The sequence below is a fragment of the Aotus nancymaae genome, unplaced genomic scaffold, assembly GCF_030222135.1.
Source record: "Aotus nancymaae isolate 86718 unplaced genomic scaffold, 86718_ANA_hifiasm-v0.15.2.pri h1tg000059l, whole genome shotgun sequence".
Lineage (NCBI taxonomy): Eukaryota > Metazoa > Chordata > Mammalia > Primates > Aotidae > Aotus > Aotus nancymaae.
Genome location: NW_026988473.1, coordinates 9,502,606 through 9,608,159, shown reverse-complemented (window position 1 = coordinate 9,608,159; position 105,554 = coordinate 9,502,606). Strand labels below are relative to the sequence as shown.

The following is a 105,554-nucleotide window of genomic DNA, read 5'->3' as shown; positions in this document are numbered from 1 at the left end:
GTACAAACACGGCAGAGTGGTCTTCATACAGAATCAAAATAAGTACTATTTTGCAAAATTATACTTATTTTGATTACTCCAAGGTTACAGATAACTGGCTGGTGCCAGCGACTTCTGACAGCTGGATTGCGTTTTTCACAGTTACAAATCACATCCCTTCAGGAATATCGGGAGGGGACCCGTGTTCGTAGGCACATGCCTTTCCCAAGCTGCCCTCCTCGGCAAAGCATGTGGGGAAGCGGGTGAGTAGTGAATGCTCCTGCCAGACGCTGGCCTCTGCTCTAACTGCCTCACGCAATGTAATCCTCATGACAATCCCATGAGGCAGGAACTCATGTTATTCCCACTTTTCAGAGGAGCTTGCACAGCTGGTGATTGACAGAGAGGAAAGGGCGGCTCTAGAAACCCATTGTAACCTGCTGTCCCTGCCAGGGAGGCTGCCCTGGGAACCAGTCTGTCCCGGGCCCCGCTGCTGACCCTCATCACCCTGCCTCCCTGCCATCCCACCCTGTCCTGCAGAGAGGTTAGGACGCAGGAGCTTCGGGCTCCCTCCAGCCCAACCCTTCCTGCTGTGTGTCCTGGGGAAGCCCCCTAACGTTGCTGGACCATCACGACCCTGTGTGTTGCGCCCCACGGCCTCAGAGTGGGGTATGTCCTAACAGAAGGCCTCCCGCAGAGGACAACGCCTGATAGAGCGGAGGGTATCCTCTCGGCGGGAGAATCAGGAGCCCTGGATCCCTGTAGGTTCCTTAACTTGCTGTGTGATTATAGGCAGAGCACTTCACCTCTGAAAGATGGGGCAAATGTCATCCTCGCTGTCTTCCTCCCCGGCTTGCTATGAAGATCAGGTCGGTCTCAGTGATGAATGTGAAAGTGCGGCTAGGTGAGGATGACTGGAGGCAGACACAGCCAGGGGTTGTTATTGACAATGGTGATCACAACCCTTGCCCTGCAGGGGAGCAGGAACCCTCCCTGTTTTGCAGCTGAAGTAAAGTGAGGCTCTAGGGAAGGTAGGTTTCCACTCCAAAAAAATCAGAGACTTGTTTTGCCTTTAAACCAGACTACAAGTCCCCTGCAAGGGGACGGAAAGGGTCTCAGGTCCTCAGATCTCCCCTGGATTCACCAGGCAACTGGAACGAGGTATAAACAGCCAGGGGCTTGATATCCGGAGATGCGAGTGCAGACTCTGCCTCTGTTTCTGTTTCACTGGGGGTGTTGCAGTCAGTTTCCTCGTTGATAGCGAGGGGACAGGGCACCTCCCCGCTTGACAGGGCTGTCAGGGACATGAAGTATGGTGCTTTTGGGCTTTGTAAAGTGTAATGCTGCAAGAGAGGCATTAAGAGGGCCCAAACCATGCACCACCCAGGCCACCTCGAGGCCACTCTGCAACTGGGAAAGCACCTGCCTCTGTAATTGTGGCTTTGTGTGTTTCACACGCTCCTTGGTCTCCAGCTCTTTGAGAGAAAGTCCTGTTTACTCTGTGATATGCAAGTATCTACGGGTGGCAGCAGAGCTTCAAGGTTAAAAGATGTCGACTCTGTATGACCAAATGCCTGTCATGGCTGAATGTGCAAATAAATGGTGGCATAGTCACACAACAGAATACTATACAGCAATGAAAAAGAACACGCTCCTATACACAGCAACATGGATGAACTGTCCAAGCATGATGAGTGAAAAAACTCAACACACAAAAAGTATAAACTTTGTGATATATTTAAAGTTCAAAGAAAAAGACCAGGCATGGTGGCTCACACCTATCATCCCAGCACTTTGGGAGGCTGAGGAAGATGGATCACTTGAGGCCAGGAGTTCAAGACCAGCCTAGCCAACAAGACGAAACTCCGTCTACACTTAAAATACAAAAATCAGCCAGGAGTGGTGGCCTACGCCTGTAATCCCAGCTGCTCGGGAGGCTGAGGCAGAAGAGTCGTTTGAACCCGGGAGGTGGAGGTTGCAGTGAGCCAAGATGGCCCCACTGCACTCCGGCCTGGACAACAGACCCTTTCTCAAAAAAATAAATACATAAAATAAAGCTAAAGAAAAGACAAAAACAATCCATGATGACAGAAGTCAGGACAGTGGATACCTGAGTAGGGAGCAGTGGGGGCCTGGCAGGACTCTAGTGGGGAGCGTCCCAGGTGCTGGTTATACAAGCACGTACAGTGTGTGAAGTCACATTTATAATATTATACTGCATGCACTTTGCCGTGTGTATGCTCTATTTAAGTAAAAAGTTGTTGTTATTGTTGTTGTTGTTTTAAATTAAGCATCTGGGTTCCAGTCCAGCTCTACCACCTAGATATTGTATGATCTCAGGCTCATTAAACTCTCTGAGCATGTACTCACTCCTCTGCAAAATAGGGAGAAAAATGATATCTGCCTCAACTCTTTCCAAATGTCAGTGATTGAAATTTCCATCCACATTTACCTTATCCAAGTACCAAGTATTATTCTTCACTTAATATTTTTCCTTTCAATCAACTCACTGGTTAATCTAAAAATGAAATGTATAAACCATGAATCTGGTGAGCTAGTTATCTATTTTCTAGTATATAAATTAATATAAAGTAAAACAAACAAATAACGATGAAGATAAAAATGCTCATCTGTGAGCCATCTCAAGTCATCCTCCATATTAGTGAAGGTGGCATGTAATATATTCACTCTGTCACCCAGGCTGGAGTGCAGTGGCGTGATCACAGCTCACCACAGCCTCAACCTCCTGGGCTCAAGCAGTCCTCCCACCTCAGCCTCCCAGAAGCTGGGACTACACGCACACACCACCATGCCTGGCTAATTTTTAAAAAACTTTTTTATAGAGACAGGGTTTCACCATGTTGCCCAGGCAGGTCTTTAACTCCTGGGCTCAAGTGATCCTCCTGCCTCAGCCTCCAAAAGTGCTGGGATTACAGACATGAGCCACTACGCCTGGCCAAGGTGACATACTCACTCTGGGGGAAAAAAAACCAAGATAATATAATTACATAGAGTCCCTAGCACTGTGTAAGTCCTTAGTAAATGGTAGCTATTATCACCATCATCATCATCATTGCATCATCAACATTACTGACATCATCATCTTCATCATTTCATCACCATCATCATCATCATCACATCATCTCTTCATCTCATCACTTCATCACCATCATCATCATTTCTGCCATCATTGCCATTCTTGTCACTGACCCACCATCACTATCATCATTATCACCCATATAACAGCAATAAGTACTTGCATCCAGACCATCCCACAGGGTCAACCCAACATAGCCCTGCCTCAGAAGAGCTTGCAGAATTAGGAACATGTAACCCATGCTGGAGTGTCAGGGCTTGCTGGGACGTACATTGAGGTGAACGCTCCACGTGGGGATGGATGGGGTGGAAGTTGCTGGGCTATGCCCTCCCACCCTCCACACCAGACCAGAGCTGACTCTCCCCGGATCGCCTTGTGGACCTGCCTCTTGCCCCAGGCCAAGGCTGGCTGCACCTGGACCCGTCCCCTCATCTCTCAGACCTTCAGTCTCCTCATCTTTGAAACAGAGATGGTGACCTTGGCTCCTCCAAACCTCCCAGCAGTGGGCCAAGAGGAGGACACATCATCAAAGACGAACAGAAGTCACTCAAGCAGAGTCCTGGACACTCAGTAAATGATCAAAAACGTGTCTTTCTCTTACATCAAATTTGTCTCTGGAGGTGGTCCTGGACCTCTTCCACACTGACTGTCACGGAGTACCTGGAGTGATCACCACGGAACGGAAAAATCCTGATTCCTAAAGTAGTTATAAACCTACTCAAGTGTGTCCCTCTTGCAGTAAACTCAGCCAATCAGTACTCTCACAGACTAGAACTAAGCTGGGATGGGGGTTACTAATTCAACTTTTATAGTGTGCTTTCGAATTTAAAATGGTCATAATCTTTGATTCAAATAATTCTAATTAAAGGAAATAAGGATATGATTGTGCAAAAATAGTTATCACAGTTATTTTTAATAGCAAAAAAAATAAAATAAAATAAAGTGAGGAGCTGGGCAAAGTGGCTCGTGCCTGTAATCCCAGCATTTGCAGGGCCGAGGCAGGAGGATTGCTAGAGCCTAGGAGTTTCAGACCAGCCTGGGCAACATAGTGAGACCCCATCTCTACAAAAAGAATTGTTTTTAAAAATTAACCAAGCATGGTAGCTCATGCCTGTAGTCCCAGCTAAGGCTGAGGGAGGATCGCTTGAGCCCAGGAAGTTGAAGTAGCAGTGAACTGTGATCGCGACACTGCACTCCAGCCCAGGAAACAGACTGAGATACTGTCCCAAAAAATAAATAAATAAATAAATAAGAGTAAACAACACAAATGTCCAATAATAGGGATTGGTTAAGCAAACATCAGAACTTTTATTAGCTATTGTAGAGCCATTTTTTAAAACCATGTTGTATGAGTCTATGACATGGTACAACACTTAAGATCTACTTTAAAAAAAAGCAGGATACAAAGATCTCTCTATATATACATTTACATATAGATATCTTTGTGTATGTATCTTTTAAGTATATTTACAAAAGATACATAATTTATCTAAAATATATATACCTTATACATATGAACATGCATATCACAAATACATGATACTAATTTTGAAATATTAAATTACTGTAATTATAAATTGAAAAGAATAAAATATATGACATATTAACAGTGGTCATAAGGAATGGTAGGATTGTGAGTGGTTTTATTATTTTCTTTATATTCTACAGTTTTGCTAATTTTTAACAAAAACACACATTACTTTTGTTAAAAAATCATGTTATAAAAATGTTGTATGTTATATATAATTATACAAACAAATATGCAAAACTTTTTTCTTTAAAAGACTTTCTGCAGACCCTTTTTTAGTGCATAAAATTAAAACCCTACCCAACCTCACTCTACCATCTCGATCAAATCTCACCCCCACGATTAATTTCTATTATCATTATTTTGATGAATAGTCTGCAAAACCTTCTTCTGTAAATGTAGAAGCTATTCGATTCATTCACATTTTCACTTGATGAAAATAAGATTGCAATATATAAATTGTTCTGAAATGTAATGTTTTAATGCCATGGCTATTTCTCTGTGTCAGGACATGGGGATCTACAAGCTGGTTCTCGGCGGCTGTACTGCCGGCTCTTCCAGAGTGTAGTGGTCTGGAACTGACCCGCCCTTTGCCCTGTCTTTCCATGGTTTTATCATCCTTCGGTAGCTTCAATACCGCTCGTACTGCTTTGCACCCTGGTGAGAGCATAGGCGGCCTCTCTAAAGTTAATAGTGCATATGAGATTTTTTCAAATCAAAATGTGGCTTTTGCTGTTTTGTCCTTTGAAAAGGGTTGTATCAATTTTTCAGCTTCTGGTAACTGATACTCTTTAAATGAGATTCCAAGCTTCAACTCACAGATTGAGGAATCTGGCGGACCATCTGCTGCATCTTATTTCATAGATAAACTGAGACACGGAGGAGAGACTCCACCCTAGGCACGGAGCCAGTGAGGGGCTGAGCCAGGATGCTGCCCACAGCGCCCACTTCTAGAACCATCTAGAAGCCACCAGCTGGCAGGACTCAGAAGCCATTGTGTTTATGCTTCCCTCAGCCTGGAAAGTTGATCCCACCACCAAGCTGGAAAATTACTCATCCTTTGGGATTTCATCTAGGTGTCACCCCCTCCAGGAAGCCTTTCCTGACTTTCCCAGATGCTGGTTGGACACATGTTCCACTCTGTGCTCCCTTGGGCCTGGCCTTTCCATGCTGTGTCCCAGCTGCCTGTCAGTAGCCTCCCCACGGGGCCGAAAGCTCAAGGCTGGGGACAGGGTGTGCTTGTCAGTCTGTTTCCTATGTCCCAGTTGAAAACTTCCCTGTCAGTTATTCATTTGTCCAAGAAATAGCTGGGTGCCAGGGAAAGAAGGCAGGGGAGCTTCTGACAAGTGCCAGGCCTTCAGGAACGCTGTGCTGAAGCTCTGCAGGCTGACCGCCACCCTGAGCCTTCTCCAGCCTCGCAACGTTCCTTCAAGGCAGGCCGTGTTCCACCCATTTTACAGGTAGGATCTGAGGCTCCAAGAGCCAAGTGAAACCCCACCAGCCTGAGATGAGAGAGAGGCTGTGCCAGGGAAAGGGGTGCCGTGGAAGAGGAGGCCTGGCGGTCCAGTCCAAAGCTCACTGTTGGTTATCTGTGCACCTCGGGGAATTCACATAACCTCTCTGATCCTCAGATATTTCACGTGAACAATGGCCTTGGTTCACACCTGTCATATACTACTGGGAGGCCTTCTTTTCTCAACCAAAGCCTATGCCTTTTGGTTGAAGGAGTCTAATCTTAGTAAACACGAATGCTGAGTTCTCAGGGCCTCAGACTGTGGGATGTGTGGCTCGCACAGGCCCGGGTAAGGCCAGCCCTCCCCCTCCAGGGTACCACCAGGGCTTAGGACCCCATCTTGTCATGATCACGAACCTTCCAGAAGCCCCAGGAGGCCATCTAGTGTTGTCCGGGAGGGGCTAGGAAAGTGGGGGGTCAGTGGGGAGACCTTATCTGTCCCTCCAGGCAAGACAGCCCCCACCCCAGCTGCTGGACTCGCACCTGGACTTGGAGAAAGTACACACTCTGAGACACCTTCTCAAGCCAGCTGGGCCCTGTTCAAGCCACGTGGAATCCTCTGCCTTCTCCCCTTCCCCAAAGCTCCGACACTCACTCAACACTCAGCCCCATCTACACTAGCGGAAGAGGCAAACCTCCAGGCCCCACAACACAGAAATCCCCCGCCTCCAACTGGACTGGGCATGCCAGCCCAACACTTTCCTGTGGGGTTCCCAGGACAAGAGAGAGCTGGGCCATCCTATATCCACATTGTACAGATGAGCCGACCTTGGCCCACAGCAGGACAGGGACTTCCCCAGGACCGCACGGCAAAGGTGGGACTCGAATGCAGGTGCCACCAGGCCCGCGCATCCCCACCACACTGCACACCACCTGCACGTCCAGACCTAGATCCCAGATCCCTCCTTCTCCCCCTCCTACCCGCCTCCAACAGCCAAACTGGGTTGGAACAAAGCTAGGGGGAGGGAGGCACTTCCTGAGCTGGGGGGAGTGGAGTGTTGCAAAGTCAGCTCCCTGGGTGCCTCCACCCCCATAGCCAAACAAAGGTTTCCAAGGATCCGGTCACTGAGTCATCCACACACACTTGCAGGCCTGTGCCGCCCTTCTCAGCTGGCCACCAGGCCATCCATCATCTTTGGGAATTATTCCATAGATTTCTTCCTTCATTTATTCAACAAACCCTGAAGTCCTACTATGCACCAGTCACATTTCTCAGCCTCCTTCCCCTCCTCCCTCCCACCCTCAGCTCCTCCCCCTTCCCCACATCCCTGGTGCCCCTTTGCCCCAGTAAACAGGGCACACCTGGGGGCACTGGGGAGTCACCCAATCCAGAGGGGCTGACAGACACAGGCACACCCCACCCCAGGTTACCTGGTGTGGCCCAGGGCTGCACCGGTAGGCACCTCTCCGGTGGAGGCTGAGGAGCTTCTGACAGCCGGCCCTGGGGGCTCGGCAACCCCTCCCCCACCTTCAGCCTCTACTGGGCCGGGCTGCCTGGAAAACCCAGCCTGGGCTCAGCTGACTTCCTCTTGTGTCATGGAAAGTGCAGTGATGGGGACAGGAAACTCCCGCCAGGGATCTGGGGTCTGAACGGGGACAGGGGCCCAGGGGTCTCAGCACCTAAGGGCCTGGAGGGGTGAAAAGGGCAGGGGTAACTTATGGGGGTGGGCGGCAGGGAGGGAGCCGAGACAGCCTACAGGGCAGTGTTCTGGGAGGGCAGCGACCCCCTACACTAGGGTCGGGGCAGTGCCAGCCCTGGGGGCCGGGAAGACGGCAGCCCGAGACCCTGAACTATTTTCAGTTTCCCAAAACTGAACTGACAAATAAAAGGAGTAGAAATCATTCTGTGATGAAGACTCGAGATCAAAGCAAAGGCCCAGTGTTCGGTTTCTTTTCTTTTCTTTGGGTGAAGAGGTGGGGACTGGTGGCAAGGGTGGCGGAGTGAGGAGAATGTGGAATCATATTTCAGCGTTGACCTCCCGGGGCTGCATACTTTACCTTCTGACCTCAGTTTCCTCATCTGTGAAATGGAACGCTATGCCCACTCCCATGCTCGTTCGGAAGACTGAAGAAGCTGACACCCTTGGCTAGAGGAAGGTGCTTAATAAAATTTCTCTCTTGGGCTGCAATTATGTAAACTGAGTGTCGGGGGAACAGGGGCTGTGAAGGCCGCTTACTGCACACAGCTGTGTGATCCATGAACAGCACTCATCAAGAAAAAACACCCCAGAGGAGTCTTTGGTGCTAAGAAGGGTGGAGCAGTGTCTTTCTCTTTCATCTTCCTGTGCTTAGCATGGAGCAAATACTTGATGAGGGGAGGGGAGGGGAGGGGAGGGGAAAGATGAATGAAAGAGGCTGGGATTTCCAGAGTCAAGGGACTAGGAAGGATGGATGTGAGGGCAGGGGGCAGGGAACTGGGCCAGGCCTGGCTGGGAGGGGCCGGGCGGGCGAGGTCTCCCCATCCCAGGCTGAGGCCACCTCTGGTGGGAGGAAGAGTCACCTCTGAAGGCTGAATGAGGGGTGGGTGTAGCCCCAATCACAGCTTCCTTGATCCTGGGGTCAGGGTCAATGTTTCCCTCTGCTAAAGAGGCTCCAGCACGCAGCACCCTCCAGCCCTGAGGCAGCAGAAACCGGGGAGTGTCTAAATGGATCTAAGTGAATCTAAGTGGATGCAGTCACAGAGCTAGCCTCTCCAGCACAGGGAAGGGGAGGCCCCGGGCCCCTGTGGACCTGGACTAGTGATCACGTCGTTGAACCTGCCTGGGTGGTCCAGAGTACAGGAAGCCCCAGGAGCCAGGAGCTTTCCCATCCAGGAGCACAAAGGATGTGAGGAAAAGACGGAACCCAGCCTAGCCCAGCCCAGGGAAACACGGAGACTTTCCCCTGCCTCTTCTTTGCAGAGACCCTGCCGCTTCTTCAAGGGGGTTGATTCCAGACCCTCCAAGAGCAACAGGGACATGGAGCTCACATACATATCCACACACCAACACAGAGACCACACACCTCAACATGGAGATCACACACCTGAACACGGAGGTCACACACACATATCGACATGGGATTACACACACACACGACATGGAGATCACACACCTCAACACGGAGGTCACACACATATCGACATGGGATTACACACATGCAACATGGAGATCACACACCTCAACACAGAGGTCACACACACATATCGACATGGGATTACACACACACAACATGGAGATCACACACCTCAACACGGAGGTCACACACATCAACACAGAAATCACACACACATATCGACATGGGATTACACACACACAACATGGAGACCACACACCTCAACATGGAGATCACACACTTCAACACGGAGGTCACACATATTGACATGGGATTACACACATACAACATGGAGATCACACACACAACTTAGAGATCACACATCAACATGGAGATCACACACACACATCAACATGGAAATCACACACACATATCAACATGGAGATTACGCACACATTAACATGGAGACCACATACACAACACAGAGATCACACAAGTCAACATGGAGATCACACAAGTCAACATGGAGCTCACACACGTCAACACGGAAATCACACACACACACACATATCAACGTGGGGATTACACACACATCAAAATAGAGCTCACACATATACCCCAACATGGAGATCACCCACACAACACAAATCACACAAGTCAACATGGCGCTCTCTCTCCATACACACACACACACACACACACACACACACACACACAGACAGGCCAAGCCCAGCATTCATGGTGGAGCCATCTCTTGTACTTGCTAGCAAAACAATACCTGTGGAGATTCACCTCCAACTTCCAGCCTCATCCCTCATAAAGGGGAAATGGAGGGTTCGGTTTTGGCTTTCATCGGAGCCTGCAATGAGAACCGACAACACGCCGCCCACTTCCTGCCTCTCCCCGCCCAGACCCCTGCCTCAGGGACACCTGTCCTCAGCCCGGCCCTCAGCTGCAGCCAGGCCTTCGCACTCCATAACCCCCAGCTAAGGGTCCCCCTCTCCTACAGCCCTGTCTTGTATAGGGGTGGCCAAGAGCACTGCCCCAGTCCTGAGCACCTTGGGCAGGAAGCTGGCAGAGGCCAGGGCTGCCATTCAAACAGGGGCAGGTGGTTTTGCCAGGAGGAAGTTGACACTTCAAACACGGGTGACGCAGGCCCCACACTGCCTGCTCCCTGTCCCACCCCTCCCTGAGCAGCCACCCCGCCCTCTCCCTCCCTGAGAGCAAGATACCGGGCCAGACACCCTCACCCGCAGTGCTGAGCTGCCCAGGCTGAGGCAGGAGGAGGCCGGAGGCCATGCCCATGGGGTCTCTGCCACCACTGGCCGCCTTGTACCTGCTGGGGATGCTGGGTGAGTACCCCTTCCCGGTGTCCGCAGGATACCGGGGCTCGCTCTGGTGCAAGGAAGGAGATCCCAGTTCTATCCAAGGCTGGCTCTGGGGCCCACATGTCACCTGGAGAGTTGTGGGGACGTGGGGCCACTGGGATCCCTGCCTGCCCCCACCACCCAGCCTCAGCTTGGCCCTCTGCCCTGCATGTCCCACCCCCCAGGAGCATGACCCTGCCTCCCTCATGCGCTGTTGAGAGCCCTGCTTTACCCTTCCAGTGCAAGAGAGACTGCAGCGGGGAGCCGCATCCGATGGGGCCCAGCCAACATGATTCCTAGCCAGAGTGGGATTTTAGCAGAGCATACAGGCTTCCCTCTGCAGGGTCCCCCACCGACAGCCCAGCCCTCACTTGGTCGCCTCCAGAGACATGGAAGCTCGCCGTCTCCGAGGCAGCTCTGATGATACTCTAGACAGAGTGGGCCGAGGCAGGGTGGGGCCACCTCTGAGGACGCCACTGACCAAATGTCAAGGACTCACAGTGGAAGTCCTAGTCCGTCTCACACCCAATCCTGGGTCAGTCCCGGAGGGGCCCAGCCAGGCCAGCTGGGATGAGTACATGCTTGGCCGGCTCTCACTCCAGGCCTGGGTTGTAAGCCTGACCCTGTGTGACCTCAGATAGGTCCCCAGGCTACTCCAGGCCTCGATCTCCCCATTTATGCAATGTGGAAGTTGGGGGTGTGAACTGGATGAGATCTGACCACTTCCTGAGGATCTGGAAGGTCTGGCAGGGCGACAGAGGTGCATAACTCTAGGCTGGGAACAGGAGGATGCGAGCAGCTTCCAGGCTTGCAGGGAAAGGGTCGGGAGGCCTTGCCTGCCTGAGCAGGGAGCCTCGCAGCCTCCTAGGGAAGCTGGGTGTGCAGATGTGAGTGTGGGGGAATGTGTGAGTCTTTGTGTGTCTGTGTGCATGTGTGTGAGAACTGTGTGTGTGCGTTCTCATGAGCATGACACGGCCTCCAAATGCAGGATTATCTCCCCAGCATGTGACAAAGCCGCCTGTGCACACAGGTTCACATGGCTCTTCTCATATCTAACAACAGGTACAAAATGCCTTTGTCCCAAAGTACGAGGCCTAGAGACAGTCCCTTGGCAGGCTTCGGGGGCCCAGCTGAGGAGGGACCAGGCCCTTAAACCCCCCCATCCGCTCCTCACCTCTGGCCTCAGACTTTATTGAGACAGGGAGGCTCCCAGCTGAGTATGGAGAGCCCGTGTCCTGCTCTAGGGCCCTCCCACCTGAATCCCATCATGGGGAAGCCTCCTGATGGGACCAGGAGAGTTCCCTGGCCCAACGCAGGCCAGAATCAGGAAGACTTGGAGGTAAACCCTTCACCCCCAGTATGGGGACCACCTGGAACCCCAGGAACGTGCAGTTCCCAGTGTCTGTGTGAGCCGGTGGGTACCAAGCATTCCCTTCGATCGGTGGGTCACTGCTTACAAAGCACTTTTGAAGCCATTTTCTGCTGCAAGCTTCGCAACAGCCAATGAAGTAGATGGGCCCTTTGGTCCCATTTTTCAGTGGGGAAAATCGAGGCCCAGGAAGGCCGAGTGCAAACCCAGAGTGCAGCAGCTGGTGCACAGCTGAGCCAACCACAGTCCAGCATTTCTGCCCTCACAGAGGGCCCTCTCTGTACCCTTAGCTAAAAGGGAAGGCCCCCAAAGCCACTCCTGTGCAGGAAAATGGCCCCCGGACACAACCTCCACCGGCAGAGATACAGCCACCAGAGCTGGGGACACCAAGGGCCAGGGCTGAGGCTGGAGTCAAAGAGCGCAGGCACCCTTTGGGCCATTCCAAGGAGATATGCGGCAATGCCAGAGCCCTGGGGACACCGCAGTCTCCTGACTGGGATTGGGACTTGGCAACCTTTGGACCCTGGAGCATGAAGATGCCCCCAGCATGTCTGGGTACTAGTGACAGGCCAGGGCTTCCCACAGCTGCCCCCTCTCAGCCCCAGCCTTCCTGGGCAGATGCAGAGAGGTGGGAAGGCAGCTCTGGCAACTGCACGTCCCTGACTGGCCCAGCCGATGCCACCCTAAAGGCCAGTGCTGGGGCCGGTGTGGTTGCTCGCGCCTGTAATCCCAATGCTTTCAGAGGCCAAGACAGGCAGATCACCAGAGGTCAGGAGTTTGAGACCAGCCTGGCCAACATGGCAGAACCCCATCTCTACTAAACATACAAAAAATTTGCCAGGCGTGGTGACATGAGCATGTAATCCCAGCTACTGGGAGGGCTGAGGCAGGAGAATCACTTGAACCCAGGAGGTGGAGGTTGCTGTGAGCTGAAATGGTGCCACTGCACTCCAGCCTGGGTGACAGAGCGAGACTCCGTCTCAAAAAAGGAAGAAAAAAAAAAAAAACCCACACTGGGGCATGGGAAAGTCACAGACTCTGCAGTTTGAATTCTAGTCATCCACTTACCAACTGAGCAACCTTGGACTAGTTCTGTAAGCCTCAGTTTCCTCATCCGTAAACTGGGAATAATCATAGTATGTCATAGAGGCTTATAAGGATTCAATGAATCAATGTACATAGAGCTTAAGTACAATCCTGGCATATAGTATAACAAGTGCCCAATAAACAATAATAACAGCAGCAACTATTATTATTACTACCAAGGTCAGCCAGAGACAGTGCGAGGTAGGAACCAACGGGGCGGAGGGTCTTGCCAGAGGCCTGCACGGCCATCAATCTCTCTATCCCTCAGTCCTCTTGCACAGGCTATTTATTCACTCATCTGTTCATTTATTCATCTACAAATATGACTGAGCATCTCCTGTGCGTCCAGCTCTGTAAAACACTGGGAATACAGAGACCCAGGCAGGAGTCTCTGCCCTCAAGAATCTGACCAGCTAACAGGAGGCCTGTTGGAGAACACAAGTAAACAAGCACCCGAAGACCGGGTCCCCTCAGCCCTGCAGGCTGTGCTCAGGGTCTCCCTGACTACAGGTGCCTAACACGCCCAGCCAATTTTCACATTTTTAGTAGAGACAGGGTTTCACCAGGCTGGCCAGAATGGTCTCAATCTCTTTACCTCGTGATCCACCTTCCTCAGCCTCCTAAAGTGTGGGGATTACGGGCATGAGCCACCTCGCCTGGCCCTGGTGTCTGCTTTTTAAAAGACCTTTCAAAATTAATTTTAGGCTGAGTGTGGTGGCTCATGCCTGCAATCCCAGCACTTTGGGAGGCCGAGGTGGGCAGATCACCTGAGGTCAGGAGTTCAAGACCAGCCTGGCCAATGTGGTGAAACCCTGTCTCTACTAAAAATACAAAAATTAGCCAGGCATGGTGGCGGGCGCCTGTAATCTCAATTACTTAGGAGGCTGAGGCAGGAGAATTGCTTGAACCTAGGAGGAGTAGGTTGCAGTGAGTTGAGATCGCACCACTACACCACTCCAGCCTGGGCAACAGAGCAAGACTTCATCTCAAAAAAATTAAAAAAAAAACCGAGCACCCAAAATATTTACACCTTTTGAAATACTGAGTGCAATGGTGGGAACAGCAGGTGCCTCGGCCACAATACCATCTGCACTAGGACATGCCTTTGGCTGGGCAGGCAGGGAGGGTCTCTCTAAGGTGGTGAGGTCTCATCTGAGAATCTAAAACCTAAATGAAGAACAGAGCCAGCCAGGTAGAGAAAAAAGGGAAGAGGGTCCCAGGCAGAGGGGATGGCAGGGCAAAGGCAAGGGCGAAGGACAGGCCTGAGAGGGCGGGGCTCCTACTGGGAGCAGGGCAGCAGGCCCACTGTCCCAGGCTGGGTGAGGCCCTGGCTGGATCACACTCCTCGAAGACCCAGAGCTCCCCACCTCCAGCAGGGAATAAAGGGACCTGGGGACCCAGGGGCTGGCAGTGGCCTTCCTGGTCACTCTGTCTCTACTAGTTCAGAGGGGTTTTCCCTGCAGTGACCAGGCAGCAAATTCAGCTCAACCTGACACAACTGATGAACTGTGTGTGTGTGTCTGTGTGCACATGTGCTGTGTGTGCATATGAACACATAGGTGCACAGCCCTGTGAAGGGGTGCTTTTGAGCAATACAGACCTAGTTTGATTTCTGCTCGGGTCTCTCAGGGTCTCATCTATAAAAATAGGGGTTTATTGCTGTACCCACCTCAAAAGACCATTGCAATTATTACATCGGGTTTGTTCAGAGACTAGGTACAGATTAAACACCTACTACGTCCCAGACGCTGTTCTAAGTGCCGAGGACACAGCAGTGAACAAAACGGTCAAAACTCCCTGCCCTGGTGGATCCAGCATAATAGTCAGGGCGTGATGGAGAATCAGACAAGAACCAAACTGAGCCAGTGATTGTGCGAGTATTGGCGGTCATGAGCGGGGTGGAGACGGACAGAGAGAGGCGGCTGGGACTGGAAGCGTTGGTGGGATGTGCGGTACCCAGGGAGGATTCGGCGGGTCTCATGAGATGCTATTTGAGTCAATACTTGAAAGGAGGGAGTGAGCCCACCGTGTGGGACCTGAGGAGGAGCCTCTCAGGCAGAGGGGCCTCCAGTCGCAGGTCAGTGGGGGAGTCTATGGGGCAGCCCCAAGGCCCACGGAGGCCTCCATCAGGACCTGGGCTCTTTTTCCCATGCACTAGAGAGCCTCACAGGAGCAGAGAGGTGAGCATAACTCACCTCTCCGGGTCCTCGAGTGCATCTTGAACCCCAGGCCAGATGCATTTGGAAATTCAGAAGGTTTCAGATTGCAGAAGGAAATATTGTATACATAGTACATGCTCATGACACAGGCAGTGAGGTCTGAGGCAAGCACGTGCCTTGAACACATTCCTATGTCTGCAGTGAAACATGAATTTGCACAGTAAAGACAGTGGACATCCTCCCACCAAATGCATTAGAAAAAGGCTTCTAGATTTTGGATTTTGAATTGCAGATAAGAGATTGTGGGCCTGGATCGCTTCCTCTAGAACTACCAGTGTTACCATGACCATCATCGTCATCATGCGCCTTTCAAGGCCTCTCATTGTCCCCAGAGGGACCCTAATACTCCTTCTCTCTGGAGGACAGATACGGTAGGAATAGGATAGGAAATGGGTGGTGGCCGTCAGCAGAGAGGATAGGGGTCCCATGCACTGCCACGGACTCCCACGGAGGTATCCGGAGTGAACCCCTCCCTCCTTCTGGCCCCAGTTTTCCCCATCTGCACTATAGAGCAAGCAGGATCTGGGACCTCCCTGGGATAGACTCCTACAGGCCGTGTCAGGTGATGGAGGCAGGGTTTCCGTCCTGGCTCTCCCACCAGCCAGCTGTGTGACCTTGGGCAAGTCACTCCGCCTCTCTGGACCTCGGTTTCCTGATCTGAAAATGGAGGTGAGCATGGTCCCTTCTTCACAGGGCTGCAGGTAGAAAGAACAAGCCTAGTGCATGAGAGAGCTTTGGGGCAGGTAAAGCTCCAAACAAAATCAAAGGCTTGTCACTGACAGAAGAGACACCTTACAGACTCATACTGGGTGTGAAACTCAGGCAACAGCAGACCCAGAGCAAGAGAGAGAAATAACAATTTAAATAGCAAAGGTCATTCTGCCCACGACCCACTGTCCGCTTACCGGTACAGGCCCTGGTGGAGCCCGATTAGAGACCTGACTCTGCTGTTCCTTCCTGCAGGCTTCATTGCCAGCCCTCTCCTGGTTTAAGCCCAGTGGGATTCTACGCATGCTTTGCACAGAAAAGCCTCCTCAGCATAAACCAATCACTTCATCTGTGCTCAACCCAAGAAAGGGAATTTTGGTCCTTTATGATCTTCGTTTCCCTAAAGCCCTGATTCCGCTCCAAGTGAGACTTAGCTCCACAGATTACTTCATTTCAGAAAAGAGGGGTTTCTGACCTTTCAAGTCACCAACATAGAGGATTCGAGGAAGAAAATCCAGAATCCTCCCCAAAACGCAGGCAGGGCTATTGTGTTTGATGTACATCGATGGCTGTGGCTATGGAGAGGTCTGTGACTGTGAGAAGGAATCGTTGTCTACGGGGAAAAGGCCAACACTTGACTTGCAAACTACACTAAGTCAGTCGTAGGTTTTTTATCTGTGGAACAAAGTGGTGATAGCCTCCCGTCCTCTGAGACTCTGGGGAAGATATGGGGTCTTCTGTGAAAACTCCCCGCCCTGGGGTCTGCACAGGGTAGGGGTGCTGTCATATTATTATCATCAGTCATTATCACAGGCTGATAAATCAGTTAGATCTAACTAACATGTGTGAATCCGGGTGGCTGCCGAATCCTAAGCAGGCCACACTCTTGCCTCCATTTCCCAGGGTGCAGGGGCGTCAGAGGCAAATCCCGAGGTACCCAGGCAGGACCTAGGAGTGAGCCAGAGGCAGAGATGGAGAGTGCAGGATACAAAGCCAGCCGCCTTGAGCTGAATTCTGGCTCTGCCCTCATGCCCATGCACCACGACAGTCCCCTCTTATGTAAACTGGGACCCATCATGCAAGTCAACAAACGTTCATCTCTAATTCCAAAGCCCAAAAAACATTTGTAAGTTTCTGGCAAAGGCACTTGGTGTAAATCCTGACCTGAACGAATGGGAGGCTATTTATAATCTTGACGCATCCCACTTAGTGTGAAACTGCATATGTTTCGCTGCAGTCTTGCCATGTGTTTGAAGCCAGGGCTCTCTAGACACATGGTGACGGTAGGGTGCCAGCGAGGCATGGACAAAACAGAAGGCGAGGGCCACAGCCACTGCCTGGGGCCGCCAGAGGCGCAGCTACTGGAGCCAGGATATCCTATTTTGCAAAAACCCATGGATCTTGAAATTGGTTTAAAAATCCAAACAAAATTAAAAGAAACCTTTTTAAAAAAAAAAAAAATGGGCTCAAAAAAATTTAAACACTGTGCAGACCAAATAAAAACTCCTGGGATGCTGTAATGACAGCCAAAGGAGAATTATCCTGAACACTGTGGGGGAAAGAGGAGCGAGAGGGATGGAAGGAGGATATAAATGTCTCGGAGCTGCTTTTGGGAACACATCGAATTCTCACCAAGACCTCAGGGCAGGCAGGGCCAAAAATATTATCTCTGCCAATGCAAAGACAAGGGGCGGGGGCTCTGGGGGTGTGATAAGTCTTTTCTAACTTCTTTGGCCCTGAGTTTTGCCTGGGTTTGCCCAGTCCAGGCCCTAAACTGTGGGAGCTCCAAGGAGAGGGGAGCAGGGGAAGGAAGGGGTCTTCAGCGAATTCTCATCCGTAGCCCCAGCTGCTCGGGGTTAGGTGTGGCCACGGATAAGGAAATGGCACCGTGCTTCCAGGCCTCGGGGTCCTCCTGGTCTCCAGTCACAAGGATTCTGTCCACAGCTTTAGCAATAGCAGGAGCCTCAGGCTTCGTGAGGCTAGGAAGGACGGAGCAGGAGTAAGCGGTAGACCCCCAGAGGGAGTCAGGGAGACCCTGAGCACAGACTGCAGGGCTCAGGGAACGGAGGGTTCTGCTCTGACCCCTGTGAGAAGCGGCTGAGCACAGACTGCAGGGCTCAGGGAACGGAGGATGCTGCTCCGACTCCTGTGAGAAGAGGCTGAAAAATGAAAATAGGTGGTGGACCCTCAAAACCTCAATATTCATTCCGTCCCCTAGATTATAAGTAAAAAACAAACAAGCAAACAAACGAAACCCGAGCGTATTCGTGGACAGGCAGAAAGAATATACACTAGACACCCAGGAAGGTTCCAAGTCAGCCAGGCCTCTCATTGCCCATCTCTGCCCTCCCTCCACCAGCAGCTGAACTCCATCAGGAGCTAAAGATTACAGATCACAGGTGTTTGAACCAAGGGGACGGTGAGGCATTGTGGAATTTAACTTCCTTACTTTACAGATGAAGAAACTGAGCCCAGAGAGGTTGAGTGGCTTGCCAAGGTCACACAACACGTTCATAGCTAAGTCTTCCCACTGAAGGTTTTACTGACTGAACAGAATCACAAGTTCATTCCCTTTGATCAGGATTGCACACCAGGGCCATGCAGGAATCAATGAAACCCGGGGCAGGCCATCATGGGCTTCCCGCTGGAGGGAAGGGAGGCAGTTGGGGCCTTGCTGGGAAAAGCTCAGACTTGGTGCCAGACGGCTAGGGTGGAGTTCAGGCACCAGCACTCATTAGCTGCTTGGATGAGTTATTTAACCCCTCTCAGTTTCCTTGTCTGTAAAATTGGGACCAAAATAATAGTACCTACTTCACAGCATTGTGGTGAGAACTGGGAGAGTTAATGTGTAAAAGGCCTGGAAGAGTGAAAACATTTAAAGTGTTGGTGATGGTGATAGTGATGGTGATGATGATGGCGACGGTGACAGTGATGAAGGGAGAAGAGAGGAAGTGCTGTTGATCTGGGGACCAGACAGGCACCTGGAGGAAGGTTCCAGGACAACACCCTAGAACGCATACATATCTTTTTTTTTTTTTGAGACAGAGTCTTGCTCTGTCACCCAGGCTGGAGTGCAGTCGTGTGATCTCAGCTCACTGCAACCTCTGCGTCCCGGGTTCAAATGATTCTCCTGCCTCAGCCTCCCGAGTAGGTGGGACTACAAGCACCCGCCATCACGCCCGGCTAATTTTTTTATATTTTTAGCAGAGACAGGGTTTCACCACCTTGGTCAGGCTGGTCTCGAACTCCTGACCTTGTGATCCGCCCGCCTCAGCCTCCCAAAGTGCTAGGATTACAGGCGTGAGCCGCTGCACCCAGCCTTAAATATCTTTTTTATTAAAGCACTTGTTAGAATGTTTTTTAAAGAATTTCCCTTGGTTCTCCAGCTTGTTCAGTCTTTCCCGAGAATGCTCTCTGAGCGCGGCCTGGGCTGTTCTCTGTGGAATCTGCCAAGACTGTCAGGCCCAGTACCTGCCCCCAGGGCTTCAGGGTCTGGCTGCACGAGCGCTTCCAGTCAGATCCAGGTGGTGGTCATCTCTGCATCTCCAAACCTGGAGGAGCAGCGATGGGGTGGCTGGGAGTAGAGAGCATGGGTTTTGGAGTCAGACACGTGGTTTGACACCACCTGCCAGCCATATCACCCAGGACAGGGCATTTGCCCTCTCCTGACACTGATACCAGGAACGTACTCAACTCTCGTGATGGGGCTGTGCGGAAGATTAACAGCAATATCTTGATGAACCATCCCGAGAGCTAAGTATGCAGCAGGTGCTCAGTAGTTGGCAGCTGCTGTTAATAATGAATGTTGAGTGTGATGAGTGGGGAAATCGAGATGCTGCTTGACCGGGGTTACCTCTCAATAAACCCATTGTAAGCTGAAAACATCCTAAGTCAAAAATTCATTTAATACCCCAATCAACCCACTGCAAACTTGAAACATCATAAGTTGAACCATCCTAAGTCTCGACCATGTGCGTGAAGTTTCCAAGTTAGGAGAAGGAAGTGGTGAGCCCCATGGTCTGGCTCTCTGTGCTCCTGGACGAGGAACCCTCCCACTGGAAGAGCTCCCCAAGGGTCTGCCGCCCTGGGCACACCTTCACCAGGCCCAGCCTCCTCCACAGATCAGTAACACCCGCTCTGAGCACTGAACACAGGCCAGGAAGGCACTGGGCTAAGCCCTTTACATAGATCAGCTCATCTCAGCTTCACAACAGCTCTAGAAAGCTAGTCCCATTCTCATCCTCATGCTATGAATGAGGAAATTGAGGCTCAGAGGCACAGAGAGAGGAGAGACTTGTTCCCCAGACTCTACAGGCAGGAAGTGGCAGAGCCGATACTCAGAACCAGAGCAGTAGAAAGTTACCAGTGACTGAAAACCCATCCTGAGTTGTATAGCACTGAAGGGGAGATCTTCGGAGCCCCACTCACCATAGGTGCCATGTCAAGCTGCCTTAGCCCTCGAGACATAGCCGGAGGATGACTCCTTCGCGGCAGACTACCCTGCTGATGGGCAGCTGGGATGAGAAGGAAATGGGAATGAGAGGTCAGGAGTAAGAGGTGAGGGCAGGGCAAAAGGGCTTCCTTCCTGATCTCTCACGCTGGCTGGACATCTCCCCTACAGCCTCCTGAGGCTGCCCTGCCTGCAATAGATTAAATAATTGGCTGGGCACGGTGGCTTATGCCTGTAATCCCAGCACTTTGGGATGCTGAGCCGGTTGGATCACTTGAGGTCAGGAGTTCAAGACCATCCTGGCCAACATGGTGAAACCTCGTCTCTACTAAAAGTACAAAAGTTAGCTGGGGGTGGTGCTGCCTGTCTGTAGTCTCAGCTATTCAGGAGGTTGAGGCAGGAGAACTGCTTGAACCCGGGAGGTGGAGGTTGCAGTGAGCCAAGATCATGCCACTGCATTCCAGTCTGGGCAACAGAGCGAGACTCTGTCTCAAAAAAAAAAAAAATTGATCAGATGATTGACAAGCGGACCATCCCTTTTCACCTGGGCCAGAGTTCTGCACACTTCCTTGTTGATGAGAATAACCTTCCCCTTCCAAGGCCCATGACTCCTAGAGCAACAACAGCGATAGGATCTTGCAGATTCAGGGGATACTTATCACAGGCCATGATGACTTCTTTACAAGGAGTCTTGAATCGGGGGCAAGGACAGCTTTTTCGAAACATACATTTCTTAAGAGATGGGATCTTGCTATGTTGTCCAGGCTGGACTCGAACTCCTAGGCTCAAGTGATCCTCTTGCCTCAGCCTGCTGAGTAGCTGGGACTATAGCCTTGAGCGACTAGCCCAGCTAAACACACCTATTTTTTAACACCCAGCAACAATTTCTCACAAGCAATTTGAACACAGCCTTTCAGTATTAATATATAAAGCAGTCTCCTTGACCCAGTGCCGTAAACCCAAGAGTAAACCCAAGTCAGACAGATGGAAATGAAAATATTGTACCTGCTTCCTAACTGATAATGCTGGGTGGTGAACACAGAGGTTAAGCTTTGAAGCCACATGAACTTGCTACTCCATCTCGTCCCCACCCAGATTAAACCCCAGCCACAGATAAGCTGGCCGGTTGCCGCTCTGCTGAGAGCCCAGCAATGGGCCACCTTGCCCCCGCTCCACAGTGAGACAGGGCTACAAGGAGGCGGAGCTTCCCCGTGGCCCACATGGCGGGAAGGCTGATTCCCTGCAGACCCATGTTCCCTGGGCCTGTTACCTTGCCTCCCTGGCCAGCTAGCTGGCTACACTACCGTGGCCAGGTCCCGCCATCTCTTTAAGCTTGGTCTTCTCCAGAAATGGGCAACTATTAACGACAAGGGGCTGTCATTCTTACCCTGTCTTGGAAATGCTAGAAAGTAGCAAATGTTGTCTTGGGTTCCCTTTCTGGCTCGTTTCTTTTCTTTTCTTTTTTTTTTTTTTAAAGATAGAGTCTCACCCTCTCACCCAGGCTGGAGTACAGTGGTGCAATCTCAGCTCACTGCAGCCTCCGCCTCCCAAGTTCGAGCAATTCTCCTGCCTCAGCCTCCTGAGTAGCTGGGATTACAAACATGCACCACCACCCCGAGCTAAATTTTGTATTTTTAGTAGAGACACGGTTTCGCCATATTGGCCAGGATGGTCTCAAATGCCTGACCTCAAGTGATCTGCCCACTTCAGCCTCCCAAGGTGCTGGGATTACAGGCGTTAGCCACCACGCTTGGCCCCCTCTCTGGCTCATTTCTCCATTCTCTAGAACTAAGGAGCTCAAACTTTTTTTAGTGGAAGGAACGCGCAGGACATTTTTACATTACAACCCCCAACACGCAAAAAGTGATCCTTACCCTCACAATGCACAGTGCATTCTGACATTCTCTCTTTTATTTATTTTATTTTTTATTTTATTTTATTGAGACAGGGTCTTACTCTGTCACCCAAGCTAGAGTGCTGTGGCACGATCGTAGCTCACTGCAGGGTCCAACTCCTGGGCTCAAGCGATCCTCCCACCCTGGCCCCCCTAAGTGCTGGGATTACAGTCATATGCCACTGTGCACGGCCTCTCTATTCTATTCCATTTCAATTTTTAAAAAATGGATGGACCACGTGGCATGGCTCACACCTGTAATCCCAGCGCTTCAGGAAGCTGAGGCACGAGGATCACTTGACCCCAGGAGTTCAAAACCAGCCTGGACAACATAGTGAGATCCCCGTCTCTATTAAAAAAAAATTGTAAAAAAAATTAGCTGGGCCTGGTAGCCTGTGATCCTAGCTACTCAAGAGGCTGAGGTGGGAGGATCCTCTAAGCCAGGGATGTTGGGGCTGCAGTGAGCCATGATCACACCATGCACTCCAACCTGGGTGAGGAGAGTGAGATCCTGTCTCAAAAAATCATAATAATTGATGGTTACATGATTATATTGGTTAGAATGAGAGAATTTGAGGTAAGCAGCGATGGAACTGACGTATGCCTTGATTGTGCTGGTGGTCACACATGTATATGTGTGATATTCATGGACTCATGCAGTTAAAAAAAGATTTCATGTATGTTCAGTTTATAAGTAAAGTTTTTTAAGGAAAAAAAATTGATGGCTGCAACCCACTAAATAGAATTCCTATCACTCAGGGGTTCCAACCTGGAGTATGAAAATTCCTGTCTTTAAAACCCATGATACTGGGTAGCCAGAGGAAGAAAGGTCCATTGCTCAGGCTGTGGGTGGGTGAGCTGGGAGAAGGGAGAGGGTGGGAGGCTTCACTTCCTGACCCTCCTCTCTCCTCTCTGCAGTCACTTCCTGCCTCGGACAGCTCAGCCGGGAGGACCCAGGTAAGGAAGAGGCGCATGGAGAAAGGCCCTGGGGCAGGGGGAGAGTGGGGCCACGGTTTCATCACTTCCACCAGAGTAAACCCCACTCTACACAGAGAGTGACCCCCAGCATACACAAAGACACATAGATGCAGACACACACACATGTAAGATGCTCACGTCCACGTGGGTCCCCTCAACAGCCATGAATCACCCACAAATGCCAGATCTCAGGATAATTATTATTATGACCTGCTCACCAAGCACAGAAAACATCCCAGCTCATAAATGTTCCTTGCAAAGTCCTGTTTCCTACCCAGTCCTGCCAGACACCCCATGGTCAAAGATGAAGAGAGGCTGCAGACTGATTGTCAAGTGTGTGGAATGCCCAGCCTGAGAGGTTGGACTTTAGTCATAGAGGCTATTTCCCAAATAGGGTTCCATGGCACATGTTGAACAAAGGGCAGGCAACGCCATCTCCCGTTGGAGACTGACAGTGTACACCAGCCCAGTAAAGGCTCTGAGAAATCCTGCAGTGAAGAAATATATCACATTTTTTAACCCAGAAGTTTCCACCTTCATTTCACCACAGACCTCTCCTTCACATTGACCGGGCTAACATCGTGCTGAATGTATCTGGGGAGAATTGTGGCTGAAGGGTCTTGAGAAGCCACTGTGCAGCCAGAGGGGGTGACAGGGGCCTTAGCAGGCCCTGAGCCCGACCTGGACCCTGCACTGACATCCTGGCTCCAAGCTGTGGCACACAGCTTGACCTCCTTGAGCCCTAGTTTCCCCAGCTGTGAAATGGGAGGAAAATCTCTCACCTGGTGAAGCTGCAACGAGTCAGCTCGCTGGGCAGACAGCCTGCAAAGCGCCCCACCAATGCTAGGTGTTGGCATGTGCTTGCTCTGCCTCTAACTAGCCAAGTGTCCTTGGCAAGCCCCGGTCCTGAGCTGTGGCCCCAGAGTGTCCTCGTCAGAAGAAAAGGGCAGCCTGACCAGTAGTTCCCGACCAGGGAAAACCTCCCCTCAGTCACCTGGGAGAGCCTTTCACATTTCCAAAAGTTTCTTGAATCAGTGACACATTCATCTAGCTCCAAAATTTTAAAAAAATAAAGATCTGTAGTGAAGAGCCTCACTTCCATCTCTATTCCCGTCTGTCCCAGTCACCCCAACGATGACCCCAGCACCCCAGGTAATGACCACATTTGTTTTTTCATATTCTTCAAGAAGCTCTTTATGCAAATACACACACCACACACACACATACACACACACACCTCACACCATACACACACCACACACATGCACACACACCCTGCCACACCACACACACACCCCACACACACACTCCACAACCACACCATATACACATAACACACCCACCACACACACACACCACACACACACACCACACACACATACACACACACCCCACACCATACACACACCACACACACGCGCACACACCCCGCCACACCACACACACACACCCCCACACACCCCACAACCACACCATATACACATAACACACCCACCACACTCCCACACCCCCCCCACACATACCACACACACACACACACCACACACACACACCACACACACACACACACAGCACACACACATGCATATTTTTCCCCTCATGGAGTTTGATAAAATCGCACAAGCCACATGTCTACCCATGACCCAGCAATTCCACTCCTAGGTGTTTACCCAAGAGAAATGGAAACATCCCCACACAAAGACCTGTATGCGAATGTCACAGCAGCTTTATTCACAGTAGGCAAAACCCAAAAACCAACCAAATAGTGAATGGAAAACAAATGTAGCATGTTCATATAGTGAACTATCACTCAGCAATGAAAAGAGATGAACTGCTTATGCGTGCAGCGACGTAGCTAAATGCACGCTAAGTGAAGAAAGCCCAAACAAAATAAAATACGTGCTGCATGATTCCATGTCTATGACGTTACAGCTCAGGCAGAACTCATCTCTCGGGACAGAAAGCAGATCAGTGTTTGCCTGAGGCTGGATTCAGGGAAATTAACTATAAAGGAGCATTAGGGAACTTTCTAGATGATGGAAATGTTCCATATCTAGATTATGGTGGTGGTTACATGCAGGTATACGTTTGTATATGAAATTCCATCGAACAGTACCCTTAAAATCAATGCATTTCACTGTATGTAAATTGTACCTCAATAAAATTAATTTTTTTTTGAGACGGAATCTCCCTCTGTCACCCAGGCTGGAGTGCAGTGGCGTGATCTTGGCTCACTGCAATCTCTGCCTCCAAGGTTCAAGCAATTCTCCTGTTTTAGCCTCCAAAGTAGCTGGGATTACAGGCACGCACCACCACACCCAGCTAATTTTTTTTTTTTTTTTTTTTTTTTTTTGGTAGAGATGGGGTTTCACCATGTTGGCCAGGCTGGTCTCAAACTCCTGACCTCAAGTGATCCACCCACCTCAGTCTCCCAAAGTGCTGGGATTATAGGCATGAGCCACCACGCCCAACCTAAAATTAATTTTTAAAGATCTTTTAAGAAGCAGACACCAGGCCCAATCTCAGACCCATTGAGACAGAATTTCCAGGACAGGGGCCATCCAGCTGGACGGTGGGTGGTGCGAATACCTTGCCCATTTCTCTGAGCTCCCGTCTGGCTCTGAAATCTGGAGCCCCACCCTCCTGGGTCCAGCTTCAGGGCGCCTGGGTCAGGGCCGCCCTAGCCTGAGGTTCTGGGAAGCCCCTGCATTGCCCCAGAAGGGACAAAGCTCACAAGGGGTGAGGCAGGCAGCCCACAGGGCAGGACGGAGCTTGGGTGGGCATGGGGCCTGGTAGGAAGAGGGCAGTGAGGGGTCCCATTGGGGAGCTCCTCCCAGCCTGACCCCCACCATACCTCTCTGACCCCCAGATTTCCAGGTGAGGCTCACCAGCTCCAACTCAAGGTGCCAGGGCCAGCTGGAGGTCTACATCAAGGACGAGTGGCACATGGTTTGCAGCCAGAGCTGGGGCAGGAGCCCCAACCACTGGGAGAAGCCCAGACAAGTGTCAAAAGTCTGCCATCAGCTGCACTGTGGGGTGGCCTTAAGCCTGGGCCCCTATCCTATCACCTCCACACATCAGAGTCCGGTCATCTGCCATGGATACCTGGGCTCCTTCTCCAACTGCAGCTACAGAAGAACAGACCCGTGTCAACCTCTGGGCCTGATCTGCTTAGGTGGGTAACTAGTCAGCCACACGGGCACCCTGGGCCTGGATGCCAGCCCCGAGGAGACTGCCTAAGGCCTGTGATGGAAGGGCTGAGCAGGTGGGTGGAAGGGGTAGGGGGACCCCAGTTTATAACCACTCCCCAAGACATATACACAGAAGGGGGACTGGAAGGGGCCAGCACCCGTCCGTAGGATGACAATAGGGGACTTAGTTCTGCCAGTCGCTGACTTCATCGGCGCCTCTGAGCCTGGATTCTCCCATCTGTGAAGTGGGGTGGTGCTTCCTGCCTCAAAGAAGGAGGGTTAGAGGCAATGTGTGGATCAAGCGGGCCTAGCATGGCAAGTGGTACTCACGGCAGAGCTCCTGGTCTTCTCAAGACTGCGGCTGCCCCCGGCCCCGCCCACACCACATTCCTCCCTCACCAGAGTGTCTCATTGCAGAGCCCCAGATGACGACACCTCCACCCACAAGGCCCCCGCCCACCACAACTCCGGAGCCCACAGGTAAGAGGATTCTAAACCCGCCGTGGGGAGTCAGAGCTTAGTGAATAAAAACCCCGGATGCCCAGATGCATCTGAGTTTCCGATAAAGGTGGAAATGTTTAGTATTGGTATGTGCTACACAATATTCGGGACCCACTACCTCCCAAGGTCAGCAGTTGTCCACACGCTGGGGCCAAGCAGCAAGGAGTGCCACGTGCTTGCCCAGGAAGCCCTGGGCGCTCAGGCCGGCTCCCCCTCCCGCTCTCTCCTCTCGCAGCTCCTCCCAGGCTGCAGCTGGTGGCACGGCCTGGGGTCTGGCACTGTGCCGGCGTGGTGGAGTTCTACAGCGGCAGCCTGGGGGGCACCGTCATCTATGAGGCCCAGGACAAGACCCAGGACCTGCCCCAGGACCTGGAGAACTTCCTCTGCAACAACCTCCAGTGTGGCTCCTTCTTGAAGCATCTGCCAGAGCCCGAGGTAGCCAGAACCCAAGACGCAGGGGAGCCATGGAAACGCAGGCCCTTGCCTATCCAATGGGAGATCCAGAACTCCAGCTGTACCTCTCTGGAGCAGTGCTTCAGCAAAATCAAGCCCCAGAGAAGTGGCCGAGCGCTGGCCCTCCTCTGCTCAGGTACGTGAGAACCCGGCCAAGCCCCATGACGCCTTCTGCTGCCCGAGGTGGGGTCACGAGCATCCCAGAAGGTCAGGGAACATCGGGTGTGGCCTGGAAACCCCTGTGTGCAGCACAGGGTCTAAGGCACTGTGGAGAAGACAAGGGAAGTGGAGGCCTGGTCTTGGCCTCTCAGAGGTAGGAAGAGGTGGGGTGCGGAGGATGCCTCCACACTCAATGCCTTGGGAGTCTCTGCAAAGCTACGCAGGCCAAGCCCCAAGATACCGCTGGCTCAGCTGCCACCTGGAGAGGGGAGTCAGCGGGACTTCCAGGAGGAGGCAAGTTCTCTTCATGGGTTTTGGGGAGAAAAAAAATGTCTGGGTAGGAACTGTGGCTTGTGCCAAAGATGGGGCACTTGGAGGGGTGGGCCTTGCAGGAGGGGCGTTTGTAAATCCCAAGAGTTGACATTGGAGCAATGGTGAGAGGTGGGAGGTCCCTGAGGCCTGGGGGTCAGAGCACAGCAGGCAAAGAGAGACAACACCACCCAGGAGGGCTCTCTGCAGAGGATAAGGTAAAGAGAATGACCGCCTGTAATCCCAACACTTTGGGAAGCCGAGGCGGGTGGCTCACAAGGTCAGGAGATTGAGACCAGCCTGGCTAACATGGTGAAACCCTGTCTCTACCAAAAATACAAAAATTAGCCGGACGTGGTGGCACATGCCTGTAGTCCTAGCTACTTGGGAGGCTGAGGCAGGAGAATCGCTTGAACCCCGGAGATGGAGGTTGCAGTGAGCCAAGATCGCACCACTGCATTCCAGCCTGGGCAACAGAGAGACTCCGTCTCAGAAAAAAAAAAAAAAAAAAACGCCAAGCACAGTGGCTCAAGCCTGTAATCTCAGCACTTTGGGAGGCTGAGGCAGGCGGATCACCTGAGGTCGGGAGTTCAAAACCAGCCTAACATGGAGAAACCCTGTCTCTACTAAAAATACAAAAAATTAGCCGGGCATGGTGGCACATGCCTGTAGTCTCAGCTACTCAGGAGGCTGAGGCAGGAGAATCGCTTGAATGCAGGAGGCGGAGGTTGCAGTGAGCCAAGATCACGCCATTGTACTCCAGCCTGGGCAACAGAGCAAGACTCCATCTCAAAAAAAAAAAAAAAAAGGATGATCCTGCTGTGTGGTTGAGGGGAAGAGGCAGGTGAGACTGAGTCTGTGAGACCCCAGTGGGCCAAACCAGGATCAATGAAGAAAACTAAAGGGAAGAAACCACAGCTGAAATGAAGGAAGAATCCAAGCAGCACGCCTCCCTCCGGAGGCAGAGGCTTCCTATCGCCGGAGGTGTTCCTAATCAAGTCCAGACCGTACTTACCGAGTGCTTACTTCGTGCAGGGACCATTCCTGGGCGTTCTAAATTCTTCACATGACCTTAGGAAGTGGGCGTTATTATTACCATCCCTTTCACAGTGAGGAGGCTGAGGTTCAGAGAGGTTAAGCTTCTTGCCCAGTATTATAGAGTGCTTGCTGGGATTTCTGAACAAGCAGGGTCACTCTAGAGCCTGTTGTCTGAGCCTCAGGGACTCAGTGTGGTCCTGGACCCGCGGCAGCTGGTTAGAAATGCAGGTGCTCAGGCCCCCGCCCGGACCTTCTGAATCAGAATCCACTTTGCAGCAAGGTCCTTGGTGATTTATGTGCACAAATCTAGGAAGCACTGCTTGCGGCCACCTGGCTGTTCTGCAGGCACAGCCGCCCCACATCGCTGGGTACCTGGTGTGAACTAGTAAAACGCTGCCCCCTCCCAGCAGAAGCAGCCCCCAGGGGTTTCTTGGCCTGATGAGAGAAGCAGGGGCTGGCTCACAGTCCCACCCCCGCTCAGCTACGATCCTTCCTGCAGGCTACAACCCGCCAAACCATACCCAGGGTTCTTGCCTTTGAAACTTCTTCTGAATAGATTTACTAGGGCTTTGAAGGTGGATGTTGCTATGGAAACTGGCCAAAGCTGGTGAGATCATAACTCACTGTGAACTGAGCATGCGTGGGCCTCAGCCATGGACTCCCAGGCCCCACCTTGGCAGGCAGAAATGAATGCGAGCCTCTGTTGAGCCAGGCCCCGTTTGCTGAAAGCCTGGCCCTCGGCGTGCGGTGCCTGGGCAGCAGGATCTGTCCTCACTGTGAACTGCCAGGACTCAGGGCAAGAGGTCTTTCCAATTCCTGGGCCTCAGTTTCCCTCTTCTGAAAAGCCCCCCGTCTTCCCAAAGTGCAGCGGGAGAATGAGAGGATGTTTCCAAGTGGGAAGTGGACCTAGGCGGAACCTATTTCCCATGCTCGTCTCTTACCTCCACCTGGCATGGGGCCAACTCCCTGATGGTGGCTGAAACAGCCTCCCTGCAGAGAGTGCCTACGCTGCTGTGTCTCAGGATGGTGCTGGCAGCTGACCAGAGGCACCAGAGACCGTGCTGGGTCAGGGGAAGAGCCACGGAGGGTGCCAGAGGAGGGAAGGGCAGAAAGGAAGGCTGCCTCTCCTGGTGGTCCCACACAGTGCCTTCCCCTAGCCAGGGCCCGGCTTTGCCAGTGGCATGGGGCCCCGGGAAGCAGCACACAGGCTCAGGGTCACACCTGCCCCTCCTCTCCCATTGCTTCCCCTCTCAGGTTTCCAGCCCAAGGTGCAGAGCCGCCTGGTGGGGGGCAGCAGCATGTGTGAAGGCACCGTGGAGGTGCGCCAGGGGGCACAGTGGGCAGCCCTGTGTGACAGCTCTTCAGCCAGGAGCCCGCTGCGGTGGGAGGAGGTGTGCCGGGAGCAGCGGTGTGGCGGTGTCAACTCCTATCGTGTGCTGGACGCTGGTGAGCCAACATCCCAGGGGCTCTCCTGTCTCCAGCAGAAGCTGTCCCAGTGCCACGAGCTTCAGGAGAAAAATTCCCGCTGCAAGAAGGTGTTCATCGCGTGTGAGTTAGCCACAGCCCACAGTGGGTGGAAGCAGTTAAACTCTGCCAGTGGCATGGGGTCCCAGGAAGCAGCACACAGTTAAACTTTACCTCTAGGACCCGGTCAGGGTGCATGTCTCTAAAGGGCAGCCCTGGGGAGCTAGACAGAGAGTCCCAGAGACCCAGAAAAGGATGGAGAGAGGGAAATTGGAAGGCCAGGGAGCAAGAGCACTCAGACAGCAGTTTCTTGAGCAAGAACAATAATAGGAGACAGGGCAAGCAACAGGCAGATCACTGTCAGGCAGCTGATGAGTCGTAGAATTTTTCCTTCTACTTTCTACTTTTGCAAGGTGGAAGCCAGGAAATCAAATGGATAGCACATATTTGTTACATGAATGGTAACTAAATGGCAAGTAAAAGAGAGAAATGGATGGATGGATGGATGGATGGATGGATGGATGGGTAAGTGGATGGATGGATGGATGGATGGATGGGTAAGTGGATGGATGGATGGATGGATGGGTAAGTGGATGGATGGATGGATGGATGGATGGATGGATGGGTAGATGGGTGAGTAGATGGATGATGGATGGATGGATGGATGGATGGATTAGATTGGATGAATGGGTAGGTGGGTGAGTGGGTGGATGGATGGACGGATGGATGGATGGATAGAAGGGTAGATGGATGGATGAATGGATGAATGGAAGGTGGATGGACGGATGGATGAAGAATAGAGGCCTGGCTGGCTGTTGGTATAGATATATTGGTTTATGATGGTGTATAATGACAAGGTGATCACTAATCACTGGCAAATGGTAGAAAATTAAATAGCTTATAACCAGTGTGGCAAATGATAGCTAGATGATCGATTGTTAGATGATAAATGGTGGGTGTGTGAGTGGGAAGCAGGGAATTCTAGACATGGCTGGAGGAACAGCTAAATAGATCACTGCCTTCTGTGCATGCTGGTGAATTTCTGGGATGAGCAAGGGTGACTGGCAGAAGCCAGGCAGCCAGCAGCTTCCCACAGTTTTTCTTCCCCCAGGGCTGACAATGGCCTAACTTCCTCCTTCTCCAGGCCAGGATCCAAACCCCGCAGGCCTGGCCGCGGGCACCGTGACAAGCATCATCCTGGCCCTGGTGCTCCTGGCGGTGCTGCTGGTCATGTGTGGCCCTCTTGCCTACAAGAAGCTGGTGAAGAAATGTAGGTGTGGCGGCCCTGAGTGGCTCTGTCCCTGCATGCAGAGACTGGAGGGGCTGTACTAGAGTCCCTGGGAGGAGGGGTCCTGCCTGCAGAGAGTTGGGCACAGGGCACCTCTGCTTCACCACCCAACCTTCCCCTCTCCTGCCCATTAGCCTTCTTCTGCCCCAAGTAACAGAAACAGAAAGTAAACAAAATTGCAATTGCTGATTTGTCTATCTCTGGAGACCAGCTGAGACCCATTCCAGGTCAGAGAGAGGGTGTGGCTGTTCCCGAGGCTGTGGCAGGCCCAGAGGGTGTTCCGCACGGCCTCTGGTGGCAGGAGACACACGTCCCAGGCCCAGCTCCTCTACTTACCACCGCCCGGGATGCTGATTGGGACACTTCCTCTCTCTGAGCCTCAGTTTCCTCATCTATCAAATGAGCGATCACACACCTCGTGAATGCGGGGGGAGTTGTTCTCTTTGCCTTGCAAAACTCAAGAGGAAATTACTCAGACAAGAAAGTGTGAGGGGAGAGACTGTGAACAGAGGGCCCAGCAGGGCAGTGTTGGGTCCTAGTGCCTGCCCAGGTCTGGTTCTAAACACCTGTGGTCTTTTCTCCTGGGGAGCCAGGCACCTCTACCCCATCCTAAGCCTGCTCCTTTGGCACAGGATGGCTCCAGAGCAAGTTAGGAAACCGAGGCCCCCAAGAGACTCCAGGAGGCAGAGCCCAGCAGCCCTGCCCTCAGCTGCACCTGCTGCCACCACCTCCCTCCCAGGCCCTGCCCCACCCCCACTCCTACCTGCCCCCACCCCACCTGCCCCCACCACCCTGATGTGCCTTTCCTTTCTCTTGCCCAGTCCGCCAGAAGAAGCAACGCCAGTGGATTGGCCCAACAGCAATGAACCAGAACAGTAAGTGTCCCGGAGGCAGGGCCCCCCTCGGCCCCTGGACAGAGGCCATGCAGGCAGAGTTGAGGCTCTCGCTGCTGAACACAGACAGAGCCTGTGGCTGCTTGAGGCCTCTGATCTCCACGATGCTCGTCTGAGGTGTGACTGTGGCCAACAGACATCCCCACACCAGGGAGAGCGGAGGCTTCTTGATGGGCAGATGGCTGAGCGGTTTCTACCGCTGAAGCCTCAGAGTGTAGAAGCATCTCATGGTATCCTTTCTGTCCCTCGTCTCACGTCTGGGTCCCCAGCAGCCTTTGCCTCCTCCAGCAGCATTACCAACACAGTGGCCAATGGATGCTAACAGGCAGCACTCACAAAAGGGGCCTCCCTGAGCAACAGATCTGGGAACCTATGAGTTAGGCACAGCTAAGCACGGCTCTTTATTCTAGGACTTATCAGAACCTTAATGGTATTTTTGTATTGCCTATCTCCAAAGCCAGGATACATTAAGAAGGGCTGTCCAAGCTACTTTTAGCATGAATAACTCACAGGGCCAGTATCAGGATATTTGGGTGCAGCCAGCCCAGCCCCCTCCCTGGTCTTCTTGCTCTGTCCTTCCAGCCACAGCCAGAGACACCCTAATGGACGGAGACATGGCGCTCCTCCCGCTTCCCATTCCACCTTCTTCCCCCTCCCCAAGTCCAGGGCCAAATCCTTCAAGAAGGCACTGTGTTGCCCAGTCTTTTTTTTTTTTTTTTTCTTTCTCCTGAGACAGTTTTGCTCTATTGCCCAGGCTGGAGTGCAATGGTTCAATCTTGGCTCACTGTGACCTCTGCCTCCTGGGTTCAAGCAATTCTCCTGCCTCAGCTTCCCAAGTAGCTGGGATTACAGCCACCTGCCACCACGCCAGGCTAATTTTTGTATTTTTAGTAGGGTTGGGGCTTCACCATGTTGCCAGGCTGGTCTTGAACTCCTGACCTTGTGATCGGCCCGCCTTGGCCTCCCAAAGTAGTGGGATTACAGGACTGTCCAGCCTTTCTTAATAACATACAGGCCCTCAGCTCCTGGAGGGCAGGAGCATAGCTGTCCTGTCACCTGTGCTCCCATCTCCTGCTTGGTAAACGCTTGATGACCGACTGACCGACTCATGGAAGGCCCCATCCTGCCAGTCAGATTGCTGGGTTACCCAAATCTGCTCTAAAATCTGCTGCTGATCCTGCTAGCATGAACCTCCCAGGAAGAGAGGCAAGGGGGATGCATTGGAGGGGCTGTGGGTGCCTTTGCCCTCTCTCTGCTAACATCAAGGGAATAGGAGATTAAAGTTCTGGGCACCTCCTGGGGAAGGAGGCGGAGGACACAGCCACAAGTCTAACGACACTGTCTCTGACTCTGCCCAGTGTCTTTCCATCGCAACCACACGGCAACCGTCCGGTCTCATGCTGAGAACCGAACAGCCTCCCACGTGGATAACGAATACAGTCAACCTCCCAGGAACTCCTGCGTGTCAGCTTATCCAGGTAAGCACCAGCGGGGCTCCCAGGCATGCAGGCTGCCAAGGCAGGTCACGTGATGCCCTTGAAGGTCAGGTGATGGCCCAAAGAGAGAAGGGAGACCCCATGATGCAAGGGATCAAACAAGGCAGGATGCAGCAGGGGTGCGGAAGGGATGCAGCCTTTACAGGCGCCAGCTGTCCCATTTGAGACCACGAACTTCTCATCTGGAGAGAAGAATGCACTCAGAAAGCCATTAACCCCAGCCTTGCTGTGACCTAATGGGCCTATTTCGCTGCAGAGCCTTGAGGGGCCTGGATGGTAGATAAGGCCCCTTGGATTCCTTCTGGCCAGAAAGGAGCCATTAAGTGGGCTGCAGGAGTGCGGGTACTGAAGGCTCCCTTACTGGAGCTATCAATTAAGCCCCAGGGAGCCTGGAGTTCAGCATCATTAGTGAACGTTTGGCTGATTTGATCAAAACAGATACGAGGCTGTTGCCGGCTCCTAAAGCCCCTGTGATCTTCCCGCCCACCGTGGGCAGTGGCTCTAGGATGCAAGGGGCTCTGTGGAGTCTCAAACCGTCTGCAAACAGCGTCCTTTCTTCCCCCAGCTCTGGAAGGGGCCCTGCAGCGCTCCTCCACGCAACCCGACAATTCCTCTGACAGCGACTACGATCTGCACGGGGCCCAGAGGCTGTAAAGGTGAGCCGGTCCCCCGCCTGACCCCGCACCCCGGGGCCCCCCACAGCCCTGGGGTGAGCAGCAGCCGCTCCGCGCCTCCCCCCAGCCCCACCCTGCCCTACATGAACAGGGGACCCCCAGCATCTTGATCCTTGTAAAGGGAAAGACAAACGCCAGCTGTTTAGGTTAGAGGAGCTGGTTTGGCAGTTAGAGCTTAACAATTGACCCTTAAACTCCATTCGGAAGGCCGCACAGGCAGCGTCCCTAAGAGCTCCATGATGGAGCCACACTCCTCTAGAGCTGCCAACCTGCCATCGGGGAGAAGGAGCCCCTGGTGCGGGACGGCGGCCGTCCCCTTGATGGAACCCGAAGCATGGGGCCTGCCCACCACCTCCCCGCATCGCCTTGCGGTGTCTTCCTCTAACACGTTTCCTTCTCACCCCACAGAACTGGGATCCAGGTGCAAAAAACCAAGAGCCAGCCCTATTTGTCCTGAGAAAACTGTGCATTCTTCAGTTGAAATGATGTCCCTATTTCTACCCCGGCCAGAACGTGGACAGAGGCCAGGAGCCTCCCGGCCAGGCGCTGCTACCCCAAGTGGCAGGCCAGCTCACACTCCGCTGCACCGCAGCTCACCGCCCCTCCGCGCTTGGAGGCTGTGGTGGGCAGAGCCCTCAAACAAGCAGCCGTCCAGCTAGAGACTCGGGGGTGTCTGAAGGGCCTTTCCCTGCCCGCTGGGGAGCGGCACCTGAGTGGAATCGGCTTTGTCCTCAGACTCTGTCCCTGCTAAGGAGTGACAGGGAGCTCGCGGGGGCGGGGGGGGGGAGTGCCTTTTGAGCATGTTCTTTGTAAATAGCGCTTTTCCTCCTTCCTGACCACCTGAGCGTTCCTGCCTCTTCTCTGCAGCATCCACCGCTGTGCATCCCTCTGCAGCCATGGTGGTCAAAGGCTGCGCACCTGGGTACAAAGACAGCTCAGCGCGTTCACAGCAGCTGCCAGCCAGGGGGCTGGGTGGGCACCAGGCTCCGAGTTTGTGAGGCCTGACCCACAGCCTCACCCCATTCCTTCCATCTTGTGACTCCCCTCCCCAACCCCCTCATCTAAAGACACCTTCCTCTCCAGAGAGCAGGGACCACTGGCTGTCAAGCCCACCGGGCACCAGTGCCACCCAGGGCCCTGCACAAAGGGGTGCCTGATAAACCCTAACCAACTTGCTCTTTGGCTTCACACGGCAGCGAAAAGTCCCAAGCTGATGTGGTTTCAGCACATCACAGTTCATCTAACCCAAGAGTCAGAGCTGAGGCTGGTCACGTTCCTTTGGTTTAAATAACTCCCTTGACTAAAATAGACTCCTCTAGCACTCAGAGATCTTGGCCGTACACCTAATCCTGTGGGGCCTCGGCTTCCTTAACTACAAGTGAGAGGAGGAGGTCTACCCAGTCCTTAACTACAAGTGAGAGGAGGAGGTCTACCCAGGGACCTCAGGTCTGATAAAGGGGGAGGCCAGGCGGAGCTCCCTGTGGCAGCTCCCTAAGGTGGTGAAGCAATGTGGAAACACATCTTGGGGCCAGGGCCTTTCTCCACGCCATTTGATGCTGTATCTCCTGGGAGCACAGGCATCAATGGTCCAAGCCACAGAAGCTAAATCTGGAAGAGCAAAAGGGAGTTACTTGGATGTGGGGTGGGATGTTCCCATAATCTGCTCATCCCTCTGCCCCCACCAACACCCTCCAATCAGGCCTTGCCTTCTGAGAGCCCCCGTGGCCAAGCCCAGGTCACAGATCTTCCCTTGACTGTGCTGGGAATCCAGAAATGGACCCCATTTATCTGCCCGTATCTGGTGGAGGTGAGGGGACTCCTCACAAGGGAACTGAGAGGCTGCTCTTAGGGAGGGGCAAAAGGATCCGGGCAGCCAATGTCTCCCATCAGTTCTTTTTTTTATAAAAGCTCTTTAATCTAGGCCAGGCGCAGTGGCTCACACCTGTAATCCCAGCACTTTGGGAGGCTGAGGCAGGTAGATCACAAGGTCAGGAGTTCAAGACCAACCTGACCAAGATGGTGAAACCCCATCTCTACTAAAAATACAAAAATTAGCCAGATGCAGTGCCAGGCGCCTGTAATCCCAGCTACTCGGGAGGCTGAGGCAGGAGAATCGCTTGAACCCAGGCAGCAGAGGTTGCAGTGAGCCGAGATTGTGCCACTGCACTCCAGCCTCGGCAGCAGACTAAGACTCCGTCTCAAAAAAAAAACCTCTTTAATCTGCAGTTTGGCCACCAGACAGTGGCCTCAAAGCAACCATGGCCTACTTAAAACCCAAACCAAAAATAGAGTGTTTCGTTGAGGAGAAATGAGTCTTTAGAAAACTGTTTTTCAAGGGGTGGCAGGCTTGGGTGATGCATTTCAAAAAGCTGTCTGGTGATGCAATGGAATAGAACCATTTTAATCTTCAAGGTGCTGCTGAAAAGTTGCTGCCTTGGCTGGTGAAGAACCCGCTGCTCCCACCGCCGGTGCTCAGGGGGCTGGCGTCCGTCTCCCTTGGCTGTAGAGGACACGCTGCCGTGACCTCGACAACCTCCCCATTTCTGCAGCCCAACAACCTGCTAGAGCTGGGCCACCGCTTCCACTCACCTGTGTGTCCCTCCAACCCTGCCCATTCCCTAAATTACAGTCCCAGGTAAATCATGTGACATGGCTGATGAGTGTTTGAGTGTGCAACCCCCGATTCTAGCACATTAGGTCAAGGAAACGAGAACCAAGCAACAAGTCTGGCTTTCAAGTTGTCATATAGCTGAGCATGGTGGCTTACACCTATAATCCCAGCACTCTGGGAGGCCAAGGTGGAAGGATTGCTTGAAGCCAGGAGTTCAAGACCAGCCTGGGCAACAAAGTGAGACCCCATCACTACCATAAAAAAAGGTTTTAATTAGCTGAGCATGGGGCCACATGCCTGTAATCCGTTATTCAGGAGGCTGCTGCAGGAGGATCACTTGAGGCCAGGAGTCTGAGGCTGCAGTGAGCCCTGATCTCACCATTGCACTCCAGCCTGGGCAACAGCAAGAGCTCCTCTCTAAAAAAAAAAAAAAAAAAAAAAAAAGGCTGGGCACAGTGGCTCATACCTGTAATCCCAGTACTTTGGGAGGCTGAGTGGGCAGATCGTTTGAGGTCAGGAGTTCAACACTAGCCTGGCCAACATGGCAAAACCCATCTCTACTAAGTATACAAGAAATTAGCCAGGCATGGTGGCACGCACCTATAATCCCAGCTACTCAAGAGGCTGAGGCAGGAGAAACGCTTGAACCTGGGAGGCCGAGGTTGCAGTGGGCTGAGATGGCGTCACTGCACTCCAGCCTGGGCGACAGATGAGTAAGACTCTGTTTCCAAAAAAAAAAGCTGTCATGCATGCAGAGATGTGGGAGTACAGCGTGGAATGGAGCTGTAGGGACATGGCATTCACACAGCCTCACCATAGCCAGCACCGAAGTGTCCTAAGTTAGGACTCTTGGAGACTCTAAGCTTGTTGCCTAGGGTCTGCCCCCTGCAGAAGGTCCACTGTGGTCTGCTGAAAGGCAGCCAGTGAGCTCCCGGGGATGCAGGGAGGGAGGCGTGAGGAGTGCCTGTGTGTGCTGCCCTCTGAGGTCAGGTGGCCAGGGAGAGGGGGAGCAAAGAGCGCAGGGCAGACACGCGGGTGACCAGCTGAGGCAGCTCGACGGTCCTTTCTTAGAAAGTCAGCCCCTCTGTGCCCCCTGCCGCCATTCTGGCACCAACCCAAGGCAAGTGACTTGACTATGTGCCTAGAGGGAGATTTGCAGCTTCTTCCTACAAAGCCAAGTTGCTTCCAGCTGTCCCTGATGTCCTGTGTCCTCAGCCTTGGACTCTTGCAAGGCAAGGCCAGAGTTCAGCTGGAGGTAAAGGGCAGTAAACACCTGACGGGAACCCAGCGACTCTCAGCTGTGTCCTCGGGAGGGACTTCTGGCACCACAAAGGCAGGGAGGAGGAGCCCCTGAGGCCTCTGAAATCCAACGGCCTGGTCCAAGTCCCACTTCCTCCAAGGCTGTGCAGCCTGGTCACTGAACCACTGCCCTGTGGTTTCCTCCCATAGAAACCGGGGATGAAAGGGCTGTTGCGAGGACTCCAGAAGATATAGTAACTGAAAGCACAGCACGGCCCACGGCCCTGCTGAATATTTAACGCTAATGATTCTTGGCATCTCTAGGCATCCTCCTGTCACCTTGCAGGGAAGGCAAAGCAGAGGGCTGACTCAAGGGACTGTTAGAAGCAAGGTCTCCGGACTCCCTCAAAGCTGCCCTTCCTGCTGAGCTGAAGATGCCCTCTCCAGCCTCGGGATAGGCAGCTCAGCAGCAGTGCCGCTAGGGAGGGAGGCAGGCTGGGCCACAGCATAGAAGACCGTTGGTGCCGCAGCCACTTTAGCGACCCGCTGCCTCTGAGCACATCCTGCAAGGCCAAGTGAGAATTAGATGGGTCACAGACAGGCCGACAGGTGGACGTCCCGCCAGCCCAGCAGGTGGCAGGAACACGGCGCCTCCCAAGTGCGCTGATGACCAGACGCCCCCTGGTGGCATCCTGTGGCCTCGCATGCCACCGTTCTCAGCCCAGGACAAGGCAAACACAGGCTCCAAGAGGAAAACAGCTAAGAAGGAAGGCGGAAGAGCGGGAGAGGGAAGGTAAACGCTGTAAGGGCCAGCCCTGGGGCGAGGGGGCAGGGAAGGGCTGACATCCAGATGCACGGGGCTTTAGGACCTGAATCACAGAGGCCCCTCCACCACCAAGAGAGCATGATCTGAAGGCTGCAAAGAAATCAAGGCTCCCACATGCAGCCACATCTTCACTCTCAAACCCACCAGCACCACACCACATGTGACTCATCGAAATTTATTATGGCAATTAATTACACAAACATACAGGCGATCCGTCGTCCAGCTCAGAAGCACTCAAACCAGTAGAGTCCATTAGTGATTTCTCTTATAAATAACTTAGGAGAAGCAAGCACATTTGGTAAGGAACCCGCAGCACTGACATTGCGTCACGCAGATGGCACGAGGCAGGCCGGGGAGGGGCAGGCACCAGAAGGTCAAGAGCCCTCCTTGGCCCCAGCAGCCCCAGGCCCACCAGATGCTGGGTTCTCAGGTAGTGGACATTTCAAGGCACGTACAACTTCCTAAGCAATAGCAGCTCCAGGCTCTTCGCTGAGACCTGGTTTACCTCTGGAACAACCAAGTTAACACTCAGCACACCCCCTTTGTCTATTGTCTTCATTCTTATTACTGAACCTGCCCAAAACCCCACAGGGCAGGGGGCTGTGTATTAAAGAGTCATAATCCCCATGCTTTACATTCTGAAGACGAGGGAGGTGCAAAGCAACTGCCCCTAATGTAGTGATGGTGTTTTTTAAAAGCACCATTTGGGAAGTTAGGTTAGGGCCTCTTTTGATGTCTGTCTGAGGATGAACACTGGGGGCGGGAAGATTCCATCAAAGGAGCGAGGGGTGGGGAGGTGAAGGGAAGGGCTGCTTGTGAATGAGAATCAAGGCACTAAAGGAGTGGATGGATGTGTGGGCCTCGGGCAAAGTCACCCTGAAGTGAAGGGCCCCAGAGGAGAGAAGGGTGGCTGGGGAGGTGACCGGCCTTCCACTCCTAAACAAGCCCCAGTGTGACCACAATCTCCAGGCCTAGAGCTTCCCTCCAGCCAGAGGGCCCAAGGCGACGCCCTGGCTTCTCCAACCAGGGCAAGCCAGGTCCGGGGTCAACCTTCACAACCCCCAGCCCTCATGCTGCGCTGGCGCTGCCCCCACTCAAACAGGACACAGGACAAGCTTGTCTGACATCAGGTACTAGAGTTAAATTATGGCTTTATAGGACTCAAACCTGTTTTTCCCAGCTCTGTTCTCTCCGTCCAATCCAACCCCTGCCGCAGTGTGTGGGAAGGCCAGCCTTCAATGGACTGGACAGACGCCAACAGCTGCACCCCTCGGCATAAGGCTCCACGTCCAATACGCCAAACCCCAGGGGAGACGGAGGGGACTGGAGACCCAGGGCCTCCTCCTTGAGATACCTCTGCACTGGGTTCAGATGGCCCTGAGTGCAGCCACAAGCAGATGCTCATAATTGCGTGCACGCACTCACTCACACAGACACCTCGAGAGGTGCTGGACTCCTGCCTGGCTAGCACCCGCAGCCAGGCACTACGAGGAGGGTCTTCCAGGAGGACCTCCAGCCAAAAAGCCAGCAAGTGCTGTGACCAGTCACACAGCCCAGGGCCTGGTCCCTCCAAGGCCTCTGTGTACCGACACAAGTCCACAGGGAGCACCAACGCCATGTCCAGTGGACCCTCGAATCTCGGCGATGGCTGGGCCAAAGGTTGAGCGTGGGTGGGACTAGGGAGGGGCCGAGGGCCAGGAGTGTGTCTAATACCCAGGCCAGGCAGGCCCCTGGGGCTGTGGAAACCCATAAGGAGGGGCATGCCCGGGGGGATAAGGGGGCTGCGGGGGCATGGAAGGCTGGGGCTGGCCTGGGAAGCCAGGGAGCTGGGGCTGTATTGGGTAGGGAGGTTTTCCTCCTGCTTCGGGGTATGGGGACTGTTGAGGATAACCAGGACTGGGGACCCTGCCTCCCGCCACAGGGTACCCTGGCCCAGAGGCACCAGTCGGGGTCCCGGGATAGCCCGGCCGGGGGGGCGTGCTCCTCTGTGGGGACCAGGAGTAACCCACAGCAGCCCTGGGTCCAGGCTGGGCTGCCGGGTAAGTGGGGCCCAGAGGCCCGCTGTAGAAGGAGGGCTGGGACACCACCGGGAAAGGGGCGGGTGGCAGGGCTCCATGGGCAGTGGGGCCCACAGGCAGGCTAGGGGACGGGCTGTAGGGCAGAGGGTAGGGAGGCATGGCCGATGGCAGCGGCTGCAGTTGCTCTTCAACCACAGGGGGTGTTGCCTGGGGTACTGGGCGCGGCGGTGGTGGCGGCGGGCGGGGTGGAGGGGCATCGCCGGCCAGCTCCTGGGAAGCCCTGGGCTTCCTCACCACTTCCTGGAGCTTTTCCACGCGAACCCGGCGCAGGTGGGACAGCATCCTCATGGAGGAAAAATTCTCCAGGAACGTTTCCAGGGGCACCTCACCCTCCAGGAACTTCTCAGCCATGGCCTGGAAGACATAAAGTCCAGTGACAACAGGAGCCAGCTGGGATCAAGGCCTCTTGCTTTTTCCTGGGGTCCAAGTTCGGCTGCAGCCCTTCTACCTTGTACCTCCTCAGGTACCCACTACCCTTCACTGGCCATGTGCCCCTTCTCACAGCTGGCATATGAGCACTGTCTCCCTCACTAGAATGTCACTCCCTTGAGGGCGAGAACTGTCTCTGTCATGGGCACATCTGCCCTGGCACCCTGGCATCATGCCAGGCCCACAGTGGCCACTGCACGTATGTGCTGAACACCTGGATGAGCACTAGCCCAGGGGCTAGGAGGGCCTGGAAGCTTCTTCCTCCCAGACATGGTGTCGCTGCCCGCAGAGGCTGAAGAGGTGCCTGGAGGGGGCAGGAAGCAGGAGAATGGGGTGGGGGATGCCTGCTGTGCCGCCCTCCCATCCAGGGCCGCCAGCCGCCCTTGTCCACTGTCACCCAGTTTCTGCTTCAGCTGGTGGGACTGGGTTCCTGTTATTTGTATCCCAAAAGGCCTCCCGGGGACTAAAGATGTCCTTCCCCTCTGCCATCTATGAAAGCTCCCTTGTCCCATGCTTTGCAGACAGACATCTGCTCCTCTTCCAAGGGCCCCTGCTGCAGGGACCAACGCCCTGTCCAGGGAAGAGGGGTGTCGCCTCGCCTCTCACCTCGGACTCTTCTTCAATCTTCATGCCTTCCACCTGCAGAAGGTCTAACAAGGTCCCTGGCTGCAGTGCTGAAGAAAATTTCTCTGGAAGGGAGAGCAGAATGGCTTACATTTGAAAAGTGCTTCCTGATTCAGTGTCAAAGGCATTCTGTGTCCGTCTGGGCCCAGCCACCACCCCGGGGTCCACCAAAGGGTCCTTTCGAGGGGACCTGATGGGTGCTTTTGGTCCAGTTCCTTAGACCACCTTCCTGAGCAGAGAAGGGCCCAACCGGACCCAGTCTAGACCTTGGCCAAGCAGCCTCCCCTACACCGTCCTGGGAAAAGAAAGGACTCGGGCTTCAGAGCCCAACTGACCCAGCTCTGCCTGCCAGCCAGCGGAGTTACCTAACCTGAGTGTCCAGCACTCTCACCATCAAGACAAGGACCACCCTCCCACCTTCACACTGGGACACAGACACAGGTTCTGGGACACAGAGAGCCCAGAGCAGCTCAGCAAAGCGCAGAGGCTAAGCTGCCAGGGTATCAGCAGTGGTAAAGGAGGCAGGCTGTCTGGATTCAAATCCCAACTCCACCTATTTCTAAGCTGACTGACCTCAGCCAAGTTCTTCAGTCTCTGAGCCTCATTTTCCTTATCTATAAAATGGAGTAACAGTACCCACCCTTCTAAGGCTGTTGTGAAAAAATGTACATAAAGCGCTTAGCACAGGGCTGGGAACACGGTGGGCCTCAGTAGCTATGGGCCTTGCCCATCCCTGGGACGGGACAGACAATCTATCCTTCATGCTGTTTCAGCGGCTCGGCCCCATCCAGTCCTGAATGGGGACCCTGAGTTCACAGAGGGGCCACCCTACCCAACTTTGCCTTCTGCTCCTGGCACCGTTCCACGAGCTTCCGGAGCTCCTGGTATTTATCCGAGAGGTTTGAACGGCTGATCTCCAGGGGACCCTGGAACTCCAAGTTCCGCTCGGCCAGGCTCCGGTTGGTGGCCAGTGCCATCTCCCGTTCCAGCTGCAGGTCCTGGACCTAAAAGGGCAGGACAGCAGACCGTAAGGAAAACGTCCATCACCATCAACCTTCCGGCAGCCCAGGTCAGGGGCTGCAGGGGCACATGGCTAGCTCACCTTGGGGCGGAGAGGCTCATCTTGGGGCAATACTCAACTCAAATAGTCAGATAAAGCCGAGTTCAAATCCTGAGCAAAGTGCTCTGAGCCTCGCTTAATCCTTAACCCACCGCCCACGAGGTGGAGACGCATGGGAACCTGGTGCTGAGGGTGAAAAGGCGACATAACTGACACCCAAGATGGAGTGTGCAGAGCCCCAAGGAGGCGGGGACCAATTTACATGAGAACGTCAGAGGCTTTCTAGGAGGAAAGGAACAAAAAGTTCCAACTTCTTATCCCCAAGCTTCAGAGTCCAGAGACCTACCATGGCGGACTCTGGTGGCCCTGGCCAGATGCACAGGCAAGACATGCAATGAGGCCCAAAATAAAGTTACTCTGAGGGGTGAGAGCCCGGGCCCCAGACCAGACCACGCTGCTGACTCAGGAGGGACCTGGACCTGCCTCCTATGCGGCACATGTGTCCTGCAGAGAAGCTGCACAGATGAGCAGAGGGGCCACACTGGACATTCCCTGCTGAAGACACTTCCCCAGGCCAAGCGGCACTTTTCCCCTCTGCCAGGCTCTTCGTCGCTGCCAGCCAGTGAGGCAGAAGCCAAGGCACCCTTCCCAGCTGTCCGTGACCTGATGCCCCACGCACCTGCCAAGGGGGAGGGCCGAGGAGTCAGACCCACACGCTGAGACAGCGGTGACAGTACACTGACAGCACCACGGGGCACCAGAAGAGAGGCCTCAGCAGCCACCACAGGGTGCAGGGAACAGCTCGGCAAGACTGACTGAGTCAGGCCCTGCACGGTACAGCTTCTCCGCCATGGTCGCAAGTGACGGACCAAGCCAGACTGGCTCATGCCCCACCAGACACAGGAAGCCCATGGGTATTCTGGAAGAGGAGGCTTCAGGGAAAGCCTGCCCCTCCTGCTGTCCCAGCTACAGGGGCCCGGGCCCTGCACTCTGGGGCAGGCCCATAGCCTCTTCTTTGTGCTCCAGATTGGAAAGAGGGCCGCCACAGCTCCCTGCCCTCCCTGAGCCCTCCAGACGAGGCTGCCAGGGTTCAGGGATTGTAGGGCTCAGGGGTCTATCCAGTCTACAGCCCATGCAGCTGCCTTCTAGAGACATGGTCTCAACTCTGTTGTCCAGTCTGGAGTGCAGTGGCATGATCATAGGTCACTGCAGCCTCGAACTCCTGAGCTCAAGCAATCCTCCTGCCTCAGCCTTTCCAGTAGCTGGGACTACAGGTATGCACCTCCATGCCTGGCTAAGTTCTTGTATTTTCTGTAGAGATGGGGTTTCCCTATGTCGCCTAGGCTGGCCTCAAGCAGTCCTCCCATCTCATCCTCCCAATAGCTGGGATTACAGGCACAAACCACCATACGTGACTCTCAATCTAACTTTTATTAGCCATGGAGACTTTACTTACATGGCTGACCCAGAGTGAAAAGCCTACGGCCCTCCTGCTCAGCCATCCCCTGCAGGGCCTTCCTATACATCCACTGCCTTTCCCTGTGTCTAAACCAACACATCTATGCTGCATCATTTTCCCTAAATCTTGCCCTACTCATTTCTGCTCCCTGTTCCCACAGCCTTCCAAATCTTTCTCCGTGAAGTGGGTCAATGGGTAGAAACATACAGTTAGACAGAAGAAATAAGTTCTAATGTTCAACAGCAGAGTGGCGTAACTATGGCTGGCAATGATGTATTGAGTATTTCAAAGTAGCAAGAAGCGTGAAATGTTCCCAACACACAGAAATTATAAATACTCAAGGTGATGGAGACCCCAAATGCCCCGACCTTATAATTACATATTCTTTTTTTTTTTTTGAGATGGAGTTTTGCTCTGTCGTGCAGGCTGGAGTGCAATGGCATGATCTTGGCTCACTGCAACCACCACCTCCTGGATTTAAGCGATTCTCCTGCCTCAGACTCCCTTGTAGCTGGGACTACAGGCACATGCCACTACGCCCAGCTAATCTGTATGTTTTTAGTAGAGACGGGGTTTCACCATGTTGGCCAGGCTGCTCTCAAACTCCTGATCACAGGTGATCCTCCCACCTTGGCCTCTCAAAGTGCTGGGATTACAGGCGTGAGCCACCACACCCAGCCTGATCATTACACATTCTATGCATTGCAACAAAAACTCACATCTACCTCATAAATATGCAAAATATGCATCAATTTTAAAAATTGCATATTGATGCATATTAGGGGTTCAGTGTGAAGTCCTCCCAGTCACTGAAAAGAGGTAAGACTAAAAATAGGTAAATAAAAGCTGTTTCCACATGTTTTGCTTTGGTATACTACTTTGGTGGAAATAAGCAGAGAGAATCTATACTCATACAGATATTTATGGGGTAGATGTGAGTCTTTGTTGCATGCACAGAATGTGTAATGATCAGGCCGGGTGAGGTGGCTCATGCCTGTAATCCTAGCACTTTGGGAGGCTGAGGTGGGTGGATCACCCTCGGTCAGGAGTTTGATACCTAGAAAAGGAAGGAGTTGCTACTAACCTTTACAGACAATTATCAATTTTCTTTGAATCTACAGTAAAACTCAGCAAGAAGTATCTAATAGTTCTTAAAAGTTACAATGTGAAATTTAAAAATTAGCCAGGTGTGGTGGTGTGCACCTGTAGTCCCAGCTACTCGGGAGGTTGAAACAGGAGGACTGTCTGAGGTCAGGCGGTTGAGGCTGCAGTGGGCCATGATGGCACCACTGCACTCCAGCCTGGCAACAAAGTAAGACCCGCCTAAAAAAATAAAAATTTAAAAAGTTGCAATGTGGGAGATAAAACCATTCTGACTAACTTTCCTTACTAAGTTGCAATGTTGTTTTTCTCTGTCTGGCCCCCAACCCAGAGCAGCTCCCCGCTCACCCCACTCCATGCACAGCCTTCTACATGGAGACAGCCTCTGCCAACTCTCTTCTCTCTGAGCCGTGTCCATGTCCCAGACTCAGAGAGAGCGCCTGTCTCCTCACAATCCCACGGTGACTCAGTTACCATCTTAGAACCCACAACAGAAAAGCCCCAAGTGGCTTGTCCTGCTTCATTTCCACCCGATCCACCGGTGTTTTGTCCGTCAGAGTTCAGATGAATGGGACAGCTGTGACTGCACACCACAAAATTCAAGTGCCTTCTGCCCAAGAGGTCGCCACTGCTCACATTCTCCGTGATTCTCTGCTTTGCCACGATTCTGTCAGCCTGCTCAGCCCTGCACACTCTAGCAGCAGGCCTTGGACTTCCCATGGCTTCCCATGGCACCATGCTCTCGGTGCTTAATATGTGACAGAGGACGGCAGGCAGAGCCGCACTGTGCCCAGCACCAGGCCAGCCAGGAGCCACACCCTGCCAGAGCTCACAGCCTCACTGACCATGTGAGTCGGCCCCAGGGCTTAGACAAGCAGGCTCTGCTCCATGTCCTTGCTGAGGGCTGAAAAGCCTTAGGGTGGGAGGATGTGCCCACGGTGTCCACCTCTCCTCATGCTCTGCCCACCAGGAGGTCTTTTCAACCCCATGTTCAGTCACCAACAACCCCAGTGAGATTCCTCACTGGGCAGTAGGGCAGGCTGTGGGCAGCAAGAGCGCAAGCCAGAACAGGAGCAGGGGACTCACGCCTGGCACCCCTACGGCATGGAAGCACGGAGACACTGGATGGGGGAGCGTCACTGTTTTTTTCAAAATACTGCAAGTTCACAGAAGAGACGCAGCATACCTGCTCGTCCAAGCAAGTAAAAGTATACTCCAAACGCAAATCAAAGGAGCTGGCATTACTTGCGTGTGTGTCTCTCCCTCACATGAGGGACAGGAAGCGGGAACTTCCAGAACGGCAGATGAGCCGCAGCCACTCAAGGGGTGACCGTGGGTATTTCTGGCTGAGTGGCCTGACCTCTCCCATCTCACAGGGGACATCCCAGGGTCACAGGAGATGCTAGGGACAGGGAACGTCCTTTAGTCAATGTAAATCTCTGCACAGGCAGAAGGGTTCGGTTTGCTTCCACAAGGACTCTGTGATGAAGAGCGAGAGGAGGAGGGGCCTGTCATGAGGAGAAACAGGATCAAATGGGAGACGAGCTACATCTCAGCCCAAGCGTGGCTCCCAGAAGTCTTAAGCGTCACCTGGAGAGACGGCATCACACAGGGCTCTCAGGGAAAAGTGGGTACAAAACCATACCAGTGCTTTGAGGAGCTGCCTCCAGATCTGGGCTGGAACGACAGTGTGGGGACTCCTGGGGTATCTGGGTCCCTGGAAGGCACCAGGAGGCCCTGCCCTCCCCAGCACTGCCAAGAACTCCCAGGAACTGGTCTGAAGCCTTAGGGATTCCTCTGAGTCCAAAGCAGGATGAAGTTCACAGAAAAGGGAGATGAATTTGGCTAAAACTCCCAAGAAGTCAGAACCCTTAAAAAGCGCCTCTTAACAAGCCTCATCTGCTGGCCTTGTTGGGCCCCATCCCGGCCTCCCTGTACCTCAGGGGACTCCAGGGCCAGCCGGTCAATCGCCTCCGAGTCATTCTGCAACTCCTCCAGCTCCTGCAGAGTCTTATCCTTCAGCGTCTCCATCCTCGCCTGCAAACAGAGCGACACTAAAGTGAGGAACGGGCAGGCCAAGAGGAAGGGACCCCTGAGCCTGCACGTTATTTGTCAAAAACAAACTGGAGTTTTCCTGCGGTAACACCACTCCCCGGGGAGGCTCGAGGAGGGACAGAGATCTCTGAGAGCACATTCCTGCAGCTCACTGCCCCAACTTCCCTCAGGTGCTAGATGGAGCTCCCCATGGAGCAGAGAGGAAAAAGCAGGAGAGGGCCAGGCAGCAGGGACGGAGACTAAGTTTGGCCCAAGGCTGCCCGCAAGCACTGATGCCATCGTGACCTCTAGTAGGTGTCTATTTCTGTCTGAACCAGGAATACACCAAGCTCCACATGGGGGCTTTGCTGGCTTCGACATCACCGGTTCAACTATGTCACTGCTTGTTATATTTAGTGCTCCAGAAACCTCAGGTTTCCCTCAAGAATTCCCCACAACTGCAGCCCTCTCCATGTGTCACCAAAATGAATTGTCACATGCGTATCCTCGTATGAGCAGGGAAAAAAAAATCACCCAGTGGGCCTCGCAGGCAATCAGGAGGAAAAGAAACTGACCGACCCAAAGAGGACATCGGCTTTGATGGAGAGCTGGTGTCAGCGGCCCTCCTCCCTGTCACTCTGCTCAGAGGGCCATCGATTGTCTGTGTGGTGGATGGGTCACAGCCAGGCCCGGGGGGAGCCCCAGGGACTGAAGGGAGGACAAACACACCCGACACCTGCTTCCCTTCTGCTGACAGGGTCCTGCATTTTCATCTGGCTTGTATCTTTTCCAGAGGTGAATTCCCATAGCTGTTCGGTTCGATTCGATTCAATTCGATTCGATTCAATAATTCAATTCAATTCAATTCAATTCAATTCAATTCAATTCTAATTTAATTTAATCCATTCCATTCCATTCCATTTCATTTCATTTCATTTCATTTTTCATTTCATTTCATTCATTTATTTCATTTCATTTCATTTCATTTCATTTATTTCATTTCATTTCATTTCATTTCTCATTTCATTTCATTTCATTTCATTCATTTCATTTCATTTCATCATTTCATTTCATTTCATCATTTCATTTCATTTCATTTCATTATTTCATTTCATTTCATTTCATTATTTCATTTCATTTCATCATTTCATTTCATTTCATTTCATTATTTCATTTCATTTCATTATTTCATTTCATTTCATTTCATTTCATTTTTCATTTCATTTCATTTCATTCATTTATTTCATTTCATTTCATTTCATTTCATTTATTTCATTTCATTTCTCATTTCATTTCATTTCATTTCTCATTTCATTTCATTTCATTTCTCATTTCATTTCATTTCATTTCATTTCATTTCATTTCATTATTTCATTTCATTTCATTTCATTTCATTTCATCATTTCATCATTTCATTTCATTTCATTTCATTTCATCATTTCATTTCATCATTTCATTTCATTTCATTATTTCATTTCATTTCATTTCATTATTTCATTTCATTTCATCATTTCATTTCATCATATCATTTCATTTCATTTCATTTCATTTCATTTCATTATTTCATTTCATTTCATTTCATTATTTCATTTCATTTCATTTCATTTCATCATTTCGTTTCATTTCATTTCATTTCATTTCATCATTTCATTTCATTTCATTTCATTATTTCATTTCATTTCATTTCATTTCATCATTTCATTTCATTTCATTTCATCATTTCATTTCATTTCATTATTTCATTATTTCATTTCATTTCATTTCATTTCATCATTTCATTTCATCATTTCATTTCATTTCATTTCATCATTTCATTTCATTTCATCATTTCATTTCATTTCATTTCATTATTTCATTTCATTTCATTTCATTTCATTTTTCATTTCATTTCATTTCATTTCATTTTTCATTTCATTTCATTTCATTCATTTCATTTCATTTCATTTCATTATTTCATTTCATTTCATTATTTCATTTCATTTCATTTCATTTCATCATTTCATTATTTCATTTCATTTCATTTCATCATTTCATTTCATCATTTCATTTCGTTTCATTTCATTATTTCATTTCATTTCATTTCATTTCTTCATTTCATTTCATCATTTCATTTCATCATTTCATTTCATTTCATTTCATTTCATTTCATTTCATTATTTCATTTCATTTCATTTCATTATTTCATTTCATTTCATTTCATTTCATTATTTCATTTCATTTCATCATTTCATTTCATCATTTCATTTCATTTCATTTCATTATTTCATTTCATTTCATTATTTCATTTCATTTCATTTCATTATTTCATTTCATTTCATTTCATTTCATCATTTCATTATTTCATTTCATTTCATTTCATTTCATCATTTCATTTCATCATTTCATTTCATTTCATTTCATTATTTCATTTCATTTCATTATTTGATTTCATTTCATCATTTCATTTCATCATTTCATTTCATTATTTCATTTCATTTCATTTCATTATTTCATTTCATTTCATTTCATTTCATCATTTCATTTCATTTCATTTCATCATTTCATTTCATTTCATTTCATTATTTCATTTCATTTCATTTCATTTCATTATTTCATTTCATTTCATTTCATTATTTCATTATTTCATTTCATTTCATTTCATCATTTCATTTCATTTCATCATTTCATTTCATTTCATTTCATCATTTCATTTCATTTCATTATTTCATTATTTCATTTCATTTCATTTCATTTCATTTCATCATTTCATTTCATCATTTCATTTCATTTCATTTCATTTCATCATTTCATTTCATTTCATTTCATCATTTCATTTCATTTCATTTCATTTCATCATTTCATTTCATTTCATTATTTCATTCCATTTCATTTCATTTCATTTTTCATTTCATTTCATTTCATTTCATTTTTCATTTCATTTCATTTCATTTCATTTCATTCATTTCATTTCATTTCATTATTTCATTATTTCATTTCATTTCATTTCATCATTTCATTATTTCATTTCATTTCATCATTTCATTTCATCATTTCATCATTTCATTTCATTTCATTATTTCATTTCATTTCATTTCATTATTTCATTTCATTTCATCATTTCATTTCATCATTTCATCATTTCATTTCATTTCATTTCATCATTTCATTTCATTTCGTTTCATTATTTCATTTCATTTCATTGTTTCATTTCATTTCATTTCATTTCATTTCATCATTTCATTTCATCATTTCATTTCATTTCATTATTTCATTTCATTTCATTTCATTTCATTATTTCATTTCATTTCATTTCATTATTTCATTTCATTTCATTTCACTTCATTATTTCATTTCATTTCATTTCATTTCATTATTTCATTATTTCATTTCATTTCATTTCATCATTTCATTTCATCATTTCATTTCATTTCATTATTTCATTTCATTTCATTTCATTATTTCATTTCATTTCATTTCATTATTTCATTTCATTTCATTTCATTTCATCATTTCATTTCATTTCATCATTTCATTTCATTATTTCATTTCATTTATTTCATTTCATTTCATTTCATTTTTCATTTCATTTCATTTCATTCATTTCATTTCATTTCATTATTTCATTTCATTTCATTTCATTTCATCATTTCATTTCATTTCATCATTTCATTTCATTTCATCATTTCATTTCATTTCATCATTTCATTTCGTTTCATTTCATCATTTCATTTCATTTCATTTCATTATTTCATTTCATTTCATCATTTCATTATTTCATTTCATTTCATCATTTCATTTCATCATTTCATTTCCTCATTTCATTTCATTTCATTTCTTCATTTCATTTCATTTCATTTTTTGACACAGACTCTGTTGCCCAGGCTGGAGAGCAATGGCGCAAACAGGGCTGACTGCAGCCTTGATCTCCTGGGCTCCAATGATCCTCCCACCTCAGCTTCCCGAGTAGCTGGCACTATAGGTATACATCACCACCTCCAGCTAATTTTTAAATTTTTTGTAGAGACAGGGTCTCACTATTTTGCCCAGGCTGGTCTCAGACTCCTGGGCTCAAGCGATTCTCCCGCCTTGGCCTCCCAAAGTGGTGGGATTACAAGTATGTGCCAAGGTGTCCGGCCCCATAGCTTTAATGTTGGTTTTTCTCATTACAAAGGTTTAGTTTTCAAAAGATTCCAACACCACAGCAATCTAGGGTCCTTTACAGCGCACCTGCACCAGCACTCAGCTAGGGTGAGCCAAAGCTGACGACCCAGCTGAAAAGGCATTCTAGAATCAAGGACCAAGGTTACAGCTGTGTGGTCCGACGCAACCTTCTCCAGGTCTCAGTTTCCCCCTTTGCAGTAGGAAGGAAACAGCATCTCCTAGGGCCATCAGAAAGACAAAAGGAGAACTGAGAAACGATGAGCACATGTTCCCAGGTGCCCCAAAGTCCCAGTGCACTCCTCAGGGGAACCCTCCATGCTCAAGCGTGCCCTGGCTCAAACAATAAATCATATGGCCACTGATAGGGAGCTATGCATATAGGGGTGTGACCAGTATTTATCTCCTGAGGGTTAAAAGTGGCCCCCAACCTCTAAGCAGGGATTGCCAAACTTCAGTGTATGCCTGAATTCCAGGAACGCTCACTGATGACACAGGTGGCCAGCCCCTCCCACACAGCTCCGCATCAGTAGGTCAAGGCAAGGCTGAGAAATCTGGAATCCCTCCTGGAGAGATTGACACAGGTGGTCCAGGGCCAGCTGCATCACAGTGGAGACCCCTGGTTTCTGAGCACGTGCAGTGTCAGTTTCCCCGGGCTGTCTCCCCTCCCCTCACAAGGAGAGGTAGCAGCAACCATGTCATATGCAGACAGGGCATCTGAAAGGTAGGAGTCACAGCCAGCAAATGGCAGAGCCAAAACTCAAACATGCATTCTGTCCACATCTCACCTTACTGCTCCAAAAACCCTTGGTCTAAAGCCCCAGAGCCAGGTTGGACACACTGGCTCACACCTGTAATCCCAACACTTTGGGAGAGCAAGGTAGAAGGCTCATTTGTGGCCAAGAGTTCAAGACCAGCCTAGGCAATATAGCATCAGATTGTAAAAATTGTAAAATAAAATAAGAAAAATAAGAAAAGCTGGGCCAGGCACAGTGGCTCATGCCTGTTATCTCAGCACTTTGGGAGGCCGAGATAGGCAGATCACCTGAGGTCGGGAGTTCAAGACCAGCCTGGCCAACATGGTGAAACCCTCTCTCTACTAAAAATATAAAATTAGCCAGGCGTGGTGGCACACACCTATAATCCCAGCTACCCAGGAGGCTGAGGCACCAGAGTCACTTGAACCCGGGGGGCGGAGGTTACAGTGGGCGGAGATCATGCCACTCCACTCCAGCCTGGGCAACCGAGTGAGACTCTGTCTCAGAAAAAAAAGAAGAAAAGAAAAAGAGGCCGGGCGCGGTGGCTCAAGCCTGTAATCCCAGCACTTTGGGAGGCCGAGGCGGGTGGATCACGAGGTCGAGAGATCGAGACCATTCTGGTCAACATTGTGAAACCCCGTCTCTATTAATACAAAAAAAAAAATTAGCTGGGCACGGTGGCGCGTGCCTGTAATCCCAGCTACTCAGGAGGCTGAGGCAGGAGAATTGCCTGAACCCAGGAGGCGGAGGTTGCGGTGAGCCGAGATCGCGCCATTGCACTCCAGCCTGGGTAACAAGAGCGAGACTCCGTCTCAAAAAAAAAAAAAAAAAGAAAAAGAAAAAGAAAAGAAGTAAAAGCTGGAGCAGGGGAAGAGCAGCGTGTAGACGGCCTGGGCTGGAGCAGAACTCTGGGAGGAACCCTGCCAACACACCCCAAATCCAAACCCCAATGAGCTGGCCACAGCAGGAGCAACACTGTGAAGATACCGAAACACATCAGGGGCCCAGGCTTCAGCCAGCCAGACACAGATCGAGTCCAGGCCCTGCCACAGGCACAGGCGGAACCTCCCTGAGCCTTGAGCTCTTCACCTATAAAATGAGTCTCACACCAGCACCTCCCTCACAGGGTGGGTGAGAGGTTCAATGGGATGGCACAGGCAAGGTGCTGGCTCGGTGCCAACAGATTCCAGTACCACAGCAATGACTTCTCATGAAGGCCTCAGCATGACCTAGCCGAGAACTCACCCAGCCACAGCAGCTGCACCCAGACCGGCTCCACCCTAGGGGACACCCATCATAGAGCACCTGCTCACTCCTGCAGTCAGGGTTGGGCGCCGCAGGTGCAGCCAGGTGGAGGATGGAAGCTCCGCCTCGGGCAGCTGGCTGACCACACACAAGCAGCGCAGTCAGCACCGCCATCTGCGAAAGCACCCAGCAGGTTCAGGACTCAGTCTCCTACACGGAGGTCTCCACGCATGGGGAGGCCCGAGAAGAGCTGAGATTCCCTGGGACAGGCACCAATTCTCCCGCTAGCTGTTTACCATGGGAATGTCACCAGATGTTTAACGAATATCATATTTAAGGCATCACAGCCTCGAATAACACATCGCAAACTTTTTGGTCTCGGGACCTCGGTTCACTCGCAATGTTTCTGAGGACTCCAAAGAGTTTTGTTTGTGTGGATTATAGCTATCAGTATTTACCATGTTAGAAATTAAAAGTGGAAGAAAATTTTTTTTGAAACAAGGTCTCACTCTATCGCTCGCTAGAGTGCAATGGCACGATTTCAGCTCACTCCAGCCTCAACCTCACAGACTCAAGCAATCCTCTCACCTCAGCCTCCTGAGTAACCGGGACTACAGGCATGTGTCATCATACCCAGCTAATTTTTTTTTAATTTTTTGTAGAGATGAGGTCTCACTATTTGATCCAGGCTGGTCTCAAACTCCTGTACTCAAGTAATCCTCCCGCCTCAGCCTCCCAAAGTGCTGGGATAACAGGTGTGAGCCACCACACCCAGCTGAGAAATTTTTAAAATACAAGAACACGCAAGCAACACCTTCCATTAGCCACCAGAATGATGATGTGATCACGGGTCATGCAGCCTCTGAAAACTGCCCTGTATATTCACGCAAGAAAAGAGAGTGAAAAAGAAAATGTTGTCTCAGGATTATTATGAAAACCACTCTAACCTCATGGATGGCCTGAAAGGATCTTTGGAAACCTCCAGGGGTCCCCTTGAAACACACTTTGAGAGCCACTGGTCTAGAGGTTAAGAGATGAGACTCTGGAGCCAGACTGCCTCAGTATGAACCCAGCTCTGCCACTTACTAGCTGTGTCATCTAACCCCTTTGTGCCTCAGTTTCTCCATCTGTAAAACAGAGCAGCGTGTGGAACACAGTAAGCACCACTAAGCATTTGCTGCTATGAGCACCCTGGCAACCATCTTACACAGTGGGCATCAATATCACCCCAGCCTCACAGGGGCGGCTGAGAGAGTGATGTCACTTTAGAATGGCAATGCCTTAACTGGTCCAGGGATTCTCAACATGTCCCTCAGAGTCACCTTGAGTCCTTGTTTAAAGCCAGAGTCCTAAGTCCTCCTCCAGACCTAGAACTGCAGAATCTCCAGGATTCCTAATTTTTTTTTTTTTTAAGACAGAGTCTGGCTCTGTTGCCCAGGCTGGAGTGCAGTGGCACAATCTTGGCTCACTGCAACCTCTACCTCCCGGGTTAAAGCAGTTATCCTGTCTCAGCCTCCCAAGTAGCTGGGATTACAGATGCCTGCCACCAAGCTGGCCTATTTCTGTATTTTTAATAGAGATGGAGTTTTACCATGTTAGCCAGGCTGGGCTTGAACTCCTGACCTCAAGTGACTCACTTGCCCCAGCCTCCCAAAGTGCTGGGATTACAGGCATGAGCCACCGTGCCTGCCCAATTCTTAATTTTTAATGACGTTTTCATTTTAACTAGGCTACCTGGATCTGACTAGTTTGGCATCTATTATCTTATCTTTCCCTTTCCCCAACACTCTGAGGGGACTCAGGTGGACACAGCCCCATCTGACGGAGGAAAAGCAGAGACTCCGGGGGAGAATGGGCTTTGTCACCCAGTCATGGCAGAGGCACAAAGAGAACACAGGCAATGCTGTTTCTACAGAGTGAGTCCCCACCCAGGACTCCAAGGGCACTTCCTAAGGCTTGGCTCTGTGTGCGCACGGAGGGACAGGTGACACCCTGTCCTAGCACAAGACAGGAGGGACAGGTGACACCCAGGTGCATAAGACAGGGGTCTTTCATGCTGGGATTTAGGTTCCAGATTTGCAGTCATGTAACAATGCACATCGCAGAGGGAGGCAGCATCACACACTGTCAAGACCAACGGGCAGAACGTCGCGGCCACAGCTCATGAGAAGAGAGCCCAAGCTCCGGTCAGCTCCGCAAGGGAGTCACATGAAAATGGTGCTGCAATGATGTCAGCCTTCTAACAGGCCAGGAGTCCCCACTACATGGAGGCTGAGTCTGGGAAGCTGCTGCCTCCTCTGCTCGTGGGGCTCCCGTTTCAGAAGGCACTGCTGGAATATAGCAGACAAACACGTCCTGAATAAGGAGTGCTCAGAACCCTACTCCCAACTTTGCCAAATGGCTGGAGGTCAGATATTCTCTTTTTTGGGACTCAATTTTCCTTATCTGTAAAATGGGCAACCAAACCCTTACATGGCTCTTTTCTTCTGAAATCAAAGCCCTCTGTATTATCACACTGGTCTTTAATTGAAAAAACAAACAAAGAGATCAAAGCCCTCTGGAAATGCTCCCGTTAATCTACATAACCTCTCTAGTATGTAAAGCCAGCATGAGCTTAAGTGCCCCCTATTTCAGCAATAAAATGAATCCCAGAAAGAAGCAGGTTTTGCCCCGCTATGCAGGTGTTTTCATTTCTCCAACATCTTTGCCCCACCTGCTGGGCCCATCAGAGGGCTGCAATGAGGATAAGGTGTTTAGCCATAAGGCCCTAGATCCAGAAATGAGGAGCCCGTGCAAGCACACCGATTATCCCGTCCCTCCCTGTCCCTGCCTCCGGGTTGGGGAGACCCACCTCACCCCCCTCACACAGCATCTGAGGCTGGGCAGACAAGTGCCACCTTATGGGGTTTACCACAGCATCACCCACCCCTGGAAATTACAGGTGCCTTCCTCTCACCAGTCCCACAGCCATCACCTGCTCCTCAGAGCCACCAGCTGGAAGCAGCAAGTACTTCCCTGGGTCCCTAATATGGAGAAGGAGGGAGAACGGGAAACTCTTCTACCCACAGCCCACACAGCTGCTCACTAAGAAGATGCCTCTGAAATCTGGGCATCCACTGCTGGTGGTGTCTGACTCCATCACCCAACGCAAGGGACAAGTCCAAAGTGACACTTCTCAGAGTGGCCCTGGCCACCACAGATGTTCCAAAGTAGAGAACTAGGGGGTTCCTGAGACGTCCTTCAGGGACCCAGAGTCCATGCACTTTTGTTTCTAGCGGGTGTGACGAGTCCAACTACCTTGGCCTCTCAGTACCAGGGCCCTGGTCCAGAGCCCCTCCCACTGCCAAGATGCTCAGTGACCTCCGGGGCTTGCCATGCAGGAGCAGGGAGTTGTTGAGGGTGAGAATAAATCAACCCCTTGAAGACAAGGAGAATGTCTCATTCATCTTCGTCATCCCAAATCCAGCAGAGACTGGATCTCAGAGAGCACATAATAACATCTGCCCAAGAAGTGATGGAGAGAGGAAGGGGAGAACAAGTCAGTGAAGACGTGGGGACAGAGAACGGGGCCTTGCCCACTCATCCCTGCCTGCCTGCATTTCTCCACTCCTTTACTGAGTAAACGCTTTTGAAGCAATGGCATTTGCCAAGAACACTGTGAGGGCCCCCATCACAGGAGGAAGGATAAATGGGGGCAGGATGTGAGCAAATATTTGCGAGGGTTGTACTATGAGCCAGACACAGCATTCACAGGTAAGAGCTGGTCCTAGTTTTAAAAAGCCAAAAATACTCACATTCGTCCATCATGAATACAGGTGAGAGCGGCATAACAGAGGCAGAGACCAACAGAGTGAAGAGTAGAGACGACCGCTCTGTGGGCCAGGAAAGCTTGGCCACAGGGGTCTGCTCGAGCCACACCGGCAGCAGCACAGCCCAGTGGGAGCCACTGCAGAGCCAAGTGGCTGGGAGCGGGGACGGAGGGAGAGCTGTGAGGCAGGCGGCCGCACAGGTTCACAGTACAGCAGGAAACACCTTTTCTGGGGTGATACCATCAACTTGAAAGCCATCTGGCTGGGAGGGAACAGGTGAGAAAGCTGTGCCTCAGCTAGTCTGCGTTCCTCGCAGAGAGAAAAGGAAAAGTGCCCCTTTGGCCTAACAGCCCCTGGGAAGAAAGAACTTGCTTTTGTTTTTTCCTCTTGCTTTTTCAAGCTGTCTCTCTGTAGTTTTCACCCCCACCAGAGGTCCCAACCCCAGTGGCCTACAAGGGAGGAGGCCAAGCGCCAGGCAGGGAGTACGTCCAGCTGGAAAGCGGCCCTGGCGGTTCCAGGCCCCTCCTGCAGCCTTGCCAGCTTTCCAGACCCATCGGTTCTCCAAAGGGAAGCCAGAAAGTCACACCCAGGTGCACCTTCCCATTTCTAAATTTCAGTAGCCAACTCAAAGTTGTGAAAAACTCTGAGCAGACCATCAAAACCCACTGGCTGCTGTGTGTCACCTGAAACTGACACCACATCCTCTATGGGAGACCCGTGCAAGGATACAGATCACAGAAAGTGGGTGGGGAAGAGGGGAGAGGCGACAAAGACATCCCACAGGCATCCTGGAGCCCCACTGTTTGCCACAATGCACTGAAGGAGGCTGGGGTGGGGGCACAGGCTGAACGCACCAGAGCTTTGCCGTAAGAACCGAGGAAGCAGCATTTCTGGGTGTAGCCGGACCGGTCACCTGGCACCTGCTGCTTTGATCTCTGGTCTCAACTTCTTCTGTTACTTTATATTTTGACTAAATCGATCCTACAGCTCTTGAGCACGGGGTACACGATCTGGTAAAAGATAGCACAGGGCCAGTGGATTTACGCCAAAGACAGTGCCATGTGCCCAGTAGGGGAGGCCACAGAACTTCCTGGCAGGCGGGGTGGAAGGGGGACTCTGGGGAGGGTTCAAACTTGGGGCAGCCTTCCACATCTATTCTTATCAGGGGAAAAAGGCCACACACTGATGGTTTTCCTCAATGAGCTAATCAGCTCAAAAACAAACCGTTTCCACTGATCAGAGATCCTTTACAAGGATAACCTTCAAAAAAAAACGTAAAGCTGGACTGCAAAATGCAGCATTTTCTAGACAGTGAGGGCAGTGAGATCAGAGTGTGGCATGCCAATCCCAGAGACAATCTGCACTGCGCCTTACCCCTGGCCTCTATCTAAGTGGCTGCCAACTCTCCCCCCAGATTCTGTGTCTGCACAGAATTCTGTCCTGTGCAGGCAGGGAATTTGCAAACAGACGCCTTGAGGTTGTGCTCAGGCGCTACAGCTCTTTAACTGTGTGACCGTCATCAAGTCCTTTAACTCCAGGTTCCTTAATGGAGGACCATGATGACAATCCCACCTCAGAGGCTGCTGTGTGGCTCAGATAAGCGAACAGCCCAAAAGAGCTTTGCAAATTCCTAGCACTGAACAAATATAAATTATTCCACCGCATGGGGTCACTCCTGAAAACCCTGGGGTGCTGAGATTGGGCAGGTGGGTTCCCGCCTCCACCACTCTCCTCGCCTTACCACACAACACGTACTTGCCAGCGACCTCAAGCCCGAAATCCCTTGGTTTCTCACACATTCCACACATCCACCTATGGTATCAGAAGCAGCTGTCGCCAGGGCAACCTGCAAAGTCCAACCTGTTAAAAAGGAACTGGCCCGATCTTAGCCCGTATGTCAGAAACACCTGCTGCTGCCTTAGAAACCCTCCTAGTCATGCTGCTTAATGAGGACATATTTGTGAACCTGATCCGGTTTTCTTTTCCCAGAATGATTCCAGCTGTGCATCCAAGTATCAAGCTGTTTTGTTTCCCAACTTCCCACAGGAAGTTAAAAAAAAAATCCTCAAGTCCTTCTCACCTGACCCAAAGCAGCACTGAACTGACCGTCCCTACAACTGGAAAAGTTAACAGTGTAAAGCATGAAGAGGGAGCCGTTTTTAGTTTTCTTTTTTTTTTTTTGAAATGGAGTCTTGCTCTGTCGCCCAGGCTGCAGTATAGTGGTGAGATCTCGGCTCACTGCAACCTCCGCCTCTCAGGTTCAAGCAATTCTCCTGCCTCAGCCTCCCGAGTAGCTGGGACTACAGGCACACGCCACCACGCCCAGCTAATTTTTTTTTGTATTTTTTAGTAGAGACGGGGTTTCACCGTGTTAGCCAGGATGGTCTCAATCTCCTGACCTCGTGATCCACCCACCTCAGCCTCCCAAAGTGCTGGGATTACAGGTGTGAGCCACTGTGCCCGGCCTTTTTTGCATTTTTAGTTTTCTTTTTTTTTTTTTTTTGAGACGGAGTTTCACTCGTTACCCAGGCTGGAGTGCAATGGCGCGACCTCGGCTCACCGCAACCTCCGCCTCCTGGGTTCAGGCAATTCTCCTGCCTCAGCCTCCTGAGTAGCTGGGATTACAGGCACATGCCACCATGCCCAGCTAATTTTTGTATTTTTAGTAGAGACGGGGTTTCACCATCTTGACCAGGATGGTCTCGATCTCTTGATCTCGTGATCCACTCACCTCGGCCTCCCAAAGTGCTGGGATTACAGGCTTGAGCCACCGCGCCCGGCCGTTTTCTTTTTTTTTTTAAGAGATGAAGGTCTCACCCTGTCACTCTGTGGCCCAGGCTGGAGTGCCGGGGCGCAACAATAGCTCACCTCACAGCCTCAAATTCTTGGACTCCAGCAATCCACCTGACCCCGCAAACAGCTGGGAGTCCAGGCCTGTGCCACGTCCCTAGCTGGTTTTCATTCTTTCTAAGGAATTGCTGGGGTTGGAGCTGGGTTAGGGTTGGAGATTCCTCCCACCCATCAGGGATAAATAGTTAAGATGACATGAAGGGGCTTTGGAGGCAAAAACTCCTAGATTTGAATCCCATCTTGACCTTTCACTAGCTATGTAACCTTGGGCAAATCATTCAGCCTTTCTCTTTTGTTTCTCATGTGTAAAATGGGGCTAATACTCCCAACATCACGGGGTTGTAAGGATTAAATGATAATTAAACAAGACCACCAGGCGGCAGGCCCAGCCCTTGGCAGGCAGGCACCAGGCAGTCTTAATTCCCACACCGTCATGACTTACTGTTATGAAATGCTGCCTGTCAACTGTGCCAGGCACCGAGCTAGGTCTGGACCTAGAGGACTCTGAAAGAGCCGATCCCAAAGGGAAGCAAAGGGTGTGGCTTTCTGAAACGAGCTCCAAACCAATCTAGACAAGAGTCCTCAAACAGAAGCGCATGTGCGGGGAATGTACACTCTCTCTTGACAAGGAAATCGCTTTATGAAGGAAACTGTCATCTTTACGTAAATATTTACATAACAACTGAATGCTCCTGCATCCACTGAAAAACTCCATCTGACGCCTCTTTGCCCAGAGGCAGGGCCCTCAAGTGAGAAGACTCAAGAACAATGAACCCATCACTGTGCCAAAGAGTGGGAGGCACCGGAGTGGCAGACTTCAGGAAATTAAGCCGCCCCTCCGGCTGCGAGGTTCTGTCAGCACAGGGCAGGCTGCAGAGACCAGCACTCACACCGAGTCTCCTAGTCCGCTGGCTTGGCCTTGCTGACCCGCCCATCCCCTAAAGAACCTCCTCCCAAACCTGCTGAATCTCCACACACACCTGCATTCCAGCACTCCTCCATCACCACTCCTCTCACTCTTCAACCTTTTTTCTCCCCCTAACTAGGCTTTCCTCCCAGTCTCTGCTTCTATCAGTGACTTTGGCTCCCAGCCCTGACTTCCAGGCCTCCAGGTCAGCTCAGATATGTGGGTCCCCCAACCCCTGATGTCCAATCACCAAGTTTTAGCTAGTCAGTGTTCCCAAGGCTCTTACACGCACCCATCCCTGTCCCGTGCAGGCTGCAAACTGGTCTTCCCACCTCCAGGGTCTCTCTCTCACATCCCACCAGGGTCCCTGGATGAATGTGTCCTATCACACTGCTTCCCTGAGGCTGGCCATACTGCCCCGCTCCTTCCCTCATCTCCCAGCTGTCAATGGGAGGCGGGGGGCGGTGGATAGCCTAGCCTGTCTAGACAGGACGCCTCCCTCCTCTGACCATTTGCCCTGTTTAGCCTAATCCTGTCACTTTCAATCTTTTTCAAAGGAGAAGAATTTTTTTCTTTTTTTCCAAACAGAACATTTAATCCAAGCCCCACTGCACAGACTACTTCACAGTGCACATGCTATGGGCAAAGCGGTCAGGGAGAGCCCTGTTCTCACAGCTCGGTTTCCCCCTTGACCTAGAGTTGGCCCTTAAGACCACTGCCCTAACCCCTTACCTCTGCTGCTCCCAACCCTCACCCGCCCCTGCCCTGTCCCCTCCTCCACTCCCTTTCAGCTATGATGTCTCGCCAGCAGCGCAGGGCGGGGAGTCGTCAAACCAGGCCTTACCATGTCCTGCCCAGTTGCCCTGCAGAGCCTCATTGTCCGATCAGTGTCAGGAACTGTGACAGGCCCTGCGTCTGAGGTTTAGAGACTGCTTACAGTCCAGAGGCTGTCCTGGGCGTTCTATGCGCAGCAACTCAGGTAATCCTCACTGTGCCCGTGTTGCTGTCCATCCTCGGCCTTTCCTCATTTTTTTTTTTTGAGACGGAGTCTCACTCTGTCGCCAGGCTGGAGTGCAGTGGTGCAATCTCAGCTCACTGCAAATTCCGCCTCCCAGGTTCAAGCGATTCTCCTGCCTCAGCCTCCCGAGTAGCTGGACTAAAGGCGCACTTCACCACGTCCGGCTAATTTTTTGTATTTTTAATAGAGATGGGGTTTCACCATGTTGGCCAGGATGGTCTCAATCTCCTGACCACCTCGGCCTCCCCAAGTGCTGGGATTAAAGGTGTGAGCCACTGCGCCCGGCCTTTCCACATTTTAAAGAGGAGAAACTGAAGTTCTGTGCCTGCCACAGTCTCACAGGGAGGAAGTACAGAGCCTGAACTGCAATGGAGGCCGCACAGCTTCACAGGCCCCGCGCTTGCTAGACTGCCTCAATCAAGTCCACATCCACCAAACACCAGGCCTGGCTCTGGGGACTAACCTAACAAATGGTGGTTAGTAGGGACATCTTCAACTAGACCCCTCAAGAGTAGGACCTGTTATATTTTGTTCAGAACACAGCATAATGCTATCCTAACAAATACTAGAGTGGTAACTACTCTCCTTCACCAGCCCTCAGACTAAAGTCCAAACAGGGGTACAGGCCCAGGAGCCCTGGTAGCACAGGAGCAGTGCCTCCTTTGAACCTCAGCTCTGCAGGGGAGACCCAGAGACTAAAGGCTCTGAATCTGTAAGGCAGACAGCCTGCACTCTCGCTTACTGGCTGGGGAGAGCCTGGGTGGGTAATTTAAAATCTCCGTGCCTCAGTGTCTTCTATAAGATGCAGCTTTTGGCCGGGCGCGGTGGCTCACACCTGTAATCCCAGCACTATGGGAGGCCGAGGCAGGCAGATCACAAGGTCAAGAAATCGAGACCATCCTGGCCAACATCATGAAACCCCATCTCTACTAAAAATACAAAAATCAGCTGGGTGTGGTGGCGCATGCCTGTAGTCCCAGCTACTTGGGAGACTGAGGCAGGAGACTGCTTGGACCTGCAAGGTGGAGGGTGCGGTGAGTCGAGATCCTGCCACTGCACTCCAGCCTGGAGACAGAGCAAGACTCCAACTCAAAAAAAAAAAAAAAAAAAGGATGGAGCTTTTCTAAGGACACACTGAGTTTCATACCTAGAAAGTCTAAAGTCTGGCTCTCAGGCTGGAGTCAATAAACTGTCGTGATTTCTAACACCATGGCGCAGCGCAGACACTCAGCCCATTCTTACCTCTGCAACTCTGCACTTCCTGTGTGGACTCTGAGGACACAGAATTTAAGATTCCTCCAGAGATGGCATCAGTCAACACAGAAACATAACTCCAATCGCTGAATCAACAATCTGTAATCAGATCAACAGCATTCAGCATCAATCAAAATGATGACCAAGAAGCATATGATTTAGTAAGTAGCTGGTTTCTGAAACTTCCTGACCGTCAAGCCCAGCCACCTGGCAAGGCCTCTTCCTTCTTTGGCCCATGACTCACTTGAAAGGAAAAACATACTGACTTCACGCCAACTTCCACTTGCATCTCCTTTGTCCCTACTGTTCAGATGACTCGGAAAGGATTTCAATCTGCAGCTGTCCCTCCTCCCCCAGCCTAATTCTAATCTGCACAGAGCAAGCTGAGCAATCGGATCCAACTGTCCCTTAAGAAGGGATCAAGAGGGAGGTCAAGGCAAAGACACACTCAAGACAAACATCCAGGAGTGTGCACCGATCACACAAGCTGTGTCTGTTCAAAGCCCAAAATGATGAGATCGCGGTTCTCACCGAGGTTTGGCCATCCTAGGCAGATATAAGGTGAGGCAGCTACAGCCCCTACTCCTGCCAGTGACAAGCCTGACCCAGAACTTCCGGGTCCAGAGGAATCATCAACAGGCAGACGGGTCACAGAAAAAGAGAAACCAAGCCAGGCCCTCCTCAAATCTATTCTTGACTCAAGCAGGAATCCACGAAGGCCGTTATCAAAGGGTGGCAATGCCGGATCCATGACCGCACTGAGCTCTGGACTCACTCTCATCCTTGCACAGAATGTCTGCCCTGAGCCGGCCCGGCCCTCTCCAGCCCTCTCTTCTGCACACCCCAGTAACCTCGAGAGAGCAGTCAGAGCTCCCACGGCCCTCCCATGGCTCCCCAGCACTTCAGTATTATGTTCAAAGTCTCAGGCTCCTTGGCTTGGTACATAATGCCCTGTATCAGCTGACCCCGAGCCTCTATTTCTCCACAGGTAGCTCACTCCATCCCAACTCTTTCTGTTCCACCTACCTGTCCCAGAACAAAAACCAAACTTCCAGTCACTTACCATATGTTGATCTCTAAAGATCAATACGACAGGGACCCTGTCAAGGATTGCGCACAGCACAGGCTGCCCTGCCTTTGCTCTTACTCTCCACTCTCTGCCTGGAATACTCTTTCCTACACTTCCCCATCTAGAAAATGCCTGCTCCGCTGGGCACGGTGGCTCACGCCTGTAATCCCAGCACTTTGGGAGGCCGAGGCGGGTGGATCATGAGGTCAAGAGATCGAGACCATCCTGGTCAACATGGTGAAACCCCGTCTCTACTAAAAATACAAAAATTAGCTGGGCATGGTGGTGCACACCTTAGTTCCAGCTACTCAGGAGGCTGAGGCAGGAGAACTGCCTGAACCCAGGAGACAGAGGTCGCGGTGAGCCGAGATCGCGCCATTGCACTCCAGCCTGGGTAACAAGAGCAAAACTCCATCTCAGGAAAAAAAAAGAAAATGCCTGCTCCATCCCTCGAAAGTCAGCAACTCTCTAACGCCTTCCTTGCTCCTTCCTCCCAAAGAGTGCATCCTGCCTTCCATGGTACCCCGTACACAGCACACAGCATTTTATTTAGGAAGCAGCATGCTTCTCCAGCAAGAGTGTGAGCTCCCCAAGAGCACAGCTCATGTCATGTCGTGTTTGTTTCTGCATCCCAGCGCCTAGGTCAACACTGGCCACATACAAGGTGATAAAGTGTGACTCTGTGTCCTCGCTCGAATCTCATCTTGAATTGTAATCCCTGTAATCCCCACAAGTGGAGGGAGGGACCTAGTTCGAGGTGACTGGATCACAGGGGCGGCTTCCCCCGTGCTGTTCTCGTGATAGTGAATGAGGTCTCATGAGATATGTGGTTTTATAAGCGTTTGACAGTTTCTCCTACAGACGCTCTGTCACCTGCCGCCATGTAAGATGTGCCCACTTCACCTTCCACAACTGTAACTTTCCTGAAGCCTCCCAAGCGTGTGGAAGTGTGAGTCAATTAAACCTCTTTCCTTTATTAGTTACCTAGCCTTGGGCAGTTCTTTTTATTATAGCAGTATGAAAAAACGGACTAACACACCAGGTATCCAAAGAATGCTGACCGGACGGGGACTTCTGCTTTCGGCCAACATGGAGGAAGAAGCACCAGACTCACTCTCCTGCCTCAGAAAAACTAAAAAGCCAGACAAAGCCAAACAAAACACACACAACGATGGTTTGTAAACACTGGACATCAGACAGCAGAGAATAATGATCCCTGACAGTGAGTGCTACAGTTGCTCCAAGTAACTCCTAGAGGGACTCCAGGCCCAACGCACAGGGAGTGGAGAAGAGGAATTCAAACTCCAAGGAGGCCGGCGTAGCCAGAGTTCACAGAGTAGAGTACCAGAGAGAAAAGGGCCACACAGAGAACCCCAGAAACCTGCAGAGGGTCCCCCACCAGTTCTCAGCTAGTACTGATCTGTACCAGTCCAAGGCAACAATCCTCGGACCTCAGATTGAAACAGAAACAGTCTGCATGCCCACCAGCCACAGTGGAAACACCTCACCATTCACAGGACATTGGTAAAGTACTAAGGACAACATTGCCTCCATAGTGAGGAAAAATCAGGCCCGGGCCTAAAGCTGTTCTGATCCCAACTAACAAGCCTTTAAAGAATCAAACGAGTGCAGGGTTCACGCCTGTAATCCCAGCACTTTGGGAGGCCGAGGCAGGCGGATCACCTGAGGTCAGGAGTTTGAGACCAGCCTGGCCAACATGGTAAAACCCTGTCTCTACCAAAAATACAAAAAAAAAAAAAAAAAAAAAAATTAGCTGGGTATGGTGGCGGGCGCCTGATTTTTTCTTTTGTTTATCCGTTCACCTGTCAATGGACACTCACGTGGCTGTAAATAGCGCTGCTACAAACATGGATATGCAAATACTTGTTCAAGTGTCTGCTTTCGCTTCTTGTGGTATATACCCAAGAGTGGAACTGCTAGATGACACAGCAATTCTATGTTTAATTTTTTGAGGAATTGCCACACAATTTTCCACTGGCTACACCATTTTACATTCCCACCAAAAAAGCACGAGGGTTTCAATTTCTCTACATCCTTGTCAACAATTATTATTTACTGTTTTTTTTTTTAAATATCCATTCTAATGGGTGAAGTGGTAGCTCCTTGGGGTATTGATTTGCATTCCATAATGACTAGTGATGTCGAGAATCTTTTCATGTGCTTATTGGCCATTTGTATATTTCTTTGAAGAAATATCTATTCAAGCCCTTCACTCATTTTTGAATGGGGTTGGTTTTTGTTGTTGAGTAGTAGAAGTTCTTTGCATATTCTGGAAATCAATTCTTAACACAAATTTTTTAAAGCTGGATTAGCTATACTAATATCAGATAAAGTAGACTTCAGAGCAAAGAATATTTCCAGGGGCTAAAAGGGTCATTTCATGATAAATGACATAGTTCGGATATCTGACCCCTCCAAATCTGTTAAAATGTGATTCCCAGTGTTGGAGCTGGGGCCTAGTGAGACATGTTTAGTCACGGGTCAGATCCCGCATGGGCGGCTTGGTGCCTTCCCTGCAGTAATGAGTTCTTGCTCACTTAGTTCACATGAGAAGATGGTTGCTTAAAAGAGCCCAGCATCTCTCTGGCTCCCTCTCTGGCTGTGCGACACACCTGTCCCCCTTTGACCTTCTGCCTTGAGTAAAAGCTTCCCAAGTTCTCACCAGAAGCAGATGCTGGTGCTATGCTTCTTGAACAGCCTACAGAACTGTGAGCCAAATGAATCTCTTTTCTTTATAAATTATCCAGCTTCAGGTATTCCTTTAGAGTCATGCAGAACAGACTAATACAATACAACAAAGAAGGTCAATTCATACAGGGAAATATAATACTCATAAAGGCGTACGCAATTAACAACAGTGCTTCAAAACATGTGAAACACAAACTGACAAAACTACAAGGGGAAATGGACAAATCCACAATTATAATCGGAAGTGTCAATGTCCCTCTCTCAGTAACTGAAAGAACAGAACACCGAAAATCAGTACGAACACACAGGACGAACAACATCACAAACCAACCTGCCTGAATTGAAAGTTACTCAACACTTGACTCAACAATAGCAGAATACACAATCTTCTCAAGTGCTCACAGAACATTTACCAAGATAGACCATATCCTGGGCCATAAAACAAGCCTCAGCAAATTTAAAAGAAAAGTATGTTCTCTAAAAGAAAATTAGAAATCAGTGTTTTTTCAAAAGAACGCTTTACCCCTGTGACTAGTTTCAGTCATGCTTGAGGTGGGACCAGATAAATCAGTAGTGGGACTGAAAAAATACTTACAGGTCTTCAAAGCTAGGCTCACCTGCCTGAGCTATCTGAAATTCACTGAGGAGACTCTCTCCCCTCTCCAGCCCATCCTAAGCCCCAGGGGTCCTACTTGTCAGCCCCCGCTAAATCAAGACAAACCTGTTAGATATTTGCTTAGTCTTTCACATAAACAAGTAAATGAAGATAAAGAGGTGAGATAGGAATTGGAAGGAGCACCTACTAAACAAACATGCATTAAAACTGGCAAAACCTCAGACAGGGCTGCCATTAGACACCTCTCTGTCATTCGGTAACCACCTGGGAACAGACTAAAACCTTGTGGAAACGCCACGTCCTTCAAAGAAACTTCTAACAGAATTTCCACACGACAGAGATCCAACTGATTAAAACAGCGAAATCCATTAAATCAGGTCTTCAGTGACCTGATTTTGTCAGCCTGGAAAACCCCTATTACTACTGGTCAACAGTGTCCAGAAATGATTCATATGGCTAGTTAACACAATGGGCAAATTAACAAACTTTAAAGCAATAAACAAAAAGAAAACAAGAATCCTCAGGAATAATCTCACATCTAAGCTACTAGCGGCCCAGCAAATCTACAAAGTTCTTAAAGGCGGTGCTTCCCAAACTTGCCTTACAGTAAGAATCACCCAGTGCATTTGTTAAAAATAGATTTCTGGGCCCTCCTCCAGATAACAGCACAAGAATCTCCAGAGGTGGAGCTCTGTATTTTTAACAAGCATCAGAAATGATGCTTAAGGTCCAGTACCTTAGGGAAACTAAAGGGTTGAGAGGCAGTATCACAGATTACAAGCACATTAGCCTCGGAATGAGATGATGGGTTAGAAATCCCTTGTCCTGGACACTGCGGCTCATGCCTGTAATCCTAGCACTTTGGGAGGCCGAAGTGGGTGGATTACCTGAAGTCAGGAGTTTGAGACCAGTCTGGCCAACATGGTGAAAACCTGTCTCTACTGAAAAATACAAAAATTAGCCAGGCGTGGTGGCGGGTGCCTATAATCCCAGCTACTTGGGAGGCTGAGGCAGGAGAATCGCTTGAACCTGGGGTGGGGTCAGAGGTTGCAGTGAGCTGAGATCACACCACTTCACTCCAGCCTGGGCAAGAGTGAAACGCCATCTCAAAAAATAAATAAATAAACCAACTTGGCCACTTACTGGCTGTGTGACGCTAGCCAGGTTATCTAACATCTCTGCAACTCACTTCATCCATAAAATGGAATCACCACCTATTTGGACATGTTCGCAGAATACCGTATGTTCAGAAACCCCCAGAACAGTGCCCAACAAATGGAAGCCAAGCAAGAAATCACAGCTATTAAAAAAAAAAAAAGAAGAAATCACAGCTATTGTTACCTGCAAAACAGTGGCCAGAAACTGCCCAGAAAGTCTACAATGAAAATCTTCTACTTAACGGAAATTACAAAGGCACAGAACCAAATTTCCAAGTAGGAAAAAGGCTTTTCTGGGCATTGTGACCTCAAAGAACAAAGACTCACTTCAGCATCTATTATTTTCACTTCAACAGTCCCCAGTCCCACCTGAAACTACAGAGTTCAGGTCTCCGCAGGGTTGCAGCTTTGGACAACAAAGTAAAAGTCTTTCTTTCTCCAGTTCCTCGGGCACCACCACCTCCAGCTCTAACGCCAAGAGTCACAGAACTGAGAGTCAGGTGGCAGCATCTTGGTGCATGAGTAGGAAATGGGACTCCTGGAGCCAATAAAGGCGGCGGAAAAGGCCTTAGGCTGCAACAGGGAAACTGAGGTACTGCTGGGGAGAAGAGAAATTAGTCTGGGAAGTTTCTGGAGCTGAAGACTGGCATTCCCAGGGTAAGTGAGTCCAGACAAGGTGTAGCTGAGAAAGCACTGCCTCAGCTCAGGGGCTAAAATCCCAAGTTGTATAGTCAACTCTGCCAGTAATTCACAAAACAGCTCCAAGTGACTCCTTCTCCCGTCGGTAAAGTGGGAAATCACCTCACTGGCTGAGGAGGAAATGGAGAGGAAACAGGGACAGAATGGGTATGTATACACCCGCTGCCCTTTGCACCCAGAGGGTCCCGGGGTAAGAACTGGTCAATGATGCTAGGAGGTCCAAGTCTGAGTCCTGAACAAAGCCAAAGCTGAAAGTCCCATCTCTCAATGCCCTGGGGAAAGGGCACAAGCCAGGAAGTCAAAGACCAAAGTCCCTCCAACCCCCACTCTGCCACTCGTCTCTCGCGTGCCCTCTAGCAAGTGAGACCCTACTCTTAGACCTCAGCTTCCGCATCTATACAATGGGCTAACTGGCTGTAATGTCGTCAGAATTGTAACCGCAGATGCTCACTTATGGGGCGAGGGGCTACGGAGGTGGAAAAAGAAAGGTGGCGATGAGGGGCGGGGCGGGGCTGGAGGTGCGACCTGCAGGGGAGCCGGGGCGGCGCCTCGCGCTCTCCCTCCCTCCCACCGCGAGGGGCAGGGGCGTCGGCCCCCGGCGCGAGTCACGCGCCCCTCGTGCCCAATCACCGGCCTCTGCCAGGGTGAGGCGGGCAGGCGGGGGCGCCCCAGGAGCCACCGCCGGCGCCGCCCCCCACCGTCGCCCTCTGCCCCGCCCGCCTGCGGCAGAGCCGGGACCCTCCCCAGTCCCCGCTCACCTGCCGGGGCCACCACTGCCACCGCGGGTTAAACCGCAGCCGCGCCCACACTTCCGGGGTCCGCCAGGCCCGCCCCCCACCGGATGTGACACCCCCTGCAACGTCCGGCGCCGCAGCGGCGCGCGTGCTCGCCCCGCGACCCCGTTGGGCGCCTCTGAGTTACCACGACATCGTGCCACACACACACTCGCGGCCACCCGGGCCACACCCACGGGAGCGCCCACGAGACCCCTCGCGCGCTCGCCGCACGCCCCAGCCCCAGCCCCGGCCCCGGGAGTAGACCCCGCCCACTGGGCGGATACCAGGCCGCTCTGAGCGAGTGCGCCGGCGCGGGTGTCCACCGCCTCCCGAGTAGCCAGCGAGCATTCGCTCTGTCACTGCATGACCTTGGGAGGCTGGTCCGAGGGACCCAAAAGGAGCAGGAAGCAGATGGAATCCCAGCACCTAGGAGGAGCCCCAAATGGGCTGAGCTCAGACTGAGGAGCCCCAAGGCCACCATGTACTCATTTTCATTTACTAATCTCTTTCCCCGCCCATTCATTCTACAGAATTACCGATATTCCCCCATCTCTTCCCTTCCCTCCTTGAAACAGGAGCTTCCAGCATAATAAGGAAGTCCCCTCTGCTCTAACCCTTAAAAAAAGGAACGTGAAGTGACCAGATGTTAACCAATCGGGTTTTTTTTCTATTCTGTTTCCTTTCCCACCTATGAAACTCACTGCTCTGCTATTTCCCAGGGGGATTTTTGACCAAATAAGTCTATTTACAATGGTAACTGATGTCAATGTCTGAAGTTTCCAACCTCTCAAAATCAAGAAGTTGACTGTAAGGGGAGAATTTTTAAGTTTAGCTTAAAGCTGTCGCCTGGCATTTTAAGTTTGGCCTAAAGGTTTCTCCATACATAGTGAAAGAAAACCTACTCATACCGATCACAGAGTTTCAGCCAATCACAAGCAGACAACTGTTCAAACCTTGTTCCAATAAGGCAAATGTCAATCTGTCATTGTTACGGAACCAAACTGGATCCCTTGGCCCTCAGAAAGCCAAACAGAAGTATCAGGTTTTTGTAGAGGGAAAGGTTTGTTGCAAGTCAGCTGGCAAGGAGAAATGCTCAAATCTGTCTCCCCAAGCCAGGGGCTGTGGCAGGTGTTGTGGGCAGAGGGTAATGAGCCGTGATCTGATTGAATCTTGCAATGAGCAATGACCTGACTAGATCTTGCGATGGGATGATGTCATGGCTCAATCTGGTTAGATCATGAATTATGCCATGTATCTACTTCTTAATTCTGTCCCCATTCTTTGGTCTGAGCATTTAGGTTCTGCCTGTGGCTGCACGCTTGATTTGTCTGGGCATGCTCGGGTTACATAACTTGCAACCTGGGATCATGGCAACTGAAAAAACAACTCACCATCTTATTACTACACAAAGTTGAACCAGATGGGGCTGGTTCTGCGTTTACATAACTAGTCCAACTGTTTCTGTACCTAGCTTCTTTTTTCTGGACATCCCTTTCCTTTTTCTTTTCTTATTTTTAAAATGTAATGATCATTATTTTTTAAATAGAAATAGAGATTCACTATGTTGCCCAGGCTGGTCTGCAACTCCTGGGCTCAAGCAAACCTCCAGCCTTGGCCTCCCAAAGTGCTGGGATTACAGACATGAGCCACCATGCCCAACCTACTTTCCTTTTTTTATCTATAAATGTTATCTGACCACGTGGCAGCCTCAGAGTCACTCTGAACCTTTTCTGGTTCTGGGGGCTGACTGATTCACAAATCATTATTTGCTCAATTAAACTGTCAAACTTAATTTGTCTAAAGTCGTTCTTCAAATAGAAGGGGTCCGTGAAAAAGGCAGTCTCAACTACTGACCCTTCTAAGACACTGGTGACTCCTTTGAGGGATGCCATGTTGGTTTTGCAAACATTTCACTTGGTACATAATGTCATGACTCCCATTGACAGCACCTGCCTGAAAGCTAGGATGAAATTGCTTCTGAGGGATAGGGAGGACCAAGGCAGATGACCTTAACTTTTTGACTTTTTGTCATAAGCCCTTTTGTACTATGTGATTTTTTTTTTTTTTTTTTTTAGACAAAGTTTCACTCTTGTTACCCAGGCTGGAGTGCAATGGCTTGATCTCAGCTCACTGCAACCTCCGCCTCCCAGGTTCAACTGATTCTCAAACTCCTGACCTCAGGTGATCTGCCCACCTCAACCTCCCAAAATGCTGGGATTACAGGCACGAGCCACCACGTCCAGCTGCTATGTGATTTTTAACTCTGCCTGTGTATCATTTCCAAAGGAAAATAATTAGGAAACACTACTGATGGATTAGCTTGAGTTTATATCCAGCAATTTCTTCACTGAGTGGTACCATGTTGGAAGGTGGAACGTGGACATGATGGCTGGAGCAAGAGTAGTCATCTTGAACCATGAGGCAACCGTAGGAATAGAGGCCACACTGGTGGCACAACAAAATAGAAGGAACCTGAGCCCTGATACCATAAAGGGCCATGACACCACTGGATGCCTGCCTCTGGGCTCTGTGTGAGAGGAAAATAAACCACCTCTTTCACTGTTGTTTTGGGTTTTCTGTCACTTGTGCCCTTTGATTCTTAGACTGTACTTCTGGAAAGCCCCTATGCCCTAAGACTGGGTAAGTGCCCCCCTTGTACGTTATTCAAACACACCACCCTGCAATCCTTTCTTCTTTTTTTTTTTTTAGACAGAGTTTTGCTGTCGTTGCCCAGGCTGGAGTGCAATGGCACGATCTCGGCTCACCGCAAACTCCACCTCCCGGGTTCAAGCGATTCTCCTGCTTCAGCCTCCCAAGTAGCTAGGATTACAGGTGCGAGCCACCGCACCTGGCTAATGTGTTGTATTTTCAGTAGAGACGGGGTTTCTCCATGTTGGTCAGGCTGATATCGAACTCCCGACCTCAGGTGATCCTCCCACCTCGGCCTCCCAAAGTGCTGAGATTTACATGCGTGAGCCACCACACCCGGCCTCCTTCAATCCTTTCTCAGCATTTTCTACGCTTTTCTGTAGTTGACCTTTCACTCTCCAGATAGTAACTTCTCTAAGGACAGGCAGAGACTCTATTTTATACATCATTTTATGCAGATGCTAGAAACTGCTAAAGCTAAAAAAAAAAGAAGAAGAAGAAGAACTTGTGAATGTGACAGACACGATGATTCTGCCAAGGGTGTTGAGGGAAAATGACAAACTGCCGCCTACGCTCTCTCTGCATGTCCTGAGTCATTGCCAAGTTATCTTATGGGGGCAGGGGGTGCTGGCCCTCCTGAATAACCAAAGATAGAGAACTAGGACAAAAGAGGGAGGAAGAGAAAATTGCAGGAAAGTCGGGTCATGGGAGGAAGGTGGCATTGGGGGAAAGGGTGCTCTTTTTATCTTGTTCCCGCTCTTTTCCGCTTTTAGCCCTTTGCAGCTTCCCCTGGCTCCAGCCCCGTCCCCTCCAGTCCTGGTCTCCTATCGCCTGCACCTGCGTTCCCGTGTTCTACACCTCAATTACACCCAATTTCATTCCTAACTGGAGTGGCCCCGATAAATGAAAAAAAAAGTGTTATAGACACAAACAGCCCCAGTTAGAGAAAGCAGTACCTTCGTCCGTTTCTCATTTTTGATCGTTCTTTGTTCATTCATTTCACATGCATTCACCGAATGGCTATACTCCTAAGACCTGTGGGTAGAGATGAACAGATACCCTCTCCAGCCTCAAGGAAGTCACATTTTTGGTTGAGATTTGAGAGGAAACGAGATGTCTGTATCCCAAGATTCCTTAGTCCTTCAAATGACCCTGATCAGGAGCAAAAAATATGACAGTACGTTGAAGTACATGTTGCATTGCCCGCTACCCGCTTCTAAAAGCGGGGGTTTTGTTTTGCTTGTTTGCTTAGCTGCTCAGCCCTGGACCTTGTCATACTGGTTGAATAGATGGACACGCGACGCAAAGTAAGGAAGACAAGACAGGGAACTTAAGAGTTCAAGGTAACAAGACATTTGAGAAGCTGAGATGTTGAGAGAGATTAGGAACCGAGTTGGAAGGCAGTGTTTGTTTGTTTGTTTTTGAGATGGAGTTTCACACCGTCGCCCCGGCTGGAGTGCAATGGCACAAGGAAGGCAGTTTTTAAAGGAAGATGTGCTGTGTGGCATGTAGAATCTCTAATTTGGTCTTCAGAAGATCGTCAGTGAAGAGTTACTTGATCTTTTTATTTCTGGAGGCGGGAGTCAGATCTGTGTGGCTGGTTTCTCGCTTCGCTTCTTCCCCGTGGCTCCCACGCCGCGCCGAGCCGTTCAGCCTGCACAACACGGGCAGTGGATTATGTCTCTGAGGTAGGGGCTGACACCTGCCTACGACAGTATCCATTCTCTGCTTTTCCTTAAAAACAGTACATTTCATTCAGAATAGCAATGTGCCCAGTCAGCTAAAAGACTGCATTTCCCAACCTCCTTTGCTGTTAGTTGTGACTAGGTGACTGTGATTTAAGCAGGGATTTCCTGGAAGGCTGCTCTAAAGGAGCTGATTGAGCCTGGATGTGAGTCTTTTTGCCTTCCCCCACCTTCTTCTAACTACTATCTAGATTTCAGATGTGCTGGCTGGAACTCCTGCAGCCATATTGGACTATGAGGTGACTTTGAAAATGGAAACCATTCCAACTCTGAACAGCGTATCCCCAGATTTATTTAAGGGAGAAAAAATAAGTTGTGTCTTTTGAAAGTTGTGGTTATTTTAGGTTTTCTATAATGTGCACCTAAACTTAAACCTGATACTACAACACAGTGACTGTATTCTTAGTCTGCTCAGGCTGCCATTTAAAAAAAAAAAAACCCCCACAGACTATTACAGGCTCATGCTGGTCATCGTGAGGGTGGAAGCCTTTAGGACAAGAGTCCCATTTCTCACCTATCCCCTTCCCCTGCATCAGGACAGAGCATCCCTCAGCCTGAGTCCCTGTGTGGCTGTGAGAAGCAGAGCTCCCTGCCAACCCAGGTCGGCTCACGTCTGTAATCCCAACACTCTGGGAGGCCGAGGCGGGTGGATTACCTGAGGTCAGCAGTTCGAGACCAACCTGACTGATGTGGTGAAACCCCATCTCCACTAAAAATACAAAAAAAGGAGCCAGGCATGGTGGCGGGTGCCTGTAATCCCAGCTACTTGAGAGGCTGAGCCTCAGTTTCCTCCTCTATAAGTTGGAGACACTATCAGCCTCCCAAGGCACCCACAAAGAGCACATGGGAAAATGCATTCAACAGGTGTCCCCAGGGCTCCTCCAATGAGTCATGCTCCACAGCTGGGAGAACAGAGCGGCCAGGGAAGGCTTCCCTGAGGAGGGAGCATTGATTGAGATGACGGCTGAATGCTGAGGAGGAGCCAGCCATGCAGAGAACTGGAAGAAGAACATTCTAGACAGGGGGAACAGCAATTGCAAAGGCCCAAGGTGACCAAGCTCCATAAGTGGCTGCTTTTTCCATCTCTAGTCTCCCTTCCACACTCAAACATACCCTTGTCAACCAGGGGCCATCGAGGCCACAAGTTACGCACCATGACCTCATCATACACTTGATTTGTTGACTCAAGCAAGTTACCAGCAATGAGTTATTCACCCCTTTCCCAGAACGGCAAGCCCTGGGGCTGCGTGCAAACAGAGGCGGGAAAACGAGAGGTGTCAGTAGAGCTGAGTTTGCTCTGGGCCCAGGGCTATGTAGATAAGCTGGTTATCATCAGCAGCTCCAGCTCCAAGAGGCAAGTGGGTGTCACTGTCACCACTAGGAACTCTGGGGTTTGTTTGTCCTCCTGGATGGAGGCCCCAGCACACCCACAGGGCAAGGAGGAAAGTAAAGGCTCTTGTCTAATCTCCCCCGGGGGATCACAGGCCCCCCTACCCCCAAAGGTGGCCGCTCCTTTGGCAGGGTCTGGTTCTTCCATTCCTTCTTGGAAGGTGGCCATGGGGCATCAGCATCTGACCATGAGGTCCGGTGGCTAGAAGTCAACTTGAAATCAGTTGAGACCCAGGTCATGCCCAGGCTTTCCCGGCAGGCCTTCCTTGATCCATTCTTTATCTCCATAGAGGGAAGTCCCCAGAGAGCATGTGTTGTTCATCCCTCATCAGGACCTTCCAAGTTCCAAGGCATTTCTTGAGCATCAAAGAGGCAACAAGTCCTGGAATGCACCCTTGTCTGACCCTCCTAACTCATCCAAGAATCCCCTAAGACGAACTAGAACATTGGGTTTCAGTTGTCAAAGTCTGACCCGAAAATGCTCGTTACTCTAAATACAGGCCCATGCCATACGAGTTTACAAGGGTTGGTGTGGAATGGACAAGGAGGGAGAGCTGTGGGGCTGCCAAGCTGGGCACACGTCAAGCACCAACTGGCACCACTGCCTCCTGCTTCCTGGTGCCACTCCAGCCAGGGCTGCCCCCACTGTGCCTGGCAGCTTCCAATGTTGCTTTCCTGCTCCCATGAGATGGCAAGTCTGGCAACAGAAGTGGAGCTGGTCTTAAGGAGAAAGAGAAAAGAACTTCAGCTCTGGCACCTGCAGACCTCCAAGGGTCACCTACGGAAGCTGGCAGCGGGGACTGCAATTGACCATTCTCTCACCTTTCCCTTCTCGCAGCTCCCCAATCCTAGCCCTGGCAGGAAGAGGATTACCTGAGAACCAGAAGCCCCACCTCCCAGCATTTCACTGACCTACCTTGCATCCCTTTGGAACATTATACACCCCAGCTCTCAGTTTCCCCATCTTCAGGATAACAGACGGACTTGTCCAAGAACAGCAATCATTCCAGAGCCACTGCCAAGGCTGGTTAGTGGAACACGTGGCTGAAAGGATTGCATGTTGCTCAGGATTCTGGGGCCACATCCAGTGGTCGGGGTGCTGTGGTTCACTGGCAATATCTGCCTTGGACTCGGAAGGGAGCATGGTAGACCAGGTGCCATGTCACTGCCATGCAGGAGCTACAGGACCTTTGCACCATGGAACATTCCACCACTTGGATTCTATGAGATGAGATCTGACAGCCACACAGCAGAAGTTACCAGCTGGGAAGCTCGTGGATTCTTCAGCAGAAACTCTAGTTAGGCTGATGAATTACCTTTACTAAAAGAATGAATAACAATAACAAAATTCTAGGTCCAAGACATACCAAGAAAGGCTGGATATATCAGACAATGCGTTTAAAAGAGAGATGTTTTGGGTGACCTGCTATTTTGCTGTCCAGCTTGAGATGAGGCCACTGAATGTGGCCTCTTTCCCATGGCTCCCGAGCAGCAAGCATTCTCTACCGCCTCCGTGTCTTCCAGCAGGAAGACACAGCCTCCAGCGCCGGATGACCAGAAGATCCAAGTGGGACTGGATTGCTGGTAGGTACTGCAGAAATCTTAGCTCTCTCCCACCACAGCCGGCTGGTCTCTGTTTGAACTTGACTCACTGCATACGTCCCGCTGCCAGAGGAGACCCTTTTCCAACTTCTTGTTCCACTTTGCAGACCCTCTGTTCACCCCGCTGGGCTCCTCGTCCATCTTAGTCTGCCTTCCATCTTGTGCAAGCTGCCCTCCTCTCTGTTATTTAGTCATGAATTCCTCCTCCCTTCCCTTCAAAACATCCCCACTGCTTCCGTCTTTGGCTCCCTCCCTACCAGGGCCCCTGCCCCTTCCCTGCAGATGATACTAAAGAAGAGAAAGCCAGGGGCTGGGCGCAGTGGCTCACGCCTGTAATCCCAGCACTTTGGGAGGCAGGGGCGGACAGATCACAAGGCCAGGAGTTCAAGACCAGCCTGGCCAATATGATGATACCCTGTCTCTACTAAAGATACAAAAAATTAGCCCGGCATGGCGGTACAAACCTGTAATCCCAGCTACTCGGAAGGCTAAGGCAAGAGAATTGCTTAAACCCAGGAGGCGGAGGTTGCAGTGAGCTGAGATCTCGCCATTGCACTCCAGCCTGGGTGACAGGGAGTAACTCCATCTCAAAAAAAAAAAAAAAAAAAGAGAGACAGACCTACATTCTGTTGTTTCTAAAAATGTTCTCCTCCTTTCCACGTCCAGGCCCTGACACAGCTCCTCAGAGTCTCAAGCTGATGGTCAGACAACCTGGAGGGTAGTGTTGGGAGACAGCAGCATGAGGGCCGGGCCTGAGCCGTGGGCCACGGAGGCTCAGGAGCAACTGGGCCAGTTGGGGCCCACCCAGGTCGGCCTTGCTTGGGACCCTCAGGGTCTGTCTAAAGACAGAAATTTCCAAATGGCAACGTCTTCAACTTATTACAAAAAATGGTCAGACATCAAAGTAAAAATGAATAGTGTCATGGACCTCATATTCCATCATTCAGCATCAAGAAATTACACTGTTCTGCAAATCTTTGTTTTCTCTACACCCCTTTTTTATTCCCTTTTTTGAGACAGGGTCTCACTTTGTTGCCAGGCTGGAGTACACTGGTGTGATCCCGGCTCACTTCGGCCTCCGACTCCCAGGTTCAAGTGATTCTCATGCCTCAGCCTCCTGAGTAGCTGGGATTACAGGCGTGTGCCACTACACCCAGATACGTTTTGTATTTTTAGTAGAGACAGGGTTTTGCCATGTTGGCCAGGCTGGTCTCAAACTCCTGGCCTCAAGCAATCCACCTGCCTCAGCCTCCCAAAGTGCTGGGATAATAAGCATGAGCCACGGCACCTGGTGACACGCTACCCTTATTTTTTTTTAATTTTATTATTTATAAATTTATATTTGCTGGAGTATTTTAAGGCACACGGCTTATCATTTCATTGTAAATATTATACAATTCTAGGAGACAAGGGTCACATATATATATATATACAGCTGTAATTAAAATACATGTGTTCAAATGTATGTACAGTGGCAACGCTTTTATTACAAACAAAATTACCAACTTTATTTTTTTAATTACCAACTTTAATATTAATCACCTAACTTCTAGTCCACATTCAAATTTCTTTGGTTCTCAAAAATGCCTTTTAACAGTTGATAGATTCAGATCCAGGGTCAAGATCTTGAGATTATCCGCGTGTTGCATTTGGTTGCTGTTTCTTGGGAGTTTTAATAGGCTGGGCGCAGGGGCTCACGCCTGTAATCCCAGCATTTTGGGAGGCCAAGGCAGGCAGATCACCTGGGCTCAGCAGTTTGAAATCACCCTGGCCAACATAGGAAACCCCGTCTCTACTACAAATACCAAAAATTAGCCAGGCATGGTGGTAGTCACCTGTAATCCCAGCTACTCAGGAGGCTGAGGCAGGAGAATCACTTGAACCTGGGAGGCAGAGGTTGCAGTGAGCGGAGATCCTACCCTTGCACTCCATCCTGGGCAACAAGAGTGAATCTCCGTCTCAAAGAAAAAAAAAGACTTAATAGATAGCAGTCCCCCTTTACGTGCCATTAATTTATTTATAAAGTATGTGTATGGAGCCTCTTAGAATGGCCAAAATCCAGAATACTGACCACACAGAATGCTGGCAAGGATGTGGAGCAACAGAAACTCTCATTCATTACTGGTGGGAATGCAAAATGGCACAGCCACTTCAGAAGACAGCTTGGCAGTTTGTTATAAAGTTAAACATATTCTTGCCATATTACCCATCAGTCACTCTGCTTGGATTTACCCAAAGGAGTTGAAACTCCGTCTCAAAAAAAAAAAAATTTGCAAACCAAAAAGTTGCAAAACAATGAATTCCAAATTCTACCATTCCTTCTGAATGTACTCGTTGGAATTTATTATTAATTTATTTATTTTGAGTCACGCCTCACTCTGTCACACAGGCTGAAGTGCAGTGGCACCATCGTAGCTCACTGTATCCTCAACCTCCCGGGCTCAAGTGATCCTCTTGCCTGGACTTCCTAAAGGGTTGGGATTACAGGTGTGAGTCATCGTGCCCAGCAGGATTGGATTTTTAATAGAAGAGGTGCCTCTGGTAACCATGTAACCTTTGCAGAAAGGAACCAATTAGAGCAAGAGTTGCCATCTCTATAGGTTCTTTTTTTTTTTTTTTTTTTGAAACAACATCTTGCTCTGTCACCCAGGCTGGAATGCAGTAACGCAATCTTGGTTCACTGCAACCTCCGCCTCCTGACCTCAAGCAATTCTCCACCGTCAGCCTCCTGAGTAGCTGGGATTGCTGGCATGCACCACCATGCCTGACTAATTTTTGTACTTTTAGTAGAGACAGGGTTTTAACATATTGGTCACGCTGGCCTCGAACTCCTGGCTTCAAGTGATCTGCCCGTCTTGGCCTTCCAAAGTGCTGGGATTACAAGCATGAGCCACCACACCCAGTCAGGAATTTTTTAATAAAGGAGCTTTCTTTTCCTCATTCCTTAAACTGATGTTAAAACAAAAAACTTTTAGTCAACTTTTTAGAAAAATCTCACTTCTTCCTCTGCCTCCCCATAAGTAATAATTTTTATTCTATCACAGTTTCTTATTTAAAATAGACATATATGTGCATATATATATGCATATGCAAAAGCAGCAAACTATAAACACCATTCTGCCAACCCCCTTTTTAAAACTAAAGAAGACCTGGTGCAGTGGCTCACATCTGTAATCCCAACAGTTTGGGATGCTGAGGTTAGTGGATCACCTAAGGTCAGGAGTTCAAGACCAGCCTGACCAACATGGTGAAACCCCATCTCCACTAAAAATACAAAATTAGCTGGGTGTGGTGGTGGGCACCTGTAATCCCAGCTACTCGGGGGGCTGAGATAGGACAATTGCTTGAACCTGGGAGGTGGAGGTTGCAGTGAGCCAAGACCACACTATTGCACTCTAGCCTGGGCAACAAGAGTGAAAATCCATCTCCAAATCAATCAATGAATCAATCAGTCAATCAAAGCAATATGTCCTGAAGATCCCTTTCATTTCATTTCTCTTTCCATTGCATTATACCCCTTTGTGTGTCCACTCTGCACTCTAGCTTATTAATCCTCTATAAATGGACTTTTCTGACCATGTTTCTAGTCTTCTGCAATTACAAATCATGCTGCAATGAATTGCTGGTACATACATCTTTTTGGTATTTTGCTGGTGTGCCTTTGGGATAGATTCCTAGAAATAGAATCGCTGAGCTAAAGGTCATATATGTATGTGCAATTTGCTAGATATTGTCAGATTCTCTCAGTAGAGGTCAAACTGACACAGAGCTCCAGCCAGGCACAGTGGCTTATGCCTATAATCCCAGCACTCTGGAAGGCCAAGGCACAAGGATAAACTTGAGTCTAAGAGTTCAAGACCAGCCTGGACAACATGGCAAAAGCCTGTCTCTACAAAAATAAAATAATATATATATATATGCAGAGCCCCCACATCATTTGCAACCCAAGCCTGGGGTTGCAGTGAGCTGAGATCACGAGGTCAGCCTTGGCACTGCTCTACTCAAGATAGACATGGACTGGATCTGGATCTTATATGGGAACATGAGGGCCCTGGAAGTCTTAGAAGGAGCCATACCATTCCATTTTCTTTATTTTGGCCTGAAAAATACCATTTTAAGAAGGTAGCTCTTCTCATCAGGCAAGCAGAAACTCCTGGTGGTCCTTGTTTGTCTTTTTTGATTGGCAAGACACTCTAATTATTTCTTTTTATTTGGCAGACAAAATGTTTCCAGCCGGGATCCTGTCAGGGGAGTTACAGCAGGTGCTCATCAAGTGGGAGTTCTCTGTAAGCCCGTGGTCTATCTGATCCTGGTAGTCTTTATTTACAAATGGAAGGAAAAGCAATGCATTTCATCTGTTATTCATTCAACAAACATGAATTGAACACCCTCCCTTTCTATCCCCTTTCTACCCTCCCTTTCCGCCTCCTTTCTACTCCCACCTCTAGGCCAGAAATAAAACCCTGCACATCCCACAGTTACTTGAGGTTTGGCCCACACTATTTCTTGAAAAACAAATGAATTAGCTGCTAACATCCGAAGATCATGGATTTCACATAAATATCCAGACTTTTGACTTATTATGATATTATTATCTATATACACACATCAGTTTCATCCACAGTTCCTGGTGCTTAACTCCCGTAGCCCTTGTTACAGTCTTTTATTACAAGGTTAGAGTATGTTAGGCCTCTACCAGGCCTCAGAAAACAGAATCTTTCTCCCTGACCTTCTCCAGCCTTCTTTTCACCTGCTCCTTTTTCTCCCTAAGGCTGGTCTTAGCACCTAAAACTATGTTATAATCTTCCCCTGCCTCTGTCCCTAAAGAAATTCTCTGACTGACCTTGCATAACTGCGCGTCATAAAACTCCACTTCAGAAGGGGTCCTGCCCCATACCCTGCAGGAAGGAATGCTGTACAGAGAGGCCAAGAAGGATCTCGACAGACAGGCACCGCTGGGTTTCCCCACTCAGCCTGTCAGCACTCGATCATTCCCTTTTCGTTCAATAACATTTCTACATGGCTGTCCGTGCTTCCCTCGTGCCTATCCAATGAAGTCTCCGTAAAAGGCCCAAGAGGATGAAGTTTCTAGAGCCTCCATAAACCAGAGTATGCGGAGGTTCCTGGAGGGTGGGGCGCCCGGGGAGGGCATGGAAGCTTCACGTCCCCTCTCCCATACCTCCCCCCATGCAGCTCTTCATCTGTATCCTTTGTCACATCCTTTATAGTCAACAGGTAGATGTAAGTAAATTTTCCCTGAGTTCCGAAAGCTGCTCTAGCAAATTAATTGAACCCAAAGAGAGGGGTCTTGGGAAGCCCGACTTACGACCAGCTGGTCAGAAGCACAGGTCAAACAACCTGGGGCCTGCAATTGGCATTGGAAGCGGGGCCCAGTCTCATAGGACTGAGCCCTCAACCTGTGGGAGCTGACGCTGTCTCCAGGTGGATGGTGTCAGGCTTGAACTGGAGGACACCTGGCTGGTGTCTGCTGCAGAACTGACTGCTAGCTTGTTGGTGGGGAGAAAAGCCCCAGGCATCAGGTGTCGGAAACATGTTGCAAGAGTGTGGTAAGAGATGCCAGGAGTGGTGGCTCACGCCTGTAATCCCAGCACTTTGGGAGGCCAAGGCAGGCAGATGACCTGAGGTCAGGAGTTCAAGACCAGCCTGGCCAACACAGCGAAACCCCATCTCTACTAAAAATACAAAAATTAGCCAGGTGTGGTGGCGGGCACCTGTAATCCCAGCCACTCGGGAGGCTGAGGCAGGAGAAGTGCTTTAACCCAGGAGGCGGAGGTTGCAGTGAGCCAAGATCTCACCAGAGTGAGACTCCGTCTTAAAAGAAAAGGGGAAAGAAAATAATGTAGTAAGAGAAACACAATTTGAGGTTTTCCCACGTACATCTTGAAAACTTGGCCAACCTGGCATCACAGCCCACCTGCCAGTGTGGGAACTGCTGATGGAGTGGAGAAGAGGCTGCCCCCTTGTGGGGAGACAGAGGTGCTGATGCCAGAGATGCCCACTCAGCCCTTCCATGTATTTCCTTTGCCACCTGGTCTCGAGCTCATGATTCCTGCCCCAGACCACAAACTCCCTGAAGGCAGGGCCTGACCGTGTCTTATTTGACTTTGATTTCCCAGCGTCCATCCCACTCTCCAGCACACAGCAGGTCCTCAATAAATGTTTACCGGATACAAACAATATTTTTGGATTGCATGTATCACATTTCTTCCAATATTAAAATTGTGCCAGGGTCATGCTGCTCTAGCCTGGATCTTTGAAGCAGATTGGCAGCGTAAGTGGCCCTGCTGTGTGCCATCCCACCCCCTAAATCCGCTCGTATGTCAGTGGGCTGCTCCCAACATTTGCACTCTGCGATTTGACCTCTCTTCCTCCTAGCAATCTCCCCTCGGATGAGGGCAGCAATGCGCACCTCACAGGGTCACTGGGAAGACTGCATGAGATCATAAATATCAAGCGCAGCATCTAACACTTACTTTATCACATGCGTTCGCTGCCTTTATCTCCAAGATTGTAAGCGTCTCCCCGCTTTTTGTTAGCCTATATGGCTTGATTTTTTCAGCCAAGCCCCAAGGAAGAGATTAGAATAGAAATCTCTGTATTCTGAGAAGTTTCTGGGTCCCCTCCTCACAAACGGGTAAAGACTTTATCAGGAAGGTTTGCATTTCTTATCCAGTCAATACTGACCCCCAAGGAGATGATTAGGGCAGATCAGAGTGTATTTAGATGAGCACCTCTTGACCACCGCTGCATGCTCAGAATTCACTCTTTCCTGAGTGCTTTAAACCCAGGAAGGAAGTATGAAGCGGCTTCTGATCCTCGGGTTGGTGGCGCTCTCAGAATGCTTGGTCAAGTAAGTATGAGACACGTGACATCAGCTCTTCCTGGGCTCCTTCTTGCCCCCTTTCTTCTCTTGCCTCTTATTCTTCTTCCAGGGCAGGAATGGGGAGGAAATGCAGTCATTCTCTGATGCTCATATAAAATTCAAGGCTCCATTTATTGATGAGTAGCTTGCCATGTGCACTGTGGGGCCCAAAGGTCTTGGGGCAGGTCTGCAGGGTTGCACAACTCCAGGGGCACCAGTCGCATCATGGACCATGTGAATGGGACTCCCTAGAATTGTTCAGTGCTCAACCTGTGCAGCTGTAGGTGTGCTCCTATGCAGAAACAGAATTTCTTCTGTGCGATTTTCTAGGTTTTTTCTCTACTCCCTCTCTGTTTCCTTGTATGCGTCTCTGTAATGCACCTCTGTCTCTGCATCTCTCTCTTACCTCTCTGTCTCTTTGGGTGTCTCTGTGTATGTAGAACTCTGTGTTTCTTTGTGTTTTGACTCATTCTTGTTTCTCTGCTCTCTTCATTTCCCCACCTTATTCCCCATCTCAGCATCCATGACTCTTCTCGCTTCCTGGCTTTCTCTCTCACCGTTTTCTTCTGGTTGAACTCTAGGGAGATCAGGAGGGCTACTTCTAGGCCCGGGTTTGCCACTATCAAGCAGCGTAACCAGAGCCAAGTCACAGAGTCCCTGCATTTCAGATTCCTTCTGTGTAAAAAGAGGATAATGATTCCCCCCCTCCCCAAGCTGCCTGAGAAAGAGACATTGAGATGGCAATAGCAATGGGAAGGGCTGTCATTGTTATCAGGACCTGCTATATGGCAGATGTGTTATATCCACTATCTCACTTAACACCTCCAAACATTCTATGCTAAGGAGGGGGTCATCATTCCATCTTTTTTATAGATAGACAGGGAAACTGAGGCTCAGAAAGGTCATATAAACTGCCCAAGATTACTCAGTATTACCTGGAATTAAACCTAGAGCCATTGCCAGGGTCTTCCCATTGCACTGGGTGTCTCTTCCTGATGATAAGATAACAGTCACTAAAAAGCCTGGAAAATGCATGGCGCAATTACAAAGCAAAGTGTGACTGTCACATTGTAGCAAGGGGCAGCCGAGGACTGTCCCTTGTTTCCCTTCCCAATGCTCCGTTGAAGAATCCCTCTGATGAAGATCAAATCCATTCGAGAAAACCTCTGGGAAAATGACATGCTGAAAGATTATCTTGAGAAATATCCTTACAGTCTGGCCTATAAACTTCTTGATCGATATCAAGACCAGGGAATATCTTTGGAACCCATGAGGAACTACCTGGATGTGAGTGTGCTGGGAGGATGGAGCTCTGGAGCGCCCCTAGGGCCCCTGGCAAGCACTGGGGCTCATCTGGGGCTGAGCCAGCGGGTTAGGGCTGGAGCTTCTCCAAATGGGGAACCAGGACCCATTTCCAGAGAACAAGGCACTCCTACCCTTTGTTCTCAGTCTGTGGTGACTGGACCCAGCAATGACAAGGTGCCAGGTAGACATCCATTTCTGTGCCAGTGATAGTGCCACTGGACACCCTTGAACCATGACAGTACTTGTTATGGGAACTTTGCCCTTTCTGAACTAAGACTAATCGCTAAGCTAAAGGAGCCACATTAAAGGGTGATCCATGTCTGATCAAATGACAACAAAGAAAACTGCAAATCAGGTTTGACACCCTAGGTAGAAGTTTAGGCCGGGCACGGTGGCTCATGCCTGTAACCCCAGCATTTTGGGAAGCCAAGGCGGGTAGATCACCTGAGGTCAGAAGTCCGAGACCAGCCTGGCCAAAATGGCAAAACCCCGTCTCTACTAAAAATGCAAAACTTAACCCTGCACAGTGGTGCGTGCCTGTAATCCCAGATACTTGGGAGGCTGAGACACAAGAATCTCTTGAACCGGGAGTCGAAGGTTGCAGTGAGCCAAGATTGCACCACTGTCCTCTAGCCTGGGTGACAGCGCAAGACTCCATCTCAAAAAAAAAAAAAAAGAAAAGAAAGTTTAGGCTTTTCAGCCCCAGAATCAAACCAACAAAAAAGTTGTTGAGGCATTGCAGTGGCTAAGGCCTGTAATCCCAACACTTTGGAAGGCCAAGGCAAGAGGATTCCTTGAGGCTAGGAATTTGAGGCCAGCCTGGGCAGCATAGCGAGACCCTGTCTCTACAAAAAGTTTTAAAAATTAGCTGGGCTTGGTGGTGTGCACCTGTAGTCCCAGCTACTTGGGAGGGTGAGGTGGGAGAATCACTTGAGCCCAGGAGGTCAAGGTTACGGTGAATCATGATCATGCCACTGCACTCCAGCCTGAGCAAAAGAAACTCTGGCTCTAAAATAAAATTTGTGGCCAGGCGCAGTCGTTCATGCCTGTAATCCCAGCACTTTGGGAGGCCGAGGCGGGCGGATCACCAGAGGTCGAGAGTTCAAGACCAGCCTGACCAACATGGAGAAACCCTATCTCTACTAAAAATACAAAATTAGCCAGGCATGGTGGTGCATGCCTGTAATCCCAGCTACTCGAGAGGCTGAGGCAGGAGAATTGCTTGTATCCAGGAGTCGGAAGTTGCAGTGAGCCGAGACCGCACCATTGCACTCCAGCCTGGGCAACAAGAGTGAAACTCCATCTCAAAAAAAAAAAAAAATTTTAAATTATTGAGCCCCTGGTGTGGGATGCTATGATAAACTAACAATATGATTATTGTTGCTTATATAACCAAAGGCCTCATCTCTTCTTCAAGTACTTATAGCCCATCCAGAGAAATAGACAAAGGTAAGTAAATGTCAAATAAAAGGATCAGCTGTGTGGTATTAATATTATGCGATTTGAGTTTAAAGGAAGAAAAGAGCACAGTGGCCTGGGCAACCTAGAAGGGCTGCCTGGAGGAGGAGGCACTCAGGCTGCGCCTTCCAATGTGGAAAGGATTTGGCGAGCTGTGGGGAACACTGGAGAGCTTCCCAAATGAAGGTGGTGGCTTGAGCAGAGACTGTGCAGGGTGGCTGTTGGAAAGTGATTTCAGGAAACGTGAAATGCCTGATGAAGGCAGGCACCCTGGGAACCAGGGGCATGGCCAGGATGCCAGGCCTTCCTTCACCATCCCTCCCGGGTCCTGGCAGCTGGCCTACATCGGCATCATCAGCATCGGAACACCGCCTCAGGAGTTCAAGGTCATCCTGGACACGGGCTCCACTGACTTGTGGGTGCCCTCCATCTACTGCGTCGGCCAAGCCTGCGGTGAGTGCTCCTTCCCCCATCTCGTGTCCTCCCAGCACCTCCTCTTCCGTCCCCAGCAGCCTGACAGATGCCCACCTCTTGTGTCTGCAGCTGACCACAACGTCTTCAACCCTCTGCTGTCCTCCACGTTCCGGGGTTCGGGCCGGCCCATCAGCATCGCCTATGGCACCAGGCAGATGTCGGGATTTCTTGGCTATGACACTGTTAAGGTAACGTGGAAACCAGAGGCAGAGGCAGGGCTGGCCTTAGGTGTGATCGTCACTTACAGGACCAGATCCATGACACTATTAAGGTCACATAGATACCAGAGGCAGAGGCAGGGCTGGCCTTAGGCGTGACCATCACTTACAGGACCAGATCCATGACACTATTAAGGTCACATAGATACCAGAGGCAGAGGCAGGGCTGGCCTTGGTGTGACTGTCACTTGCAGACCAGATGAAGGGGCAACTGGGAGTGTCCATCTCTCCTAAAGTCCCTCAGCAGCTGGCCGCCTGCCCTGTGGGGCTGTGACCCAGGGGAGATGGTGCCCCCGCTGGCATGCACACTCCTCCAGAACAGCCTCCCCAGAGAGCGGGACCACCCGGCCGAAGGTGCTCGGGCGAAGGAGACGAGCCCCTTTTCCCACGATGAGTAGAAGACGAATTTCGCTGGACACAGGGACAGAGGTGGGTGGGTAAAAGCCACCAGTTTTGTGCCCTCACTGTGTCAGGTGCCACACTGGACATGTCACTTGGAATAACCTGTTTAATCCTCACGACCACAGCAGACTCTACTGTTACCTCCATTTTACAGAAGAGGGAACAGAGAGAGTGAGTGCCTTGCCCAAGGTCACACGGGGGCAAGCAGCAGAGCTGGGAGGCGAATCAGGTCTCACATGGGTGCGGAGCGTTCTCAGGAGAGGGGAGAACCGGTCTGGGGCTGAGGGCTCCAGGCACCAGGCAGGGAAAACAGGGGCCACGGCTTTGGGAGAGCTCTGCCTGATAAACAGGCTCTTCCCATTTGTCTTCTTCTGTTTTTTGTTTTTTTTTTTTTTAGACGGAGTCTTGCTCTGTCACCCAGGCTGGAGTGCAGTGACACAATCTCAGCTCACTGCAACCTCTGCCTCCAGGGTTCCAGCAATTCTCCTGCCTCAGCCTCCCAAGTAGCTAGGATTACAGGCACATGCCACCATGCCCTGTTAATTTTTGTAATTTTTAGTAGAGACGGGGTTTCACCCTATTGGTCAGGCTGATCTCAAACTCCTGACCTTGTGATCCGCCTGCCTCGGCCTCTCAAAGTGCTGGGATTACAGGCATGAGCCACTGCGCCCAGTCCCCACTGGTCTTCTAAAAGAAGGTAATCCTGCTCTCTACCAGTTTGTCCTCAAGTGGGAACTGTGTGGTCACACTCAGGGTCTAATAAACACTAGGGACTCCTCCCCAGAAATGCCTGCACACACACACACACACACACACACAAGCATTTATTTCCCAGACAGAATTTTCATAAGAACCCTAGTGGCTACATGTGTAACGGGCTACTGTCTCCCCCAGGGGATGTAGAAAAGACAACCTTTGACATTTGCAATGAATTCTCTCTGTTTCTGTCATCAGATCATAGCGACACCAAAAAGCGGACAATCCTGCTCCCTACCCATGTGTCCTCAAGCGGGAACCGTGTGGTCACACTTGGAGTCGCAGTTGCCCCATCTGTATAAAGGGAATGTGGGCCTCTGTGACTAAGCTCGAGGAGGCACAGGGGTTGGTTAGAATCACAGCCCACAGGACCCACGCTCGCATAGGTCAGCCCACCGCACGGTGGCCTCAGGCTTCCCCCGTGGAGTTAATGCTACCTCCTCAGACACCTGCGCCCCAGCCCAGCCCCAGCCCCACTTCCCAAATCTTTCCACAGAAACACCCTCCTCTCCCACAGATCGGGGACCTTGTGGACGTCGGCCAGGGGTTCGGCCTGAGCGTCAAGGAGCCCGGCAAGTTCATGAAATACGCGGTCTTCGATGGCATCCTGGGACTGGGCTACCCCAGCCTCAGCGTTGAGGGAACCACCCCCGTCTTTGATAACCTGTGGAACCAAGGCCTCCTTTCTCAGAACCTCTTTGCCTTCTGCTTGAGCAGGTCAGTGTGGACTGGACAAGCCCTTTCTCCAACTCGACTGTAAGAAGCTTTCACTTGCATGAAAAATTAGAGACTCTCTTATCCAGAAGTTTCCTTAGAGATAGTCTGGTCCAGGGAGTCAGCAAACTATATCCTGGGGGCCAAACCTGGCCTGTCACTTGTTTTTGTAAATAAAGTTTTATTGGAACACAAGCATGTTTATTCGTTTATGATTGTCTGTGGCTGCTTTTGAGTGCCGATGGCAGCACTGAGCAGTGCAATAGAGACTGTACAGCCCAGGAAGCCTAAAATAGGGACAAACTGGCCCTTTACAGAAGATGTGCTGACCCCTGTAGTTCAGTCCTTTCATTCAACAGATGAGGAAACCGGCTCTGCACAAGACTGCCCAGTCAGGCACTGGTAGTGGCAGGACTTGAACTCAGCCCTCAGGACTCTCCCCCATGGCAAGTGGTCAATCCATCCGCAAGCCTCCCGTCACTGGGCTTGGTAAAGAAAAGCCGGTCTTCTGATGGACTTAGGGTCTGGTGAAGAGCAGGGGAGGAGGAAGCACAGACAGCAGGACGGCCATGGTGACAGACTGTGTCCTCCCCACAAAGCCCGTGGTTGACCCCGTAGACCTGTGTGGGAAGCAGGAGAGTGGGTGGTTGAGGCTGTGGGCTCTGGAGACTGAGTTCAAACCCTGGCCCCATAGCACGACCGGACAGTGTTTAACCTCTGTGAGCCTGAGGAACTCTCGTCCTCCATCAAAGGAGATGATTCATGTGCTGGGTACTATGTGCTGGGTACTGCTCTGTACACATGAAGAAGACAGACAAGAAATAAGTAAATAAATAAAAGAAAAAGATGACTCTGGCTGGGTGCAGTGGCTCACACCTGTAATCCCAGCACTTTGCGAGGCCAAGGTGGGCGGATCGCCTGATGTCAGAAGTTCAAGACGAGCCTGGTCAACATGGTGAAACCCCAACTCTACTAAAAATACAAAATTAGCCGGGCATGGTGGCGGGCGCCAGTAATCCCAGCTACTCGGGAGGCTGAGGCAGGAGAATGGCTTGAGCCCGGAAGGCGAAGTTTGCAGTGAGCCGAGATCACGCCAGTGCACTCCAGCCTGGGAGACTGAGCGGGACTCTGTCTCAAAAAATAAAATAAAAAAGGTAACTCTGATAGCAACTGGTTCTGCAAAAGCAGCAACAAATCAGGGCGATAAGCAGACGGGGATGAGGGTGTGGTCTGAGATGGCCGGTGGCGAAGTCCTCCCTGAGCTGAGACCTCGGAAAGGGAATGAGCCAGGCTTGAGCAGCTAAGTGCCTGGAGCAAGGACGAGTGAATGCAGAGGAGAAATGAGAGCTTGCAGGTCCGGGGACCAGCAGGGGGGCCTGTGTGGCTGGAGCACTGGAGTGGGAGGCAGGGACAAGGCTACCCTGGGGTTTTGTACTAAGTGGGAATGGAGGCCTCTGGCAGGGGGATAAGCAGGGAAGAGACAGGATCCGATTTACAGTTTTGAAAGCTCACCTTGGGTGCCAGCTGAAAGATGCCCACTGATGAGAGTGGAGGCAGGCAGGCCAGGGAATAGGCTGCACAGCCTCTTAGAAGAAAGAGGGCCAGGCGTGGTGGCTCATGCCTATAATCCCAGCACTCTGGGAGGCCGTGCTGGGCGGAGCTCAGGAGTTCAAGACTAGCCTGGGCAACATAGTGAAACCCCATCACTACAAAAAAATTCAAAAATTAACTGGGCATGTTGGTACATGCCTGTAGTCCCAGCCACTTGGGAGGTTGAGATGGGAGATCACTTGAGCCCAGGAGGTCAAGGCTGCAGTGAACCATGATCACGCCGCTACACTCCAGCCTGGGTGACAGAAAGAGACCCTGTCTCAAAAAAATAAGAATTTCAAGACAGCAACAGCAGCGGCTCACACGCCCGTGGAGACACCCCTGTGTGAGCCTGAACATGCGGCCTTAGTCCCCATTGGGCCACCGTTTTTCCAGTAAATGACAGGCTGGATGTGGTGAAGGTCAGAACCCTCTCTCCACGGCATCCTCCAACTTCATCTCCGGGTCTGCTCTGATTGCTGGAGGAGACCTGGCACCTCACAGAAGAGTGGGGTGGGCAGAGCCCAGCTCAGAAGCCAGACCATCCAGGTTCAATCCTCAGCTTTGCCGCTTGTTACTAACCTTGGGCAGGTATTCAACTCCTCTTTGCTTCAACTTCTCCATCCATAAAATGGGGAGCATAGTAGTGCCTGCTCCATAGGGCTGTGTGAGTGTGTGTGGATTCAATGAGTACCATTAGTGGTCCCTTAGACGGTGCCTGGTGTCTCTGAGCCTGAAGGATGCCACCCATCATTCTCCACTTGCAATGAGCCATTCCTGTTCCTTTCCCCTCCAGCAAGGAAGAGAAAGGCAGCGTGCTGATGCTCGGCAGGGTGGACCCCTCCTACTACACCAGAAACCTTAACTGGGTGCCAGTGTCCAAACTCCTCTACTGGCAGATAGCCATGGACAGGTAAGCCGCACCTCTGACTCCTGCCCGAAGTGATGCCAACTTCTGAACACACACACTCACAGAGGCACTCACAGACACATGCAGTCACACACACATCCAATCACACACACACATGCACTCATAGACACATGCAATCACACACACACATGCACTCGTAGACGCATGCAATCACACACACACATGCACTCACAGATGCATGTAATCACACACACATGCACTCACAGATGCATGTAATCACACACACATGCACTCACAGACACAAGCAATCAGACACATGCAATCACACACAAGCACACAATCACAGACACATGTAATCACACACAAACATGCAATCACAGACACATGCAATCACACACATGCACTCAGACACATGCAATTACACACACACACAATCACAGACACAATCACACACACACAGATGCATGCAATCACACACACAATCACAGACACATGCAATTACACACACACATGCACTCACAGATGCATGCAATCACACAAACACACAATCACAGACACATGCAATCACACACACACATCACACAATCACAGATGCATGCAATCACACACACACATGCACTCACAGACACATGCAATCACACACACGCAATCACACACACATGCAATCACACACACACATTACCCAATCACAGATGCATGCAATCACACACACATGCAATCACACACACACATCACCCAATCACAGATGCATGCAATCACACACACACATGCACTCACGGATGCATGCAATCACACACACATATGCATTCACAGACACATGCAATCACACACACATGCACTCACAGACACATGCAATCACACAAAAACGCACTCACAGACACAATCACACACACACATGCACTCACGGATGCACGCAATCACACACACATATGCATTCACAGACACGTGCAATCACACACACATGCACTCACAGACACACGCAATCACACACAAATGCACTCCATATTCTATAAAAGAGAGAGAAAGACACCGAATAAAGAGAAGGCTATATCTTTGCCAGGGTTGCTTGGTTTACTACTGGAGTGAATTTTTCCCCAGGGAAAAAAGGCCATCAGGAAGCCGACTGTCAGTGGAGGATTGACCCCTAGTGGCCAAGGTGGATATTACATGCATATATGCACTGGCACACACTCTGCGTGGTCTCAGACCCGCCCATTGGTTTCATCTACTTGAACGGCTACTTAGCAACATGAAACCACTGTAATATAAACTCTCCTACCTTTGGACCTGCAAATCCCCTTTGAGAAATACACCTCACATAGTGAATATGTAAGTTTATTATTATTAGCTATACATCATGTATTAGCTGTAAAGATTTTCCCCAGAGAATCTATTGCCAGTGAAAGATGGAAACCACTCCAGAGTCTAACAGCAGGGAAATTGTCAATAGGAAGAAATCTGCTCCTGTCTCTTTTTCTTTTATTTATTTATTTATTTATTTATTTATTTATTTATTTATTTGAGACAGGGTCTTGCTCTGTTGCCCAGGCTGGAGTGCAGTCCAGGATCTCAGCTCACTGTAACCTCTGCCTCCTGGGTTTCAGCAATTCTCCTGCCTCAGCCTCCAGAGTAGCTGGGACTACAGGCACGCACCACCATGCCTGGCTAATTTTTGTATTTTTAGAAGAGATGGGGTTTCACAATTTTGGCTAGGCTGGTCTCGAACTCCTGACCTCAGATATCTGCCTGCCTTTGCCCCTCACTGCTCCTGGCCTGCTCCTTGCTCTTAAAGCAATGAGTGTGGATTACATCTGCCCATTCATCTAAACAAAAGCACAGCCCTTTTTTATAGATACAAAATTTTGATATATTACAAAAATGTTTGGGCAGAACAGAATACAATGAAAAATGAGCTGCCTAGTTTTTTTTACAAAGGTTATATGAACTATAGAATACAGTTTCACAATAAATATCATATTTCCTAAAGAAAGTCTATAATTAATATTATCTTCTAAATAAATATTATGACTTCTAAATATTTCCAATGATTAGACGATTATATATTTGGCTATTTTAAAATATATAGGAAGACAATGTTTTACTTTAAGGACTATACATTTAAGTTTTAAATTTTTTTAATTTGTTTCTTGTTGAGACAAGGTCTCACTCGTTGCCCAGGCTGGAGCGCAGTCGCACAATCACAGCTCACTGCAGCCACAACTTCCTGAGCACAGGTCATCTTTCCAAGTTAGCCTCCCAAGAAGCTGGAACTACAGGCACACACCACCATGTCCCACTAATTTGTAATTTTTTTGTAGAGATAAGGGTCCCACTACGTTGCCCAAGTCGGTCTAGAACTCCTGGGCTTAAGCAATCCTCCCTCCTTGGCCTCCCAAAGTGCTGGGATTACAGGTGTGAGCCACTGCACCCAGCAGGATTTATTTATTTATTTATTTATTTATTTATTTATTTATTTATTTGGATTGCAGCCATTTATTGAAATTGGAGACATTTTTTAATCTTCTTGAGACTCCATATCAGGCTGTCTACAAAGTCCACTGGGAGGCCGAGGATCGTTTGAACCCAGGAGTCTGAGGCTGTGGTGAGCCTCAAAGGGCCACCACACTGCAGCCTGGGTGAGGAAAGACCCTTTCAAGGGCCAAACTGCATGTTTGCTTGCTGCGGTCATTAAAAACCCTAGTTTTTAGGTTAGTAGGTCTGCCTGTTACAAGATGAAAAATTCCATTTAAAACAGATCTGCCTGCATTTCTTCAAGCATGAATTCCGAGTCCTTTGCTTCTTTAAAACTTGCTCCACAAATTGCTCCACACGGTGGAGTCAAACCGACTCTCTATACCTTTAAAAGGTGTCCAACATCTGCACCCAAGCAAGCCATCCATGGATAAAAACGTTACCAGCAGAACCCATAAAGCTGGTCCAGGCAAGTTGAACTCCACCATTTCAACTTCCAGCTTTCTGTGTAATGCCTGTGTGCCAACAACTTGAGTTAGGCTTGCTCTTTAGGACTTCAGCAGCTATTCTCATCCTTCCTTTGGGACACAACTATCCATAAGGTGCTATCAAGAGCCACATTGCATCCGCACCTAGCTCCATACCCAATGAGAGCAGCCTCCTACCTCAAAAAAGCAAGATTTATTAATAAGAGTGTAGCCGGGCACAGTGGCTCAGGCCTGTAATCCCAGCACTTTGGGAGGCCGAGGCGGGTGGATCACCTGAGGTCAGGAGTTCGAGACCAATCTGGCCAACATGGTAAAACCCTGTCTTTACTAAAAATACAAAAACTAGCTGGACATGGTGGTCCGTGCCTGTAGTCCCAGCTACTTGGGAGGCTGAGGCAGGAAAATCACTTGAACCCAGGAGGCAGAGATTGCAGTGAACTGAGATTGGACCATTGCACTCCAGCCTGGGCAACAAGAGTGAAACTCCAGCTCTAAACAACAATAATAATAAATAAGAATGTAGATACGTAATGGATAAACAATGGAAAAGATAAAATGCAAACTAAAAACATAAGGTTGATTTGTCTATAAAAATAAAAAAAGAAAGAAAAGAAAATCACAGCTCAAATCATAACAAGCACTGCCCCCGTCCCCTCCTTCCAGTCTCCACTCACACGCCCCTTCCAGGGTGGGGCCCTCTGTGGTCCCTCTACCTAAAATGTCAACCCTCTTGACACTCCCCATCTTCTTCCTTACTTTAGTTTCTTTCTGGCATCACAGAATCACACACTATAATTTGCTTATTTATCTTGTTGGTTATCTGTATCCTTCCCTGGTGTGTAATCAAGAGGGCAAAAATTTGGGTCTGTCTTTCTCCTTGATGAATCCTCAGTACCTAAAATAATAGCTGCTCAATAAATACTTTTGGAATGAACATCAGGTGAACTCAATGTTAAGAAAACGCCATGTCAGGCCAGGCATGGTGGCTCATGCTTATAATCTCAGCACTTTGGAAAGCCAAGACAGGTGGATCACCTGAGGTCGAGAGTTCGAGACCAGCCTGACCAACATGGTGAAACCCTGTCTCTTAAAAAAAAAAAAAAAAAAAAAACCATGTTGTAGGTGCACGCTGAGTGCAACTCCGCAAAAGCAGGAAGTATGAACATTGCCGCCTGGATGAGTTTGCTCAGGCTGCCACAACAACTACCACAGACCAGGTAACTTAAACAACAGAAATTGCTGGGCATGGTGGCTCCTGCCTGCAATCCCAGCATTGGGAGGCTGGGGCAGGAGAACTGATTGCATCCAGGAGTTCGAGACTGGCCTGGGCAACATAGTGAGACCCTGTCTCTAAAGAAAATCAAAAATTAGCCAAGCGTGGTGGTGCATTCCTGAAGTCCCAGCTACTCAGGAGGCTGAGGTGGGAGGGTCGTTGAGCCCGGAAGGTTGAGGTTACAGTGAGCCATGATTGCACCACTGCACTTAGCCTGGGTGACAGAGTAAGTAAGACTCTGTCTCAAAAAAATAAAAAATAGAAATCTATGTTCTCACAATTCTGGGGGCTAGAACCCCAAGCTCAAGGGATTGAGAGGGTTGTTCCTTCGGAGGCCTCCTTCCTTGCTAGTAAATGGCCGTCTTCTTCCAGTGTCTTCACACGGTCTTTGTGTGTGTTTGTGTCTTAATCGCCTCCTCTTATAAGGACCCCATTTATGTTGGATTAGGGCCCACCCTGATGACCTCATGTAACCTTTTTGTTCTTTCTTTTTTTTTAAAGACAGAGTGTTGCACTGTCACCAAGGCTGGAGTGCGGTGGCACAATCTTGGCTCACTGCAACCTCCGCATTCCAGGCTCAAGCGATTCTCCAGCCTCAGCCTCCCCAATAGCTGGGATTACAAGCACCTGCCACCACACCTGGCTAATTTTTGTATTTTTAGTAGAGATGGGGTTTCGCCGTGTCCGTCAGGCTGGTCTCGAACTCCTGACCTCAGGTGATCTGCCCACCTCGGCCTCCCAAAATGCTGGGATTATAGGCATGAGCCGCTGCACCTGGCCCTCATTTGACCTTACTTACGCCTTTCAAGGCCCTGTCTCCAAATATAGTCACATTCTGATGTACTGGGAGTCAGGACTTCAACATATGAATTTTAGGGGACACAGTTCAGCCCATAACACCAAGAAACACAAAGAACGCTGGGATGTGCTGAAAGAATACTGGGCAATTTAAGCATGAAAAAAAATGGCAATAATGGATTATAACTCACTGACTAAAGCAAGAATCTATGACACCACACTGATCAAGAAATACAGACAGACACATAAATAAATAGGATGAAAAAAGCTCTTCCTTACCATAGAATGCCAATTAAAAATATAAAAGAAATGATAGAATTAGAAAGTCACCACTAGGCCAGACTCAGTGGTTCACGCCCATAATCCCAACACTTGGGGAGGCTGAACTGGGTGAATCATTTGAGGTCAGGAGTTTGAGACCAGCCTGACCAACACGGAGAAACCCTGGCTCTGCTAAAAATACAAAAATTGGGCTGGGTGTGGTAGCTCACGCCTGTAATCCCAGTACTTTGGGAGGCCAAGGTGGGCGGATCACCGGAGGTCAGGAGTTCAGGACCAGCCTGGCCAACATGGTGAAACCCTGTCTCTACTAAAAATACAAAAATTAGCTGCTTGCTTGAACCCAGGAGGCAGAGGTTGCAGTGAGTCGAGATTATGCCGTTGCACTCCAGCCTGGGCGATAAGAGCGAAACTCCGTCTCAATAAATAAATAATAAAAATTTAAAAATTAGCCAGGGGTGGTGGTGTACCTGTAATCCCAGCAACTGGGGTCCCTGAGGCATGACAATTGCTCGAACTGGGGAGGCAGAGGTTGTAGTGAGCCAAGATTGCACCACTGCGCTCCAGCCTGGGCAACAGAGCAAGACTTGGTCTCAAAAAAAATAAAGAAAGGATACATCAAACAAACCCCAATTGAGGGACGTTCTGCAAAACAACTGGCCTGTACTTTTCAAAAGTTTTTAACCTGATGAAGAAAAAGGCAGAGGGAGGGACTGTTGAAGACCCAAGGACGCCCGGGAGACCCAGAACCCAAAATAAGGTGTGATCCGGGATTGAGTTGTGGATCAGAAAATTAAAAAAAATGAAAAAGAACAATTTTAGGACAACTGGTGAAATCTGAATATGTGCTGTGTATTAGATAATAGTATCATATCAGCCGGGCGCGGTGGCTCACACCTGTAATCCCAGCACTTTGAGAGGAGGAGGCGGGCGGATCACAGGGTCAGGAGTTTGAGATCAGCCTGGCCAATATGGTAAAACCCCATCTCTACTAAAAATACAAAAGTTAGCCAGGCGTGGTGGCGGACGCCTGTAGTCCTAGCTATTCAGGAGTCTGAGGCAGGAGAATTGCTTGAACCCAGGAAGTGGAGGTTGCAATAAGCCAAGATCACACCACGGCACTCCTGCCTGGGCAACGCATTGAGACTCCGTCTCAAAAAAAATGTGAGACTTACTGCATATAGTCATGTTGACATCAGTTACATAAGCAAATGTCTTTAGAGACACACACTAGAGATTTAGGAGCAAAGGATCATGACGTCTGCAATTGACTCAGATCATTCAGCCAAAATAATAATAATACGCATGTGTGGATGTGTGTGGAGGGAGAGACAGAGAGAGCAAATACGGTAAAATGTCAATAAGTGAATCTAAAAACAATTATAGTGATAATGAATCTCGGTGAACTATACACGTGAATTTGTGGAGGGGGCTTGTTTGTTTTGGAGAGGGAGTCTCACTCTGTCGCCCAGGCTGGAGTGCAGTGGTGCGAACTTGGCTCACTGCAACCTCCACCTCCAAGGTTCAAGCCATTCTCTCACCTAAGCCTCCCCAGTAGCTGGGATCACAAGCATGCACCACCACGGCCAGCTAATTTTTTTGTACTTTCAGTAGAGATGGGGTTTTGCCATGTTGGCCAGGCTGATCTCGAACTCCTGCCTGACTTCAGGTGATCTGCCTGCCTCACCCTCCCAAATACGTGGGAATTCATTGCACTATTCTTGCAATTTTTCTGTAGATTTAAAATATTTTCAGCCATGCATGGTGGCTCACGCCTGTAATCCCAGCACTTTGGGAGGTCAAGGTAGGAGGATCACCTGAGGTCAGGAGTTCGAAACCAGCCCAGAGCCTGGCCAACATGGTGAAACCCCATCTCTACTAAAACATTAAAATAAAAGTCAGCCGCGCACAGTGGCAGGCACCTGTAATCTCAGTTACTTGGGAGGCTGAGGCAGGAGAATGGCTTGAACCCAGGAGGTGGAGGCTGCAGTGAGCCGAGACTGCACCATTGCCCTCCAGCCTGGGCAACAACAGTGAGACTCAGTCTCAAAAAATTAAAATTAAAATAAAAAATCAAACATTTTCTTTTGTTGTTGTTGAGACAGGATTTCACTTGGGCCGTGCAGGCTGGAGTGCAGTGACACAATTATGGCTCACTGCAGGCTCCACCTCCTGTGCTCAGGTGATTCTCCACCTCAGCCTTTCTGAGTAGCTGGGACTATAGGTGTGTGCCGCCATGCCCGGCTAATTTTTTCTATTTCTAGTAGAAACAGAGTTTCACCATGTTGCCTAGGCTGGTCTCGAACGACTGGACTCAAGCAATCCACCCACCTTGGCTTTCCAAAGTGCTGGGATTACAGGAGTGAGCCACCGCACCCGGCTCTCCTTGCCAATTTTACGTACCGACACCTCTGTGCCAGGCTAGGGTGGGAACTGGAGGGAAAGAATAAGACCCCGCCCCTGCCCTCGAGCACAGGGTCAGCTGCAAGTGGTCGCGCACCATCTGCTGGATGCTCAAGGGCAAGATGGCCTCCGGATATGGGAGGACGGTATGGGGGGAGCAGGGTCTGAAGGGGAGCGTTAGCAGGGGCCCTCCTATTCCTCCTCCTCCTCCTCCTCCTCCTCCTCCTCCTCCTCCTCCTCCTCCTCCTTCCTGCCTTCCACCGGATCCGCCTTGCTCTGAGGCCAAGAGATGGACCCCAGGCTCCAGGTCCCTCCACCTTCAGTCCAGCTCAAGCTGGGTCCTGGCCATGCTGGTCCCTCCCTGTGTTCCGTTTGATTTTTCACTGCTGCTGGCTCCAGGTCCTTTTGGGGTCCACGTCACTTTTGGGGTCCTTTACCCTGCCCACCTCTTCACCAAATCTCTTCAAACGTCTAGGTGAGCAACCTGCTTCCGCAAGGACTCTGACACTCTCAGTAATGACTCTGACATTCTCAGTAATGACAGAGAAGCGCATTCAAAGGGAACAGCCTGTGCCAAGGCTCAGAGGCAGGGGAGGACGTGGCCCAGCAGGAGAATTCAATGGCCCAGGGCAGGAGGGCAGGAAGGCAAGCTGTTTCAGCCCAGGTCACAGCTCTCAGCATTGAAACTGGGAACGGTGTCACCTCCCACCTGAGCCCCACAACCCCCAGCCCCAGAGGACGCACTGCGCAGGGGCTGCCTACTGCCTTACCCGAGCCCGGCCTGGAGCATGCACGGGGACAGAGGGACAGGCTCAGGGCTCCACCTCGGATGGCACAGGCACACCCCTTGCTGACGTCGAAAACAGGAGGCTTGGCCGGGCCTGGTGGCTCACGCCTGTAATCCTAGCACTTTGGGAGGCCAAGGAGGGCAGATTACCTGGGGTCAGGAGTTTAAGACCAGCCTGATCAACATGGTGAAACCCCATCTCTACTAAAAATTCAAAAATTAGCCGGGCGTGGTGGCACATGTCTGTAATCCCAGCTATTCAGGAGGCTGAGGCAGGAGAACCGCTTGAACCTGTGAGGCGGAGGTTGCAGTGAGCCAAGATTGCACCATTTCACTCCGGCCTGGGCAATAAGAGCGAAACTCTGCCTCAAAAAAAGAAAAAAAGAAAGAAAAGAAAACAGGAGGTTTGCGCTCCTCCTCCACAGTGCTGTGATTTTGGAGCCTCCAGACAGGCCCAGAAGCCTCCTCTACCTTTTCTAGCAATGAACCTTCATAACTGACAGTCAGCCTGGGTGCTTAACGCTCCACCATTCACTCAACATCTACACTGCCCAGGTCCAGATCCTTGTGAAAATGACAAGTCTCCCTAGGAAGGAGGAACACAGTCCTGGGCTGATTTCAGCCTCCAGATACTAAGACAGCTCAAATGCCGCCTCCTCCACGATGTCCTCCCCTATGTCCCCTGGGAGTGAGCTTCTTTTCCTGAATGACCTATAGCACTTTGTCCCTTTTAAACCCTTCTTAGTGTCTGCCCTAGTTAATAATTTCTACTATTTTCTGCTTTTTATTACAGTGACTGAGGTATGGGTCTTACTTCTCCCACTCAGATGTAAACCCACTGAGGGCAAAACTCATGGCTGATTCTTCTCTAGCAAGCCTACAGTCTGGCATGTGGAATAAAAGAATGAATGAATGAATAGATGAACAAGGCAAAGGTCTCATGAGCCTGGCCAGTCTGGCCAGGGAGTAGGCTATAAGAAGATAGCAGAGCCGGCTGGGCTCAGTGGCTCACGCCTGTAATCCCAGCACTTTGGGAGGCCGAGGCAGGCAGATCACAAGGTCAGGAGTTCGAGACCAGCCTGTCCAACATGATGAAATCTCATCTCTACTAAAAATACAAAAATTAGCCAGGTGTGGTAGTGCACACCTGTAATCCTAGCTACTTAGGAGGCTGAAGCAGGAGAATCACTTGAACCTGGGAGGCGGAGGTTGCTGTAAGTCAAGATTGCACCATTGCACTCCAGCCTGGGACAGAGCAAGACTCCATGTCAAAAAAGAAAAAAAAAAGAAGAAGATGGCAGAGCTTTCTCCTTGAATCTGCTCCCTTGCTGCCCACTCCAGGCCAAGGTACGAAGACCCTGAAAGCTGCTGCCACAGGTCCTTTGGAGGGAAGGCAGCTGGGCTCCCTGGCTCTCCCATCTGGAGCAGGAGGCCCAGGACAGGCGCTTAAAATACCTCCAGCCACATCCCCAGCCTGGAACCAATGGTGGCAGAGTCACAGTTCAGATACCAGGATTCAGATAACCCCTTAGAAGAAACAGGGCATAGATGGGGTCAGACTGGATCAGAAACTGCTGAGGAGGCCAGGTCCAGAGCTGTGCTCACCTGGTAGTAACGCAGCGTTTGAGATACCGAGGACAAAAGGCCTGCGGTAGAGGGCAGGACAGGCTATCAGGGGACCTTAACCTCTGTCCCCAGGAGGAGTTCACACCCCAGGCCACCAGCTACAGTGGCTTTACACTGGGACTCTGGGTAGGTGCAGCTCAGAGCAGGCGTTGAGGGACAGCAGGGCTGTGAGGGGCTGGGAATCGCCCCGTGCCCGCTTGAAGACTTCAGGCCCACTTCCTGGACATGCCCCAGTTCCCAGGAATGCTCCAGCTCCTGTTTAATAGCTCCATCCTCTCCCCATCTGCCCCAGCCCACTCCAGGTTCCAAATGTTGTCTTTTCTGCTTCCAGTTAACCCTTGCTCTGCCCAGTACTGAATTTCTGCCACTGCCTCCTCCAGGACCTTCTCTTGCATTTGCCCAAAGTAGGCGTCAGAACACTTTCTGAGGGCCTAGCAGCCTGGCGCTGGGAGGCTGTGGTTGAGACTCCTGGCTCTCCTACTCCCTCCCCAGGGCTTGGCCACATTCTTGCCCCCGGCGCCTCCTCTCTGCTTCCTGACTCTCCCTTGAGAGTTTAGACCATAGGGTCTTTCAATGGAGCAAGACCCTGTCTCAAAAAAAAAAAAAGATGTGTATTAGAATGACTGTAATTAACAATAATATGTTATATAGTTTCAAATATCTAGAGGGAGGATATTGAATGCTCCCAAAACAAAGGAATGATGAGGCCAGGCATGGTGGCTCACACTTGTAAACCCAGCATTTTGGGAGGCAGAGGCAGGCAGATCACCTGAGGTCAGGAGTTTGAGACCAGCCTGGCCAACATGGTGAATCTCTACTAAAAATACAAAAATTTAGCCGGGTGTGGTCATGGGCGCCTATAATCCCAGTTACTTGGGATGCTGAGTCAGGAGAATCGCTTGAACCCTGGAGGCAGAAGTTTCAGTGAGCTGAGATCGTGCCATTGCACTCCAGCCTGGGTGACAGAGTGAGACTCTGGCTCAAAAAAAAAATGATAAATGTTCGAGATTATAAATACGCTAATTACTCTGATCTGATCACTAAACATTATATATATGGAAACACTGCTATGTACCCATAAATATGTACAATTATTATATGTCAATTAAAAAAGAAGAAAAGAGCCAGGCACAGTGGCTCATGCCTGTAACCCCAGCACTTGGGAAAGACAAGGTGGGAGGACTGCTCAAGGCCAGGAGTTCAAGACCAGCCTGAGCAACATAGCAAGACCTCATTTCTTTTAATAGATACATAAAAGGAAAAAGAAAGAAGGTGTGTATAATAACAGATGGTTCATAGAGCGCCGTTCCTAAGGACTCCACACTGGAAGCTACCCCAGTGCCTACGAACTGAAAAAGAGATAAGTAGAGGGTATATCGATTCGGTGGAATAATACACAGCAATGAAAATGACTGACTGACAACTACACACGACGCCATCTGTGGATGCCTTTCCTAAATGTGATTTTGAGCAATGAAGCTAAATGCAAAAAATAAATAAATAAAGTGCTTGTTATGTGGTACTGCTTATCAAAAGCCCCAAAAACAGGTGAACTGAATCTTTGCTGTTTGGAAATTAGAGTAGTGACGTGCTTGGATTGGCACTGGGTTAGTGATCAGGAAGAGCCTGCAGGGGGATCTGGGGGTACCTGAAATGCTTTTTTGCTGGATCTGGGTTGTGGTTACACACATGTGCTTGGTTTGTGCAAATTCATCAGGCTATTTCTCGTGACATGCACCTTTCTGCACGCATATTATATTTTGAGAAAAGTTTAAAAATAATAATGTAGATTTATTTTTTTAAAATCACTTGGAAAATACAGGACTACAATTTTTCTTTTAAAAACAGGTTTGGATTTCAGATAAAATAGAGCAGGAGAAGCAAGCTGGGCCCATAACAGCGGGTTGGTTGCAAAACAATGTGTGCCGTATCTTAAGGTCCCTTATTTGTAAGTAAATCAATATATTCATTTAGCACACTAATGGTGGTTAGTTCTGGGTAGTGGGGTTATGAGTCATTTTAAAATTTTTATTTACCTATAAATAATCTACAAAGATCATATATTACTTCTATACTTGAGCCAAAAAAGTTATCATAAATTTAACTTTTAAAACCTGCATACATCTCTGGACAAGCAGCCCAGGTCTGGGCCTGGGGAGTGGAAAAACAATGTTCTTTTGTTGTTGGAAGATTGTGTCCCTGGGGTGAGACCTTGATTGA

General features: G+C 50.1%; 2 protein-coding genes across 12 annotated transcripts; one reads left to right on the top strand and one right to left on the bottom strand.

Moving 5' to 3' along the window:
• Positions 1-10,341: 10,341 nt before the first annotated feature.
• On the top strand, positions 10,342-37,335 carry CD5 (CD5 molecule). Its single transcript, XM_064364842.1, has 11 exons — positions 10,342-10,502; positions 23,162-23,200; positions 26,091-26,396; positions 26,830-26,892; positions 27,149-27,502; positions 30,127-30,420; positions 31,481-31,606; positions 32,446-32,499; positions 33,876-33,995; positions 34,579-34,669; positions 35,096-37,335. The coding sequence occupies exons 1-10, from the start codon at positions 10,448-10,450 to the stop codon at positions 34,665-34,667; spliced, it is 1,500 nt and encodes a 499-aa protein (XP_064220912.1). The 5' UTR covers positions 10,342-10,447; the 3' UTR covers positions 34,668-34,669; positions 35,096-37,335.
• Positions 37,336-39,524: 2,189 nt separating this feature from the next.
• On the bottom strand, positions 39,525-70,114 carry VPS37C (VPS37C subunit of ESCRT-I). 11 transcript variants are annotated; one of them, XM_012454354.3, is made up of 6 exons: positions 64,318-64,526; positions 64,115-64,225; positions 48,053-48,151; positions 43,327-43,498; positions 42,477-42,559; positions 39,525-41,795 (listed from the first exon to the last, which is right to left on the bottom strand). In XM_012454354.3, exons 3-6 carry the CDS (start codon positions 48,143-48,145, stop codon positions 41,070-41,072), a joined length of 1,074 nt encoding a protein of 357 aa, XP_012309777.1. In that variant the 5' UTR covers positions 48,146-48,151; positions 64,115-64,225; positions 64,318-64,526; the 3' UTR covers positions 39,525-41,069. The 11 variants fall into 11 exon arrangements, with proteins under 11 accessions (XP_012309777.1, XP_012309778.1, XP_064220905.1 ...); XM_012454355.3 differs by having other exon boundaries at positions 64,371-64,525; XM_064364835.1 differs by lacking the exons at positions 64,115-64,225; positions 64,318-64,526 and adding an exon at positions 69,664-70,114.
• Between the last annotated feature and the right edge of the window lie 35,440 nt (positions 70,115-105,554).

What these genes read in the sequence shown, in the direction of transcription:
- CD5 (XM_064364842.1), top strand. Translation starts at nt 10,448, where the DNA reads ATGCCCATGGGGTCTCTGCCACCACTGGCCGCCTTGTACCTGCTGGGG. An exon ending in GTACCTGCTGGGGATGCTGG is followed by an intron (nt 10,503 to 23,161) that starts GTGAGTACCCCT and finishes TCCTCTCTGCAG; the next exon opens with TCACTTCCTGCCTCGGACAG. An exon ending in GCTGGCCCTCCTCTGCTCAG is followed by an intron (nt 27,503 to 30,126) that starts GTACGTGAGAAC and finishes TTCCCCTCTCAG; the next exon opens with GTTTCCAGCCCAAGGTGCAG.
- VPS37C (XM_064364835.1), bottom strand. Translation starts at nt 69,696, where the DNA reads ATGTTAGATAACCTGGCTAGCGTCACACAGCCA. An exon ending in TGGCTAGCGTCACACAGCCA is followed by an intron (nt 48,152 to 69,663) that starts GTAAGTGGCCAA and finishes CTCTGTTTGCAG; the next exon opens with GCGAGGATGGAGACGCTGAA. An exon ending in TGGCCCTGGAGTCCCCTGAG is followed by an intron (nt 43,499 to 48,052) that starts GTACAGGGAGGC and finishes CTGCCCTTTTAG; the next exon opens with GTCCAGGACCTGCAGCTGGA.